Source organism: Limanda limanda, unplaced genomic scaffold (assembly GCF_963576545.1).
Source record: "Limanda limanda unplaced genomic scaffold, fLimLim1.1 SCAFFOLD_157, whole genome shotgun sequence".
NCBI classification, from domain to species: domain Eukaryota; kingdom Metazoa; phylum Chordata; class Actinopteri; order Pleuronectiformes; family Pleuronectidae; genus Limanda; species Limanda limanda.
Window position 1 is genome coordinate 7,023 of NW_026870437.1, and position 125,597 is coordinate 132,619.

The following is a 125,597-nucleotide window of genomic DNA, read 5'->3' on the forward strand; positions in this document are numbered from 1 at the left end:
TCACACAACACACACCGAGGACACACACCGGAGGCGCCACTGACACTAATGTAACCATCAGTGAATTAAAGGGGTAATAACATTAAATAAAGGTCATGTGACACAGACAGGAAGTGATGTCATCCTCTGTCTTGTTACTGATCTACGATAAGAAACAATCTGGATTAAAAACATGTCGACTCTATTCGCCATATAAATGCAGAACAATGGCGTCAGGCCTCAGCCAATGAGACGCTTGCAATGTCAATCAATACGTGACATCATCATGTGTCACCAGCGGCCGCAGCCAACCGACGCCATTAACTCTCACGCTGCTTCTTCTTCTTATTCTCTGAGAAACCAGTAGAACAAACGTGTCGTCCTTCTTTATTCTCAACCTCTCATGCAAAAAATAACTCGACAAACAGTTTAACTTAAAACCAGAAGAGAATGAAATCTGACCAATCAGCATCAAGACAAACACACAACATTCCAAAGTGGATAGACTGTAGGGTCGGTTCTAACGTTGTCGTGGGATCGCAGTTCGTGTGAGGCTGCACTAAACCTCTATAATGTATCCCTGTTGCCACGGTTACGCCTAACATCCACACAGCTCCAGCCCCTGGAGAGGACACCGGGGTTTCTGCTCCAGGGCTCGAGGAACACACAGCTAACGTGAGGTGAAATAAATACAAATATTCACTCGATCACTCACACAGATCGGAAGCAAATAAAGTCGTGATTGAAAATCAACTTCTAATATTACAAGAATAAATAGTTATTTTGATTAAATAACCATGAGGGAGAACTGGAGCTCTCTGGAGTTTCTCTGCTTCTGGATGTGAAGTGTTGAACAATCAGAATGTTTGTTGGGAAACTCTGAAAGTTGAAACCATCACGTCACAGACGACCACAAACATCTCCTCCTCCTCTGAAGACACAGTTTCTTACACAATCTTCTCAAAGTCCAGATGCTGATGAGATCAAGCATTTTGTTCTTTGTGAAAGTTGAACTGAACAAGCTGCTGCACTTTCCTCATTTTAACACAGGAGACTTTCTGATCTCCTCATATTCCAACATGAGAGTAAACTCATGACTTTATTCTTTGAATCTCCCTGAATGTCCGACAGAGATTGTTATTGTTTGAAAGTGAAACGTTTCCGTGACGACGAGCGATCACTCTCATCCACTTCTCTTCTGATAATAAATTACAGATTCTCAGCAGCTGAGCCTGATCGCTGGTCACTGCAGCGTCCGGTCAGCGGCTCAGAGCTCCTCCCTATCACCTCCTAAAGCTGAGGGCAACTTCTCTATGATATAAAAGTGTTGATGATATTGATTATAGCAGCTTTAAATGAGCAGCTGTCTTCATGAGGAGAGTAAATGGATTCTGCTGTAAACCCAGTGAGGCCTGAGGCAGGAACCAGGGGAACGTGTGTCACCATGAGCAGATCACACAGGGCTCACAATATAGAATAAATAATGTATAAGTATAGAATAGAATATCATGTTGTTTAAATGTGAATCGCACAAATAGAACCAAGAAGAATTTACATTAGATGGAGTTCTGTCTGAGCTGCAGTGTTTCTGTGTTTCTGTGTTGTCTCCCTTCGCAGCTTTGTTCTTCTGGAAGCTTCTCACTCCAGCTGTTTCCTTCCATGCGTTGCTTTTCCTTATGATTTGCTCTTTGTGTTTTGGTGCCTCTGGGCCACCGTCCGGAGACGTGTCCTTCAAACAACCACAACTCTGTCTCCAGGTTACACTTCTCCCTGGTGGGAGATCTCCTTCCTTCTCCTCCACTCGGCCGGAAGAACCTGACTCTCTCTCTCTATCTCCCGCTCGCCTTCATCCCTCCTCCTCCTGCTCCTCCTCCTCCTTATCCTCCTCCTCCTCCTCCTCCTCCTCCTCCTCCTCCTCCTCCTCCTCCTCCTCCTCCTCCTCCTCCTCCTCCTCCTCCTCCTCCTCCTCCTCCTCCTCCTCTCTCCCCCGGCCGCAGAGAACAGGAAGGAAGGTTTAAATTAAATGGAGATTTGATGCTTATCCTATTATTCAATCAGACGGTGAAAATGTCAATTTGCATTGTGTGTGTGTGTACATGAAGCCAGCCTCTCTCTCTCTCTCTCTCTCTCTCTCTCTCTCTCTCTCTCTCTCTCTCTCTCTCTCTCTCTCCCGTCCCATTCTGTCTTTCCCCCATCGCCATGGTAACCACCTGACTCCAGCACCACACAGCAATATTTCTCTCCCCCATCCCCCACGCTGCCCCTCCTTCCTTTCTCCCATCCCCCACTCCATCCCTCCACACCTCTCCCTCTCCATCGCTTTCTCTCCAGTGCCACTCCCTGTATCTCCTCGATTCACCTCTCCCCTCTCTCTCCCTCACACGCACACACACACACACACACACACACACACACACACACACACACACACACACACACACACACACACACACACACACACACACACACACACACACACACACACACACACACGTGTCTCTTGCCGTCTGGTTTGTTGGAAGACGTTTCTTTCCTTCTCGTTAAAGCTCAGACGCACAGATCTCAGACAGACGGACAGATGGTTCACTGAAGAGACGGAACCAGGGACTGAAGGAGGAGGAGGAAACTAAAGCAGATGGAATTATGATAATATATTGATATATTTACAGGACGAGGGTGTGAGTCACATGATCATCAGACACGGAAGCTGCTGCTGTTCATTTTTTTTTTTGTATATCAAAAAAGCATCGATAAATGGCACCAACACAATGACCAGAAAATTGTGTCATTTCCTGTAGTTGTTGTTTGTGAAGCAGCAGCAGGTTGGTGTCACAACTCGTTCACAACAACATGTGGGGACATCCAGGCGAGGGGCGGAGCCTGTAGAGCAGCAAGGGGCGGAGCCTGTAGAGCAGCAGGAGGCCGGACATGACTTATAAAGTCTGCTGTGGAAAGATCCGTGCTCGTCTTCGTCTTCACGGCTCCTCTTCTTCATCCTGAGATCTTTGTGTTCTTCCAGTTTCACTCCTCCAGCCGCACAGTGACTCTGTCCATGTGAGAATGAACGAGTCGTGACGCAGCTCAGGAGTCAAAGGTCACGTTTCCAGAGTTTTTAAAAGCTGAAGATTTTCTCTTTACTTCGTTAAGAGAAAGAAAAGCAGTAAATTCTCACGTTTAAGAATCAAACGTTTGGAAACAAAGATCTTTGATCGTTTCAGCTTCACGTCGTCGTCTCTTTTTACATTTGACTGGAGCAGGATGTGTGATGTGTCTTCACTGCAGGTGACACAGAGACACAGATTAAATTGAGACTGGAATACTCCCAGTGATCACACACAACCTTTCCACATGTGACGCAGCAGCTGTGGTTGTGTGTCACTGATGATATTGTTGGTCAGATATTCGACTGATAAAGTCTCCTCTGTGTTTGGGGTCCGGTCATGAATCGGACTCTTGTCACACGTCCACAGCCGCGGAAAACAGACACAGGTCACATATTTGGAGGAGGAAGTGTGTGTGTGTGTGTGTGTGTGTGTGTGTGTGTGTGTGTGTGTTTGTGTGTGTGTTCGCTCAAACATGTGTGTTCACTGTATGTGTTAAAGCCACTGAAGTAAGATTAGCTGTTTCAGAGGAGATTAAAGCCCCAAACACAGAGGGGCTGTAAAAACCCTCCTACAGTCCCTAATCCTAGCTAATGGACCCCCCCCCCCCCAAACACACACACACACACAAACACACACACAAACACACACACCCACAGAGGTAGAGGAGGGTTGAAGGAGGGAGAAGACACAACAAGAAAAACTGAGCGAAGACAAGAATAAGAAGAGGAAGAAGAGGAAGAAGAGGAAGAGGGGCATTCCTCCCATTTCCCGAGACAAAGGCCTCATTCTGCTGAGGAGAAATGGAAAAACAAGAGCGGAAGAAAAGAGAGAGAGAGGAAGGCAGAGTTGGAGCAGGGAGGAAAGAGAGTGGGGGCGTGAGAGAGATGGATGAAGATGAGAAGATGAGAGGAAACAGAGGAGCGGAGAACGAGCAGGAGTCAGATTCATCTCGTTTTCTGACCCACGCAAACCTCAGTGTGAACTCTCACTGACTCCATGGACCTCAGGCCACAAACTGTGGTATGAACCCAGCAAGTCGGGGGGGCCAGTGTGTCGGGGGGGCCAGCGAGTCGGGGGGGCTCTCCAGCTGCAGACACACAGACTGAGAGCTCGAAGGTTCAGACACGGAACAGAAACTGAAGCTGAACTTCTTCTTAACAGGAGCTGCAGATCCTGCTCCAATCAAACTGAAACTAGAACTTCACTGTCTAGATTCAATAACAAGTTTAGGATTTTATTTATATCTGCACCAAATCAAGCACACTCATGTATAAGAATCCTCAAAGTATGACAACCAATCTCCAATGTTGAAGAAAGTGAAAGACTCCTGGATCAGCTCCACAGCTCTCAGATCTACTGATCCTTCCACCAAGTTCACTGGAATCTGCTCAGAAGTTAGTGTTGCATCCTGGGAACAAACCACATCTCCTCCTCGGTGAAGCCAATAAACCACCACAAGCGTTTCAACATTCGATCTGGATCAGTCGTCCCAGTCGAACCCGTAACTCTGGTTTATCTCCTGCTCTCCCTCAGTACAAGTCGGATATGGACTAAAGTAAATCTCAGGAGTCTAGGGGACCAAGATGAGCATCTTCAGGTCTGTGGAGAACAATCAAACCCTGTTAGAGCAGATGAATGGATTCAGAGAGTGAAACGCTGGAGTGCTTTTAGTTTGAAAAGGCTCCAGGAAGTGTTTGTGACACAGACAGATAAACATCGTGGATCTCAGCAGAATAAACAGAGAAAACGATCGTTCACCGGAGTTTTAATGTTTATCTGATGAATTTAGGTCACAAACACAAATGGTTGTTAAACTTTCTGTAGGCGTTTCAAAATAAAAGCACTCCAGCGTTTCTATTGACCAAATCCATTCTATTGTTTAGAAAGCTTTTTGTATTGTGAAATATTTTCAGGAGCTGGAGATGAACGGCTTCACACTGTGAAGTACTTTATTTATTTGAGTTCACAGGACGACTTTCACACAATGGAACAGTCAGATGTGTAACTGTAATCCATGCAAATCTGATATGTAAACACATTGTGCTGCAGCAGCAGAAATCTGCACAACACATTGTTGAACTGAGGCATTGAATAGATAAAGTTACATAACTGCATTTCTTTGTGTATATTTATGCTCGTACATTCAGCTGTTAACAGAAATTACAAAACTAATAAGTCTGACTCTCAGTGTGTTTTCTGGACGATATCAAACTGGAAGATCTCGGCTGACGTTTGGAATTAAACAGTGATCTTCTTTTTGCATCTGAAAGTCAAAGCCTCTGTTTGTGGTCAAATTATATTTCATCGTATGAAGTGAGAACTTATGTTTGTTAAGTTTTATGTATTTATTTGGCAAAATTTGGAGAAAAGCCCATCAGATTGTATTTTCTATTTGTGTGACTTTGTTTGTCTCACACAAGCTTCATGTTCGTCTCCTGCAGAACAAACATGTTGCATCACTTCCCAGCTCGAGGAGCTTTCAACCAAAGTGAGGACACCGCAGCCGGAGACCTGGAAGAAAGTTCTAAGTGCTGCATCTGTTCAGTGAGAGCAGGAGATCAGGTAGAAGTGCAGTAAGTGCTGGAGAGAGAGGAGCTGATCTCAGAGCAGATGAGGGAGCGACGCCCCGGCTCTGAGAACATCTGGCTGCTGACCATCAGGAAGCGTGGTGAGAAGAACCTGTCTCATGGAAACGTGATGTGACCTGACCCAGAGGAACGTAGTGGACGTGAAGGACCAGAAGCTCGTGTGATTGAGTTCTGGCTGCAACGATTAGTGGCTTGAATTGGATTAGTGTTCATCAGCGGAGGTGGAGGAGCAGCGGAGGACATGTGACCTTCGAGCTCCACCTCGTTCTGGACCTTCTCCATCGTCACTGAGGAGAGAACCACGGTCTCTGAGGTCGAGTTCACGTTGTATAAAGTTATCACATCGTCTGATGTTCAGAGAGACGTCTCCTGGGACCTGGAGTCCAGCTCAGAGTCGTGGAGACGTTTCAAACATCTGTGTTTGTTTAACAACGTTTCTGAAGGAAAAAGATTTTTATTGATTGAGATTCTTGTTTATTTCTTTGTTAATTCAATGAGCCAAGAAGATCTCAACAAAAGGGACAATGGAAGAAAAACTCCTCGTCCACCAGGTGAAGCTCAACTCGCCCTCCTCCTCTCCCTCCTCCTCCTCCCCCCTCCTCCTCTTCCTCTCTCATCCTGTTCCCAGTCCATCTTTTATTTCATCCCCCCCCTCATCCTCTCTTTTTCTGCCCTTTTTGGACTCATTCTCCACTGGGGTAAAATCCTCTCCCCCTCCCACTCTGATAAACCTCTCAGCTCGTCTTTCACTCAATAATATTTCCTCCTCCTCCTGCTCCTCCTCCTCCTCCTCCTCCTCCTCCTCCTCCTCCTCCTCCTCCTCCTCCTCCTCCTCCTCCTCCTCCTCCTCCTCCTCCTCCTCCTTCTCCTCTTCCTCCTCCTCTTCCTCCTCCTCTTCCTCTTCCTCCTCCTTCTCCTCCTCCTCTCAGGTTCTGGCCTACTTTAAGGGAGTCAACTGCCAAAGCAACCAAAAGAGGAAATGCCACAGTAAACCAAAGTGTGAGTGTGTGTGTGTGTGTGTGTGTGTGTGTGTGTGTGTGTGTGTGTGTGTGTGTCTGTGTGTGTGTGTGTGTGTGTGTGTGTGTGTCTGTGTGTCTGTGTGTGTCTTTGTGTCTCTGTGTGTGTTAAAAGACGTTGCTCAGAGTGAAAAGAGGAATTCCAGTGTGAACAAACAGAAACCTGGTGAAAGTGAAGGAGTAACAGAGAGAGAGTGGATCCTCGGAGTGGATCTGCATTAATGTGAAGCATTAAGCTGCAACTCGCGATCAATTCATCAATCGGTCGATGATCGTTTCCGTCTCTGATGGAAAGACGATAAACATTCAGTGATCCAATGCTTCTCTTCACTGAAACTGAATTTCTCTGGATTCTGGAGGAAGACGAGTCCAATGAAACGGATTCAGATCCTTTCAAAGCTTTTGGAACCAACTGATAAGAACAGTCTGCAGATGCTCATGGATGTTTCCAGAACCCTGGAGCTGACAGGCTCTAACACCACAACACAACATCACGCTCCAGTGCACGTCCACTGTCCTGACTCCAACTCCACAGCCTGCAGACAGGGGGGGGGCGGGGGGGGAGGTCAGGCCGGGATGCACCAGTCCCTGCTGGTCGGACTGGAACCCGACAGATGTGCGGCTCAGAGCTTTACCATGAAAGGAAGCAGCTGTGAATAATTTACCACTGTAATGTTTTACAGTGCATCATTTCATTCAATATTCATAAAAGTGCGTCGCTGCACTCGACACGTCGGTGTGAAGCTGGACAGTAGGGGAGGTGGAGTTGGTCTGAACATGCAAAGCATCATGGGTTTCATGTGTTCAGGAATCAGCTCACACACACACACACACACACACACACACACACACACACACACACACACACAATCATATGCCAATTCACACCCTGATCAGCCAGTTGTTTATCGTCTTATGTAAGATCCTCACCCCCCCGGTTCACAGCAAGTGTACAGCCCACTGACACACACACATACACACATACACACACAGACACACACACACACATACACACACATACATACACACACATACACACACAGACACACACACACACACACACACACACACACACAGACACACACACACACACATACACACACACACACACACAGACACACACACACACACAGACACACACACACACATACACACACAGACACACACACACACACACACACACACACACACACACACACACACACAGACACACACACACACACACACACACACACACACACATACACACATACACACACACACACACACATACACACACAGACACACACACACACACACACACACACAGACACACACACACACACAGACACACACACACACATACACACACAGACACACACACACACACACACACACACACACACACACACACACACACACACACACACACACACACACACATGGTGATATGCTTTTGTTTTCCTACCTCTGCAGGTTGCTTCTCTCCGTCCTCTCTTCTCTTCCTTCGTCTCTTCTCCTCCTCTGACTCTATTTTATTTTCCTCCTCTCTCTCTCTCTCTCTCTCTCTCTCTCTCTCTCTCTCTCTCTCTCTCTCTCTCTCTCTCTCTCTCTCTCTCCACTGAATCGTGTCTTTCCTCTTCTCTCTTCTTCTCTCTTGCTCTGATGCTGCAGTGGCACATTAAACACACCCTTCTGAGCTCTGCCTGTTCTCCCTCCCACCTTGGCCTCCCCGCTGCTCTCTGATTGGCTGCATCACAGAGATGACATCAGTCTCTCTCTCTTTCTCTCTCTCCCTCCCTCTCCCCCCCCTCTCTCTGTATTCCCCTGGTACCTCCTGCCCCTCCCTTCTCCTTTACCTCCATGCCTCCCCCCTCCTCCTCTATTTTTACCTCTCCATCGCTCTGTTTTTCCTCTCCTCTGGTTTTCTTCTCATATCGGCTCATTTGGTTAAAACGTCTTCAGCAAATAAAATAAATGAGTAATTATCACACGTCTGATTTGCTGAGTTCAGGAAGCAGCTGGTGAATTTCTTCAGTTACAGTTTGTTTTTTTGCATTGTTTATTATGTTCTAATTAAAGTTTCTGTAAATTTATTGAATGAATCGTATCAGCAGTTACTCTAAATTCTTTTTTTCTGGCGTCACAATGATGTAAATCACATCTCGACAGCATCATATGTCAACAGTAACAGGAACGTACTCAAATTTTATATTAATGTGCTTCGATACACTAACAACACAATACTGTGTATGTTAGGAAACTCCATGTGGTGTCAAGTCAAAGCAGAAAACTCTCCATGATGGAATCACCAGTTACAGCAGGTGAACAGATAGAGACTCGTCCTGCGCTCAGGATAAAACTCTGATGATATTTACTTGATATAAAAATGTTGCATCTACGTCTCTGAGGTGAAGCTCATGAGTTAGTTTAGTAAAATACACTTGATGAAATCAGAGAGCGTTCAAATCTCATCTCTGTGCAAACTTTAAAAAACACAAGAGGAATCATCACATTCAAAAACCCCATCAAATAAATTCAGATGAAACAACCATGAGTTTATTATCAAGAGGTTTATTCTTATTTATTTTTATTAACCTTAGAGAGAAACTCAACACTTATAGACACGTCGCTGCTGATTGGACGACACCAGGAGCCTGAAGCTGCTAAAGTTCGACACGTTTCACACCCTGAATGAAACTTTGATCAGGAAACATCAGGAGCTCGACTCGGGCGAATTAATCATCAGCTTCTGTGCTGAAGATCATGATGGAGATATTTCAATTCAAGATGTTTAACGACACAACGTCACAGAGCTGCTGATAATAACTGTGATACATTAGTCAGAGTCAGAGACACATAAGTAAATTAAGTGAACAGAGACAGAAGATGAACTAATAATAAAAACATGTAAATATATCTGAGGACTGAAGCTGCGAAGCTGAAATAAAATAAATCCAGTCGTGCAGCCTTCAGACAGAAACCAGCTTATTTCCTGTATCGCCCACTCCTTCATCTTCATCTTCATCTTCATCTTCATCTTCTCGTGTCCTTCTACTCAGCAAATTGAGTTTCCTCAGAGACAGAGAGCAGCTCCATTATCTCCTCCTCAGGTTGTCTCTCCTCCTCCTCCTCCTCATTACATACCTCCCCTCCAACTCATGTCCTCCCTCACTTGAAGCTTAATTCACTTAACCTGTGTGTGTGTGTGTGTGTGTGTGTGTGTGTGTGTGTGTGTGTGTGTGTGTGTGTGTGTGTCTGTGTGTGTGTGTGAGTGTTTTAGTGATCAATACAGCAGATCTCTCCTCTCTCATGTCCTTGTCTCATGTCTGGCATCGTCTAGGACATGTCATCAAGCAAACACACACACACACTTACACGAAAAAACACACACATACACACACTTACACAAAAACACACACACACACACACGCTCTCTCTCTCTCTCTTGCGCTCTCTCCTATATATATGAAGATTACTGTAAGTGTGACTCAGCCTCTCTGACTGGAATATAGAACAGCAAGGAACTGCAGCAAACAGACACAGACACACACACCAGAAGCACACACACACAAAGACACACACACACACTTGTGGATTAAAGATGACCTGTCGTCTCTTTCATCTTCAGAGAGGAAGGACAAAGGAAGAGCAGACAGGAGGAGGTGGAGAGCGCTTCATGGAGACAGATGTGCAGAAGCAAGGAGAAGATGTATCAGGGTTCACACTTTTATGTAATTACACATCAATAAATCCTCTGAGGCAATTAGACCCATTAGGCTTATGAGTTCTCCTGTGTCCACCATGTCCAACATGTCGCCTGCTTTCACTGAACCTGCAGCTTCTGAACCACTTCCAGCAAACGTGCATCATTTAACTCTAAAAAAAGGTGTTTTTAATCTAAATATCCGAACTATCCCTTTAAACTTTAGGCAGAACGTTTGTCTCCTGATCACGAAACTGTCCCAAAGTCTTCAGCTCCAGCACATTCATGATCTATCTGTATATTCCAGGAATCTGTGTCTCATATCTGGAGAACATTCATTTGATCAGCTTCTCTCCGTTTCAGGGAAACTTTTGTCTCGTAAACGTGTCGATGGCTGAAACTCTGTCACCTGCAGGAAACCAACTTAATGTGTGTTGCATCTCGATGCTGCACTTAGACAAAGTGTTCAGTGTCAATCAATGCGGAACAACATTCAATAACTGTTGAGGTTGTTCAATATAAACCAAAGTGGTTGTTCAACACACACACGACAAGCCGATCATCTCATGCTGCTAATTCTGAGCTGAGGATGTGAACACGCACCCAGAGCATCGACTCTTTACAGGAAACAGGAAGTTGATGCAGAGGAGAAAAGTCTCTGACTGCAGAGGACCTGTCCTGGTGCTTCACTGTGTGTGTCCCTGCATGTCCACAGAGGATTTCTGAGGGGAATCAATACACAATATCAGCAGGAGAGCTTTTCTCTTCACTGTCTCTGATGAACCGATGAGCTGATCTGCAGGAAACACAGAATCACATCATCACATTTAGAGCAGCTCTCAGCCTCCACTCCTTTTCTCTGTTACTGATGATCCTCACTGAGCATCACTGTGGCGCTGTCTCCGCCCGGAGCATTTCCTGTGAACTGCAGGTCGCTCTGCATGCTGGGAGATCTGCTCTGATGTGAGTCCAATGTAAACAAGGTGAAAATGATCAGTGACTGACATTATAAATACTAAAGAGACAGGAAGAGTTAAAAAAGCTCGAAATAGAAGGTAATAAACCACTATAAATCCATACTCTCCAACTAAAGTTATAGAATACACTTAAGGAACTGAAATATAATAGAAGAATAATCGTAGATGCTGAAGATTCATGAAGCTTCACATTCAGCTGAATACAGGAGTCACCAGTTATTACACACGAGTCACACTTTACTTCATTCAAGTGAAAACACTTCAGAACCTTTATTTGATCTGAAAACTTTACTTCCACATGAGGAACTAAAGTATTTATCACTTCACAGCCTCTGCTACACACTGCCACCTGCTGGTACAGTTACCACATTTCAATAACCTGGCATTTAAGTACTACATATCGTTTCAAAAACCATTTAAGTCATGTCATATTTTATACATTCTAAAGTAATATCTCTCTATTAATATATGTTTTTTTTTAATTTAATGTACCACTGCAGACAGTTCTGGTGATTTTCTATTTCAGAGAGAAACAATAATATACAATCACACATTCAGTCCATCAAGCTCCATGTGTTGGACTGTGGGAGGAAACTACAAAACACACTTATAATATAAATTATATTAATCTAAAATAAGAAAAAAGTCCCGTTCACACAAACAGACTTTTGTCTTCATGTGCTTCAGATTATCCTCAGCAGCTTCCTGTCGACCAATGAGAGAGGAGACGCTGAAGTGACAGATTATCTACTGAAGGACGGAATAGACGACATCCTCCTCACCAGGGGGGGCGCTGTTGGCAGAGCCAGTGGCCCGGTTGGAAATATTCACCTGAGCGTAGGTGAGTGAAGCTGAGCTGTCGTCAGCCTGAAAAAAGAAAAAAAAGACAAAGTGTATTTCTATGACTTTACTTTACTATTGTGTTATTACACTTAAAAAAAACAACAATAAACCCAATGGGACGTCCATCTTGGTTTTTTGAAACCAGAAGTAACCATATTTGGAGGAGCATCGGGTGGGGCCTGATTGAGAGCTCAAGGACACGCCCACCTACACCTGGCACCTGCACCCATTGGACGGTACTAGCTGTCAATCACACTGTGGTACCCCCCCCCCCCCCCAACACATCCGGTGATGGTCTGTTTGACTCTAAATGATCAGAATTGACTAAATGAACATCAGCTGTTTGAAGAAGACTTCTTAGTAAAATGTTCACTGACGTAGACTCAGAAACTTCTGTGCAACAATCCTCTGAACCTGAAGAGGACGCGAAACAGCAAGACCGAGAAGAAGACTGAGACGATGAAGACGAACACGAAGACGAAGACGAAGACGAAGACGAAGCCGAAGACCCAGTGAGTAATGCTGCTGCAGATTCGTCATCCTTGGAAGAAGAAGAAGAAGGACAGAACCACGGCACCACCACCACCGGACTCGTGGATTGAGAGACCTTCCTGTCAAGAAACGGGGAAATAACATGGTCCACGAGGGCGTCCGACCGAGAGGAGGGCCGCTGCTCCTCCTCCTCCCCTGCTACGGGTTAAAGTGTTGCCGCTACATCCATCAGGGGCCCCCCCCCTTGGTCGTCATGCCGCCGGTAGAGAACATCATGTTGGCGATGACGAATCGGGAGGGTCATTGAAATTACGGCGACGACTGGAGAGGGATGAACGAAACCGGACAAATTGGCAAGTCGTGGGTGGCCTTCGATACAAAATCCAGCTACACACACGGAACCAGGGGTTGCTGGTAGTGCTCGATGTAGCGGAGGGACTGCACGGTCGCAACGTCACGTTCGACAATTACTTCACCTCCTACGAACTCGCGCGGCAGCTGCTGGAGAGGAAGATCACCGTGGATGGCACGGTTCGGAAGAACAAGCCCGATCGGCCTGCTCACAGTCAGGGGAAGAGAGGTGTCCTCATCCAGGTTCACATTCACACCCTCTGGTGTCCTACATCCCAAAGAAAAACAGGAACGTGGTGCTCCTGAGCACGCGGCACGCGGAGACCGTTTTGCCCCTGGTCACTACTCAACGTTTCTTCCTACAACGCATTTGTGATATTGAGAGAGATCAACCTGACTGGATGCCGGGCAAGTGGAACAAGTGGAGTCTGTTCCTCGAGCAGCTGGGAAAGGCTCTCGTGACTCCGTTCATCGCACGAAGGGAGCGAGGGAAGCGTCCGCCAGGGTGTGAAGTCTGTGAAAGCCGCCGCTGCATGGAGAGCTCTTGACCACAACGACGGCGAGGCTCGACCCGAGCGTCCAGCTCTAGTCGCCGCCACAGCAGCCCCCCCCGCTCCGGGCGAGTAAGAGGGAGAGGTGTCAGATATGCTCCAGGAAAAAGGACTGTAAAACTCACACTGTGTGTGGCGGGTGTAACAAATAAAATACAATACTTTTCCTTACATTGTCCTGAGAAGTAGCAGCAGTGACAAAGTTGTCGTCATCACCGGCTGTGACTGGTTGTGTTGTGTTGTACTTGACGTTAGAGTAATCTGGAGAGATTTCCACAGCAGCAGGAGGTCGGCCCTCGTCTCTGATATCCTCGTACACGGGGTCAAGCTGCAGGAGACCAAGAGCAATTTGAGTTTCATTAATCAACAAAACTAAACCATTTAACTCTTTCACGAGACGTTCATTAACAAGGCAGTTAATTCAATAAAATGTTAAATTTAAATAGCTGCAGGTCAACACATCTCACATCATCATCAGTTTCTAAGTTAAAGAAGCTCACTAAATGATTTACCTAACACAACAAAACTGAACTGAACTCATTTCATTGTATTTCCTCAACATTCTGACTTAAATAGATTTTTTGAGGTTTGTTCCATAAACTGATTTCTTTCACTGTGATGAAACATCCATCTGAATCTGTTTCTTTAAGATCTCTCTTCTTTTTAATTTTTAATAACTCTCTCTTCTGTTCAAATCTTTTCTGGATGTTGGTCGACAAAGTTTCGTCACCTCAGGGACGTTTGTGTTACTAACGACTGAAACTCACCTCAGGGACAGAAGCAGGATCTGTCTCCACCGGAGGTTCTGAAAACACAAGAGTAAATCAAACTGGGTCCTGAGTTCACATCTGGAGCTTCAGCAGCAGAAGGTGACAACACAGGTTCTTTGAGTCCAATCACAACCTTCTGTTTCCTTTCCCTCCGTATCTTATCTGGACATCCACCGGTTGGTTACAAACGGGGACTGATAATAGATGTTGTTGCTTATTTCTGATATTAAAAGATAAATTAAAGGATGGAGTGATGTTAGGGAAGTACATTTCCAAAGCTTAGAGCCGGAGTTTCCCCTCATTATGTCAGAAGAATCAGATTCATTAATATTCACTAAAATCCAGTTGTCACATCTCACATTGAGACTGTGGAATAAACTTGACCTAATTTCCTGTCTTGTTTCTGTTTCTACTTCCTGTTAATGTTTAGTCACCTGTTTCAAAACGTCCTGCATCCGACCACTTCAACAGCTGCCCGTCTATTTTTGCATCTTCTAGTATTTGTCCTAGTATTTGTCCTAGTATTTGTCCAAATATGTGATCTAGTATTTGTCCTAGTATTTATTCTAGTACCTGTCCTAATAGGTATTCTAGCATTTGTTCTAGTATTTGTCCTGGTAAGTATTTGCCATAGTATTTGTTCTAGTATGTGTTCTAGTATTTCCTTGTGTCTGACCTGAACGAGCGTTTTCCTCTGTGATTTGATTCCTAGTAAGTTTTCCTTCTTCTCCTTATTTCTGCATGTGAACGTTGGAACTTGTGTTTCGTGTTTGCTGCTGAATCAGACTCTGGGTTTTGATCTCGATGATTTTCATATTCACTGAAAACTGAAGATCCAGTTGTTGTGTGTGTGATCAACATGTGTGTACTTGTGTGTGTGTGTATTTCCTGTTGCCTCACCTCTGGGTCTGTTCGTCCTGTTTCTGCAGAACATCAGTGCGGCCCCTGATAACAGGATCACCATGACGACCAGCGTCAGTCCCACAGTCAGAATCAAGTTCTTGGTCGAGAAGGACGTATCAGCTCCTGAGCATTAATACAGGACACATATTAAATCTGTGTTTCAGCTTCAACAGGCGCTGAGAGGACGCAGGTACATGTGTTTACCTGTGGTCTCAGGTGTCTGGTCCTCAGACTGGTCGGTGGTTTCAGGTGAAGCTGATGAACGTGTGAAACTGGAGCTGGACCTGGGAGATGTTGTTGTGGAGTCTGAGGGAAAAATACACAGATTCACAGAAATCCTGACGACAGACGACAAAAGATCCTCAGAGAAACTACAAGTCACTTCTTCACAAACTGGAAAACCTTTCTATTTAGATCTGGACATAATCTGTGAATTATTATCTGAAAAATCTAAAAACATAAAAACGTCTTATTTCACAATTTTAAAGAAAGATAAAGAAAATATCTTGGATCTGTCTAAGAATTAAATTAAATTAAATGTAAATGTTAATCTTCCCTGAGCCAACATCCTTCCACCAGGTTTACTGGAAATCTGTCATCGTTCTAACAGACGGACGAAAAGCTTTAACTTTAGGAAGCTTTAACTTTAGGAAGCTTTGATGTTCGCTCCAGTAGAAACTTACCATCTGTGACGTTGACTTTGAAGTCTCTGTGTGATTCTTCACCCACAGAACATCTGTAGCGTCCTGAGTCGGAGCTGATGAGCTGTGTGATGGTCACAATCAGATATCCTCCTTCAGATCCTGTTAAATACTCGATGCTGTATCTGCCGCTTTGTTTTTCGTAACCACTTGTTTGAACGAGAACGTTCTTTGTCTCTCCACATTCTTCTCTGCAGAAGTATAAATTCTCTCCTGGGTTAGTGAAGAAACATTCAACAGTGATGTCTTCTCCACTTCTCTTATAGAGCTGTTTTACTCCAGAGCTTCCGTCCAGCTGAGCTGTTGAGAAGACAAACATCTGTAGTTAAAGAATCAACACGTAGGACTGACAGCAAGTGTTTCAAACAGGTACTGCAGCCCATATTCAGTTATCAGTCGTCCCCTGTCTCTGCAGTTTGTCCAAACGGCTGCAGCACGAGACAAGAAGCAAGAAAAGAGACTCACCTCGGGGCCTCCAGGTCATTTCAACGTCCCTGCTTCAGAAAGAAGGACGACACAGTTTTATGTATTTCAGTTGCAACTCACCATCAGTGACGAGGATTTTAAACTCCTGATACCAATAAAAATTACTGCCAAGGCCAAAGTGGTACGTTCCAGAGTCAGACTTGCTGAGCTTTGTGATGGTCACTGTCAGATCTCCTTTATAACGACCTGTTTTCTTATATTCGATGCTGTATCGGCCGTTCCTCGCTTCATTTCCTTCTGTTTCAATGAGAACATCTCCTGCTTCACATCGTCCCCGACAGAACTTCCTGCTTCCAGATGAACGGAAGGAATATTCAACAGTGACAGTGACAGTTCCTCCTTCATTAGCTAAGTAGGTGTAGATCTCTGCGCTGACGTCATCTGAACAGTCACACAAGAACAGTCAGTAGATTATTATCATTAGTGTGGTAATAACTGATCATCTACACAGAGTCTGAGGTTAAACACAGAGACTGAATGTTCCTATTTTCATTCACATCTTTCATTTCTCCATCCTCTTTTATTCTCACTGCAGTTTCTCTGTGTTAGTAAAGATTTCATTTAAACTGTAAAAGTAAAAGTTAATTTCATTAAAACTGATTATTTGTGGGACGTCAGAGCTCAACACACTGACCGACTAAAGAAGATGTAAATATGGTGGATATCTGTAGAACGCTTACTGAACACAATCATTGGGACAAAATGGAATTATGTATTTATGTATTAATATTAATGCATTTAATTATTTTACAATTTTTATTTTATTATTTGTATTTTCTTAATCATTTTGATCATAATTATTATTTTAGATTTTAGATTATTTTAGAATCAATCAATCAATCAAATTGTATTTGTATAGCCCACATTCACAAATAACAATTCGTCTCATAGGGCTTTAACATGGCGAGACATCCTCTGTCCTTAACCCTCAACAAGAGTCAGGAAAAACTACTAAAAACCCTTTTAACAGGTAAAAATATGTAGAAACCTCAGAGAGACACATGTGAGGATCCGTCTCCCAGGACGGACACAAGTGCAATTAGAAGAAGTAGAAGAAGAAGAAGACTTATCTGTAACTTAGTATCATTCGTTAGCGTGATGAATTTAACATAATGACTTAAGTATGATGACTTTAGTATGATGACTTAACTGTGACTTTAGTATGATGACTTTAGTATGATGACTTTAGCATGATGACTTTAGCATTATGACTTAACTGTGACTTTAGCATGATGATTTTAGCATGATGACTTTAGCATGATGACTTTAGTATGATGACCTTAGCATGATGACTTTAGTATGATGACCTTAGCATGATGACTTTAGTATAATGACTTTAGCATGATGACTTTAGTATGATGACGTTAGCATGATGACTTTAGCATGATGACTTTAGCATTATGACTTAACTGTGACTTTAGCATGATGATTTTAGCATGATGACTTTAGCATGATGACTTTAGTATTAAGACCTTAGCATGATGACTTTAGTATAATGACTTTAGCATGATGACTTTAGTATGATGACGTTAGCATGATGACTTTAGCATGATGACTTTAGCATTATGACTTAACTGTGACTTTAGCATGATGATTTTAGCATGATGACTTTAGTATAATGACTTTAGCATGATGACTTTAGTATGATGACGTTAGCATGATGACTTTAGCATGATGACTTTAGCATTATGACTTAACTGTGACTTTAGCATGATGATTTTAGCATGATGACTTTAGCATGATGACTTTAGCATTATGACTTAACTGTGACTTTAGCATGATGATTTTAGCATGATGACTTTAGCATGATGACCTTAGCATGATGACTTTAGCCTGATGACTTTAGCCTGATGACTTTAGCATGATGACTTTAGTATGATGGCTTTAGCTTGATGACTTTAGCATGATGACTTTAGTATGATGACCTTAGCATGATGACTTTAGTATAATGACTTTAGCATGATGACTTTAGCATGATGACTTTAGCATTATGACTTAACTGTGACTTTAGCATGATGATTTTAGCATGATGACTTTAGCATGATGACTTTAGTATTAAGACCTTAGCATGATGACTTTAGTATAATGACTTTAGCATGATGACTTTAGTATGATGACGTTAGCATGAAGACTTTAGCATGATGACTTTAGCATTATGACTTAACTGTGACTTTAGCATGATGATTTTAGCATGATGACTTTAGTATAATGACTTTAGCATGATGACTTTAGTATGATGACGTTAGCATGATGACTTTAGCATGATGACTTTAGCATTATAACTTAACTGTGACTTTAGCATGATGATTTTAGCATGATGACTTTAACATGATGACTTTAGCATTATGACTTAACTGTGACTTTAGCATGATGATTTTAGCATGATGACTTTAGCATGATGACTTTAGCATGATGACTTTAGTATGATGACCTTAGCATGATGACTTTAGTATAATGACTTTAGCATGATGACTTTAGTATGATGACGTTAGCATGATGACTTTAGCATGATGACTTTAGCATTATGACTTAACTGTGACTTTAGCATGATGATTTTAGCATGATGACTTTAGCATGATGACTTTAGCATGATGACTATAGTGTGATGGCTTTAGCTTGATGACTTTAGTATGATGACTTGAGCATGATGACTTTAGTATGATGACTTTAGCATGATGACTTTAGCATGATGACCTTAGCATGATGACTTAACTGTGACTTTAGCATGATGATTTTAGCATGATGACTTTAGCATGATGACTTTAGCATGATGACTTAAGTGTGACTTTAGCATGATGACTTAAGTGTGACTTTAGCATGATGATTTTAGCATGATGACTTTAGCCTGATGATTTTAGCATGATGATTTTAGCATGATGACTTTAGCATGATTACTTAAGTGTGACTTTAGCATGATGGCTTTAAGCATGATGATTTTAGCTTGATGACTCAAGTGTGACTTTAGCATGCTGATTTTAGCATGATGACTTTAGCATGAGGATTTTTTCATGACCTGTGGCATTTATCTCAGCAAATCAGTGTCTCTGATTTATTTGGAACAGAAGACGTCTCATCTGTCTGCTGCACGCTGGCTTCGTTATCATGCTGTTCTGTTGGAAATGTCTAACATCACTGTGAACAGATGTAATAAGGCAGTGAACAACATACCTTTGTAGTAACGATAACTGAAGTTTGTTCCTCCAGACTTACAGGAAACACCACTGAAGAATCGAGACCCTGAGCTGTTTGTGGATCAGTGTCTCGCAATTCAGACACAGGTTCAACTCCAGTGTGTTTCTCTGTGGTAACAGCTCCTGATGCATTGATCACACGACCTCTCCCTGCTTCTGTCTGCACAGGCAGCAGAGCTCTCTGCTCTCAGTGAAGCTGAAGGGAGAACGGTGAATATCTACACTGACAGTAGATCATTCCTAACATCACCAGGCAAACCAACTCCTTACATCATGCTGTAGTGTCCCAGATGCTTGATGCTCCCTCCTCCCCAAACAGGCCTCAGTATGTAAATGTGATGCTCTCACTTCTAATAATGACCTGGTGTCACAAGGGAGGCCGGAGCGGGTACAGCAGTGAAAGCAGATGCTCACCAACCACTTCCTGCCTCACACATTCTCTTACAGGTTACACCCAACTGAATACAGCCAGGCCTGTGTGGCCTTAGGGGAACTGTACTTCCTCCTGTCAATAACTGTAATAGTTGTTTTCCTAATCATCTGGATATTGGGCCGGCTCCTCAGTCAGGTCCTTGTGACTCCTTACTTCCTGCTACAACCTTCTAGGACCCATTCAACACAGGATTGTGAATCTACATCTTTTTAATTTATTTATCTGAGACAAAAGCAGATTAAAGTGGAGGGAGACATTTTGAGATCTGAAATAAGGATCGGGCTGAATCTCATCGATCAGACAGAGAAGAGATTTTCCTCTGAGTGAGTTTGATAATTGATGAAGATACTCACACAGGAAGAAGCAGCAGATCAAAGTGTAGCAGACCTTCATGTCGAGGCTCTGATGGTTGAAGCGAATTCTTCACTGATAAATAAGGAACTTGACACTTCCCTAATTAACAGAGTCCCTCCCCCCCGACGCCACACACAGCATCAGCTCCATCACCATTCATCTACTTCCTGTTTACCTTCACCTCCATTAAACAGTTCTTGTTTACACCCTGTGAATTTCATTTACACTCGGCCGATGAGTTATCAGATATATTGTTGAACCTTGAAACATGTTCCCACGTCTCCACATGTGAGAGTTCAGGAGTTTTAAAGGATCCTGATGAGCTGTTGGACTAAGACACATGTTTTAAAGGTAAAGTCTCTGTAGGATTGCTTTCTATGAGGAGGATCTCACTGATTGGAGGATCCCACAGAGTTTCTAGAACATTGTACATGTTGTGCAATAGTAGGTAGACTTGACGTTGGCTAATTATTAATAATCATGAAATATGATTATTAAAATAATAAAAGATTATCTACTAAAAATAATTAAAAATGATAAGGCCATAACTTATCGTAGAGGGGCACCACCCTGGTTTCCAGGGACCAACGAGTCAAACTATAATTATCAGTCTCATAATGATAAATGTCAAATTAATAATGTAAATAATTTAATATTAACGATTACTTAATAAACAGTGAAGGCTTCTAAGTTCGAGCACAGGCAATCATAATCCAGCTGCAATCACATACATATGCACAAATAATCACAGACTACAGATACTTTAATTACAAAAGCATTTATTAAAAAGGGGAAATAAAGTTATAATGTTATTCAATGATTCATCATTTTAACAAGCTCCAATATTTCAAAGATAAACACAGCAGCAGCACTTATCACAATTCAGAAAATACATGTAAAACCTGCGGTCTACCTATGTATGTCTGTCTCTGTGTGTGTGTGTCTGTGTCAAAGTGTCTCTCTGTGTGTATGTGTCTATGTGTGTGTGTGTGAAATAAAGTTAGTGTTATTTAATGATTCATCATCTTAACAAACTCCCATATTTCAAAGATCACAACAGCAGCAGCATTTATCACAATTTAGAAAACACATGTATTCATCTATGTGTATCTGTGTGTGTGTGCATCTGTCTGTGTCTATCAAAGTGTGTGTGTGTGTGTGTGTGTGAGAGAGAGAGAGAGAAAGAAGGGGGCGTGGCGATGACGCAGTAACGTCACATCTAAGATGGAGGCAGACAATGACTCAAGGAGTCATTAGCTTATAACTCTCAAAATGGCCGCTTTGGAAGTTAGACCCAGAATGGGAGGAGAGAGAGAAGGCGTGGCAATAATAGACTCAATATGGTGGTTTAACTTAACGTTATCCAAAATGGAGAATATGTTAATGACCATGTGGCCTGAACTCACAATGGTGGTCGCCAGATGAATTACACAAAGGAAATTTCAGACAAAGAGAATTCTTATCTCTGCTTAGCTTTGGGGGCCGAATGGTTTCCAGATGTGTTCAGCCTCTCTAAGTATAGATTTAACTATGCGACATGAACTGTATTATAAATACAGATCGGAACGTGTGTAACCGGTTCAGGAGGAGAGAGAGAGAGTGAAGAGAGAGAGAAAACATGCAAGGAGGGTTCAAAGAAGCTCTTAAAAACACCGTCAGAAACAAGTTACATTTACTTTACCGCTCAGCACCCAAACGGCGTTGTGTGCTGAAGTTTGACAGTAAAATCTCTGTAAGGTTGTTCAGACGGGAACGAGTGCAGCCGGAGACGTTTAGTCACGGCGCTTAAAAACTGTGGCACAAGGAACCCGGAAATGAACCGGAAGAAGCCGAATCGTCGTGGCTAAACAATGAGACACGGAGGTCCCGCAAACAAATACACTCAAATATTAAACAATACGCTACGTATCTGCCCAGATAATCAAGTCTCTTACTGTACCACCCTCGCGGTGTGCCTGCGTCTCGGCGCGAATGTGTCGGGGGCCAGTGAATCACGTGGTCTCGGAGCTCGGCCGCTGGACCGGAAAAGGAAGCGAATTACTCGTGCTGCCTTGACGGAATGAAACTTCGTCTTTCTTCTGTAACAGCGGAGACCGTGCTGTTTTACAGGAACGGAGTGGATTGCCTCTTACTCCTCAGCGGGATGAACGTCGCGCTTCTGCAGGGAACGGCTTTGTGGGAGCCGTTTGTGGATCGTTGAAAAAGAAAAAGTCTGTGGAAGTGTCCGTCCAGCAGGTGCTTCCTGTTTCGGTCTTTCAAGTTAAAACAGCAAAGAGACCTATCAAAATAAAACTTTGACTGAGATAAAAGAAGAAAATGAAACGACTTAAAATAAAATGATATTAAACAAACGTCTAATCGCCTCCTTAGTTACTGAGTCGTGTGGTTAGACCTCTTGAGGTCAGAAGACAACTTGAGCAGCGTGGAAAGAGAGGACAAAGAGAGTCTCTTAAAAAAATAACGAGTTAACTAGTAAAACCCCTAGGGGTTTTGTTTAAGCTTGGGCATCTGAGTGAAAAAAGAGACAGATTTCTGTGGGCTAAGGGGTTTTGTTCTACCTGGGAGGTACCTGCCTCCTCAGGAAGTGGTCATGGTCCTCAGTTGGCTCTCAGCCAATGAGAATTTCAGGGTTCCGACCTTAGTGGGCGGGGATTCGACCTCAGTGGGCGTTTCAGAGTCTCATTTGGGTTTTTGCAGAGGGGCCTGCAACATCTCCCCACCAGGGCCTGCTGGGGGGGCACAGGAAATGCCCCCCCCCCTGCTGGGCGAGGCTCCAGCCTGTCTGGAGAAGGTGTGGATGCAAAGCAGAAACCGGTCGAACTGGTTTCGGGGTGGCCAACAGGCCGCAGTTTTATTGTTCCCCTTTGTCTCAGGACTCTTCCCCAACAATCCCCCTTTGGTCTGGAAAGTGGGTCGTGACCCGGTTTCCAGGGCACACTAGGGTCGAGAGTCCAGTGATAATCCATGTGAGGTAATCCTCACTGCATGAAAAGAAGCGTTTGTGTCAATCTGTGTCGCAGAGAAGTGTTGGCACATCCTTCGGTTAACGACTTTCACACGTATCTCCAGGCAGCAAAGGAAACGCTCAGGGTTCCTGCAGTTGTCAAGCCTGTGAGCTGTTGAGATTTGACCCCCCCTGCTCCAACTCCTAGAGGACGCTTTCACATGCAAATGACAATGCTCTGAGCTTCACAAATGCAAATCAGTTTCCCTGAGAGCAGATAACACCAATGTGTAAGAGGTACCAACAAACTATCTGGCTGAGTAAACCAGGCTTAAAATAAATATTAAACTTGAAATTTTAAATTGTTCTTAAGTAAGTAAGTGTGCTATAATGAATTATATTGTATACCACGAACAAAGGTCAATGCAGTCAAAAGAAATGAAACAATGCACTTTATTTCAAATTTTTATTGTCATCCAAAACAATCCTAAATCTCAACAACTGTCCAGAGTGGCATGATTACAGTCACTTTTTCAATTGTGCTGGTTAAATGCACAGAGGAAGTGTAAACCACACCTCTACCAGCAAATAAATGATGCTGGGTATGATCATCTGTGTCCTGTAAGCTCCAAACTTCTACTGGCTTTCCATAAAAATATCTGTCCTCCCAAAATACTGGCATCAAATTCACATGTCAATGGCAAACTAAGCTGTTCCATGAATTATAAATGGTACCTTTTCACCACTACTTTCAAAATTGCTATGAAACATTCATTGATTTAATGATTTATTTTTTCAGTGTAATATTTAATCCCCCATGGACTGCACAGTGACAAAACACAGCAGCCGGCTGTTTGGATACAACATACATCTCCACTCAGTTTGATTATTATTTTAAATATAAAGGAGACACAATATAGAGCTTAAATTCCTTCATAATTTGAACTTCAATTGTCTAATTGTTGTTATTAAACTTTCTCAGTATTCCATTAAAACAGTCAACACTTTTATCCAAAGCGACTTACAATAAGTGCATTCAACTATAAGGTTACGAACACAGAACAGAGACCTATCAAAATAAAACTTCGACTGAGATAAAAGAAGAAAATGAAACGACTTAAAATAAAATGATATTAAACAAACGTCTAATCGCCTCCTTAGTTACTGAGTCGTGTGGTTAGACCTCTTGAGGTCAGAAGACAACTTGAGCAGCGTGGAAAGAGAGACAAAGAGAGTCTCTTAAAAATACCGAGTTAACTAGTAAAACCCCTAGGGGTTTTGTTGTCGCTTGGGCATCTGAGTGAAAAAAGAGACAGATTTCTGTGGGCTAAGGGGTTTTGTTCTACCTGGGAGGTACCTGCCTCCTCAGGAAGTGGTCATGGTCCTCAGTTGGCTCTCAGCCAAATTCGACCTCAGTGGGCGTTTCAGAGAATTACTAACAATTTTTAAAACTAACAATTTAGTAGCACTTAAATGCCACTTATAGCATTTTGTAGTTTTTCTTTATTTTTGAAGAAATTGTACTTTCTTGATTCTTGTTGTTTTTTGGTTTGTACCCTCGGGGTTGATGCACTTATTGTAAGTCGCTTTGGATAAAAGCGTCAGCTAAATGAAATGAAATGAAATGTAATGAAATCTGAGTGTGATGTCAGAGGAACTGTGAGAATATGGTTTATTACAGTACAACTTCCACAAGTTCAGATAAAGACGACAAGTTAGTTACTCATTGAATAAACTATCAAACTAATTAATTTAAGTTTAATTAGGATCAAAACATAATTGGGCCAATGAGCTGCAAGAGTCAGGAACTCTGAAACCCTGCAGCAGGTGTGAGGCGCTGCAGCAGAGAACCAGCAGAGGGCAGAAGATCTCTGCTTCACTGGTGATGAGCTGGAGATGTTGCTCCTCTTCAGTGAGTCTGCAGGAGCTCAGCACGTCACTGACACCAACTGGTGCAAATGGAACGGTGTAAATATGTTGATTGTTAAAATCCTGTCCAACTCGGAACTTTAAGGTATTTCTTTTATTTTGCCATGTTTATTTTATTTTGAAGGGCCACAACAGGAACTTCCGGGGATTAGTGGGGCGCAACCTCTTTTTTCTCTCAGATGCAGTTACCCCAGCACTGAGTAAGTTGTGTCCCTTCTGTCTGTCAGTGTTTTAGTTGATTATGGTTAATTTAGTGTTTAAAACGTGTTTAATAATATGCATCTTTTGTAACTTTTCTTTTATAGTTGTTTGTGTTCCATTTGTGGTTTCAGGTATGTTTGTTCATAGTAGTATAATGTAAATCTATACGATCACGTGTTAGCCAGATGCAGTTACCCCAGCACTGAATGATTGTGTTCCATTTGTGGTTTCAGACACAGAGAATAAAGTTTAAACTATTTTACCAAGCCTGAGTCATGAGAGATGAGTGAAAAGAGCCGCAGTACAAACACAGACCGTCACACAAACACAGGAAACTCAAACCACTGGATCTGCTGCTGGTTTCTCAGGGTCAGAAAACAAACTGAGCACAGGAACAAGCTCCTGGTCTGGATTCACACAACCTCATGCTTTGTGTGAACAGAAGAAACTAAAGTATTTATCTGTTACACACTGCCACCTACTGGGACAGTTACCACATTTCAATAACCTGGCACTACGTACTACATATTGTTTCAAAAACGATTCATGTCATCTTATATTTTATACATTCTAAAGTAATATCTCTCTATTAATTCATGTTTCTTTTAATTTCATGTACCCATGTAGACGGTTCTGGTGTTTTTCTATTTCTAGTTTCAGAGAAAATCAATAATCCACACTCACACCTTCAGTCCATCAAGCTAGTGTTGGACTGTGGGAGGAGACTAGAGAACACACACACACACACACACACACACACACACACACACACACACACACACACACACACACACACACACACACACACACCACCTCCACCACACACACAAACACACCCCACCTCAACACACACACACACAAACACACACGACAGTGTTTGATGAAAGTGCATGATTTTAGTTCCACTGACCTGCAGTACCAGACATGACCAGACAAATAGGAAAAAGCTGCATGTTTATTAATTAACCTTTTTGTATTTTAAATTTGTATAATTGAATTAAGCAGAGAAACACAATTTTAACCAAATATTTTATGCTAATCCTGATGCTCCCAAAAATAACCAACACGACAATAAAATTAAACATGAATTATTTGTCTTCAACCTGTTTTAATTTTCTGTGATAATAAAACATTGTCAGCTTAAATAATATTAAGCTAAAATAAGACTTTTGTCTTCAGATTATCCTCAGCAGCTTCTGTCAACGTGTTCGTTTATCCCAAATATGAGAAGAGCCGGTTTAATTCAACAAGTATTTATTAAGAAGCAATGAAAAGTTAACAGCATAGCTATGGGCGCTCATGCACAGCCTCGGCTAAGTCAATAGTGGCGCCGAAAAGACGATGATTGTAATATTCGTAACAGAAGTTATAATATGATTGGTCAAAATAATGAAGGGGTGTCACCGTGAATCAATGTGGTTCTCCCTTGTTGGTGCACAGGCGTAGATCCACGCCTCCTGGCACTGGAACCAGGAAGTGACAAGGAGCCGCTCCCAGTCACGCCCCTCCTCTAAAAGTTCTGGGCAAATCTCTTTTGTGTTTCATAAACAAGCCTTGACTCGGCTGACGCCTTGTGGGTCAATGTTGTTGTTCATTGGAGTAAAGAATATTGTGTTCCTGCTCTATCGGCTGTATGTTCTGTTTGTGTAAACATTTGCATCCTCCAACAAAACAACTTTCTATCTTCCCTCCAGAACCTGGAGCAGCTGCTTGAACTCTGTGTGATGTTGAATGAATCTAAGGGAGTTATGCTTTAATATAAAAAGTTAAGTATGAGAAGAAGTTAAAGTACAGTGTATAGTGTGTCACAGATTTATCCCACAACAGGCAGCGGCTCTCATCAGACCTTTTATCAAGACAGGTGTGAGACTGACCAGCGATGTGACGCACACACATTCTAACTTCAAGATTAACACAAAGCAGCAATGGTTATTATAAATCATTTGTGTGAAGGCCTTATATCTGGCTCAAACTGCTCCTGCCCCCCCCCTCCTGCTTCATTGTTTAGAGTTTCAGTTCTAATGCCATCTTCACACACACACACAGACAAGCTAACATTTAAAATCCCAACACTTCCTGTCGACCAATGAGAGAGGAGACGCTGAAGTGACAGATCATCTACTGAAGGACGGAATAGACGACATCATCCTCACCAGGGGGGGGGGCTGTTGGCAGAGCCTGTGGCCCTGTTGGAATAATCCCCCCCGATCACAAGAGAGTCAACCTGAGCTGTCGTCAGCCTGGAAAAAGAAAACAGACAAAGTGTATTTGTGTGACTTTACTTTACTATTGTGTTATTACCCTTAAAAACCACCTCCTCTGAAGCTTTGACTCTAAATGATCAGAATTGACTAAATGAACATCAGCTGTTTGACAGAAGACTTCTTAGTAAAATGTTCACTGACGTAGGCTTAGAAACTTCTATTGACTTCCATTCTATTTACGGCCAGTGGAGTCGCCCTCTGCTGGTCAATCGAGAGAAACAGGTTTTGTACGTAGTCACTGTCCGTCAGGGGCGTTGTTAGGCCTGTTTTAGGGGGGCTTCAGCCCCCCTAAAATGTTCTTCAGCCCCCCCAAATAATTATTGGGATTCTTTTAAAAAAAAAATTAAAAAATGTAACTATTGTTTTACACGTTATTTTTAACTCTAACATGCTACATATGTGAGTGCGTTTCTGGTTTGTATGTTTTCTCCAACATCAAATTACAATCCAATAGCCTCTCATCATACTTAACAATAAAAGACCGGGCACTAGGACCTTGGGGAGTCTGCATCGCTGCTGCGCTGGCTTTCTCACTCTGCCAAGTAACGTCTCTCATCAAGACAGCAGGAATACAGCCAAGGAGTTTAGCTCATAGTAAATGATGCACAGAGTGAACTTGTAGGTACAGGTAGTTACAGAATGTGGCTATCTGTAGTTGTTAACGATTGTTACCTGCTTAAATTTAGGTTTACTTGAGGCAAATGAAAGGGAATATTGTAATGAGCTATGTTAACACTAAGCTAGCTAGCGTCAGCTGCACTGGCTGCGGAAAACAATGGGGCAGAAAAGGCTTCACAGTCTTGCAGCCATGTCAATAGAAAGTGACATACTAGGTGGACTGAGTCACAACAGACTGATAGACCGATTTGCCACAATTAAAAACAGAAGGCATTCTTTGACGCTTCCTCCCACTAAATATAGTCATTAATCTGTGCTTCCAAAGTATGACTATGGCCATGGAAACATGATTACATTTTCTAAAATCTCCTGAGCATTGGATTCTATTTTTGAAATAATTTGAATGTATTTTTGTGTATTGTGTATCTTATTCCCTTCTGCTCATAATACAACAAATAAACAACTCAGAAGTTGACACTGGCAGGTCCATTCTCCATCCATTGTGTGTGGTCCCTTTAAGAATTAGGATTTGGGAGTGACGCGGATATGAAAACTAGTATATCTGTCTTTCCTTTACAAGCAGGAAAATTATTTCTCTCTATTTGAGAAAAGTTCATATTTGTGTTGTCAAATTTCACAATGACCCTGAAATTCTGTCTCTTCTGTTATCTTATACTGAATGAATGCAAGCAAAGATACAGAGAAAAATCACAGTCTTTCTGATTGAACCAATCTATGAACTGTCTGAAACAATGGATATCCGCAGCCCCAAATGAGCCCAAAAAAAATTGGCGGGCGCTGCACGCGCAAACATTCAGCATCTTTAGGGGCTAAGCCCCCCCTTTCTTTCAATCCTAGAAACACCCCTGCTGTCCGTCCTTCTTCACAGTCTACGTTTCCTTCACGCTGTTTCTGGATCACCTTCATGTTTAAGTGACCTGGTAGAGATTTTAATGTCTTGATGCTTTTCCTTACATTGTGCTGAGAAGTAGCAGCAGTGACAAAGTTGTCGTCATCACCGGCTGTGACTGGTTGTGTTGTGCTGTACTTGACGTAAGAGTAATCTGGAGAGATTTCCACAGCAGCAGGAGGTCGGCCCTCGTCTCCGATATCATTGTTCTCGGGGTCGGGCTGCAGGAGACCAGGAGCGGTTTGAGTTTTATTAATTGACAAAACTAAACCATTTAAATATAAACATATTATAATCTGCTCCTCTTTGAGGGAATCTGAATCTGTTTCTTTAAGATCTCTCTTCTTTTAAATTTTTTGTAACTTTCTCTTCTGTTCAAATCTTTTCTGGATGTAGGTCGACAAAGTTTTGTCACTTCAGGGACGTTTGTGTTACTAACGACTGAAACTCACCTCAGGGACAGAAGCAGGATCCGTCTCCACCGGAGGTTCTGAAAACACAAGAGTAAATCAAACTGGGTCCTGAGTTCACATCTGGAGCTTCAGCAGCAGAAGGTGACAACACAGGTTCTTTGAGTCCAATCACAACCTTCTGTTCTATTATATCTATCTATCTATGTATCTTCTAGTATTTGTTATACTATTTGTCCTAGTATTTGTCCTAGTATTTGTTCTAGTATTTCCTTGTGTCTGACCTGAACGTGTTTTGGACTTAACAAGTGTTTTCCTCTGTGTTTGATTCTTAGTAAGTTTTCCTTCTTCTCCTTATTTCTGCACGTAAACGTTGGAACTTGTGTTTCGTGTTTGCTGCTGAATCAGACTCTGGGTGTTTCATATTCACTGAAAACTGAAGATCCAGTTGTTGTGTGTGTGATCAACATGTGTGTACTTGTGTGTGTGTGTGTGTATTTCCTGTTGCCTCACCTCTGGGTCTGTTAGTCCTGTTTCTGCAGAACATCAGTGCGGCCCCTGATAACAGGATCACCATGACGACCAGCGTCAGTCCCACAGTCAGAATCAAGTTCTTGGTCGAGAAGGACGTATCAGCTCCTGAGCATTAATACAGGACACATATTAAATCTGTGTTTCAGCTTCAACAGGCGCTGAGAGGACGCAGGTACATGTGTTTACCTGTGGTCTCAGGTGTCTGGTCCTCAGACTGGTCGGTGGTTTCAGGTGAAGCTGATGAACGTGTGAAACTGGAGCTGGAACTGGGAGATGTTGTTGTGGAGTCTGAGGGAAAAATACACAGATTCACAGAAATCCTGACGACAGACGACAGATGATCCTCAGAGAAACTACAAGTCACTTATTCACAAACTGGAAAACCTTTCTATAAGATTTAGATCTGGATCAAATCCATGAATTATTACCTGAAAAATCAAAAAACATAAAAACGTCCTATTTCACAATGTTAAAGAAAGATAAAGAAAATATCTTGGATCTGTCTAAGAATTTAATTAAATTAAATGTAAATGTTAATCTTCCCTGAGCCAACATCCTTCCACCAGGTTTACTGGAAATCTGTCATCGTTCTAACAGACGGACGAAAACCAACAGAACAATGTGTTAGAGTGTTAGAGCTTTAACTTTAGGAAGCTTTAACTTTAGGAAGCTTTAACTTTAGAGCTTTAACTTTAGGAAGCTTTGACTTTAGGAAGCTTTAACTTTAGAGCTTTAACTTTAGGAAGCTTTAACTTTAGGAAGCTTTAACTTTAGGAAGCTTTAACTTTATGAAGCTTTAACTTTAGGAAGCTTTGACTTTAGAGCTTTAACTTTAGGAAACTTTAACTTTAGGAAGCTTTAACTTTAGGAAGCTTTAACTTTAGGAAGCTTTAACTTTAGGAAGCTTTAACTTTAGGAAGCTTTAACTTTAGGAAACTTTAACTTTAGGAAGCTTTGACGTTAGGAAGCTTTAACTTTAGGAAGCTTTAACTTTAGGAAGCCTTAACTTTAGGAAGCTTTGACTTTAGGAAGCTTTAACTTTAGAGCTTTAACTTTAGGAAGCTTTAACTTTAGGAAGCTTTAACTTTAGAGCTTTAACTTTAGGAAGCTTTGACTTTAGGAAGCTTTAACTTTAGAGCTTTAACTTTAGGAAGCTTTAACTTTAGGAAGCTTTAACTTTAGGAAGCTTTAACTTTATGAAGCTTTAACTTTAGGAAGCTTTGACTTTAGAGCTTTAACTTTAGGAAACTTTAACTTTAGGAAGCTTTAACTTTAGGAAGCTTTAACTTTAGGAAGCTTTAACTTTAGGAAGCTTTAACTTTAGGAAGCTTTGACTTTAGGGAGCTTTAACTTTAGGAAGCTTTAACTTTAGGAAACTTTAACTTTAGGAAGCTTTGACGTTAGGAAGCTTTAACTTTAGGAAGCTTTAACTTTAGGAAGCCTTAACTTTAGGAAGCTTTGACTTTAGGAAGCTTTAACTTTAGGAAGCTTTAACTTTAAGAAGCTTTAACTTTAGGAAGCCTTAACTTTAGGAAGCTTTAACTTTAGGAAGCTTTGACTTTCGCTCCAGTGGAAACTTACCATCTGTGACAATGACTTTGAAGTCTCTGTGTGATTCTTCACCCATAGAACATCTGTAGCTTCCTGAGTCAGAGCTGATGAGCTGTGTGATGGTCACAAACAGAGATCCTCCATCTCCTTTATTTTGTGGTAAATACTTGATGCTGTATCTGCCGCTTCGTGCTTCGCCACCACTTGTTTTGAAGAGAACGTTCTTTGTCTCTCCACATTCTTCTCTGCAGAAGTATTTACTTCCTTTGGGGTTAGGGAAGAAACATTCAACAGTGACGTCTCCTCCACTTCTCTTGTAGAGCTGGTTTCCTTCAGATCTTCCGTCCAGCCGAGCTGTTGAGAAGACAAACAACTGTAGTTAAATAATCAACACGTAGGAAGCTTTAACTTTAGGAAGCTTTGACTTTAGGAAGCTTGAACTTTAGGAAGCTTTAACTTTAGGAAGCTTTGACTTTAGGAAGCTTTAACTTTAGGAAGCTTTAACTTTAGGAAGCTTTGACGTTCGCTCCAGTGGAAACTTACCATCTGCGACAATGACTTTGAAGTCTCTGTGTGATTCTTCACCCATAGAACATCTGTAGCTTCCTGAGTCGGAGCTGATGAGCTGTGTGATGGTCACAAACAGAGATCCTCCTTCTCCTTTATTTTGTGGTAAATACTTGATGCTGTATCTGCCGCTTCGTGCTTCGCCACCACTTGTTTTGACGAGAACGTTCTTTGTCTCTCCACATTCTTCTCTGCAGAAGTATTTACTTCCTTTGGGGTTAGGGAAGAAACATTCAACAGTGACGTCTCCTCCACTTCTCGTATAGAGCTGGTTTCCTTCAGATCTTCCGTCCAGCTGAGCTGTTGAGAAGACAAACAACTGTAGTTAAGAATCCACACGTAGGAAGCTTAAACTTTAGGAAGCTTGAACTTTAGGAAGCTTTAACTTTAGGAAGCTTTGACTTTAGGAAGCTTTAACTTTAGGAAGCTTTAACTTTAGGAAGCTTTAACTTTAGGAAGCTTGAACTTTAGGAAGCTTTAACTTTAGGAAGCTTTGACTTTAGGAAGCTTTAACTTTAGGAAGCTTTAACTTTAGGAAGCTTTAACTTTAGGAAGCTTGAACTTTAGGAAGCTTTGACTTTAGGAAGCTTGAACTTTAAGAAGCTTTGACTTTAGGAAGCTTGAGCTTTAGGAAGCTTTAACTTTAGGAAGCTTTATCTTTAGGAACCTTTAACTTTAGGAAGCTTTGACGTCTGCTCCAGTGGAAACTTACCATCTGTGACAATGACTTTGAAGTCTATGTGTGATTCTTCACCCATAGAACATCTGTAGCTTCCTGAGTCGGAGCTGATGAGCTGTGTGATGGTCACATGCAGATATCCTCCTTCTCCTTCATGTTGCCTTAAATACAAGATGCTGTATCTGCCGCTTCGTTCTTCGCCACCACTTGTTTTGACGAGAACGTTCTTTGTCTCTCCACATTCTTCTCTGCAGAAGTATTGACTTCCTTTGGGGTTAGTGAAGAAACATTGAACATTGACGTCTCCTCCACTTCTCTTATAGAGCTGTTTTACTTCAGAGCTTCCGTCCAGCTGAGCTGTTGAGAAGACAAACATCTGTAGTTAAAGGATCAACACGTAGGACTGACAGCAAGTGTTTCAAACAGGTACTGCAGCCCATATTCAGTTATCAGTCGTCTCCCGTCTCTGCAGTTTGTCCAAACGGCTGCAGCACGAGACAAGAAGCAAGAAAAGAGACTCACCTCGGGGCCTCCAGGTCATTTCAACGTCTCTGCTTCAGAAAGAAGGACGACACAGTTTTATGTATTTCAGTTGAAACTCACCATCAATGACGATGATCCCAAACTCCCGATACGAAGAAGAATCACTGCCGAGGCCAAACTGGTACGTTCCAGAGTCAGACTTGCTGACCTGTGTGAAGGTCACTGTCAGATCTCCTTCAGCGTCACCTGTTTTCTCATATTTGATGCTGTATCGGCCGCTCTCCGCTTCATGTCCTTCTGTTTCAATGAGAACATCTCCTGCTTCACATGGTCCCCGACATAACTTCCTGCTTCCAGATGAACGGAAGGGATATTTGACGGTGATGTTTCCTCCTTCATTAGCTGAGTAGTAGGTGATCCCTTCGCTGACGTCATCTGAACAGTCACACAAGAACAGTCAGTAGATTATTATCATTAGTGTGATAATAACTGAACATCTACACAGAGTCTGAGGTAAAACACAGAGACTGAATGATCCTGTTTTCATTCACATCTTTCATTTTACTCCATCCTCTTTTATTCTTACTGCAGTTTCTCTGTGTTAGTAAAGATTTCATTTAAACTGTAAAAGTGAAAGTTAATTCCATTGAAACTGATTATTTATGGGACGTCAGAGTTCAACACACTGACCGACTGAAGAATATGTAAATATGGTGGATATCTGTAGAACGCTTACTGAACACAGTCATTGGGACAAAATGGAATTATGTATTAATATTGATGCATGTAATTATTTTTACAATTAATATTTAATTATTTTATTTTCTTAATCATTATGATCAAACTTATTATTTAATTTATTGTCATCTTTCTAATTGTTACTATTTTAGATCTAAGTTGTGTTTCCAGCATTAGTCCTGTCTCATTATCGTTATAAGAAGAAGAAGAAGAAGAAGAAGAAGAAGAAGAAGAAGAAGAAGAAGAAGAAGAAGAGGAAGGAAGCGTTATCACTGACTAAGCAGTGTTTTAAAATGTGGTTCTATTTGTGTTGTGTTAACACACAAACTGAACGCTTTGTGGTTTGAATCAGTGTTTTACTGCCATAGAACACTTGATGTTAGCATGATGACTCTTCACTGGCCGTCACACGGGCGAGGTCGACCAGCTTATAGTACTCAAGTGTGTTTCTCTGTGGTAATAGCTCACAGTTTTGGAACCGATGCCTCAGGGGAACTGTACTTTTCCTCCTGTCCATAACTGTAATAGTTGTTTTCCTAATCATCTGGATATTGGGCCGGCTCCTCAGTCAGGTCCTTGTGACTCCTTACTACCTGCTACAACCTTCTAGGATCCATTCAACATGAGGGGGACACAGGATTGTAAATCTACATCTTTTTAATTTAATTATCTGAGACAAAAGCAGATTATAGTGGAAGGAGACATTTTGAGATCTGAAATAATGATCGGGCTGAATCTCATCGATCAGACAGAGAAGAGATTTTCCTCTGAGTGAGTTTGATAAATGATGAAGATACTCACACAGGAAGAAGCAGCAGATCAAAGTGTAGCAGACCTTCATGTCGAGGCTCTGATGGTTGAAGCTAATTCTGCTCTTTCTTCACTGATAAATATGGAACTTGACACTTCTCTAATTAACAGAGTCCCTCCCCCCCGACGCCACACACAGCATCATCTTCATCACCATTCATCCACTTCCTGTTTACCTTCACCTCCATGACACACATCTTGATTACACCCAGTGAATTTTATTTACACTCTTACATAAATGTGTCCAGGATGTGCCTTCATATTTCAATATGAAAACAGCTGTGATGGCCAATGAGTTATCAGATATATAGTTGAACCTTGAAACATGTTCCCACGTCTCCACATGTGAGAGTTCAGGAGTTTTAAAGGATCCTGATGAGCTGTTGGACTCAGACACATGTTTTAAAGGTAAAGTCTCAGTAGGATTTCTTTCTATGAGGAGGATCTCACTGATTGGAGGATCCCACAGAGTTTTTAGGACATTGTACATTTTGAGTTGGTGAAGTTTAGAATCTGATTGTGCTGTAGATGCATTTTGGAGTTATAGGGTCAGATGTCGTTCTTTCAGTTTAAGATCTGTTGGAGGCAGTGAAATGAAAAGTTTGTCAGATTCTCTGTGTTTAACCTGGAACACAACTTTATTCTGTTCGGAGCAGCATCTGGGTCCTAGAAGGTTTTAGCAGGAAGCAAGGAGTCAACGGATCCGGTCCTGTCTACATCCAGGACCTGGTCAAACGTTACATCCCAGCCCGTTCACTCCGCTCTGCTTCGGCCAATCAGCTCGTTGCTCCTTCACTGCTAAACACTCATCACACTCACGACTGTTTGCCGTCCTGGCTCCTAAATGGTGGAATGAGCTCCACATCGACATCCGGACATCTGAAAGTTTACACATCTTCCGCCGCAAACTAAAAACATACCTCTTCCGACTATACCTTGAATAGGAAAAAGAAATTTACAAAAAAATGACTAACAATTTATGAAACTAACAATTTAGGAGCACTTAAATGGCACATAGCATTTTGTAGTTTTGCTTTATTTTTGAAGAAATTGTACTTTCTTGATTCTTGTTGTTCTTGGTTTGTTCCTTCGGGGTTGAATGCACTTATTGTAAGTCGCTTTGGATAAAAGCGTCAGATAAATGAAATGTAATGTAATGTAATGAAATCTATGTGTGTTGTCAGAGGAACTGTGTGAATATGGTTTATTACAGTACAACTTCCACAAGTTCAGATAAAGAGGACAAGTTAATTACTCATTGAATAAACTATCAAACTAATTAATTTAACTTTAATTAGGATCAAAACCTAATTGGGCCAATGAGCTGCTCAAAAGTCAGGAACTCTGAAACCCTGCAGCAGGTGTGAGGCGCTGCAGCAGAGAACCAGCAGAGGGCAGAAGATCTCTGCTTCACTGGTGATGAGCTGGAGATGTTGCTCCTCTTCAGTGAGTCTGCAGGAGCTCAGCACGTCACTGACACCAACTGGTGCAAACACAGGAAACTCAAACCACTGGATCGGCTGCTGGTTTCTCAGGGTCAGAAAACAAACTGAGCACAGGAACAAGCTCCTGGTCTGGATTCACACAACCTCATGCTTTGTGTGAACAGAAGAAACTAAAGTATTCATCTGTTACACACTGCCACCTACTGGGACAGCTACCACATTTCAATAACCTGGCACTTACGATATATATCGTTTCAAAAACGATTTGTGTTTATGTTATATTTTATACATATTTAAGTAATATCTCTCTATAAAAACATGTTTTGATTTTATTTCATGTACCCATGCAGACGGTTCTGGTGATTTTCTATTTCTAGTTTCAGAGAGAAACAATAATCCATACTCACAACTTCAGTCCATCAAGCTACATGTGTTGGACTGTGGGAGGAGAGTAGAGAACACACAAACACACACACACACACACACACACACACACACACACACACACACACACACACACACACACACACACACACACACACACACACAAACACGCTTCCTGTTTGTAAAATGACAGTGTTTGATGAAAGTCCTAGATTGTGTTTCCACTGACCTGCAGTACCACACATGACCAGACTAACAGCTGCATATTTATTAATTTACCTTTTTGTATTTTTGTATTTTAAATTTGTATAATTGAATAAAGCAGAGAAACACAATTTCTCGTAACCAATATATTTTATGTTAATCCTGATGCTCCCAAAAATAACCAACACGACAATAAACTTAAACATGAATTATTTGTCTTCAACCTGTTTTAATTTTCTGTGAGCATAAAACATTGTCATCTTAAATAATATAATGATAAAATAAGACTGAGAAAAAACTTTTGTCTTCATGTGCTTCAGATTATCGTCAGCTGCTTCTGTCAACGTGTTCGTTTATCCCAAATATGAGAAGAGCCGGTTTAATTCAACAAGTATTTATTAAGAAGCAATGAAACGTTAACAGCATAGCTATGGGCGCTCATGCACAGCCTCGGCTAAATCCTTAGCACGGGGAAGTCAATAGTTGCGCCAAGAAGACGATGATTGCAATATTTATAACAGTAGGTATAATTTGATTGATCAAAATAATGAAGGGGTGTCACCGTAAATCAATGTGGTTCTCCCTTAATGGTGCACAGGCGTAGATCCACGCCTCCTGGCACTGGAACCAGGAAGTGACAAGGAGCTGCTCCCAGTCACGCCCCTCCTCTAAAAGTTCTGGGCAAATCTCTTTTGTGTTTCATAAACAAGCCTTGACTCGGCTGACGCCTTGTGGGTCAATGTTGTTGTTCATTGGAGTAAAGAATATTGTGTTCCTGCTCTATCGGCTGTATGTTCTGTTTGTGTAAACATTTGCATCCTCCAAACAAAACAATGCCTTTCTATCTTCTCTCCAGAACCTGGAGCAGCTGCTTGAACTCTGTGTGATGTTGAATGAAGCTAAGGAAGTTATGCTTTAATATAAAAAGGTGTGAGACTGACCAGCGATGTGACGCACACACATTCTAACTTCAAGATAAACACAAAGCAGCAATGGTTATTATAAATCATTTGTGTGAAGGCCTTATATCTGGCACAAACTGCTCCTGCCCCCACCCTCCTGCCTCATTGTTTAGAGTACAGTTCTAATGCCATCTTCACACACACACACACACACAGACAAGCTTAAATTTAAAATCCCAACACTTCCTGTCGACCAATGAGAGAGGAGACGCTGAAGTGACAGATCATCTACTGAAGGACGGAATAGATGACATCATCCTCACCGGGGGGGGGGGCTGTTGGCAGAGCCTGTGGCCCTGTTGGTATAATCCCCCCCGATCGCAGGAGAGTCAACCTGAGCTGTCGTCAGCCTGGAAAAAGAAAACAGACAAAGTGTATTTGTGTGACTTTACTTTACTATTGTGTTATTACACTTAAAAACCACCTCCTCTGAAGCTTTGACTCTAAATGATCAGAATTGACTAAATGAACATCAGCTGTTTGACAGAAGACTTCTTAGTAAAATGTTCACTAACGTAGGCTCAGAAACTTCTATTGACTTCCATTCTATTTACGACCAGTGGAGGCGCCCTCTGCTGGTCAATCGAGAGAACACAGGATTTGTACGTAGTCTCTGTCCGTCCTTATTCACAGTCTACGTTTCCTTCACGCTGTTTCTGGATCGACTTCATGTTTAAATGACCTGGTAGAGATTTTAATGTCGTAATGCTTTTCCTTACATTGTGCTGAGAAGTAGCAGCAGTGACAAAGTTGTCGTCATCACCGGCTGTGACTGGTTGTGTTGTGCTGTACTTGACGTAAGAATAATCTGGAGAGATTTCCACAGCAGCAGGAGGTCGGTCCTCGTCTCTGAAATCCTCGTACACGGGGTCGGACTGCAGGAGACCAAGAGCGATTTGAGTAAAATAAACAAAACTAAACCGTTTAAATATCAACATATTATAATCTGCTCCTCTTTTGAGGAATCTGAATCTATTTCTTTAAGATCTCTATTCTTTTTAACTTTTAATGACATTCTCTTTTTCAGATCTTTTCTGGATGTTGGTCGACAAAGTTTTGTCACCTCAGGGACGTTTGTGTTACTAACGACTGAAATTCACCTCAGGGACAGAAGCAGGATCCGTCTCCACCGGAGTTTCTGAAAACACAAGAGTAAATCAAACTGGGTCCTGAGTTCACATCTGGAGCTTCAGCAGCAGAAGGTGACAACACAGGTTCTTTGAGTCCAATCATAACCTTCTGTTCTATTATATCTATCTATCTATCTATATATCTTATAGTATTGGTTGTACTCTGTGACCTAGTATGAATTCTAGTATTTGTTCTAGTAAGTTTTCCTTCTTTTCCTTATTTCTGCACGTAATCGTTGGAACTTGTGTTTCGTGTTTGCTGCTGAATCAGATTCTGGGTTTTGATCTCCATGATTTTCATATTCACTGAAAACTGATGATCCAGTTGTTGTGTGTGTGATCAACATGTGTGTACTTGTGTGTGTGTATTTCCTGTTGCCCCACCTCTGGGTCTGTTAGTCCTGTTTCTGCAGAACATCAGTGCGGCCCCTGATAACAGGATCACCATGACGACCAGCGTCAGTCTCACAGTCAGAATCAAGTTCTTGTTCGAGTAGAACGTATCAGCTCCTGAGCATTAATACAGGACACATATTAAAATCTGTGTTTCAGCTTCAACCGGCGCTGAGAGGACGCAGGTACATGTGTTTACCTGTGGTCTCAGGTGTCTGGTCCTCAGACTGGTCGGTGGTATCAGGTGAAGCTGATGAACGTGTGAAACTGGAGCTGGAACTGGGAGATGTTGTTGTGGAGTCTGAGGGAAAAATACACAGATTCACAGAAATCCTGATGACAGACGATTTGGAAGCTTTAACTTTAGGAAGCTTTGACTTTAGGAAGCTTTAACTTTAGGAAGCTTTGACCTTAGGAAGCTTTAACTTTAGGAAGCTTTAACTTTAGGAAGCTTTAGCTTTAGGAAGCTTTAACTTTAGGAAGCTTTGACTTTAGGACACTTTAACTTTAGGACACTTTAACTTTAGGAAGCTTTGACTTTAGGAAGCTTTAACTTTAGGAAGCTTTGACTTTAGGAAGCTTTAACTTTAGGAAGCTTTGACTTTAGGAAGCTTTGACTTTAGGAAGCTTTAACTTTAGGAAGCTTTGACTTTAGGAAGCTTTAACTTTAGGAAGCTTTGACTTTAGGAAGCTTTAACTTTAGGAAGCTTTAACTTTAGGAAGCTTTGACTTTAGGAAGCTTTGACCTTAGGAAGCTTTAACTTTAGGAAGCTTTAACTTTAGGACACTTTAACTTTAGGAAGCTTTGACTTTAGGAAGCTTTAACTTTAGGAAGCTTTGACTTTAGGAAGCTTTAACTTTAGGAAGCTTTGACTTTAGGAAGCTTTAACTTTAGGAAGCTTTAGGAAGCTTTGACGTTAGGAAGCTTTAACTTTAGGAAGCTTTAACTTTAGGAAGCTTTAACTTTAGGAAGCTTTAGCTTTAGGAATCTTTAACTTTAGGAAGCTTTGACTTTAGGAAGCTTTAACTTTAGGACACTTTAACTTTAGGAAGCTTTGACTTTAGGAAGCTTTAACTTTAGGAAGCTTTGACTTTAGGAAGCTTTAACTTTAGGAAGCTTTGACTTTAGGAAGCTTTAACTTTAGGAAGCTTTAGGAAGCTTTGACGTTAGGAAGCTTTAACTTTAGGAAGCTTTAACTTTATGAAGCTTTAGCTTTAGGAAGCTTTAACTTTAGGAAGCTTTAACTTTAGGAAGCTTTAACGTTAGGAAGCTTTAACTTTAGGAAGCTTTGACCTTAGGAAGCTTTAACTTTAGGAAGCTTTAACTTTAGGAAGCTTTAGCTTTAGGAAGCTTTAACTTTAGGAAGCTTTGACTTTAGGAAGCTTTAACTTTAGGACACTTTAACTTTAGGAAGCTTTGACTTTAGGAAGCTTTGACTTTAGGAAGCTTTGACTTTAGGAAGCTTTGACTTTAGGAAGCTTTGACTTTAGGAAGCTTTGACTTTAGGAAGCTTTAACTTTAGGAAGCTTTGACTTTAGGAAGCTTTGACCTTAGGAAGCTTTAACTATAGGAAGCTTTAACTTTAGGACACTTTAACTTTAGGAAGCTTTAACTTTAGGAAGCTTTGACTTTAGGAAGCTTTAACTTTAGGAAGCTTTAGGAAGCTTTGACGTTAGGAAGCTTTAACTTTAGGAAGCTTTAACTTTAGGGAGCTTTAACTTTAGGAAGCTTTAATGTTAGGAAGCTTTAACTTTAGGAAGCTTTAACTTTAGGAAACTTTGACGTTAGGAAGCTTTAACTTTAGGAAGCTTTAACTTTATGAAGCTTTAGCTTTAGGAAGCTTTAACTTTAGGAAGCTTTAACTTTAGGAAGCTTTAACGTTAGGAAGCTTTAACTTTAGGAAGCTTTGACCTTAGGAAGCTTTAACTTTAGGAAGCTTTAACTTTAGGAAGCTTTAGCTTTAGGAAGCTTTAACTTTAGGAAGCTTTGACTTTAGGAAGCTTTAACTTTAGGACACTTTAACTTTAGGAAGCTTTGACTTTAGGAAGCTTTAACTTTAGGAAGCTTTGACTTTAGGAAGCTTTAACTTTAGGAAGCTTTGACTTTAGGAAGCTTTAACTTTAGGAAGCTTTAACTTTAGGAAGCTTTGACTTTAGGAAGCTTTGACCTTAGGAAGCTTTAACTTTAGGAAGCTTTAACTTTAGGACACTTTAACTTTAGGAAGCTTTAACTTTAGGAAGCTTTGACTTTAGGAAGCTTTAACTTTAGGAAGCTTTAGGAAGCTTTGACGTTAGGAAGCTTTAACTTTAGGAAGCTTTAACTTTAGGAAGCTTTAACTTTAGGAAGCTTTAGCTTTAGGAATCTTTAACTTTAGGAAGCTTTGACTTTAGGAAGCTTTAACTTTAGGACACTTTAACTTTAGGAAGCTTTGACTTTAGGAAGCTTTAACTTTAGGAAGCTTTGACTTTAGGAAGCTTTAACTTTAGGAAGCTTTGACTTTAGGAAGCTTTAACTTTAGGAAGCTTTAGGAAGCTTTGACGTTAGGAAGCTTTAACTTTAGGAAGCTTTAACTTTATGAAGCTTTAGCTTTAGGAAGCTTTAACTTTAGGAAGCTTTAACGTTAGGAAGCTTTAACTTTAGGACACTTTAATTTTAGGAAGCTTTGAATTTAGGAAGCTTTGACTTTAGGAAGCTTTAACTTTAGGAAGCTTTAACTTTAGGAAGCTTTGACTTTAGGAAGCTTTAACTTTAGGAAGCTTTAGGAAGCTTTGACGTTAGGAAGCTTTAACTTTAGGAAGCTTTAACTTTAGGAACCTTTAACTTTAGGACACTTTAACTTTAGGAAGCTTTGACTTTAGGAAGCTTTAGCTTTAGGAAGCTTTAACTTTAGGAAGCTTTAACTTTAGGACACTTTAACTTTAGGAAGCTTTGACTTTAGGAAGCTTTAGCTTTAGGAAATTTTAACTTTAGGAAGCTTTGACTTTAGGAAGCTTTCACGTTAGGAAGCTTTAACTTTAGGAAGGTTTAATGTTCGGAAGCTTTAACTTTAGGAAGCTTTAACTTTAGGAAACTTTAACTTTAGGAAGCTTTAACTTTAGGAAGGTTTAACTTTAGGAAGCTTTAACTTTAGGAAGCTTTAACTTTAGGAAGCTTTAACTTTAGGAAGCTTTAGCTTTAGGAAGCTTTGACTTTAGGAAGCTTTGACCTTAGGAAGCTTTAACTTTAGGAAGCTTTAACTTTAGGACACTTTAACTTTAGGAAGCTTTGACTTTAGGAAGCTTTAACTTTAGGAAGCTTTGACTTTAGGAAGCTTTAACTTTAGGAAGCTTTGACGCTAGGAAGCTTTAACTTTAGGAAGCTTTAGGAAGCTTTGACGTTAGGAAGCTTTAACTTTAGGAAGCTTTAACTTTAGGAAGCTTTAGCTTTAGGAAGCTTTAACTTTAGGAAGCTTTAACTTTAGGAAGCTTTAACTTTAGGAAGCTTTAGCTTTAGGAAGCTTTGACTTTAGGAAGCTTTAACGTTAGGAAGCTTTGACTTTAGGAAGCATTGACTTTAGGAAGCTTTAACTTTAGGAAGCTTTAGCTTTAGGAAGCTTTAACTTTAGGAAGCTTTAACTTTAGGAAGTTTTAACTTTAGGAAGCTTTGACTTTAGGAAGCTTTCACTTTAGGAAGCTTTAACTTTAGGAAGCTTTAATGTTAGGAAGCTTTAACTTTAGGAAGCTTTAACTTTAGGAAACTTTAACTTTAGGAAGCTTTAAATTTAGGAAGCTTTAACTTTAGGAAGCTTTAACTTTAGGAAGCTTTAACTTTAGGAAGCTTTAGCTTTAGGAAGCTTTGACTTTAGGAAGCTTTGACCTTAGGAAGCTTTAACTTTAGGAAGCTTTAACTTTAGGACACTTTAACTTTAGGAAGCTTTGACTTTAGGAAGCTTTAACTTTAGGAAGCTTTGACTTTAGGAAGCTTTAACTTTAGGACGCTTTGACTTTAGGAAGCTTTAACTTTAGGAAGCTTTAGGAAGCTTTGACGTTAGGAAGCTTTAACTTTAGGAAGCTTTAACTTTAGGAAGCTTTAACTTTAGGAAGCTTTAGCTTTAGGAAGCTTTAACTTTAGGAAGCTTTAACTTTAGGAAGCTTTAACTTTAGGAAGCTTTAGCTTTAGGAAGCTTTGACTTTAGGAAGCTTTAACGTTAGGAAGCTTTGACTTTAGGAAGCTTTGACTTTAGGAAGCTTTAACTTTAGGAAGCTTTGACTTTAGGAAGCTTTAACTTTAGGAAGCTTTGACTTTAGGAAGCTTTAACTTTAAGAAGCTTTAGGAAGCTTTGACGTTAGGAAGCTTTAACTTTAGGAAGCTTTAACTTTAGGAAGCTTTAGCTTTAGGAAGCTTTAACTTTAGGAAGCTTTGATCTTAGGAAGCTTTAACTTTAGGAAGCTTTGACTTTAGGACACTTTAACTTTAGAAAGCTTTGACTTTAGGAAGCTTTAACTTTAGGAAGCTTTGACTTTAGGAAGCTTTAACTTTAGGAAGCTTTGACTTTAGGAAGCTTTAACTTTAGGAAGCTTTAGGAAGCTTTGACGTTAGGAAGCTTTAACTTTAGGAAGCTTTGACTTTAGGAAGCTTTAACTTTAGGAAGCTTTGACTTTAGGAAGCTTTAACTTTAGGAAGCTTTAGGAAGCTTTGACGTTAGGAAGCTTTAACTTTAGGAAGCTTTAACTTTAGGAAGCTTTAACTTTAGGAAGCTTTAGCTTTAGGAAGCTTTAACTTTAGGAAGCTTTAACTTTAGGAAGCTTTAACTTTAGGAAGCTTTAGCTTTAGGAAGCTTTGACTTTAGGAAGCTTTAACGTTAGGAAGCTTTGACTTTAGGAAGCTTTGACTTTAGGAAGCTTTAACTTTAGGAAGCTTTGACTTTAGGAAGCTTTAACTTTAGGAAGCTTTGACTTTAGGAAGCTTTAACTTTAGGAAGCTTTAGGAAGCTTTGACGTTTGGAAGCTTTAACTTTAGGAAGCTTTAACTTTAGGAAGCTTTAGCTTTAGGAAGCTTTAACTTTAGGAAGCTTTAATGTTAGGAAGCTTAAACTTTAGGACACTTTAATTTTAGGAAGCTTTGAATTTAGGAAGCTTTGAATTTAGGAAGCTTTAACTTTAGGAAGCTTTAACTTTAGGAAGCTTTGACTTTAGGAAGCTTTGACTTTAGGAAGCTTTAGGAAGCTTTAACTTCAGGAAGCGTTAGGAAGCTTTGACGTTAGGAAGCTTTAACTTTAGGAAGCTTTAACTTTAGGAAGCTTTAACTTTAGGAAGCTTTAACTTTAGGAAGCTTTAACTTTAGGAAGCTTTAGCTTTAGGAAGCTTTGACTTTAGGAAGCTTTGACCTTAGGAAGCTTTAACTTTAGGAAGCTTTAACTTTAGGACACTTTAACTTTAGGAAGCTTTGACTTTAGGAAGCTTTAACTTTAGGAAGCTTTGACTTTAGGAAGCTTTGACTTAAGGAAGCTTTAACTTTAGGAAGCTTTAACTTTAGGAAGCTTTAACTTTAGGAAGCTTTAGCTTTAGGAAGCTTTAACTTTAGGAAGCTTTAACTTTAGGAAGCTTTAACTTTAGGAAGCTTTGACTTTAGGAAGCTTTCACTTTAGGAAGCTTTAACTTTAGGAAGCTTTAATGTTAGGAAGCTTTAACTTTAGGAAGCTTTAACTTTAGGAAACTTTAACTTTAGGAAGCTTTAACTTTCGGAAGCTATAACGTTAGGAAGCTTTAACTTTAGGAAGCTTTAACTTTCGGAAGCTTTAACTTTAGGAAGCTTTAGCTTTAGGAAGCTTTGACTTTAGGAAGCTTTGACCTTAGGAAGCTTTAACTTTAGGAAGCTTTAACTTTAGGACACTTTAACTTTAGGAAGCTTTGACTTTAGGAAGCTTTAACTTTAGGACGCTTTGACTTTAGGAAGCTTTAACTTTAGGAAGCTTTAGGAAGCTTTGACGTTAGGAAGCTTTAACTTTAGGAAGCTTTAACTTTAGGAAGCTTTAACTTTAGGAAGCTTTAGCTTTAGGAAGCTTTAACTTTAGGAACCTTTAACTTTAGGAAGCTTTAACTTTAGGAAGCTTTAGCTTTAGGAAGCTTTGACTTTAGGAAGCTTTAACGTTAGGAAGCTTTGACTTTAGGAAGCTTTGACTTTAGGAAGCTTTAACTTTAGGAAGCTTTGACTTTAGGAAGCTTTAACTTTAGGAAGCTTTGACTTTAGGAAGCTTTAACTTTAAGAAGCTTTAGGAAGCTTTGACGTTATGAAGCTTTAACTTTAGGAAGCTTTAACTTTAGGAAGCTTTAGCTTTAGGAAGCTTTAACTTTAGGAAGCTTTGATCTTAGGAAGCTTTAACTTTAGGAAGCTTTAACTTTAGGACACTTTAACTTTAGAAAGCTTTGACTTTAGGAAGCTTTAACTTTAGGAAGCTTTGACTTTAGGAAGCTTTAACTTTAGGACACTTTAACTTTAGAAAGCTTTGACTTTAGGAAGCTTTAACTTTAGGAAGCTTTGACTTTAGGAAGCTTTAACTTTAGGAAGCTTTGACTTTAGGAAGCTTTAACTTTAGGAAGCTTTAGGAAGCTTTGACGTTAGGAAGCTTTAACTTTAGGAAGCTTTAACTTTAGGAAGCTTTAACTTTAGGAAGCTTTAGCTTTAGGAAGCTTTAACTTTAGGAAGCTTTAACTTTAGGAAGCTTTAACTTTAGGAAGCTTTAGCTTTAGGAAGCTTTGACTTTAGGAAGCTTTAACGTTAGGAAGCTTTGACTTTAGGAAGCTTTGACTTTAGGAAGCTTTAACTTTAGGAAGCTTTGACTTTAGGAAGCTTTAACTTTAGGAAGCTTTGACTTTAGGAAGCTTTAACTTTAGGAAGCTTTAGGAAGCTTTGACGTTTGGAAGCTTTAACTTTAGGAAGCTTTAACTTTAGGAAGCTTTAGCTTTAGGAAGCTTTAACTTTAGGAAGCTTTAATGTTAGGAAGCTTAAACTTTAGGACACTTTAATTTTAGGAAGCTTTGAATTTAGGAAGCTTTGAATTTAGGAAGCTTTAACTTTAGGAAGCTTTAACTTTAGGAAGCTTTGACTTTAGGAAGCTTTGACTTTAGGAAGCTTTAGGAAGCTTTAACTTCAGGAAGCGTTAGGAAGCTTTGACGTTAGGAAGCTTTAACTTTAGGAAGCTTTAACTTTAGGAAGCTTTAACTTTAGGAAGCTTTAACTTTAGGAAGCTTTAACTTTAGGAAGCTTTAGCTTTAGGAAGCTTTGACTTTAGGAAGCTTTGACCTTAGGAAGCTTTAACTTTAGGAAGCTTTAACTTTAGGACACTTTAACTTTAGGAAGCTTTGACTTTAGGAAGCTTTAACTTTAGGAAGCTTTGACTTTAGGAAGCTTTGACTTAAGGAAGCTTTAACTTTAGGAAGCTTTAACTTTAGGAAGCTTTAACTTTAGGAAGCTTTAGCTTTAGGAAGCTTTAACTTTAGGAAGCTTTAACTTTAGGAAGCTTTAACTTTAGGAAGCTTTGACTTTAGGAAGCTTTCACTTTAGGAAGCTTTAACTTTAGGAAGCTTTAATGTTAGGAAGCTTTAACTTTAGGAAGCTTTAACTTTAGGAAACTTTAACTTTAGGAAGCTTTAACTTTCGGAAGCTATAACGTTAGGAAGCTTTAACTTTAGGAAGCTTTAACTTTCGGAAGCTTTAATGTTAGGAAGCTTTAACTTTAGGAAGCTTTAACTTTAGGAAACTTTAACTTTAGGAAGCTTTAAATTTAGGAAGCTTTAACTTTAGGAAGCTTTAACTTTAGGAAGCTTTAACTTTAGGAAGCTTTAGCTTTAGGAAGCTTTGACTTTAGGAGGCTTTGACCTTAGGAAGCTTTAACTTTAGGAAGCTTTAACTTTAGGACACTTTAACTTTAGGAAGCTTTGACTTTAGGAAGCTTTAACTTTAGGAAGCTTTGACTTTAGGAAGCTTTAACTTTAGGACGCTTTGACTTTAGGAAGCTTTAACTTTAGGAAGCTTTAGGAAGCTTTGACGTTAGGAAGCTTTAACTTTAGGAAGCTTTAACTTTAGGAAGCTTTAACTTTAGGAAGCTTTAGCTTTAGGAAGCTTTAACTTTAGGAAGCTTTAACTTTAGGAAGCTTTAACTTTAGGAAGCTTTAGCTTTAGGAAGCTTTGACTTTAGGAAGCTTTAACGTTAGGAAGCTTTGACTTTAGGAAGCTTTGACTTTAGGAAGCTTTAACTTTAGGAAGCTTTCACTTTAGGAAGCTTTAACTTTAGGAAGCTTTAATGTTAGGAAGCTTTAACTTTAGGAAGCTTTAACTTTAGGAAACTTTAACTTTAGGAAGCTTTAACTTTCGGAAGCTATAACGTTAGGAAGCTTTAACTTTAGGAAGCTTTAACTTTCGGAAGCTTTAATGTTAGGAAGCTTTAACTTTAGGAAGCTTTAACTTTAGGAAACTTTAACTTTAGGAAGCTTTAAATTTAGGAAGCTTTAACTTTAGGAAGCTTTAACTTTAGGAAGCTTTAACTTTAGGAAGCTTTAGCTTTAGGAAGCTTTGACTTTAGGAGGCTTTGACCTTAGGAAGCTTTAACTTTAGGAAGCTTTAACTTTAGGACACTTTAACTTTAGGAAGCTTTGACTTTAGGAAGCTTTAACTTTAGGAAGCTTTGACTTTAGGAAGCTTTAACTTTAGGACGCTTTGACTTTAGGAAGCTTTAACTTTAGGAAGCTTTAGGAAGCTTTGACGTTAGGAAGCTTTAACTTTAGGAAGCTTTAACTTTAGGAAGCTTTAACTTTAGGAAGCTTTAGCTTTAGGAAGCTTTAACTTTAGGAAGCTTTAACTTTAGGAAGCTTTAACTTTAGGAAGCTTTAGCTTTAGGAAGCTTTGACTTTAGGAAGCTTTAACGTTAGGAAGCTTTGACTTTAGGAAGCTTTGACTTTAGGAAGCTTTAACTTTAGGAAGCTTTGACTTTAGGAAGCTTTAACTTTAGGAAGCTTTGACTTTAGGAAGCTTTAACTTTAAGAAGCTTTAGGAAGCTTTGACGTTAGGAAGCTTTAACTTTAGGAAGCTTTAACTTTAGGAAGCTTTAGCTTTAGGAAGCTTTAACTTTAGGAAGCTTTGATCTTAGGAAGCTTTAACTTTAGGAAGCTTTAACTTTAGGACACTTTAACTTTAGAAAGCTTTGACTTTAGGAAGCTTTAACTTTAGGAAGCTTTGACTTTAGGAAGCTTTAACTTTAGGAAGCTTTGACTTTAGGAAGCTTTAGGAAGCTTTGACGTTAGGAAGCTTTAACTTTAGGAAGCTTTAACTTTAGGAAGCTTTAACTTTAGGAAGCTTTAGCTTTAGGAAGCTTTAACTTTAGGAAGCTTTAACTTTAGGAAGCTTTAACTTTAGGAAGCTTTAGCTTTAGGAAGCTTTGACTTTAGGAAGCTTTGACGTTAGGAAGCTTTGACTTTAGGAAGCTTTGACTTTAGGAAGCTTTAACTTTAGGAAGCTTTGACTTTAGGAAGCTTTAACTTTAGGAAGCTTTGACTTTAGGAAGCTTTAACTTTAGGAAGCTTTAGGAAGCTTTGACGTTTGGAAGCTTTAACTTTAGGAAGCTTTAACTTTAGGAAGCTTTAGCTTTAGGAAGCTTTAACTTTAGGAAGCTTTAATGTTAGGAAGCTTAAACTTTAGGACACTTTAATTTTAGGAAGCTTTGAATTTAGGAAGCTTTGAATTTAGGAAGCTTTAACTTTAGGAAGCTTTAACTTTAGGAAGCTTTGACTTTAGGAAGCTTTGACTTTAGGAAGCTTTAGGAAGCTTTAACTTCAGGAAGCGTTAGGAAGCTTTGACGTTAGGAAGCTTTAACTTTAGGAAGCTTTAACTTTAGGAAGCTTTAACTTTAGGAAGCTTTAACTTTAGGAAGCTTTAGCTTTAGGAAGCTTTAGCTTTAGGAAGCTTTGACTTTAGGAAGCTTTGACCTTAGGAAGCTTTAACTTTAGGAAGCTTTAACTTTAGGACACTTTAACTTTAGGAAGCTTTGACCTTAGGAAGCTTTGACGTTAGGAAGCTTTAACTTTAGGAAGCTTTAACTTTAGGAAGCTTTAACTTTAGGAAGCTTTAACTTTAGGAAGCTTTAGCTTTAGGAAGCTTTAGCTTTAGGAAGCTTTGACTTTAGGAAGCTTTGACCTTAGGAAGCTTTAACTTTAGGAAGCTTTAACTTTAGGACACTTTAGCTTTAGGAAGCTTTGACTTTAGGAAGCTTTGACCTTAGGAAGCTTTAACTTTAGGAAGCTTTAACTTTAGGAAGCTTTAACTTTAGGAAGCTTTGACTTTAGGAAGCTTTGACTTAAGGAAGCTTTAACTTTAGGAAGCTTTAACTTTAGGAAGCTTTAACTTTAGGAAGCTTTAGCTTTAGGAAGCTTTAACTTTAGGAAGCTTTAACTTTAGGAAGCTTTAACTTTAGGAAGCTTTGACTTTAGGAAGCTTTCACTTTAGGAAGCTTTAACTTTAGGAAGCTTTAATGTTAGGAAGCTTTAACTTTAGGAAGCTTTAACTTTAGGAAACTTTAACTTTAGGAAGCTTTAACTTTCGGAAGCTATAACGTTAGGAAGCTTTAACTTTAGGAAGCTTTAACTTTCGGAAGCTTTAACTTTAGGAAGCTTTAGCTTTAGGAAGCTTTGACTTTAGGAAGCTTTGACCTTAGGAAGCTTTAACTTTAGGAAGCTTTAACTTTAGGAAGCTTTAACTTTAGGAAGCTTTAACTTTAGGAAGCTTTAACTTTAGGAAGCTTTAGCTTTAGGAAGCTTTAACTTTAGGAAGCTTTAACTTTAGGAAGCTTTAACTTTAGGAAGCTTTAGCTTTAGGAAGCTTTGACTTTAGGAAGCTTTAACGTTAGGAAGCTTTAACTTTAGGAAGCTTTAACTTTAGGAAGCTTTGACTTTAGGAAGCTTTAACTTTAGCAAGCTTTAGGAAGCTTTGACGTTAGGAAGCTTTAACTTTAGGAAGCTTTAACTTTAGGAAGCTTTAGCTTTAGAAAGCTTTAACTTTAGGAAGCTTTAACTTTAGGACACTTTAACTTTAGGAAGCTTTGACTTTAGGAAGCTTTAGCTTTAGGAAGCTTTAACTTTAGGAAGCTTTGACTTTAGGGAGCTTTGACTTTAGGAAGCTTTAACTTTAGGAAGCTTTAATGTTAGGAAGCTTTAACTTTAGGAAGCTTTAACTTTAGGAAACTTTAACTTTAGGAAGCTTTAACTTTCGGAAGCTATAACGTTAGGAAGCTTTAACTTTAGGAAGCTTTGACTTTCGGAAGCTTTAACTTTAGGAAGCTTTAGCTTTAGGAAGCTTTGACTTTAGGGAGCTTTGACCTTAGGAAGCTTTAACTTTAGGAAGCTTTAACTTTAGGAAGCTTTAACTTTAGGAAGCTTTAGCTTTAGGAAGCTTTAACTTTAGGAAGCTTTAACTTTAGGAAGCTTTAACTTTAGGAAGCTTTGACTTTAGGAAGCTTTAACGTTAGGAAGCTTTGACTTGAGGAAGCTTTGACCTTAGGAAGCTTTAACTTTAGGAAGCTTTAGCTTTAGGAAGCTTTAACTTTAGGAAGCTTTAGCTTTAGGAAGCTTTAACTTTAGGAAGCTTTAGCTTTAGGAAGCTTTAACTTTAGGAAGCTTTGACTTTAGGAAGCTTTAACTTTAGGACACTTTAACTTTAGGAAGCTTTGACTTTAGGAGGCTTTAACTTTAGGAAGCTTTGACTTTAGGAAGCTTTAACTTTAGGAAGCTTTAGGAAGCTTTGACGTTAGGAAGCTTTAACTTTAGGAAGCTTTAACTTTAGGAAGCTTTAGCTTTAGGAAGCTTTAACTTTAGGAAGCTTTAACTTTAGGAAGCTTTAGCTTTAGGAAGCTTTAACTTTAGGAAGCTTTAACTTTAGGAAGCTTTAACTTTAGGAAGCTTTAGCTTTAGGAAGCTTTGACTTTAGGAAGCTTTAACGTTAGGAAGCTTTGACTTTAGGAAGCTTTGACTTTAGGAAGCTTTAACTTTAGGAAGCTTTGACTTTAGGAAGCTTTAACTTTAGGAAGCTTTGACTTTAGGAAGCTTTAACTTTAGGAAGCTTTAGGAAGCTTTGACGTTTGGAAGCTTATACTTTAGGAAGCTTTAACTTTAGGAAACTTTAACTTTAGGAAGCTTTAACTTTCGGAAGCTATAACGTTAGGAAGCTTTAACTTTAGGAAGCTTTAACTTTCGGAAGCTTTAACTTTAGGAAGCTTTAGCTTTAGGAAGCTTTGACTTTAGGAAGCTTTGACCTTAGGAAGCTTTAACTTTAGGAAGCTTTAACTTTAGGAAGCTTTAGCTTTAGGAAGCTTTAACTTTAGGAAGCTTTAACTTTAGGAAGCTTTAACTTTAGGAAGCTTTAGCTTTAGGAAGCTTTGACTTTAGGAAGCTTTAACGTTAGGAAGCTTTAACTTTAGGAAGCTTTAACTTTAGGAAGCATTAACTTTAGGAAGCTTTAGCTTTAGGAAGCTTTAACTTTAGGAAGCTTTAACTTTAGGAAGCTTTAACTTTAGGAAGCTTTAGCTTTAGGAAGCTTTGACTTTAGGAAGCTTTAACGTTAGGAAGCTTTAACTTTAGGAAGCTTTAACTTTAGGAAGCTTTGACTTTAGGAAGCTTTAACTTTAGCAAGCTTTAGGAAGCTTTGACGTTAGGAAGCTTTAACTTTAGGAAGCTTTAACTTTAGGAAGCTTTAGCTTTAGAAAGCTTTAACTTTAGGAAGCTTTAACTTTAGGACACTTTAACTTTAGGAAGCTTTGACTTTAGGAAGCTTTAGCTTTAGGAAGCTTTAACTTTAGGAAGCTTTGACTTTAGGGAGCTTTCTTTTTAGGAAGCTTTAACTTTAGGAAGCTTTAATGTTAGGAAGCTTTAACTTTAGGAAGCTTTAACTTTAGGAAACTTTAACTTTAGGAAGCTTTAACTTTCGGAAGCTATAACGTTAGGAAGCTTTAACTTTAGGAAGCTTTAACTTTCGGAAGCTTTAACTTTAGGAAGCTTTAGCTTTAGGAAGCTTTGACTTTAGGAAGCTTTGACCTTAGGAAGCTTTAACTTTAGGAAGCTTTAACTTTAGGAAGCTTTAACTTTAGGAAGCTTTAGCTTTAGGAAGCTTTAACTTTAGGAAGCTTTAACTTTAGGAAGCTTTAACTTTAGGAAGCTTTAGCTTTAGGAAGCTTTGACTTTAGGAAGCTTTAACGTTAGGAAGCTTTGACTTGAGGAAGCTTTGACCTTAGGAAGCTTTAACTTTAGGAAGCTTTAGCTTTAGGAAGCTTTAACTTTAGGAAGCTTTGACTTTAGGAAGCTTTAACTTTAGGACAGTTTAACTTTAGGAAGCTTTGACTTTAGGAGGCTTTAACTTTAGGAAGCTTTGACTTAAGGAAGCTTTAACTTTAGGAAGCTTTGACTTTAGGAAGCTTTAACTTTAGGAAGCTTTAGGAAGCTTTGACGTTAGGAAGCTTTAACTTTAGGAAGCTTTAACTTTAGGAAGCTTTAGCTTTAGGAAGCTTTAACTTTAGGAAGCTTTAACGTTAGGAAGCTTTAACTTTAGGACACTTTAATTTTAGGAAGCTTTGAATTTAGGAAGCTTTGACTTTAGGAAGCTTTAACTTTAGGAAGCTTTAACTTTAGGAAGCTTTGACTTTAGGAAGCTTTAACTTTAGCAAGCTTTAGGAAGCTTTGACGTTAGGAAGCTTTAACTTTAGGAAGCTTTAACTTTAGGAAGCTTTAGCTTTAGAAAGCTTTAACTTTAGGAAGCTTTAACTTTAGGACACTTTAACTTTAGGAAGCTTTGACTTTAGGAAGCTTTAGCTTTAGGAAGCTTTAACTTTAGGAATCTTTGACTTTAGGAAGCTTTCACTTTAGGAAGCTTTAACTTTAGGAAGCTTTAATGTTAGGAAGCTTTAACTTTAGGAAGCTTTAACTTTAGGAAACTTTAACTTTAGGAAGCTTTAACTTTCGGAAGCTATAACGTTAGGAAGCTTTAACTTTAGGAAGCTTTAACTTTCGGAAGCTTTAACTTTAGGAAGCTTTAGCTTTAGGAAGCTTTGACTTTAGGAAGCTTTGACCTTAGGAAGCTTTAACTTTAGGAAGCTTTAACTTTAGGACACTTTAACTTTAGGAAGCTTTGACTTTAGGAAGCTTTAACTTTAGGAAGCTTTGACTTTAGGAAGCTTTAACTTTAGGAAGCTTTGACTTTAGGAAGCTTTAACTTTAGGAAGCTTTAGGAAGCTTTGACGTTAGGAAGCTTTAACTTTAGGAAGCTTTGACTTTAGGAAGCTTTAACTTTAGGAAGCTTTGACTTTAGGAAGCTTTAACTTTAGGAAGCTTTGACTTTAGGAAGCTTTAACTTTAGGAAGCTTTAGGAAGCTTTGACGTTAGGAAGCTTTAACTTTAGGAAGCTTTAACTTTAGGAAGCTTTAGCTTTAGGAAGCTTTAACTTTAGGAAGCTTTAACTTTAGGAAGCTTTAACTTTAGGAAGCTTTAGCTTTAGGAAGCTTTGACTTTAGGAAGATTTAACGTTAGGAAGCTTTGACTTTAGGAAGCTTTGACTTTAGGAAGCTTTCACTTTAGGAAGCTTTAACTTTAGGAATCTTTAATGTTAGGAAGCTTTAACTTTAGGAAGCTTTAACTTTAGGAAACTTTTACTTTAGGAAGCTTTAACTTTAGGAAGCTATAACGTTAGGAAGCTTTAACTTTAGGAAGCTTTAACTTTAGGAAGCTTTAGCTTTAGGAAGCTTTAGCTTTAGGAAGCTTTAACTTTTGGAAGCTTTGACTTTAGGAAGCTTTAACTTTAGGAAGCTTTAACTTTAGGAAGCTTTAACTTTAGGAAGCTTTAGCTTTAGGAAGCTTTGACTTTAGGAAGCTTTAACTTTAGGAAGCTTTGACTTAAGGAAGCTTTAACTTTAGGAAGCTTTGACTTTAGGAAGCTTTAACTTTAGGAAGCTTTAGCTTTAGGAAGCTTTGACTTCAGGAAGCTTTAACTTTAGGAAGCTTTAGGAAGCTTTGACGTTAGGAAGCTTTAACTTTCGGAAGCTTTAACTTTAGGAAGCTTTAGCTTTAGGAAGCTTTGACTTTAGGAAGCTTTGACCTTAGGAAGCTTTAACTTTAGGAAGCTTTAACTTTAGGACACTTTAACTTTAGGAAGCTTTGACTTTAGGAAGCTTTAACTTTAGGAAGCTTTGACTTTAGGAAGCTTTGACTTTAGGAAGCTTTAGGAAGCTTTGACGTTAGGAAGCTTTAACTTTAGGAAGCTTTAACTTTAGGAAGCTTTAGCTTTAGGAAGCTTTAACTTTAGGACACTTTAACTTTAGGAAGCTTTGACTTTAGGAAGCTTTAACTTTAGGAAGCTTTGACTTTAGGAAGCTTTAACTTTAGGAAGCTTTGACTTAAGGAAGCTTTAACTTTAGGAAGCTTTAGGAAGCTTTGACGTTAGGAAGCTTTAACTTTTGGAAGCTTTAACTTTAGGAAGCTTTGCTTTAGGAAGCTTTAACTTTAGGAAGCTTTAACTTTAGGAAGCTTTAACTTTAGGAAGCTTTAGCTTTAGGAAGCTTTGACTTTAGGAAGATTTAACGTTAGGAAGCTTTGACTTTAGGAAGCTTTGACTTTAGGAAGCTTTCACTTTAGGAAGCTTTAACTTTAGGAAGCTTTAACTTTAGGAAACTTTTACTTTAGGAAGCTTTAACTTTAGGAAGCTATAACGTTAGGAAGCTTTAACTTTAGGAAGCTTTAACTTTAGGAAGCTTTGACTTTAGGAAGCTTTAACTTTAGGAAGCTTTGACTTTAGGAAGCTTTAACTTTAGGAAGCTTTAGCTTTAGGAAGCTTTAACTTTAGGAAGCTTTGACGTTAGGAAGCTTTAACTTTAGGAAGCTTTAACTTTAGGAAGCTTTAACTTTAGGAAGCTTTAGCTTTAGGAAGCTTTGACTTTAGGAAGCTTTGACCTTAGGAAGCTTTAACTTTAGGAAGCTTTAACTTTAGGACACTTTAACTTTAGGAAGCTTTGACTTTAGGAAGCTTTAACTTTAGGAAGCTTTGACTTTAGGAAGCTTTAACTTTAGGAAGCTTTGACTTTAGGAAGCTTTAACTTTAGGAAGCTTTAGGAAGCTTTGACCTTAGGAAGCTTTAACTTTAGGAAGCTTTAACTTTAGGACACTTTAACTTTAGGAAGCTTTGACTTTAGGAAGCTTTAACTTTAGGAAGCTTTGACTTTAGGAAGCTTTAACTTTAGGAAGCTTTAACTTTAGGAAGCTTTAACTTTAGGAAGCTTTAACTTTAGGAAGCTTTAGCTTTAGGAAGCTTTGACTTTAGGAAGCTTTAACTTTAGGAAGCTTTGACTTTAGGAAGCTTTAACTTTAGGAAGCTTTGACTTTAGGAAGCTTTAACTTTAGGAAGCTTTAGGAAGCTTTGACGTTAGGAAGCTTTAACTTTAGGAAGCTTTAACTTTAGGAAGCTTTAGCTTTAGGAAGCTTTAACTTTAGGAAACTTTAACTTTAGGAAGCTTTAACTTTAGGAAGCTATAACGTTAGGAAGCTTTAACTTTAGGAAGCTTTAACTTTAGGAAGCTTTAACTTTAGGAAGCTATAACGTTAGGAAGCTTTGACTTTAGGAAGCTTTAACTTTAGGAAGCTTTGACTTAAGGAAGCTTTAACTTTAGGAAGCTTTAGGAAGCTTTGACGTTAGGAAGCTTTAACTTTTGGAAGCTTTAACTTTAGGAAGCTTTGCTTTAGGAAGATTTAACGTTAGGAAGCTTTCACTTTAGGAAGCTTTAACTTTAGGAAGCTTTAACTTTAGGAAACTTTTACTTTAGGAAGCTTTAACTTTAGGAAGCTATAACGTTAGGAAGCTTTAACTTTAGGAAGCTTTAACTTTAGGAAGCTTTGACTTTAGGAAGCTTTAACTTTAGGAAGCTTTGACTTTAGGAAGCTTTAACTTTAGGAAGCTTTAGCTTTAGGAAGCTTTAACTTTAGGAAGCTTTGACGTTAGGAAGCTTTAACTTTAGGAAGCTTTAACTTTAGGAAGCTTTAACTTTAGGAAGCTTTAGCTTTAGGAAGCTTTGACTTTAGGAAGCTTTGACCTTAGGAAGCTTTAACTTTAGGAAGCTTTAACTTTAGGACACTTTAACTTTAGGAAGCTTTGACTTTAGGAAGCTTTAACTTTAGGAAGCTTTGACTTTAGGAAGCTTTAACTTTGGGAAGCTTTGACTTTAGGAAGCTTTAACTTTAGGAAGCTTTAGGAAGCTTTGACCTTAGGAAGCTTTAACTTTAGGAAGCTTTAACTTTAGGACACTTTAACTTTAGGAAGCTTTGACTTTAGGAAGCTTTAACTTTAGGAAGCTTTGACTTTAGGAAGCTTTAACTTTAGGAAGCTTTAACTTTAGGAAGCTTTAACTTTAGGAAGCTTTAACTTTAGGAAGCTTTGGCTTTAGGAAGCTTTGACTTTAGGAAGCTTTAACTTTAGGAAGCTTTGACTTTAGGAAGCTTTAACTTTAGGAAGCTTTGACTTTAGGAAGCTTTAACTTTAGGAAGCTTTAGGAAGCTTTGACGTTAGGAAGCTTTAACTTTAGGAAGCTTTAACTTTAGGAAGCTTTAGCTTTAGGAAGCTTTAACTTTAGGAAGCTTTAACTTTAGGAAGCTTTAACTTTAGGAAGCTTTAGCTTTAGGAAGCTTTGACTTTAGGAAGCTTTAACGTTAGGAAGCTTTGACTTTAAGAAGCTTTGACTTTAGGAAGCTTTGACTTTAGGAAGCTTTAACTTTAGGAAGCTTTAATGCTAGGAAGCTTTAACTTTAGGAAGCTTTAACTTTAGGAAACTTTAACTTTAGGAAGCTTTAACTTTAGGAAGCTATAACGTTAGGAAGCTTTAACTTTAGGAAGCTTTAACTTTAGGAAGCTTTAGCTTTAGGAAGCTTTAACTTTAGGAAGCTTTAACTTTTGGAAGCTTTGACTTTAGGAAGCTTTAACTTTAGGAAGCTTTAACTTTAGGAAGCTTTAACTTTAGGAAGCTTTAGCTTTAGGAAGCTTTGACTTTAGGAAGCTTTAACTTTAGGAAGCTTTGACTTTAGGAAGCTTTAACTTTAGGAAGCTTTGACTTTAGGAAGCTTTAACTTTAGGAAGCTTTAGCTTTAGGAAGCTTTAACTTTAGGAAGCTTTGACGTTAGGAAGCTTTAACTTTAGGAAGCTTTAACTTTAGGAAGCTTTAACTTTAGGAAGCTTTAGCTTTAGGAAGCTTTGACTTTAGGAAGCTTTGACCTTAGGAAGCTTTAACTTTAGGAAGCTTTAACTTTAGGACACTTTAACTTTAGGAAGCTTTGACTTTAGGAAGCTTTAACTTTAGGAAGCTTTGACTTTAGGAAGCTTTAACTTTAGGAAGCTTTGACTTTAGGAAGCTTTAACTTTAGGAAGCTTTAGGAAGCTTTGAAGTTAGGAAGCTTTAACTTTAGGAAGCTTTAACTTTAGGAAGCTTTAACTTTAGGAAGCTTTAGCTTTAGGAAGCTTTAACTTTAGGAAGCTTTACCTTTAGGAAGCTTTAACTTTAGGAAGCTTTAGCTTTAGGAAGCTTTGACTTTAGGAAGCTTTAACGTTACGAAGCTTTGACTTTAGGAAGCTTTGACCTTAGGAAGCTTTAACTTTAGGAAGCTTTAGCTTTAGGAAGCTTTAACTTTAGGAAGCTTTGACTTTAGGAAGTTTTAACTTTAGGACACTTTAACTTTAGGAAGCTTTGACTTTAGGAAGCTTTAACTTTAGGAAGCTTTGACTTTAGGAAGCTTTAACTTTAGGAAGCTTTGACTTTAGGAAGCTTTAACTTTAGGAAGCTTTAGGAAGCTTTGACGTTAGGAAGCTTTAACTTTAGGAAGCTTTAACTTTAGGAAGCTTTAGCTTTAGGAAGCTTTAACTTTAGGAAGCTTTAACGTTAGGAAGCTTTAACTTTAGGACACTTTAATTTTAGGAAGCTTTGAATTTAGGAAGCTTTGACTTTAGGAAGCTTTAGCTTTAGGAAGCTTTAGCTTGAGGAAGCTTTAACTTTTGGAAGCTTTAACTTTAGGAAGCTTTAGCTTGAGGAAGCTTTAACTTTAGGAAGCTTTAACTTTAGGACACTTTAACTTTAGGAAGCTTTAACTTTAGGAAACTTTAACTTTAGGAAGCTTTAACTTTAGGAAGCTATAACGTTAGGAAGCTTTAACTTTAGGAAGCTTTAACTTTAGGAAGCTTTTGCTTTAGGAAGCTTTAACTTTAGGAAGCTTTAACTTTTGGAAGCTTTGACTTTAGGAAGCTTTAACTTTAGGAAGCTTTAACTTTAGGAAGCTTTAACTTTAGGAAGTTTTAACTTTAGGAAGCTTTAGCTTTAGGAAGCTTTAACTTTAGGAAGCTTTAACGTTACGAAGCTTTAACTTTAGGACACTTTAATTTTAGGAAGCTTTGACTTTAGGAAGCTTTAACTTTAGGAAGCTTTCACTTTAGGAAGCTTTAACTTTAGGAAGCTTTAATGTTAGGAAGCTTTAGCTTTAGGAAGCTTTAAGTTTAGGAAGCTTTAACTTTAGGAAGCTTTGACGTTCGCTCTAGTGGAAACTTACCATCAATGACAATGACTTTGAAGTCTCTGTGTGATTCTTCACCCACAGAACATCTGTAGCGTCCTGAGTCGGAGCTGATGAGCTGTGTGATGGTCACAAACAGATATCCTCCTTCTCCTTTATGTTGTGTGTCATACAAGATGCTGTATCTGCCGCTTCGTTCATCGTTACCACTTGTTTTGACGAGAACGTTCTTTGTCTCTCCACATTCTTCTCTGCAGAAGTATTTACTTCCTTTGGGGTTAGGGAAGAAACATTGAACAGTGACGTCTCCTCCACTTCTCTTATAGAGCTGTTTCACTTCAGAACTTCCGTACAGCTGAGCTGTTGAGAAGACAAACATCTGTAGTTAAAGGATCAACACGTAGGACTGACAGCAAGTGTTTCAAACAGGTACTGCAGCCCATATTCAGTTATCAGTCGTCCCCGTCTCTGCAGTTTGTCCAAACGGCTGCAGCACGAGACAAGAAGCAAGAAAAGAGACTCACCTCGGGGCCTCCAGGTCATTTCAACGTCCCTGCTTCAGAAAGAAGGACGACACAGTTTTATGTATTTCAGTTGAAACTCACCATCAGTGACGAGGATTTTAAATTCCCGATACAAAGAAGAATCACTGCCGATGCCAAAGTGGTACGTTCCAGAGTCAGACTTGCTGAGCTGTGTGAAGGTCACTGTCAGATCTCCTTCAGCTTCACCTGTTTTCTCATATTTTATGCTGTATCGGCCGCTGCTCGCATCATTTCCATCTGTTTCAATGAGAACATCTCCTGCTTCACATCGTCCCCGACAGAACTTCCTGCTTCCAGATGAACGGAAGTAGTACTTGACGGTGACAGTTCCTCCTTCATTAGCTGTGTAGGTGATGATCTCTGCGCTGACGTCATCTGAACAGTTACACAAATACAGTCAGTAGCTTATTATCATTAGTGTGATAATAACTGAACATCTACACAGAGTCTGAGGTTAAACACAGAGACTGAATGTTCGTGTTTTCATTCACATCTTTCATTTCTCCATCCTCTTTTATTCTCACTTCAGTTTCTCTGTGTTAGTAAAGATTTCATTTAAACTGTAAAAGTGAAAGTTAATTTAATTGAAACTGATTATTTGTGGGACGTCAGAGCTCAACACACTGACCGAGTAAAGAAGATGTAAATATGGTGGATATCTGTAGAACTCTTACTGAACACAGTCATTGGGACAAAATGGAATTATGTATTTATGTATTAATATTGATGCATTTAATTATTTTTACAATTAATATTTAATTTTTTTTCTTCATCATTATGATCATAATTATTATTTAATTTATGTCATTTTTCTAATTGTTACTATTTTAGATCTATGTTGTGTTTCTAGCATTAGTCCTGTCTCGTCATTCTGCTGTTACATTGAAACTGTTGAAGAAGAAGAAGAAGAAGAAGAAGGAAGCGTTATCACTGACTAGCATGATGACTCTTCACTGGCCTGCACACGGGAGAGGCGGACCAGCATATAGTACTCCAGTGTGTTTCTCTGTGGTAACAGCTCCTGATGCATTGATCACACGACCTCTCCCTGCTTCTGTCTGCACAGGCAGCAGAGCTCTCTGCTCTCAGTGAAGCTGAAGGGAGAACAGTGAATATCTAGCCTGGGTGCCAGACGAACTTAGCCCCGCCCACAACATTTGTTGTTCGGGAAGTTCGGTCTGGCATCGCTCCATTGGGGAGAAACTATGATCGAACAGAGGCTGTTCGATCCAATCAAATCGTCATGGCGGGCTTTATACGATGATTGACAGATGATCTACAGTGACGTAATCAACCACGTCACCAAAGAGCGCTGCCTGCCGCTGGAGAGCTGAGACACAGACATATATAGTGTTTATATCTATGAGCTGAGATGTGTCGATGCCATCGAGTCTGTTTCAGAGACATCGACAGCGCATTCATTTTGAAAGAGGAACAGAGGAGCGCGATCAAGGCATTGGCAGATCGAACAGATGTTTTTGCCGTCCTCCTACGGGATTCATAAAAAGTTTAATTTATCAGCTGGCCCCGATGCTGCAGCCACACAAGCAGTCATATAAATAAAAAGAGAGTGGGGGGGGGGGGGGCGCTACGCTCCTCAGCACATATGAGACAAAAGACACATGTTGGGACGCTGTTAATGTTGGAGCAACATTAACAACAACAGACCGGGCCGGTCCCGGTCACGAGGCTCTGAGCTCTTAATGCCGCCGGCGGCCGGGTCTCTCACGAGCAGCCCTGGTCTCCAGCTGCTTTCTGTGGGCTTTGCCTCCGGTGGATATACGAGCAGCATTTCCATTGATTTATTTAGAGAGTGAATAAACTCGTGAAACAGACAACTGACAACAACTATGCGTCGCTTGACATACGTCTCATACTACATTGCTCTGATTGGTTGTAGGTCTATCCAATTGAGCGAAGAGACATTTGGTTTCCTGGTTCTGTTGAAACACGCCCCATAACCACAGCCCAATGGAGGGGTCTCAGACTCATATTCTGACTAGAATAATGAGTATGACAACGTCAGGCTAGTGAATATCTACACTGACAGTAGATCATTCCTTACATCACCAGGCAAACCAACTCCTTACATCATGCTGTAGTGTCCCAGATGCTTGATGCTCCCTCCTCTCCAAACAGGCCTCAGTATATAAATGTCATGCTTTACATTACATTTCATTTAGCTGACGCTTTTATCCAAAGCGACTTACAATAAGTGCATTCAACCCTGTAATGGGAATTTCTGTATTTAGATATGTTTAATGAAATAACAGACAAGTATATAGGAATGACAAATGTGGTTTAGACTTTAAGTCAAAGGAGTTGCTCATAAACTTAGACGTGTCGCTAAGCACACAGCTGAAGGAGACGAGGCTTCAGAGGCTCTTAGGTGTGACCTGCAGAGACAGGAGATCTCTGAGAAAGATCTCCCACACCAGGGGTCACTCAAAGCGTCTGGAACAAGATGCATTGAGCAACTTGTTCAAACTTCAAAGAGAACGCCGGAGACCAAATGTCTGACCATCCTGTCAGGACATCCAGGGAGCTGATTGGACTACCATATTCTCCTGTGTGAGGAGGAGTTAAACCAGTTTAAATGTATGGATTTCCCTTTGTTCGCAGCCATTGCCTCATAACTATCACCCAGAACTCTGGGTCTCTGTGCTGAAGGTAAAAAACTGCAGGGAGGCAGAAGTCTGGCACTCTAAACCTCGAACACATTATAGAGGGCCTGACGCTCTGAGATCCAGGAGTGCTCACTGAGGTGATCCGAACGGACCAACCTGGACGGGCAGGCAATTTCTCTCTGGTAAGTATAGAAATTCAAAGCTGTGGTCAAAAGATAAACTCGATTTATTAGTTTAAAGAGATTCACTCATTTAGTGAGTTGCAGACGTGCATGCATGGCAAGGTTTTGGTGACCGGTGTAGGATCCAAGAAGCTTCAGGGTTTTGAACCCATGTAATTAGTGAACTGGGTTTACGTGTTATATCAAAGATTGGGCGCATGCTCATGATTATTGTAGCAGAAAAGTATAAAAATATATACCTGTGTGTGTCTTGCTTAAGAGAAAGGTGAAATGAAGTTTTCTCTGAGACAACCTGATTCATGCAAAGTTTTAGAAATGTATTCAGGAATTAAAACTAAGAAATTACAAGGGGTGATTACAACTGGCAACTTTATACTGAAGATTTGAAAACATGTAAGATTGATGAAAATAATCTGAGAATTACAGTTGAAAAGAAAAAAAAAAGTGAGAGAAGGAAGATCTCTTGGAATTCTCAGCACTGGAAACAAGGTGAGTATATTTTCAATTATATTTGGGGCATATTTGTAAGTTTGTAAGGCTAATAGCAAAAGAAAAAGAAACAAACTCAAATAAATCTTAAAACAAATTTAAAAATAGACGTTTTTTAAGAAGTAGGAAATAATTGGCTTTAGAAATAAATAAATCCTGTTTTGTTCTCGTTTTCATGTTTTTCTATGCAAGCCTCCCAATATCTAAACAGAATTCTTCAGCAGTGAAACAGATACTGTTCGGAGAACTTATCCATGATGGAAGATTTCAAAAGGATATCCACTGATAATGGTAACCCATTTGTAAGCACAGTTTTAAGGATTCTGGAGGATTATTCGTATCAACACAAAGCAACATCGTGCATAACATCCCGCCAGGGATGGGACAGTGGAGAGAGACGGAAGTAAAAAAAAAACATAACAAACACATTGAAAAACAAACTGGTAGATTTTGTGTAAAACTGTTCCCTGTACCCTTTGAAAATCCACAGGCAGACGAAGGAGAGTCTACCTAAATCCATGGAGAGAGGACTGAGTGACCTGAAACTAGGAGACTTGATTGTGCTGGAGGACGTGAGGATGAAAGACAAGAAGAAGACTTCCATGGAAACGAGTGCAAGCCAAGTGCCTCTCACGACACAGATGACAGTGAAGGTCGCAGAGGTCAACCTTGAGACGTGCAGGCCATCGCAGGAGGATTTCCAGAGCCAAGGGTGGATCTACAGGACGGAGAGTGCTTTGTGCCAATGGGTGAACCTTCAGTCTCCAAATGTTTGGTGTTGCAAGGAGAAGCAACACATTGAAGAGGGTCACTGCTGGCACAACCGCACCAACAGGAGAACAACAACACATGATGGGACGACTGAGAAGCAGTTCAAGGGAAAAAGATGTTTTCCCTGCTCACGAATGCTCTCATCATCTTCCTGCCACCAACATGTTAAATGTGCAACCTTGGCAGGAGGAACAAAAAATTCCTGAGCATAAAAGTCAGAACAAAATGAGAACTCATGTTTGACTTTCCTGGTGAACTGACAAAGCCTGGAGAATTTATGACGACAGCTGAGACCCAAGCTCATTTACAAGATTCTATTCATTGTGTGCAAGATAAGAGTTCCACAGTGTGAGTGTCTCCACAATCAAGGGTTTGGAGGGCTCGTCCCACGGGGGGGCACTGTGAGAACAAACACACAGATGAATTCGCTTTGGAGTTAGGAGATACGCATCTCCGAAGGGGGGCTGGGGTTTTCAACGTTCTCCCATTGTCAAGGACTTCAGGAATGGGACTTTTGCATCTACTGGATGGCTCTGAAACAAGATGTTCTTCAGCCGAAGGAGGTGTTCGACACACAATCAGGACGAAGTGTGGCACAAACACAGTGAACATTTTGACAATATGATGCATGTCGTTTCAAAAAATAAAATGATCTATTGTCCAGAGAAAGACACAAGGACACATATTCCTGAAGGATGGGAATTAATGGTCATGGCTTATTTTGAATAATTGTAAAATATGTTATTGAAGTTTCTTGAAAGTGATTATTTTCAATTGTGTAACGCTGTTGTATTGTTTTTGCGCTAAGACTAGTGTTACTTCCTTAATTAAGTCTATGATTGGACATTAAGTTCAATTTCTGAAATTCACATATCCTGGAATATTCCTAATCTAAATGATGAGATGTTATAAAGATGTTCATCCCATAAGGATCAAAAGGGAGGAATTGTAATGGGAATTTCTGTATTTAGATATGTTTAATGAAACAGATGACAAATATGTAGAAGAGTTTACTGACAAATGTGTTTCTATGTTCAAGACTGTAAAGGCTCCTTTATACTTGTCCGTTTTTTCGGATACCGACATATAAGACCGCCCTTTCCGCCGTGGAGCGCCCTCTCCGAGCGCCTCAGACAGCTTTTCGTGCACCTCTGATTTTTCTAACTGTCCGTGTTTATTTCGGAGACCCCACGGACAGCCCTTGGCTGTGATTGGTCCGCGAACGACATCATTTCCCCTAAACGTAATTTCCGGATTTCACATTTCCGGACCTCAAACTTCCTGCTTCACAATAAACACAAACACAACTACAATTCTACGATTAATGTGACGTGTGTGTTAAGCCAGCGGAGTTGTCCGGCTACCGGTGGCTCGTTAGAGCACTGACGGCATGTGTGCACGGTCCCATACGGTTATAACGAGCTTTCAAAACGGCGCTAGCGACCATGCTAACTGCGGTGGTAACAGTGCAAAAACCCGCCGTCACGACTTTAATTCCACTTCTATCATGACACTGTTTCTACAATACCGCCAGGTTAGAAGCAAACACTGGGTAGTAGTTAGTGTCGGGAGTCCCTGCTGACTGTGTGTGGAAGCTGGGGTTGAAGCTAGCTAAGAGGGGAGCTAGCTAGCTCCGTCTAGCTTCAAGCTACACGGAGCTTCAAGCTGTGGAATTAGCAACACAGTTCGGAAACAAGACCTGGGAACCGCTGCGCTAAGAAACGATCACATCAGCATTTTGACCCGCTGGGTGTCACTTTATTTTATTAAGTTGCCATCGTAGCTACACTGTGTGTAAGTGGGGAGTAAGTAAATAAACAGAGTGGACTTCTTCTGATAACTCGTGAGGTAGGCCTCTCCAAGCTTGTCTTCCGTTGCGCCACCTACTGTTCTGGCGGTGAATTGTTTTCAACACGGAGAAGTAAAAATGAAGAAGTGTCCGTCCGATCTGTCCGTTCGTCCGTCCGTGACGGATTCGTAGTAGCATAATGGAGCCTTAAGTCAAGAGTTTAGCTCAAGGTAACTCTATGCATATTGCTCCTGGAAGACTTCAGATTGTGGCTTCATCTATACATTGTAAACAAAAGGTTTCACAGCAGGGGCCAATCAAGTGTCTACAGCAGGAGGCTTCAAAGGTTCTTGGGTGTGACTGACCAGAGACGTGGAGTCTCAGAGGAAGATGTATTCACACCTAGAGTCTTTTAGAGAATCTGAGCACAACCACATGTCATTGTCTGGTAGACTTCAAAGCAGATCACTTGGACATTGATGGAGACCAAATGTCTGACCATCCTGTCAGGACATCCAGAGAGCTGATTGGAATACCATATTCTCCTGCCTGTGTGAGGAGGAGTTAAACCAGTATAAATGTATGAATCTCCCTTTGTTCACTGCCATTGCCTAACTATCACCGTGTTATGAGCTTTGAGCCACGACTGCAGTGTTTGAATGAACTCAGGTTAAAAACCAGTGGAGCTGCTGCACTAGCAGGTCGACCTGCCAGGAGGGAGTTACAGTAGTCTAGGTGTGAGATGACCAGGGCCTGGACCAGAACCTGGACCGCCTTCTGAGTGAGAAGGGGGCGTGTCCTCTGGATGTTGTACAGCATGAATCTACAGGAACGTGTTGTTACAGTAATGTTGGCAGTGAGGGAGAGTTGGCTGTCGAGTGTCACACCCAGGTTCCTATGATGTTCACACTTCTAATAATGACCTGGTGTTGGAGGCCTGAGCGGGTACAGCAGTGAAAGCAGCGTCTCACCAGCCACTTCCTGCCTCACACATTCTCTTACAGGTTACACCCAACCCCCCCCCCCCTTACAGCTCACTTACAGGAACTCCAACTCAGACCCACAGCAGTTGAGCGTGTACTGTGGAGGAAATGTGGCTTCACATACACAGATGGTTGTTAAAGACGCACTCCCTACCCCGGCCACCGGACCACTCCGTGACCTGAAGCCCGGTCACTGGGTGGTAGTGAAAGACCTTAGGAGGAGAAGACGACAGAGACGCTGGACAGGACCGCACCAGATCCTGCTAACAACACACAGCAGTAGAGGGCGCTGACAGGACGACGTGGATTCATACCAGTCACTGCAAGAGAGTTCCAGAACCTGAGACTCCACCCGCTGTACACACAGTGAATACAGCCAGGCCTGTGTGGCCTCAGGACAGTGGTTCCCAAACTTTTTACAGTCCCGTACCCCTTCAGACATTCAATCACCAGCTACGTACCACCCCCCGTGCACATATACAGCCTCTGACTCGTGCGTTAGACTCCTTGGTCTGTGTTTCAAGACGGGTCGGTCGGGTTGCCGACAGCGCCGCAGACCCCTGTTACCTGGTTAACGAGGGTCACTTCCTGCCTTGAGTGACGTGAAGCGGTTGAGGCGCACTGAAGGGGAGTCCCCACCGGTCGACAGTCCCCCGGCAAATATCAAATCTTCTCCCCAATTACCCCCTGAACCACTTCGCATACCCCTGGGGGTCTGCATACCCCAGTTTTGGAACCGATGCCTTAGGGGAACTGTACTTTTCCTCCTGTCCATAACTGTAATAGTTGTTTTCCTAATCATCTGGATATTGGGCCGGCTCCTCAGTCAGGTCCTTGTGACTCCTTACTTCCTGCTACAACCTTCTAGGATCCATTCAACATGAGGGGGACACAGGATTGTAAATCTACATCTTTTTAATTTAACTATTTGAGACAAAAGCAGATTATAGTGGAGGGAGACATTTTGAGATATGAAGAAAGGATCGGGCTGAATCTCATCGATCAGACAGAGAAGAGATTTTCCTCTGAGTGAGTTTGATAAATGATGAAGATACTCACACAGGAAGAAGCAGCAGATCAAAGTGTAGCAGACCTTCATGTCGAGGCTCTGATGGTTGAAGTGAATTCTGCTCTTTCTTCACTAATAAATCAGGAACTTGACACTTCTCTAATTAGCAGAGTCCCTCCCCCCCGACGCCACACACAGTATCAGCTCCATCACCATTCACCCACTTCCTGTTTACCTTCACCTCCATGACACACATCTTGATTACACCCAGTGAATTTCATTTACACTCGGCCAATGAGTTATCAGATATATAGTTGAACCTTGAAACATGTTCCCACGTCTCCACATGTGAGAGTTCAGGAGTTTTAAAGGATCCTGATGAGCTGTTGGACTAAGACACATGTTTTAAAGGTAAAGTCTCAGTAGGATTTCTTTCTATAAGGAGGATCTCACTGATTGGAGGATCCCACAGAGTTTTTAGGACATTGTACATTTTGAGTTGGTGAGGTTTAGAATCTGATTGTGCTGTAGATACATTTTGGAGTTATAGGGTCAGGTGTCATCTTTTCGGTTTAAGATCTGTTGGAGGCAGTGAAATGAAAAGTTTGTCAGATTCTCTGTGTTTAACCTGGATCACAACTTTATTCTGTTCGGAGCAGCATCTGGGTCCTAGAAGGTTGTAGCAGGAAGCAAGGAGTCAACGGATCCGGTCCTGTCTACATCCAGGACCTGGTCAAACGTTATGCCCCAGCCCGTTCACTCCGCTCTGCTTCGGCCAATCGGCTCGTTGCTCCTTCACTGCTAAACACTCATCACACTCACGACTGTTTGCTGTCCTGGCTCCTAAATGTTGGAATGAGCTCCACATCGACAAATCCGGACATCTGAAAGTTTACACATCTTCCGCCGCAAACTAAAAACATACCTCTTCTGAACATACCTTGAATAAAAAAAAGAAATTTAAACAAAAATTACTAACAATTTTTGAAACTAACAATTTAGTAGCACTTAAATGGTGCTTATAGCATTTTGTAGTTTTGCTTTATTTTTGAAGAAATTGTACTTTCTTGATTCTTGTTGTTCTTGGTTTGTTCCCTCGGGGTTGATGCACTTATTGTAAGTCACTTTGGATGAAAGCGTCAGCTAAATGAAATGAAATGTAATGAAATCTATGTGTGATGTCAGAGGAACTGTGAGAATATGGTTTATTACAGTACAACTTCCACAAGTTCAGATAAAGAGGACAAGTTAGTTACTCATTGAATAAACTATCAAACTAATTAATTTAACTTTAATTAGGATCAAAACCTAATTGGGCCAATGAGCTGCTCAAGAGTCAGGAACTCTGAAACCCTGCAGCAGGTGTGAGGCGCTGCAGCAGAGAACCAGCAGAGGGCAGAAGATCTCTGCTTCACTGGTGATGAGCTGGAGATGTTGCTCCACTTCAGTGAGTCTGCAGGAGCTCAGCACGTCACTGACACCAACTGGTGCAAACACAGGAAACTCAAACCACTGGATCGGCTGCTGGTTTCTCAGGGTCAGAAAACAAACTGAGCACAGGAACAAGCTCCTGGTCTGGATTCACACAACCTCATGCTTTGTGTGAACAGAAGAAACTAAAGTATTTATCTGTTACACACTGCCACCTACTGGGACAGTTACAACGTTTCAATAACCTGGCACTCCGTACTACATATCGTTTCAAAAACGATTTGAGTATATGATACCTTTTATACATTCTAAAGTAATATCTCTCTATTTATAGATGTTTTTATTTCATGTAGACGATCCTGATGATAGTTTCAGAGAAAAACAATAATCCACACTCACAATCACACCTTCAGTCCATCAAGCTACATGTGTTAGACTGTGGAAGGAGACTAGAGAACACACACACACACACACACACACACACACACACACACACACACAACAGTGTTTAGTCCCTGATTGTATTTCCACTGACCTGCAGTACCTATACTTGAATAAAGCAGAGAAACATAATTTTAACCAAGTTTTTGATGTTAATCCTGATGCTCCCAAAAAAAACAACACAACAATGAAATTAAACATAAATTATTTGTCTTCAACCTCTTTTAATTTTCTGTGATAATAAAACATTGTCAGCTTAAATAATATTAAGCTAAAATAAGACTTTTGTCTTCAGATTATCCTCAGCAGCTTCTGTCAACATGTTCGTTTATCCCAAATATGAGAAGAGCCGGTTTAATTCAACAAGTATTTATTAAGAAGCAATGAAAAGTTAACAGCATAGCTATGGGCGCTCATGCACAGCCTCGGCTAAGTCAGTAGCACGGGGAAGTCAATAGTCGCGCCGAAAAGTAAATATTCGTAACAGAAGTTATAATATGATTGGTCAAAATAATGAAGGGGTGTCACCGTAAATCAATGTGGTTCTCCCTTGTTGGTGCACAGGCGTAGAGCCACGCCTCCTGGCACTGGAACCAGGAAGTGACAAGGAGCCGCTCCCAGTCACGCTCCTCCTCTGATAGTTGCTGGACAAATCTCTTTTGTGTTTCATAAACAAGCCTTGACTCGGCTGACGCCTTGTGGGTCAGTGTTGTTGTTCATTGGAGTAAAGAATATTGTGTTACGTTTGTGTAAACATTTGCATCCTCCAATCAAAACAACTTTCTGTCTTCCCTCCAGAACCTGGAGCAGCTGCTTGAACTCTGTGTGATGTTGAATGAATCTAAGGGAGTTATGCTTTAATATAAAAGTTAAGTATGAAAAGAAGTTAAAGTACAGTGTATAGTGTGTCACAGATTTATCCCACAACAGGCAGCGGCTCTCATCAGACCTTTTATCAAGACAGGTGTGAGACTGACCAGCGATGTGACGCACACACATTCTAACTTCAAGATTAACACAAAGCAGCAATGGTTATTATAAATCATTTGTGTGAAGGCCTTATATCTGGCTCAAACTGCTCCTGCCCCCACCCTCCTGCTTCATTGTTTAGACTTTCAGTTCTAATGCCATCTTCACACACACACACAGACAAGCTAACATTTAAAATCCCAACACTTCCTGTCGACCAATGAGAGAGGAGACGCTGAAGTGACAGATCATCTACTGAAGGATGGAATATACGACATCATCCTCACCAGGGGGGGGGGGGCTGTTGGCAGAGCCTGTGGCCCTGTTGGTATAATCCCCCCCGATCGCAGGTGAGTCAACCTGAGCTGTCGTCAGCCTGGAAAAAGAAAACAGACAAAGTGTATTTGTGTGACTTTACTTTACTATTGTGTTATTACACTTAAAAACCACCTCCTCTGATGCTTTGACTCTAAATGATCAGAATTGACTAAATGAACATCAGCTGTTTGACAGAAGACTTCTTAGTAAAATGTTCACTGACGCAGGCTCAGAAACTTCTATTGACTTCCATTCTATTTAGGACCAGTGGAGTCGCCCTCTGCTGGTCAATCGAGAGAACACAGGTTTTGTACGTAGTCTCTGTCCGTCGTTATTCACAGTCTACGTTTCCTTCAGGCTGTTTCTGGATCACCTTCATGTTTAAATGACCTGGTTGAGATTTTAATGTTGTAATGCTTTTCCTTACATTGTCCTGAGAAGTAGCAGCAGTGACAAAGTTGTCGTCATCACCGGCTGTGACTGGTTGTGTTGTGCTGTACTTGACGTTAGAGTAATCTGGAGAGATTTCCACAGCAGCAGGAGGTCGGCCATCGTGTCCGATATCATTGTTCTCGGGGTCGGGCTGCAGGAGACCAAGAGTGATTTAAATAAAATCAACAAAACTAAACCATTTAAATATCAACATATTATAATCTGCTCCTCTTTGAGGGAATCTGAATCTGTTTCTTTAAGATCTCTCTTCTTTTAAATTTTTTGTAACTTTCTCTTCGGTTCAAATCTTTTCTGGATGTTGGTGGACAAAGTTTCGTCACCTCAGGGACGTTTGTGTTACTAACGACTGAAACTCACCTCAGGGACAGAAGCAGGATCCGTCTCCACCGGAGGTTCTGAAAACACAAGAGTAAATCAAACTGGGTCCTGAGTTCACATCTGGAGCTTCAGCAGCAGAAGGTGACAACACAGGTTCTTTGAGTCCAATCACAACCTTCTGTTCTATTATATCTATCTATCTATGTATCTTCTAGTATTTGTTATACTATTTGTCCTAGTATTTGTCCTAGTATTTGTTCTAGTATTTCCTTGTGTCTGACATGAACGTGTTTTGGACTTAACAAGTGTTTTCTTCTGTGTTTGATTCTTAGTAAGTTTTCCTTCTTGTCCTTATTTCTGCACGTAAACGTTGGAACTTGTGTTTCGTGTTTGCTGCTGAATCAGATTCTGGGTTTTTCATATTCACTGAAAACTGAAGATCCAGTTGTTGTGTGTGTGATCAACATGTGTGTACTTGTGTGTGTGTCTATTTCCTGTTGCCTCACCTCTGGGTCTGTTCGTCCTGTTTCTGCAGAACATCATTGCGGCCCCTGATAACAGGATCACCATGACGACCAGCGTCAGTCTCACAGTCAGAATCAAGTTCTTGGTCGAGAAGGACGTATCAGCTCCTGAGCATTAATACAGGACACATATTAAAATCTGTGTTTCAGCTTCAACAGGCACTGAGAGGACGCAGGTACATGTGTTTACCTGTGGTCTCAGGTGTCTGGTCCTCAGACTGGTCGGTGGTTTCAGGTGAAGCTGATGAACGTTTGAAACTGGAGCTGGAACTGGGAGATGTTGTTGTGGAGTCTGAGGGAAAAATACACAGATTCATAGAAATCCTGACGACAGACGACAGATGATCCTCAGAGAAACTACAAGTCACTTATTCACAAACTGGAAAACCTTTGTATTTAGATCTGGACATAATCTGTGAATTATTACCTGAAAAATCTAAAAACATAAAAACGTCCTATTTCACAATTTTAAAGAAAGATAAAGCAAATATCTTTGAACTGTCTAAGAATTTAATGAATTAAATGTAAATGTTAACAATGTGTTAGAGTATTAGAGCTTTAACTTTAGGAAGCTTTAACTTTAGGAAGCTTTAACTTTAGGAAGCTTTAACTTTAGGAAGCTTTAACTTTAGGAAGCTTTTACTTTAGGAAGCTTTAACTTTAGGAAGCTTTAACTTTAGGAAGCTTTAACTTTAGGAAGCTTTAACTTTAGGAAGCTTTGATGTTCGCTCCAGTGGAAACTCACCATCTGTGACGTTGACTTTGAAGTCTATGTGTGATTCTTCACCCACAGAACATCTGTAGCTTCCTGAGTCGGAGCTGATGAGCTGTGTGATGGTCACATAGAGATATCCTCCTTCTCCTTTATGTTGTGGTAAATACTTGATGCTGTATCTGCCGCTTCGTTCTTCGCCACCACTTGTTTTGACGAGAACGTTCTTTGTCTCTCCACATTCTTCTCTGCAGAAGTATTTACTTCCTTTGGGGTTAGTGAAGACACATCGAACAGTGACGTCTCCTCCACTTCTCTTATACAGCTGTTTTACTCCAGAGCTTCCATCCAGCCGAGCTGTTGAGAAGACAAACATCTGTAGTTAAAGGATCAACACGTAGGACTGACAGCAAGTGTTTCAAACAGGTACTGCAGCCCATATTCAGTTATCAGTCGTCTCCCGTCTCTGCAGTTTGTCCAAACGGCTGCAGCACGAGACAAGAAGCAAGAAAAGAGACTCACCTCGGGGCCTCCAGGTCATTTCAACGTCCCTGCTTCAGAAAGAAGGACGACACAGTTTTATGTATTTCAGTTGAAACTCACCATCAATGACGATGATCCCAAACTCCCGATACAAAGAATTATCACTGCCGAGGCCAAAGTGGTACCTTCCAGAGTCAGACTTGCTGACCTGTGTGAAGGTCACTGTCAGAACTCCTTTAGTGTAAGATCGTTTCGTATATTCGATGCTGTATCGGCCGTTACTCGCTTCATTTCCTTCTGTTTCAATGAGAACATCTCCTGCTTCACATCGTCCCCGACATAACTTCCTGCTTCCAGATGAACGGAAGGAATATTTGACGGTGAGGGTTCCTCCTTCATTAGCTGTGTAGTAGGTGATCCCTGCGCTGACGTCATCTGAACAGTTACACAAGAACAGTCAGTAGATTATTATCATTAGTGTGGTAATAACTGAACATCTACACAGAGTCTGAGGTTAAACACAGAGACTGAATGATCCTGTTTTCATTCACATCTTTCTTTTCTCCATCCTCTTTTATTCTCACTGCAGTTTCTCTGTGTTAGTAAAGATTTCATTTAAACTGTAAAAGTGAAAGTTCATTTAATTGAAACTGATTATTTATGGGACGTCAGAGTTCAACACACTGACCGACTAAAGAAGATGTAAATATGGTGGATATCTGTAGAACGCTTACTGAACACAGTCATTGGGACCAAATGGAATTATGTATTTATGTATTAATATTAATGCATTTAATTATTTTACAATTTGTATTTTATTAATCATTATGATCATAATTATTATTTTAGATTTTAGATTATTTTAGAAGAAGTAGAAGAAGAAGAAGAGTTATCTGTAATTTAGTATCATTCGTTAGCATGATGAATTTAACATGATGACTTTAGCGTGATGACTTTAGCATGATGACTTCAGCATGATGATATTAGCATGAGGACTTAAGTGGGACTTTAGCATGAGGATTTTTTCATGACCTGTGGCATTTATCTCAGCAAATCAGTGTCTCTGATTTAGTTGGAACAGAAGACGTCTCATCTGTCTGCTGCACGCTGGCTTCGTTATCATGCTGTTCTGTTGGAAATGTCTAACATCACTGTGAAAAGTCCTGAGTTGTTGTGGATCAGCGTCTCTAGCAACTCCAGTGTGTTTCTCTGTGGTAACAGCTCCTGATGCATTGATCACACGACCTCTCCCTGCTTCTGTCTGCACAGGCAGCAGAGCTCTCTGCTCTCAGTGAAGCTGAAGGGAGAACAGTGAATATCTACACTGACAGTAGATCATTCCTTACATCACCAGGCAAACCAACTCCTTACATCAAGCTGTAGTGTCCCAGATGCTTGATGCTCCCTCCTCTCCAAACAGGCCTCAGTATGTAAATGTGATGCTTTACATTACATTTCATTTAGCTGACGCTTTTATCCAACGCGTCTTACAATAAGTGCATTCAACCCCGAGGGTACAAACCAAGAACAACAAGAATCAAGAAAGTATGTTGTTGTGTGTTTAGCAGTGAGGGAGCAACGAGCTGATTGGCCGAAGCAGAGCGGAGTGAACGGACTGGGGTGTAACGTGTGACCAGGTCCTGGATGTAGACTGGACCGGATCCGTTCACAGCACGGTACCAGGTACTAATGTTTTGAAACGGATGGGGGCAGCCACTGGGAACCAGTGAAGGGAGCGGAGTGAACTCAGGTTAAAAACCAGTGGAGCTGCTGTTCCTATGATGCTCAGACTTCTATTAATGACCTGGTGTCACAGGGGAGGCCGGAGCGGGTGCAGCAGTGAAACCAGCGGCTCACCAACCACTTCCTGCCTCACACATTCTCTTACAGGTAGCACCCAACCCCCCCCCCCCCCACCCCACCCCCTCACAGCTCACTTACAGGAACTCCAACTCAGACCCACAGCGGTTGAGCGTGTACTGTGGAGGAAATGTGGCTTCACATACACAGATGGTTGTTAGAGACGCACTCCCTACCCCGGCCACCGGACCACTCCGTGACCTGAAGCCCGGTCACTGGGTGGTAGTGAAAGACCTTAGGAGGAGAAGACGACAGAGACGCTGGACAGGACCGCACCAGATCCTGCTAACAACACACAGCAGTAGAGGGCGCTGACAGGACGACGTGGATTCATACCAGTCACTGCAAGAGAGTTCCAGAACCTGAGACTCCACCCGCTGTACACACAGTGAATACAGCCAGGCCTGTGTGGCCTCAGGACAGTGGTTCCCAAACTTTTTACAGTCCCGTACCCCCGTACCATTATCAAATAATCTCCCCGCTTACCCCCTGAACCACTTCGCGTCCCCCTGGGGGTCCGCATACCCCAGTTTTGGAACCGATGCCTTAGGGGAACTGTACTTTTCCTCCTGTCCATAACTGTAATAGTTGTTTTCCTAATCGTCTGGATATTGGGCCGGCTCCTCAGTCAGGTCCTTGTGACTCCTTACTTCCTGCTACAACCTTCTAGGATCCATTCAACATGAGGCGGACACAGGATTGTAAATCTACATCTTTTAATTTAATTATCTGAGACAAAAGCAGATTATAGTGGAGGGAGACATTTTGAGATCTGAAATAATGATCGGGCTGAATCTCATCAATCAGACAGAGAAGAGATTTTCCTCTGAGTGAGTTTGATAAATGATGAAGATACTCACACAGGAAGAAGCAGCAGATCAAAGTGTAGCAGACCTTCATGTCGAGGCTCTGATGGTTGAAGCTAATTCTGCTCTTTCTTCACTGATAAATAAGGAATTTGTCACTTCTCTAATAGACAGAGTCCCTCCCCCCCGACACAGTATCAGCTCCATCACCATTCATTCACTTCCTGTTAACCTTCACCTCTTTTGACTTCAATCTGTTTTAATTTTCTTTCGTCTTTCTTTTTTTTTGAGACCATTGAACATACATGACATCGTTTCCTGTCTTATTTCTGTTTCTACTTCCTGTTAATGTTTAGTCACCTGTTTCCAAACATCCTGCATTCGACCACTTCAACAGCTGCCTGTCAATTTTTGTATCTTCTAGCTTGTGTCCTACTATTTTTCATCGTATTTTTTCTAGTATTTGTCCTAGTATCAGTTCTAGTATTCTAGCACGTAAACGTTGGAACTTGTGTTTCGTTTTTGCTGCTGAGTCAGACTCTGGGTTTTGATCTCGATGATTTTCATATTCACTGAAAACTGAAGATCCAGTTGTTATGTGTGTGATCGACATGTGTGTACTTTTCAGTGGTGGAAAGTAACAAAGTAGAAATACTTTGTTACTGTACTTAAGTAGATTTTTCACATATCTGTACTTTACTTGAGTATTTATTTTCCTGACGACTTTTAACTTTTACTTGTTACATTTGAGCACAAATATCTGTACTTTCTACTTCTTACATTCTCAAAACTGGCTCATTACATGCAGGAGCTAGGTTCAGCTCAGTCTTTAGTATTCTGTCTGAAATTTGGCAGCAAAACAAGACTGTGTCCAGTGATTTTTTTCTTCTCTGTACTAGCCCTGTGCAAGCTGTTAACAAAAGAGAAAGTATCTTATTTTGTGTGCCTAGTTTCCCTTTGCTGAGTTATCATAAGGGGCATTGTGTATCACTCTTGCTACTGCTTAGAGGTCCATGTTTAATGATATTTACAGAATGTTTTAGTGGTTATACTGTGGTTTATTAATGTTCTTGGGCAGACACAAGAGGCACTTGTTTATAGTTGATTCTTTGTTGTCTCTAGAATTCAGATGCACTGGTCCATTACTATTTGAACCTCAGCATCTAGAGTTCAAAATTGGTAAAATTATACATTATATACATTATATGCATATTGTTGTTATAATTTTTCAGTCAGTTGAGATAAATCTTTTGGAGAAGCATTTTGGGTTGTTTTGTGTCTGTATAGGCCTACTATAAAAAGCACTTAGCATTTTAAATTTTGGTACTTGTCCTTTTACTTTTGATACTTAAGTACATTTCAACACCAGATACTTTTGATACTTAAATTACTTTTAATATGAGCTACATTAAAACTTTTACTCAAGTCATTTTCTGAAGGGTGACTTTTACTTTTACCGAAGTCACGTTCAGGTAAGATATCTGTACTTTTACTCAAGTATGGCTTTCAAGTACTTTGTACACCACTGGTACTTGTGTGTGTGTGTGTGTAATTCCTGTTGCCTCACCTCTGGGTCTGTTAGTCCTGTTTCTGCAGAACCTCAGTGCGGCCCCTGATAACAGGACGACCATGACGACCAGCAGTCAGAATCAAGTTCTTGGTCGAGAAGGACGTATCAGCTCCTGAGCATTAATACAGGACACATATTAAATCTGTGTTTCAGCTTCAACCGGCACTGAGAGGACGCAGGTACATGTGTTTACCTGTGGTCTCAGGTGTCTGGTCCTCAGACTGGTCGGTGGTTTCAGGTGAAGCTGATGAACGTGTGAAACTGGAGCTGGAACTGGGAGATGTTGTTGTGGAGTCTGAGGGAAAAATACACAGATTCACAGAAATCCTGACGACAGACGACAGAAGATCCTCAGAGAAACTGCAAGTCACTTCTTCACAAACTGGAAAAAGTGGTCATATCCGTGAATTATTATCTGAAAAATCAATAATGAAGATCGTCCTATTTCACAATGTTAAAGAAAGATAAAGTAAATATCTTGGATCTGCCCCAAAATTCAATTCAATTAAATGTAAATGTAAATCTTCCCTGATAGTCCAGGCACCGTGTTCTGTCTCTTATGGCAAAGAAGAAAAATAAAACACTGGGTTCTTATGTAAAGTGTATCAAAACAGAAAGCAAAAGATAAACATTGTTCTAATAAGTGTTCATTTGAATTAAAATATATAATGAATATAGAAATTTACTCTATTATCCACAACACTTAGCAATGACTCTAAACAGTTGCAGGCCGTCTTTAGTTAATGGAGGAAAACACAAAGTGTTGTGCAGATGAAGCTGGTGCATGTCGCCTCATGTTGATAATTATAAATTAATAAATTATGCAAGTTATATGAGCTATGTAAAATCTTTTTACTTTGTTGCAATCATTTTACTTTATTGCTATATTATAGGCAACATCTTTGTGTAGCGCTGAGCGCTAAAACATGTGAAATATATTTGAAATAGGATTTCTGCCCCCTGCTGGCACTCAAAATGCAGCCCATGGTATATCTTAATAGTCTATATAGGCCTAATGCTTATAATAATCAGCTACGATCTATTTTTGTGACGGTGACATGAAATATCATGCTAAAATCGCCACTGCCTTCAAGTACCCCCAGGGGTACGCGTACCCCATTTGAGAACCACTGTGTTAGAGTGTTGGAGCTCTAACTTTAGGAAGCTTTAACTTTAGGAAGCTTTAACTTAAGGAAGCTTTTACTTTAGGAAGCTTTGACGTTCGCTCCAGTGGAAACTTACCATCTGTGACAATGACTTCGAAGTCTCTGTGTGATTCTTCACCCACAGAACATCTGTAGCTTCCTGAGTTGGAGCTGATGAGCTGTGTGATGCTAACATGCAGATATCCTCCTTCTCCTTCAGCTCTTCGTAAATACAAGATGCTGTATCTGCCGCTTCGTTCTTCGTAACCACTTGTTTTGATGAGAACGTTCTTTGTCTCTCCACATTCTTCTCTGCAGAAGTATTTACTTCCTCCAGGGTTAGTGAAGAAACATTCAACAGTGACGTCTCCTCCACTTCTCTTATAGAGTTGTTTTACTTCAGAGCTTCCTATCAGCAGAGCTGTTGAGAAGACAAACATCTGTAGTTAAAGGATCAACACGTAGGACTGACAGCAAGTGTTTCAAACAGGTACTGCAGCCCATATTCAGTTATCAGTCATCCCGTCTCTGCAGTTTGTCCAAACGGCTGCAGCACGAGACAAGAAGCAAGAAAAGAGACTCACCTCGGGGCCTCCAGGTCATTTCAACGTCCCTGCTTCAGAAAGAAGGACGACACAGTTTTATGTATTTCAGTTGAAACTCACCATCAGTGACGAGGATCTTAAACTCCTGATACAAAGAATAATCACTGCCGAGGCCAAACTGGTACGTTCCAGAGTCAGACTTGATCAGATGTGTGAAGGTCACTGACAGTTCTCTCTTTAGGATAGCTGGTTCGAATTCGATGCTGTATCGGCCGCTACTCGCTTCATTTCCTTCTGTTTCAATGAGAACATCTCCTGCTTCACATCGTCCCCGACAGAACTTCCTGCTTCCGTAAACCCAAAAGAAGGAATATTGGACGGTGATGTTTCCTCCTTCATTAGCTGAGTACATGTCCATCCCTGTGCTGACGTCATCTGAACAGTTACACACGAACAGTCAGTAGATTATTATCATTAGTGTGATAATAACTGAACATCTACACAGAGTCTGAGGTTAAACACAGAGACTGAATGTTCCTGTTTTCATTCACATCTTTCTTTTCTCATTCCTCTTTTATTCTCACTGCATTTCCTCTGTGTTAGTAAAGATTTCATTTAACGTGTAAAAGTGAAAGTTAATTTAATTGAAACTGATTATTTGTGGGACGTCAGAGCTCAACACACTGACCGACTGAAGAAGATGTAAATATGGTGGATATCTGTAGAACGCTTACTGAACACAGTCATTGGGACAAAATGGAATTATGTATTTCTGTATTGGAGCCAGTGGACAATGACTGTGGACTATAGTGGATCCGATCTTGATGGTGGATCAGGATCTTGCTGGCTGCTGACCAGAGACTATAATTGCAGCAGGACTGCTTGACATATAGTATTTCTCCTCAGATACTTGACCTTCAAGTGTCTGTCTTCAGTTATCCTTCAAAATATTTACCCTCATCATTGCTGCTAAAACCTTTATCCGGATGATGTTCTCCTCATGTGCTTCTCATGTTCTCCTCTGTTCTCCTCTGTTCCCCTCTGTTCTCCTCCTGTACTCCTCCTGTTCTCCTCTGTTGCACTTGTGTCCGTCCTGGGAAACGAATCCTCACATGTGTCTCTCTGAGGTTTCTACGTATTTTTACCTGTTAAAAGGGTTTTTTAGTAGTTTTTCCTGACTTTTTCTGAGAGTTAAGCACAGAGGATGTCTCACTGAATATCTACACTGACAGTAGATCATCCCTTACATCATCAGGCAAACCAACTCCTTACATCATGCTGTAGTGTCCCAGATGCTTGATGCTCCCTCCTCCCCAAACAGGCCTCAGTTTGTAAATGTGATGCTCTCACTTCTAATAATGACCCGAGGTCACAAGGGAGAGCGGAGCGGGTACAGCAGTGAAAGCAGATGCTCACCAACCACTTCCTGCCTCACACATTCTCTTACAGGTTACACCCAACTGAATACAGCCAGGCCTGTGTCGCCTTAGGGGAACTCTACTTCCTCCTGTCAATAACTGTAATAGTTGTTTTCCTAATCATCTGGATATTGGGCCGGCTCCTCAGTCAGGTCCTTGTGACTCCTTACTTCCTGCTACAACCTTCTAGGATCCATTCAACATGAGGGGGACACAGGATTGTGAATCTACATCTTTTTAATTTAATTATCTGAGACAAAAGCAGATTAAAGTGGAGGGAGACATTTTGAGATCTGAAATAAGCATCGGGCTGAATCTCATCGATCAGACAGAGAAGAGATTTTCCTCTGAGTGAGTTTGATAAATGATGAAGATACTCACACAGGAAGAAGCAGCAGATCAAAGTGTAGCAGACCTTCATGTCGAGGCTCTGATGGTTGAAGCTAATTCTGCTCTTTCTTCACTGATAAATAAGGAACTTGTCACTTCCCTAATTAACAGAGTCCCTCCCCCCCGACGCCACACACAGCATCAGCTCCATCACCATTCATCCACTTCCTGTTTACCTTCACCTCCATTAAACAGTTATTGTTTACACCCAGTGAATTTAATTTACACTCGGCCAATGAGTTATCAGATATATTGTTGAACCTTGAAACATGTTCCCACGTCTCCACATGTGAGAGTTCAGGAGTTTTAAAGGATCCTGATGAGCTGTTGGACTAAGACACATGTTTTAAAGGTAAAGTCTCAGCAGGATTTCTTTCTATAAGGAGGATCTCACTGACTGGAGGATCCCACAGAGTTTCTAGGACATTGTACATTTTGAGTTGGTGAGGTTTAGAATCTGATTGTGCTGTATAGATGCATTTTGGAGTTATAGGGTCAGGTGTCGTCTTTTCAGTTTAAGATCTGTTGGAGGCAGTGAAATGAAAAGTTTGTCAGATTCTCTGTGTTTAACCTGGATCACAACTTTATTCTGTTCGAAGCAGCTTTCTGCTCCTCTTCAGTGAGTCTGCAGGAGCTCAGCACGTCACTGACACCAACTGGTGCAAACACAGGAAACTCAAACCACTGGATCGGCTGCTGGTTTCTCAGGGTCAGAAAACAAACTGAGCACAGGAACAAGCTCCTGGTCTGGATTCACACAACCTCATGCTTTGTGTGAACAGAAGAAACTAAAGTATTTATCTGTTACACACTGCCACCTACTGGGACAGTTACCACATTTCAATAACCTGGCACTTATGTACTACATATCGTTTCAAAAACGATTTGTGTCATGTTATATTTTATACATTCTAAAGTAATATCTCTCTATTAATACATGGTTTTTTTTGATTTTATGTACCCATGCAGACGGTCCTGGTGATTTTCTATTTCTCTTTTTCCGAGACATGTGTTGGACTGTGGGAGGAGACTAGAGAATACACACACACACACACACACACACACACACAAACACACCCAGCTGCTTCCTGTTTGTAAAATGACAGTGTTAAATGAAAGTCCTAGATTGTGTTTCCACTGACCTGCAGTACCACACATGACCAGACTAACAGCTGTATATTTATTAATTTACCTTTTTGTATTTTTGTATTTTAAATTTGTATAATTGAAAAAAGCAGAGAAACATCATTTCTCGCAACCATATATTTTATGTTAATCCTGATGCTCCCAAAAATAACCAACACGACAATAAACTTAAACATGAATTATTTGTCTTCAACCTGTGATAATAAAACATTGTCAGCTTCAATAATATTAAGCTAAAATAAGATTTTTGTCTTCAAATTATCCTCAGCAGCTTCTGTCAATGTGTTCGTTTATCCCAAATATGAGAAGAGCCGGTCTGGTCTGATTCAACAAGTATTTATTAAGAAGCAATGAAAAGTTAACAGCATAGCTATGGGCGCTCATGCACAGCCTCGGCTAAATCAGTAGCACGGGGAAGTCAATAGTCGCGCCGAAAAGACGATGATTGTAATATTCGTAACATTAGGTATAATTTGATTGATCAAAATAATGAAGGGGTGTCACCGCAAATCAATGTGATTCTCCCTTGTTGGTGCACAGGCGTAGAGACACGCCTCCTGGCACTGGAACCAGGAAGTGACAAGGAGCCGCTCCCAGTCACGCTCCTCCTCTGAAAGTTCTGGGCAAATCTCTTTTGTGTTTCATAAACAAGCCTTGACTCAGCTGACGCCTTGTGGGTCAATGTTGTTGTTCATTGGAGTAAAGAATATTGTGTTACAGCTCTATCGGCTGTATGTTCTGTTTGTGTAAACATTTGCATCCTCCAAACAAAACAACTTTCTATCTTCCCTCCAGAACCTGGAGCAGCTGCTTGAACTCTGTGTGATGTTGAATGAATCTAAGGGAGTTATGCTTTAATATAAAAAGTTAAGTATGAGAAGAAGTTAAAGTACAGTGTATAGTGTGTCACAGATTTATCCCACAACAGGCAGCGGCTCTCATCAGACCATTTATCAAGACAGGTGAGAGACTGACCAGGGATGTGACGCACACACATTCTAACTTCAAGATTAACACAAAGCAGCAATGGTTATTATAAATCATTTGTGTGAAGGCCATATATCTGGCTCAAACTGCTCCTGCCCCCACCCTCCTGCCTCATTGTTTAGAGTTTCAGTTCTAATGCCATCTTCACACACACACACAGACAAGCTTAAATTTAAAATCCCAACACTTCCTGTCGACCAATGAGAGAGGAGACGCTGAAGTGACAGATCATCTACTGAAGGATGGAATAGACGACATCATCCTCACCGGGGGGGGGGGGGGGCTGTTGGCAGAGCCTGTGGCCCTGTTGGTATAATCCCCCCCGATCGCAGGAGAGTCAACCTGAGCTGTCGTCAGCCTGAAAAAAAAAACACACAAAGTATATTTGTGTGACTTTACTTTACTATTGTGTTATTACACTTAAAAACCACCTCCTCTGAAGCTTTGACTCTAAATGATCAGAATTGACTAAATGAACATCAGCTGTTTGACAGAAGACTTCTTAGTAAAATGTTCACTGACGTAGGCTCAGAAACTTCTATTGACCTCCATTCTATTTACAACCAGTGGAGGCGCCCTCTGCTGGTCAATCGAGAGAATACAGGATTTGTACGTAGTCTCTGTCCGTCCTTATTCACAGTCTACGTTTCCTTCACGCTGTTTCTGGATCACCTTCATGTTTCAGTGACCTGGTAGAGATTTAAATGTCGTAACACTTTTCCTTACATTGTCCTGAGAAGTAGCAGCAGTGACAAAGTTGTCGTCATCACCGGCTGTGACTGGTTGTGTTGTGCTGTACTTGACGTAAGAGTAATCTGGAGAGATTTCCACAGCAGCAGGAGGTCGGCCCTCGTCTCCGATATCATTGTTCTCGGGGTCGGGCTGCAGGAGACCAAGAGTGATTTAAATAAAATCAACAAAACTAAACCATTTAAATATCAACATGTTATAATCTGCTCCTCTTTGAGGGAATCTGAATCTGTTTCTTTAAGATCTCTCTTCTTTTAAATTTTTTGTAACTTTCTCTTCGGTTCAAATCTTTTCTGGATGTTGGTGGACAAAGTTTTGTCACCTCAGGAACGTTTGTGTTACTAACGACTGAAACTCACCTCAGGGACAGAAGCAGGATCCGTCTCCACCGGAGGTTCTGAAAACACAAGAGTAAATCAAACTGGGTCCTGAGTTCACATCTGGAGCTTCAGCAGCAGAAGGTGACAACACAGGTTCTTTGAGTCCAATCACAACCTTCTGTTCTATTATATCTATCTATCTATGTATCTTCTAGTATTTGTTATACTATTTGTCCTAGTATTTGTCCTAGTATTTGTTCTAGTATTTCCTTGTGTCTGACCTGAACGTGTTTTGGACTTAACAAGTGTTTTCCTCTGTGTTTGATTCTTAGTAAGTTTTCCTTCTTGTCCTTATTTCTGCACGTAAACGTTGGAACTTGTGTTTCGTGTTTGCTGCTGAATCAGAATCTGGGTTTTTCATATTCACTGAAAACTGAAGGTCCAGTTGTTGTGTGTGTGATCAACATGTGTGTACTTGTGTGTGTGTGTGTGTGTATTTCCTGTTGCCTCACCTCTGGGTCTGTTAGTCCTGTTTCTGCAGAACATCAGTGCGGACCCTGATAACAGGATCACCATGACGACCAGCGTCAGTCTCACAGTCAGAATCAAGTTCTTGGTCGAGAAGGACGTATCAGCTCCTGAGCATTAATACAGGACACATATTAAATCTGTGTTTCAGCTTCAACAGGCACTGAGAGGACGCAGGTACATGTGTTTACCTGTGGTCTCAGGTGTCTGGTCCTCAGACTGGTCGGTGGTTTCAGGTGAAGCTGATGAACGTGTGAAACTGGAGCTGGAACTGGGAGATGTTGTTGTGGAGTCTGAGGGAAAAATACACAGATTCACAGAAATCCTGACGACAGTCGACAGAAGATCCTCAGAGAAACTGCAAGTCACTTATTCACAAACTGGAAAACCTTTGTATTTAGATCTGGACATAATCTGTGAATTATTATCTGAAAAATCTAAAAACATAAAAACGTCCTATTTCACAATTTTAAAGAAAGATAAAGCAAATATCTTTGAACTGTCTAAGAATTTAATAAATTAAATGTGAATGTTAACGATGTGTTAGAGTATTAGAGCTTTAACTTTAGGAAGCTTTAACTTTAGGAAGCTTTAACTTTAGGAAGCTTTGACTTTAGGAAGCTTTGATGTTCGCTCTAGTGGAAACTTACCATCTGTGACAATGACTTTGAAGTCTCTGTGTGATTCTTCACCCATAGAACATCTGTAGCGTCCTGAGTCGGAGCTGATGAGCTGTGTGATGGTCACATGCAGATATCCTCCTTCTCCTTCAGCTCTTCGTAAATACAAGATGCTGTATCTGCCGCTTCGTTCTTCGCCACCACTTGTTTTGACGAGAACGTTCTTTGTCTCTCCACATTCTTCTCTGCAGAAGTATTGACTTCCTTTGGGGTTAGGGAAGAAACATTGAACATTGACGTCTCCTCCACTTCTCTTATACAGCTGTTTTACTTCAGAGCTTCCGTCCAGCTGAGCTGTTGAGAAGACAAACATCTGTACTTAAAGGATCAACACGTAGGACTGACAGCAAGTGTTTCAAACAGGTACTGCAGCCCATATTCAGTTATCAGTCGTCCCCTGTCTCTGCAGTTTGTCCAAACGGCTGCAGCACGAGACAAGAAGCAAGAAAAGAGACTCACCTCGGGGCCTCCAGGTCATTTCAACGTCCCTGCTTCAGAAAGAAGGACGACACAGTTTTATGTATTTCAGTTGAAACTCACCATCAGTGACGATGATCCCAAACTCCTGATACAAAGAAGAATCACTGCCGAGGCCAAACTGGTACGTTCCAGAGTCAGACTTGCTGACCTGTGTGAAGGTCACTGACAGATCTCCTTTAGTGTAAGATCGTTTCGTATATTCAATGCTGTATCGGCCGTTACTCGCTTCATTTTCTTCTGTTTCAATGAGAACATCTCCTGCTTCACATCGTCCCCGACATAACTTCCTGCTTCCATATGAACGGAATGAATATTTGACGGTGATGTTTCCTCCTTCATTAGCTGTGTAGTAGGTGATCCCTGCGCTGACGTCATCTGAACAGTTACACAAGAACAGTCAGTAGATTATTATCATTAGTGTGATAATAACTGATCATCTACACAGAGTCTGAGGTTAAACACAGCGACTGAATGATCCTGTTTTCATTCACATCTTTCTTTTCTCCATCCTCTTTTATTCTCACTGCAGTTTCTCTGTGTTAGCAAAGATTTCATTTAAACTGTAAAAGTGAAAGTTCATTTAATTGAAACTGATTATTTGTGGGACGTCAGAGCTCAACACACTGACCGACTGAAGAAGATGTAAATATGGTGGATATCTGTAGAACGCTTACTGAACACAGTCATTGGGACAAAATGGAATTATGTATTTATGTATTAATATTAATGCATTTAATCATTTTACAATTTGTATTTTATTAATCATTATGATCATAATTATTATTTTAGATTTTAGATTATTTTAGAAGAAGTAGAAGAAGAAGAAGAGTTATCTGTAATTTAGTATCATTCGTTAGCATGATGAATTTAACATGATGACTTTAGCGTGATGACTTTAGCATGATGACTTCAGCATGATGATATTAGCATGAGGACTTAAGTGGGACTTTAGCATGAGGATTTTTTCATGACCTGTGGCATTTATCTCAGCAAATCAGTGTCTCTGATTTAGTTGGAACAGAAGACGTCTCATCTGTCTGCTGCACGCTGGCTTCGTTATCATGCTGTTCTGTTGGAAATGTCTAACATCACTGTGAAAAGTCCTGAGTTGTTGTGGATCAGCGTCTCTAGCAACTCCAGTGTGTTTCTCTGTGGTAACAGCTCCTGATGCATTGATCACACGACCTCTCCCTGCTTCTGTCTGCACAGGCAGCAGAGCTCTCTGCTCTCAGTGAAGCTGAAGGGAGAACAGTGAATATCTACACTGACAGTAGATCATCCCTTACATCACCAGGCAAACCAACTCCTTACATCAAGCTGTAGTGTCCCAGATGCTTGATGCTCCCTCCTCTCCAAACAGGCCTCAGTATGTAAATGTGATGCTTTACATTACATTTCATTTAGCTGACGCTTTTATCCAACGCGACTTACAATAAGTGCATTCAACCACGAGGGTACAAACCCAGAACAGCAAGAATCAAGAAAGTATGTTGTTGTGTGTTTAGCAGTGAGGGAGCAACGAGCTGATTGGCCGAAGCAGAGCGGAGTGAACGGACTGGGGTGCAACGTGTGACCAGGTCCTGGATGTAGACTGGACCGGATCCGTTCACAGCACGGTACCAGGTACTAATGTTTTGAAACGGATGGGGGCAGCCACTGGGAACCAGTGAAGGGAGCGGAGTGAACTCAGGTTAAAAACCAGTGGAGCTGCTGTTCCTATGATGCTCACACTTCTATTAATGACCTGGTGTCACAGGGGAGGCCGGAGCGGGTGCAGCAGTGAAACCAGCGGCTCACCAACCACTTCCTGCCTCACACATTCTCTTACAGGTAGCACCCAACCCCCCCCCCCCACCCCACCCCCTCACAGCTCACTTACAGGAACTCCAACTCAGACCCACAGCGGTTGAGCGTGTACTGTGGAGGAAATGTGGCTGCACATACACAGATGGTTGTTAGAGACGCACTCCCTACCCCGGCCACCGGACCACTCCGTGACCTGAAGCCCGGTCACTGGGTGGTAGTGAAAGACCTTAGGAGGAGGAGACGACAGAGACGCTGGACAGGACCGCACCAGATCCTGCTAACAACACACAGCAGTAGAGGGCGCTGACAGGACGACGTGGATTCATACCAGTCACTGCAAGAGAGTTCCAGAACCAGAGACTCCACCCGCTGTACACACAGTGAATACAGCCAGGCCTGTGTGGCCTCAGGACAGTGGTTCCCAAACTTTTTACAGTCCCGTACCCCCGTACCATTATCAAATAATCTCCCCGCTTACCCCCTGAACCACTTCGCGTCCCCCTGGGGGTCCGCATACCCCAGTTTTGGAACCGATGGCTTAGGGGAACTGTACTTTTCCTCCTGTCCATAACTGTAATAGTTGTTTTCCTAATCATCTGGATATTGGGCCGGCTCCTCAGTCAGGTCCTTGTGACTCCTTACTTCCTGCTACAACCTTCTAGGATCCACTCAACATGAGGGGGACACAGGATTGTAAATCTACATCTTTTTAATTCACTTATTTGAAACAAATGCAGATTATAGTTGAAGGAGACATTTTGAGATCTGAAATAATGATCGGGCTGAATCTCATCGATCAGACAGAGAAGAGATTTTCCTCTGAGTGAGTTTGATAAATAATGAAGATACTCACACAGGAAGAAGCAGCAGATCAAAGTGTAGCAGACCTTCATGTCGAGGCTCTGATGGTTGAAGCTAATTCTGCTCTTTCTTCACTGATAAATAAGGAATTTGTCACTTCTCTAATAGACAGAGTCCCTCCCCCCCGACACAGTATCAGCTCCATCACCATTCATTCACTTCCTGTTAACCTTCACCTCTTTTGACTTCAATCTGTTTTAATTTTCTTTCGTCTTTCTTTTTTTTTGAGACCATTGAACATACATGACATCGTTTCCTGTCTTATTTCTGTTTCTACTTCCTGTTAATGTTTAGTCACCTGTTTCCAAACATCCTGCATTCGACCACTTCAACAGCTGCCTGTCAATTTTTGTATCTTCTAGCTTGTGTCCTACTATTTTTCATCGTATTTTTTCTAGTATTTGTCCTAGTATCAGTTCTAGTATTCTAGCACGTAAACGTTGGAACTTGTGTTTCGTTTTTGCTGCTGAGTCAGACTCTGGGTTTTGATCTCGATGATTTTCATATTCACTGAAAACTGAAGATCCAGTTGTTATGTGTGTGATCGACATGTGTGTACTTTTCAGTGGTGGAAAGTAACAAAGTAGAAATACTTTGTTACTGTACTTAAGTAGATTTTTCACATATCTGTACTTTACTTGAGTATTTATTTTCCTGACGACTTTTAACTTTTACTTGTTACATTTGAGCACAAATATCTGTACTTTCTACTTCTTACATTCTCAAAACTGGCTCATTACATGCAGGAGCTAGGTTCAGCTCAGTCTTTAGTATTCTGTCTGAAATTTGGCAGCAAAACAAGACTGTGTCCAGTGATTTTTTTCTTCTCTGTACTAGCCCTGTGCAAGCTGTTAACAAAAGAGAAAGTATCTTATTTTGTGTGCCTAGTTTCCCTTTGCTGAGTTATCATAAGGGGCATTGTGTATCACTCTTGCTACTGCTTAGAGGTCCATGTTTAATGATATTTACAGAATGTTTTAGTGGTTATACTGTGGTTTATTAATGTTCTTGGGCAGACACAAGAGGCACTTGTTTATAGTTGATTCTTTGTTGTCTCTAGAATTCAGATGCACTGGTCCATTACTATTTGAACCTCAGCATCTAGAGTTCAAAATTGGTAAAATTATACATTATATACATTATATGCATATTGTTGTTATAATTTTTCAGTCAGTTGAGATAAATCTTTTGGAGAAGCATTTTGGGTTGTTTTGTGTCTGTATAGGCCTACTATAAAAAGCACTTAGCATTTTAAATTTTGGTACTTGTCCTTTTACTTTTGATACTTAAGTACATTTCAACACCAGATACTTTTGATACTTAAATTACCTTTAATATGAGCTACATTAAAACTTTTACTCAAGTCATTTTCTGAAGGGTGACTTTTACTTTTACCGAAGTCACGTTCAGGTAAGATATCTGTACTTTTACTCAAGTATGGCTTTCAAGTACTTTGTACACCACTGGTACTTGTGTGTGTGTGTGTGTGTGTGTAATTCCTGTTGCCTCACCTCTGGGTCTGTTAGTCCTGTTTCTGCAGAACCTCAGTGCGGCCCCTGATAACAGGACGACCATGACGACCAGCAGTCAGAATCAAGTTCTTGGTCGAGAAGGACGTATCAGCTCCTGAGCATTAATACAGGACACATATTAAATCTGTGTTTCAGCTTCAACCGGCACTGAGAGGACGCAGGTACATGTGTTTACCTGTGGTCTCAGGTGTCTGGTCCTCAGACTGGTTGGTGGTTTCAGGTGAAGCTGATGATGTGTGAAACTGGAGCTGGAACTGGGAGATGTTGTTGTGGAGTCTGAGGGAAAAATACACAGATTCACAGAAATCCTGACGACAGACGACAGAAGATCCTCAGAGAAACTGCAAGTCACTTCTTCACAAACTGGAAAAAGTGGTCATATCCGTGAATTATTATCTGAAAAATCAATAATGAAGATCGTCCTATTTCACAATGTTAAAGAAAGATAAAGTAAATATCTTGGATCTGCCCCAAAATTCAATTCAATTAAATGTAAATGTAAATCTTCCCTGATAGTCCAGGCACCGTGTTCTGTCTCTTATGGCAAAGAAGAAAAATAAAACACTGGGTTCTTATGTAAAGTGTATCAAAACAGAAAGCAAAAGATAAACATTGTTCTAATAAGTGTTCATTTGAATTAAAATATATAATGAATATAGAAATTTACTCTATTATCCACAACACTTAGCAATGACTCTAAACAGTTGCAGGCCGTCTTTAGTTAATGGAGGAAAACACAAAGTGTTGTGCAGATGAAGCTGGTGCATGTCGCCTCATGTTGATAATTATAAATTAATAAATTATGCAAGTTATATGAGCTATGTAAAATCTTTTTACTTTGTTGCAATCATTTTACTTTATTGCTATATTATAGGCAACATCTTTGTGTAGCGCTGAGCGCTAAAACATGTGAAATATATTTGAAATAGGATTTCTGCCCCCTGCTGGCACTCAAAATGCAGCCCATGGTATATCTTAATAGTCTATATAGGCCTAATGCTTATAATAATCAGCTACGATCTATTTTTGTGACGGTGACATGATGTCATACAAAATTGGCCCACCAGAAATATCATGCTAAAATCGCCACTGCCTTCAAGTACCCCCAGGGGTACGCGTACCCCATTTGAGAACCACTGTGTTAGAGTGTTGGAGCTCTAACTTTAGGAAGCTTTAACTTTAGGAAGCTTTAACTTAAGGAAGCTTTTACTTTAGGAAGCTTTGACGTTCGCTCCAGTGGAAACTTACCATCTGTGACAATGACTTCGAAGTCTCTGTGTGATTCTTCACCCATAGAACATCTGTAGCTTCCTGAGTTGGAGCTGATGAGCTGTGTGATGGTCACATGCAGATATCCTCCTTCTCCTTCAGCTCTTCGTAAATACAAGATGCTGTATCTGCCGCTTCGTTCTTCGTAACCTCTTGTTTTGACGAGAACGTTCTTTGTCTCTCCACATTCTTCTCTGCAGAAGTATTTACTTCCTCCAGGGTTAGTGAAGAAACATTCAACAGTGACGTCTCCTCCACTTCTCTTATAGAGTTGTTTTACTTCAGAGCTTCCTATCAGCAGAGCTGTTGAGAAGACAAACATCTGTAGTTAAAGGATCAACACGTAGGACTGACAGCAAGTGTTTCAAACAGGTACTGCAGCCCATATTCAGTTATCAGTCGTCCCCTGTCTCTGCAGTTTGTCCAAACGGCTGCAGCACGAGACAAGAAGCAAGAAAAGAGACTCACCTCGGGGCCTCCAGGTCATTTCAACGTCCCTGCTTCAGAAAGAAGGACGACACAGTTTTATGTATTTCAGTTGAAACTCACCATCAGTGACGAGGATCTTAAACTCCTGATACGAAGAAGAATCACTGCCGAGGCCAAACTGGTACGTTCCAGAGTCAGACTTGCTGACCTGTGTGAAGGTCACTGTCAGATCTCCTTCAGCTTCACTTGTTTTCTCATATTTGATGCTGTATCGGCCGCTGCTCGCTTCATTTCCTTCTGTTTCAATGAGAACATCTCCTGCTTCACATCGTCCCCGACATAACTTCCTGCTTCCATATGAACTGAAGGAATATTTGATGGTGATGTTTCCTCCTTCAATATCTATGTAGGTGATGATCCCTTCGCTGACGTCATCTGAACAGTCACACAAGAACAGTCAGTAGATTATTATCATTAGTGTGGTAATAACTGAACATCTACACAGAGTCTGAGGTTAAACACAGAGACTGAATGATCCTGTTTTCATTCACATCTTTCTTTTCTCCATCCTCCTTTATTCTCACTGCAGTTTCTCTGTGTTAGCAAAGATTTCATTTAAACTGTAAAAGTGAAAGTTAATTCCATTGAAACTGATTATTTGTGGGACGTCAGAGCTCAACACACTGACCGACTGAAGAATATGTAAATATGGTGGATATCTGTAGAACGCTTACTGAACACAGTCATTGGGACAAAATGGAATTATGTATTAATATTGATGCATGTAATTATTTTTACAATTAATATTTAATTATTTTATTTTCTTAATCATTATGATCAAACTTATTATTTAATTTATTGTCATTTTTCTAATTGTTACTATTTTAGATCTAAGTTGTGTTTCCAGCATTAGTCCTGTCTCATTATCGTTATAAGAAGAAGAAGAAGAAGAAGAAGAAGAAGAGGAAGGAAGCGTTATCACTGACTAAGCAGTGTTTTAAAATGTGGTTCTATTTGTGTTGTGTTAACACACAAACTGAACGCTTTGTGGTTTGAATCAGTGTTTTACTGCCGTAGAACACGTGATGTTAGCATGATGACTCTTCACTGACCCGCACACGGGCGAGGCCGACCAGCTTATAGTACTCAAGTGTGTTTCTCTGTGGTAATAGCTCACAGTTTTGGAACCGATGCCTTAGGGGAACTGTACTTTTCCTCCTGTCCATAACTGTAATAGTTGTTTTCCTAATAATCTGGATATTGGGCCGGCTCCTCAGTCGGGTCCTTGTGACTCCTTACTACCTGCTACAACCTTCTAGGATCCACTCAACATGAGGGGGACACAGGATTGTAAATCTACATCTTTTTAATTTAATTATCTGAGACAAAAGCAGATTATAATGCAGGGAGACATTTTGAGATCTGAAATAAGGATCGGGCTAAATATCATCGATCAGACAGAGAAGAGATTTTCCTCTGAGTGAGTTTGATAAATGATGAAGATACTCACACAGGAAGAAGCAGCAGATCAAAGTGTAGCAGACGTTCATGTCGAGGCTCTGATGGTTGAAGCTAATTCTGCTCTTTCTTCACTGATAAATATGGAACTTGACACTTCTCTAATTAACAGAGTCCCTCCCCCCGGACGCCACACACAGCATCATCTTCATCACCATTCATCCACTTCCTGTTTACCTTCACCTCCATGACACACATCTTGATTACACCCAGTGAATTTTATTTACACTCTTACAGAAATGTGTCCAGGATGTGCCTTCATATTTCAATATGAAAACAGCTGTGATGGCCAATGAGTTATCAGATATATTGTTGAACCTTGAAACATGTTCCCACGTCTCCACATGTCAGAGTTCAGGAGTTTTAAAGGATCCATCACCATTCATCTACTTCCTGTTTACCTTCACCTCCATTAAACAGTTCTTGTTTACACCCAGTGAATTTAATTTACACTCGGCCAATGAGTTATCAGATATATAGTTGAACCTTGAAACATGTTCCCACGTCTCCACATGTGAGAGTTCAGGAGTTTTAAAGGATCCTGATGAGCTGTTGGACTCAGACACATGTTTTAAAGGTAAAGTCACAGTAGGGTTTCTTTCTATAATGAGGATCTCACTGATTGGAGGATCCCACAGAGTTTCTAGGACATTGTAGATTTTGAGTTGGTGAGGTTTAGAATCTGATTGTGCTGTAGATGCATTTTGGAGTTATAGGGTCAGGTGTCGTCCTTTCAGTTTAAGATCTGTTGGAGGCAGTGAAATGAAAAGTTTGTCAGATTCTCTGTGTTTAACCTGGATCACAACTTTATTCTGTTCGGAGCAGCATCTGGGTCCTAGAAGGTTGTAGCAGGAAGCAAGGAGTCAACGGATCCGGTCCTGTCTACATCCAGGACCTGGTCAAACGTTACACCCCAGCCCGTTCACTCCGCTCTGCTTCGGCCAATCGGCTCGTTGCTCCTTCACTGCTAAACACTCATCACACTCACGACTGTTTGCTGTCCTGGCTCCTAAATGGTGGAATGAGCTTCACATCGACATCCGGACATCAGAAAGTTTACACATCTACCGCCACAAACTAAAAACATACCTCTTCCGAACATACCTTGAATAAAAAAAAAAAAATTACTAACAATTTTTGAAACTAACAATTTAGTAGCACTTAAATGGTACTTATAACATTTTGTAGTATTGCTTTATTTTTGAAGAAATTGTACTTTCTTGATTCTTGTTGTTCTTGGTTTGTACCCTCGGGGTTGATGCACTTATTGTAAGTCGCTTTGGATAAAAGCGTCAGATAAATGAAAAGGAACTGTGTGAATATGGTTTATTACAGTACCACTTCAACAAGTTCAGATAAAGAGGACAAGTTAGTTACTCATTGAATAAACTATCAAACTAATTAATTTAACTTTAATTAGGATCAAAACCTAATTGGGCCAATGAGCTGCTCAAAAGTCAGGAACTCTGAAACCCTGCAGCAGGTGTGAGGCGCTGCAGCAGAGAACCAGCAGAGGGCAGAAGATCTCTGCTTCACTGGTGATGAGCTGGAGATGTTGCTCCTCTTCAGTGAGTCTGCAGGAGCTCAGCACGTCACTGACACCAACTGGTGCAAACACAGGAAACTCAAACCACTGGATCTGCTGCTGGTTTCTCAGGGTCAGAAAACAAACTGAGCACAGGAACAAGCTCCTGGTCTGGATTCACACAACCTCATGCTTTGTGTGAACAGAAGAAACTAAAGTATTTAACTGTTACACACTGCCACCTACTGGGACAGTTACCACATTTCAATAACCTGGCACTCCGTACTACATATCGTTTCAAAAACGATTTGAGTATATGATATATTTTATACATTCTAAAGTAATATCTCTCTATTTATAGATGTTTTTATGTCATGTAGACGATCCTGATGATAGTTTCAGAGAAAAACAATAAGCCACACTCACAATCACACCTTCAGTCCATCAAGCTACATGTGTTAGACTGTGGGAGGAGACTAGAGAACACACACACACACACACACACACAACAGTGTTTGATGAAAGTCCCTGATTGTATTTCCACTGACCTGCAGTACCTATACTTGAATAAAGCAGAGAAACATAATTTTAACCAAGTTTTTGATGTTAATCCTGATGCTCCCAAAAAAACCAACACAACAATAAAATTAAACATAAATTATTTGTCTTCAACTTCTTTTAATTTTCTGTGATAATAAAACATTGTCAGCTTAAATAATATTAAGCTAAAATAAGACTTTTGTCTTCAGATTATCCGCAGCAGCTTCTGTCAACGTGTTTGTTTATCCCAAATATGAGAAGAGCCGGTTTAATTCAACAGGTATTTATTAAGAAGCAATGAAAAGTTAACAGCATAGCTATGGGCGCTCATGCACAGCCTCGGCTAAGTCAGTAGCACGGGGAAGTCAATAGTCGCGCCGAAAAGACGATGATTGTAATATTCGTAACAGAAGTTATAATATGATTGGTCAAAATAATGAAGGGGTGTCACCGTAAATCAATGTGCTTCTCCCTTGTTGGTGCACAGGCGTAGAGCCACGCCTCCTGGCACTGGAACCAGGAAGTGACAAGGAGCCGCTCCCAGTCACGCTCCTCCTCTAAAGTTCTGGGCAAATCGCTCTTGTGTTTCATAAACTAGCCTTGACTCGGCTGACGCCTTGTGGGTCAGTGTTGTTGTTCATTGGAGTAAAGAATATTGTGTTCCTGCTCTATCGGCTGTATGTTCTGTTTGTGTAAACATTTGCATCCTCCAAACAAAACAACTTTCTATCTTCCCTCCAGAACCTGGAGCAGCTGCTTGAACTCTGTGTGATGTTGAATGAATCTAAGGGAGTTATGCTTTAATATAAAAAGTTAAGTATGAGAAGAAGTTAAAGTACAGTGTATAGTGTGTCACAGATTTATCCCACAACAGGCAGCGGCTCTCATCAGACCCTTTATCAAGACAGGTGTGAGACTGACCAGCGATGTGACGCACACACATTCTAACTTCAAGATTAACACAAAGCAGCAATGGTTATTATAAATCATTTGTGTGAAGGCCATATATCTGGCTCAAACTGCTCCTGCCCCCACCCTCCTGCTTCATTGTTTAGAGTACAGTTCTAATGCCATCTTCACACACACACACACACAGACAAGCTAACCTTTAAAATCCCAACACTTCCTGTCGACCAATGAGAGAGGAGAAGCTGAAGTGACAGATCATCTACTGAAGGACGGAATAGACGACATCATCCTCACCAGGGGGGGGGGGGCTGTTGGCAGAGCCTGTGGCCCTGTTGGTATAATCCCCCCCGATCGCAGGAGAGTCAACCTGAGCTGTCGTCAGCCTGGAAAAAGAAAACAGACAAAGTGTATTTGTGTGACTTTACTTTACTATTGTGTTATTACACTTAAAAACCACCTCCTCTGAAGCTTTGACTCTAAATGATCAGAATTGACTAAATGAACATCAGCTGTTTGACAGAAGACTTCTTAGTAAAATGTTCACTGACGTAGGCTCAGAAACTTCTATTGACTTCCATTCTATTTACAACCAGTGGAGGCGCCCTCTGCTGGTCAATCGAGAGAACACACGTTTTGTACGAAGTCTCTGTCCGTCGTTATTCACAGTCTACGTTTCCTTCACGCTGTTTCTGGATCACCTTCATGTTTAAATGACCTGGTTGAGATTTTAATGTCGTAACACTTTTCCTTACATTGTGCTGAGAAGTAGCAGCAGTGACAAAGTTGTAGTCATCACCGGCTGTGACTGGTTGTGTTGTGCTGTACTTGACGTAAGAATAATCTGGAGAGATTTCCACAGCAGCAGGAGGTCGGCCCTCGTCTCTGAAATCCTCGTACACGGGGTCGGGCTGCAGGAGACCAAGAGCGATTTGAGTTTCATTAATCGACAAAACTAAAGTATTTAAATATCAACATATTATAATCTGCTCCTCTTTGGAGGAATCTGAATGTATTTCTTGAAGATCTCTCTTCTTTTTAACTTTTAATGACTTTCTCTTCGGTTCAAATCTTTTCTGGATATTTGTCGACAAAGTTTTGTCACCTCAGGGACGTTTGTGTTACTAACGACTGAAACTCACCTCAGGGACAGAAGCAGGATCCGTCTCCACCGGAGGTTCTGAAAACACAAGAGTAAATCAAACTGGGTCCTGAGTTCACATCTGGAGCTTCAGCAGCAGAAGGTGACAACACAGGTTCTTTGAGTCCAATCACAACCTTCTGTTCTATTATATCTATCTATCTATATATATATCTTCTAGTATTGGTTGTACTATTTGACCTAGTATGAATTCTAGTATTTGTTCTAGTAAGTTTTCTTGTGTTTCGTGTTTGCTGCTGAATCAGACTCTGGGTTTTGATCTCCATGATTTTCATATTCACTGAAAACTGATGATCCAGTTGTTGTGTGTGTAATCAGCATGTGTGTACTTGTGTGTGTGTATTTCCTGCCTCACCTCTGGGTCTGTTAGTCCTGTTTCTGCAGAACATCAGTGCGGACCCTGATAACAGGATCACCATGACGACCAGCGTCAGTCCCACAGTCAGAATCAAGTTCTTGGTCGAGAAGGACGTATCAGCTCCTGAGCATTAATACAGGACACATATTAAATCTGTGTTTCAGCTTCAACAGGCACTGAGAGGACGCAGGTACATGTGTTTACCTGTGGTCTCAGGTGTCTGGTCCTCAGACTGGTCGGTGGTTTCAGGTGAAGCTGATGAACGTGTGAAACTGGAGCTGGAACTGGGAGATGTTGTTGTGGAGTCTAGGGAAAAATACACAGATTCACAGAAATCCTGACGACAGACGACAGAAGATCCTCAGAGAAACTACAAGTCACTTATTCACAAACTGGAAAAAGTTTCTTTCAAATGTGGATCTGGACCAAATCCATGAATTATGATCTGAAAAATCAATAATGAAAAACATCCTGTTTCACAATGTTAAAGAAAGATAAAGTAAATATCTTGGATCTGTCTAAGAATTTAATTAAATGTAAATGTAAATCTTCCCTGAGCCAACATCCTTCCACCAGGTTTACTGGAAATCTGTCATCGTTCTAACAGACGGACGAAAAGCTTTAACTTTAGGAAGCTTTAACTTTAGGAAGCTTTAACTTTAGGAAGCTTTAACTTTAGGAAGCTTTAACGTTAGGAAGCTTTAACTTTAGGAAGCTTTAACTTTAGGAAGCTTTAACTTTAGGAAGCTTTAACTTTAGGATGCTTTAACTTTAGGAAGCTTTAACTTTAGGAAGCTTTAACGTTAGGAAGCTTTAACTTTAGGAAGCTTTGACTTTAGGAAGCTTTTACTTTAGGAAGCTTTTACTTTAGGAAGCTTCAACGTTAGGAAACTTTAACTTTAGGAAGCTTTGACTTTAGGAAGCTTTTACTTTAGGAAACTTTGACTTTAGGAAGCTTTAACTTTAGGAAGCTTTCACTTTATGAATCTTTAACTTTAGGAAGCTTTAACTTTAGGATGCTTTAACTTTAGGAAACTTTAACTTTAGGAAGCTTTCACTTTAGGAAGCTTTAACTTTAGGAAGCTTTGAATTCAGGAAGCTTTAACTTTACGAAGCTTTAACTTTAGGAAACTTTAGGACGCTTTAACTTTAGGAAGCTTTAACTTAAGGAAGCTTTAACTTTAGGAAGCTTAACTTTAGGAAGCTTTAACGTTAGGAGTCTTTAACTTTAGGAAGCTTTAACTTCAGGAAGCTTTAATTTTAGGAAGCTTTTACTTTAGGAAGCTTTTACTTTAGGAAGCTTTAACTTTAGGAAGCTTTAACTTTAGGATGCTTTAATTTTAGGAAGCTTTAACTTTAGGAAGCTTTAACTTTAGGAAGCTTTGACTTTAGGAAGCTTTTACTTTAGGAAGCTTTAACTTTAGGAAGCTTCAACGTTAGGAAACTTTAACTTTAGGAAGCTTTTACTTTAGGAAGCTTTAACTTTAGGAAGCTTTGACTTTAGGAAGCTTTTACTTTAGGAAGCTTTTACTTTAGGAAGCTTCAACGTTAGGAAACTTTAACTTTAGGAAGCTTTAACTTTAGGAAGCTTTTACTTTAGGAAGCTTCAACGTTAGGAAACTTTAACTTTAGGAAGCTTTAACTTTAGGAAGATTTTACTTTAGGAAGCTTTAACTTTAAGAAGCTTTAACTTTAGGAAGCTTTGACTTTAGGAAGCTTTGACTTTAGGAAGCTTTAACTTTAGGATGCTTTAACTTTAGGAAACTTTAACTTTAGGAAGCTTTCACTTTAGGAAGCTTTAACTTTAGGAAGCTTTGAATTCAGGAAGCTTTAACTTTAGGAAGCTTTAACTTTAGAGCTTTAACTTTAGGAAGCTTTAACGTTAGGAAGCTTTAACTTTAGGAAGCTTTCACTTTATGAATCTTTAACTTTAGGAAGCTTTAACTTTAGAACTTTAACTTTAGGAAGCTTTAATGTTAGGAAGCTTTCACTTTATGAATCTTTAACTTTAGGAAGCTTTAACTTTAGGAAGCTTTAACTTTAGGAAGCTTTCACTTTAGGAAGCTTTAACTTTAGGAAGCTTTGAATTCAGGAAGCTTTAACTTTAGGAAGCTTTAACTTTAGGAAACTTTAGGACGCTTTAACTTTAGGAAGCTTTAACTTAAGGAAGCTTTAACTTTAGGAAGCTTAACTTTAGGAAGCTTTAACGTTAGGAGTCTTTAACTTTAGGAAGCTTTAACTTCAGGAAGCTTTAATTTTAGGAAGCTTTTACTTTAGGAAGCTTTTACTTTAGGAAGCTTTAACTTTAGGAAGCTTTAACTTTAGGATGCTTTAATTTTAGGAAGCTTTAACTTTAGGAAGCTTTAACTTTAGGAAGCTTTAACTTTAGGAAGCTTCAACGTTAGGAAACTTTAACTTTAGGAAGCTTTTACTTTAGGAAGCTTTTACTTTAGGAAGCCTCAACGTTAGGAAACTTTAACTTTAGGAAGCTTTAACTTTAGGAAGATTTTACTTTAGGAAACTTTGACTTTAGGAAGCTTTAACTTTAGGAAGCTTTAACTTTAGGATGCTTTAATTTTAGGAAGCTTTAACTTTAAGAAGCTTTAACTTTAGGAAGCTTTGACTTTAGGAAGCTTTGACTTTAGGAAGCTTTAACTTTAGGAAGCTTTTACTTAGGAAGTTTTAACTTTAGGAAGATTTTACTTTAGGAAGCTTTAACTCTAGGAAGCTTTAACTCTAGGAAGCTTTAACGTTAGGAAGCTTTCACTTTAGGAAGCGTTTAACGTTAGGAAGCTTTAACTTTAGGAAGCTTTAATTTTAGGAAGCTTTCACTTCAGGAAGCTTTAATGTTGGGAAGCTTTAACTTAAGGAAGCTTTAACTTTTGGAAGGATTAACTTTAGGAACCTTTAACTCTAGGAAGCTTTGACTCTAGGAAGCTTTAACTTTAGGAAGCTTTAACTTTAGGAAGCTTTGACGTTTACTCCTGTGGAAACTCGCCATCTGTGACGTTGACTTTGAAGTCTCTCTGTGATTCTTCACCCATTGAACATCTGTAGCGTCCTGAGTCGGAGCTGATGAGCTGTGTTATGGTCACAAACAGATATCCTCCTCCTCCTTCAGCTCCTGGTAAATACTTGATGCTGTATCTGCCGCTTTGTTTTTCCCCACCACTTGTTTGGACAAGAACGTTCTTTGTCTCTCCACATTCTTCTGAGCAGAAATATTTACTTCCTTTGGGGTTGGGGAAGAAACATTGAACAGTGACGTTTCCTCCACTTCTCTTATAGAGCTGTTTTACTTCAGAGCTTCCGTCCAGCTTAGCTGTTGAGAAGACAAACATCTGTACTTAAAGGATCAACACGTAGGACTGACAGCAAGTGTTTCAAACAGGTACTGCAGCTCATATTCAGTTATCAGTTGTCTCCCGTCTCTGCAGTTTGTCCAAACGGCTGCAGCACGAGACAAGAAGCAAGAAAAGAGACTCACCTCGGGGCCTCCAGGTCATTTCAACGTCCCTGCTTCAGAAAGAAGGACGACACAGTTTTATGTATTTCAGTTGAAACTCACCATCAGTGACGAGGATCCCAAACTCCCGATACAGAGAAGAATTATTGCCGAGGCCACACTGGTACGTTCCAGAGTCAGACTTGCTGACCTGTGTGAAGGTCACTGTCAGATCTCCTTCAGCTTCACCTGTTTTCTCATATTTGATGCTGTATCGGCCATTCCTCGCTTCATTTTCTTCTGTTTCAATGAGAACTTCTCCTGCTTCACATGGTCCCCGACATAACTTCCTGCTTCCATATGAACGGAAGGAATATTTGACGATGAGGGTTTCTCCTTCATTAGCTGTGTAGTAGGTGATCCCTGCGCTGACGTCATCTGAACAGTCACACAAGAACAGTCAGTAGATTATTATCATTAGTGTGTAATAACTGATCATCTACACAGAGTCTGAGGTTAAACACAGAGACTGAATGTTCCTGTTTTCATTCACATCTTTCTTTTCTCCATCCTCTTTTATTCTCACTGCAGTTTCTCTGTGTTAGTAAAGATTTCATTTAAACTGTAAAAGTGAAAGTTAATTTAATTGAAACTGATTATTTGTGGGACGTCAGAGCTCAACACACTGACCGACTAAAGAAGATGTAAATATGGTGGATATCTGTGGAACGCTTACTGAACACAGTCATTGGGACAAAATGGAATTATGTATTTATGTATTAATATTGATGCATTTAATTATTTTTACTATTAATATTAAAAAAAAAATCTTCATCATTATGATCATAATTATTATTTAATTTATTGTCATTTTTCTAATTGTTACTATTTTAGATCTATGTTGTGTTTCTAGCATTAGTCCTGTCTCGTCATTCTGCTGTGACATTGAAACTGCATATAGTACTCCAGTGTGTTTCTCTGTGGTATCAGCTCATGATGCATTGATTACACAACCTCTCCCTGCTTCTGTCTGCAGAGGCAGCAGAGCTCACTGCTCTCAGTGAAGCTGAAGGGAGAACAGTGAATATCTACACTGACAGTAGATCATTCTGTACATCACCAGGCAAACCAACTCCTTACATCATGCTGTAGTGTCCCAGATGCTTGATGCTCCCTCCTCTCCAAACAGGCCTCAGTATATAAATGTGATGCTTTACATTACATTTCATTTAGCTGACGCTTTTATTCAAAGCGACTTACAATAAGTGCATACAACCCTGTAATGGGAATTTCTGTATTTATATATGTGTAATGAGATAACAGACAAGTATATAGTAATGACAAATGTGGTTTCGACTTTAAGTCAAAGGAGTTGCTCATAAACATAGAGGTGTCGCTAAGCACACAGCAGGGCCCACTGAAGGAGACAAGGCTTCAGAGGCTCTTAGGTGTGACCTGCAGAGACAGGAGATCTCTGAGAAAGATCTCCCACACCAGGGGTCACTCAAAGCGTCTGGAACAAGATGCGTTGAGCAACTTGTTCAAACTTCAAAGAGAAAGCCGGAGACCAAATGTCTTACCATCCTGTCAGGACATCCAGGGAGCTGATTGGACTACCATATTCTTCTGTGTGAGGAGGAGTTAAACCAGTTTAAATGTATGGATTTCCCTTTGTTCACGGCCATTGCCTCATATCTATCACCGTGATATGAGCTTTGAGCCACGACTGCAGTGTTTGAATTAAACTTCCAGATTGGTAATTGTTTGCTTGTCCTGGTATGACAATTTCTATAACACTTGGCGTGTGTTGGCAGGAATCATTCATGTGAGAGAACTCTGGGTCTCTGTGCTGAAGGTAAAAAACTGCAGGGAGGCAGAAGTCTGGCACTCTAAACCTCGAACACATTATAGAGGGCCTGACGCTCTGAGATCCAGGAGTGCTCACTGAGGTGATCCGAACGGACCAACCTGGACGGGCAGGCAATTTCTCTCTGGTAAATATAGAAATTCAAAGCTGTGGTCAAAAGATAAACTGGATTTATTAGTTTAAAGAGATTCACTCATTTAGTGAGTTGCAGACGTGCATGCATGGCAAGGTTTTGGTGACCGGTGTAGGATCCAAGAAGCTTCAGGGTTTTGAACCCATGTAATTAGTGAACTGGGTTTACGTGTTATATCAAAGATTGGGCGCATGCTCATGATTATTCTAGCAGAAAAGTATAATATAAATATATAATAGAATTATTATTTTGCAATAGAGGAATAGCTTTGACAGAAGGACTAGGCCTGGTCTGGAACGTCCCAGCATAATAATCTGTTGAAAATCTGATAAATTCCTGTACATTTTTATACCTGTGTGTGTCTTGCTTAAGAGAAAGGTGAAATTAAGTTTTCTCTGAGACAACCTGATTCATGCAAAGTTTTAGAAATGTATTCAGGAATTAAAACTAAGAAATTACAAGGGGTGATTACAGCTGGCAACTTTATACTGAAGATTTGAAAACATGTAAAATTGATGAAAATAATCTGAGAATTACAGTTGAAAAGAAAAAAAAAAGTGAGAGAAGGAAGATCTCTTGGAATTCTCAGCACTGGAAACAAGGTGAGTATATTTTCAATTATATTTGGGGCATATTTGTAAGTTTGTAAGGCTAATAGCAAAAGAAAAAGAAACAAACTCAAATAAATCTTAAAACAAATTTAAAAATAGTTTTTTAAGAAGTAGGAAATAATTGGCTTTAGAAATAAAGAAATACTGTTTTGTTCTCGTTGACATGTTTTTCTATGCAAGCAGAAAGTTTTTCCCAATATCTAAGCAGAATTCTTCAGCAGTGAAACAAGGTGAGTATATTTTCAATTATATTTGGGGCATATTTGTAAGTTTGTAAGGCTAATAGCAAAAGAAAAAGAAACAAACTCAAATAAATCTTAAAACAAATTTAAAAATAGTTTTTTAAGAAGTAGGAAATAATTGGCTTTAGAAATAAAGAAATACTGTTTTGTTCTCGTTGACATGTTTTTCTATGCAAGCAGAAAGTTTTTCCCAATATCTAAGCAGAATTCTTCAGCAGTGAAACAGATACTGTTCGGAGAACTTATCCATGATGGAAGATTTCAAAAGGATGTCCACTGATAATGGTAACCCATTTGTAAGCACAGCTTTAAGGATTCTGGAGGATTATTCGTATCAACACAAAGCAACATCGTGCATAACATCCCGCCAGGGATGGGACAGTGGAGAGAGACGGAAGTAAAAAAACAACATAATAAACACATTGAAAAACAAACTGGTAGATATTGTGTAAAACTGTTCCCTGTACCCTTTGAAAATCCACAGGCAGACGAAGGAGAGTCTACCTAAATCCATAGAGAGAGGACTGAGTGACCTGAAACTAGGAGACTTGATTGTGCTGGAGGACGTGAGGATGAAAGACTAGAAGAGCACTTCCATGGAAACGAGTGCAAGCCAAGTGCCTCTCACAACACAGATGACAGTGAAGGTCGCAGAGGTCAACCTGGAGACGTGCAGGCCATCGCAGGAGGATTTCCAGAGCCAAGGGTGGATCTACAGGACGGAGAGTGCTTTGTGCCAATGGGTGAACCTTCAGTCTTCAAATGTTTGGTGTTGCAAGGAGAAGCAACACATTGAAGAGGGTCACTGCTGACACAACCGCACCAACAGGAGAACAACAACACATGATGGGACGACTGAGAAGCAGTTCAAGGGAAAAAGATGTTTTCCCTGCTCACGAATGCTCTCATCATCTTCCTGCCACCAACATGTTAAATGTGCCACCTTGGCAGGAGGAACAAAAAATTCCTGAGCATAAAAGTCAGAACAAAATGAGAACTCATGTTTGACTTTCCTGGTGAACTGACAAAGCCTGGAGAATTTATGACGACAGCTGAGACCCAAGCTCGTTTAGAAGATTCTATTCATTGTGTGCAAGATAAGAGTTCCACAGTGTGAGTGTCTCCACAATCAAGGGTTTGGAGGGCTCGTCCCACGGGGGGGCACTGTGAGAACAAACACACAGATGAATTCGCTTTGGAGTTAGGAGATACATATCTTTGAAGGGGGGCTGAGGTTTTCAACGTTCTCCCATTGTCAAGGAGTTCAGGAATGGGACTTTTGCATCTACAGGATGGTTCTGAAACAAGATGTTCTTCAGCCGAAGGAGGTGTTCGACACACAATCAGGACGAAGTGTGGCACAAACACAGTGAACATTTTGACAATATGATGCATGTCGTTTCAAAAAATAAAATTATCTATTGTCCAGAGAAAGACACAAGGACACATATTCCTGAAGGATGGGAATTAATGGTCATGGCTTATTTTGAATAATTGTAAAATATGTTATTGAAGTTTCTTGAAAGTGATTATTTTCAATTGTGTAACGCTGTTGTATTGTTTTTGCGCTAAGACTAGTGTTACTTCCTTAATTAAGTCTATGATTGGACATTAAGTTCAATTTCTGAAATTCACATATCCTGGAATATTCCTAATCTAAATGATGAGATGTTATAAAGATGTTCATCCCATAAGGATCAAAAGGGAGGAATGTAATGGGAATTTCTGTATTTAGATATGTTTAATGAAACAGATGACAAATATGTAGAAGAGTTTACTGACAAATGTGTTTCTATGTTCAAGACTGTAAAGGCTCCTTTATACTTGTCCGTTTTTTCGGATACGGACATATAAGACCGCCCTTTCCGCCGTGGAGCGCCCTCTCCGAGCGCCTCAGACAGCTTTTCGTGCACCTCAGATTTTTCTAACTGTCCGTGTTTATTTCGGAGACCCCACGGACATCCCTTGGCTGTGATTGGTCCGCGAACGACATAATTTCCCCTAAACGTCATTTCCGGATTTCACATTTCCGGACCTCAAACTTCCTGCTTCACAACAAACACAACTACGATTCTACGATTAATGTGACGTATCTGTTAAGCCAGCGGAGTTGTCCGGCTACCGGTGGCTCGTTAGAGCACTGACGGCATGTGTGCACGGTCACAGACGGTTATAACGAGCTTTCAAAACGGCGCTAGCAGGCTAGGCTAGAGGGCTAGCGACCATGCTAACTGCGGTGGTAACAGTGCAAAAACCCGCCGTCACGACTTTAATTCCACTTCTATCATGACACTGTTTCTACAATACCGCCAGGTTAGAAGCAAACACTGGGTAGTAGTTAGTGTCGGGAGTCCCTGCTGACTGTGTGTGGAAGCTGGGGTTGAAGCTAGCTGGGAGGGGAGCTAGCTAGCTCCGTCTAGCTTCAAGCTATACGGAGCTTCAAGCTATACGGAGCTTCAAGCTGTGGAATGAGCAACACAGTTCGGAAACAAGCATTTTGACTCGCTGGTTTGTCACTTTATTTTATTTAGTTGCCATCGTAGCTACACTGTGTGTAAGTGGGGAGTAAGTAAATAAACAGCGTGGACTTCTTCTGATTACTCGTGAGTTAGGCTTCTCCAAGCTTGTCTTCCGTTGCACCACCTACTGTTCTGGCGGTGAATTGTTTTCAACACGGAGTAATAAAAATGAAGAAGTGTCCGTCCGATCTGTCCGTCCGTAACGGATTCGTAGTAGCATAATGGAGCCTTAAGTCAAGTTAAGTTTAGCTGAAGGTAACTTTATGCATATTGCTCCTGGAAGCCTTCAGATTGTGGCTTCATCTATACATTGTAAACAAAAGGTTTCACAGCAGGGGCCAATCAAGTGTCTACAGCAGGAGGCTTCAAAGGTTCTTGGGTGTGACTGACCAGAGACGTGGAGTCTCAGAGGAAGATGTATTCACACCTAGAGTCTTTTAGAGAATCTGAGCACAACCACATGTCATTGTCTGGTAGACTTCAAAGCAGATCACTTGGACATTGATGGAGACCAAATGTCTGACCATCCTGTCAGGACATCCAGAGAGCTGATTGGACTACCATATTCTCCCTTTGTTCACTGCCATTGCCTCATAACTATCACCGTGTTATGAGCTTCGAGCCACGACTGCAGTGTTTGAATTAAACTTCAGATTGATAATTGTTTTGCTTGTCGTTGATATGAAAATTTCCAGAACAACCCCGAGGGTACAAACCCAGAACAACAAAAATCAAGAAAGTATGTTGTTGTGTGTTTAGCAGTGAGGGAGCAACGAGCTGGGGTGTAACGTTTGACCATGTCCTGGATGTAGACAGGACCTTATCCGTTCACAGCACGGTACGCAAGTACTAATGTTTTGAACCGGATGCTGGCAGCCACTGGGAACCAGTGAAGGGAGCGGAGGAGCGGAGCAGTGTGAGTGAACTCAGGTTAAAAAACCGTCGAGCTGCTGCATCTGAAAGACCTGACAGGAGGGAGTTACAGTATTCTAGGTGTGAGGTGACCAGAGCCTGGACCAGAACCTACACTGCCTTCTGAGTGAGAAGGGGGCGTATCCTCCTGATGTTGTACAGCATGAATCTACAGGAACGTGTTGTTACAGTAATGTTGGCAGTGAGGGAGAGTTGGCTGTCGAGTGTCACACCCAGGTTCCTATGATGTTCACACTTCTAATAATGACCTGGTGTCACAAGGGAGGCCGGAGCGGGTACAGCAGTGAAAACAGCGTCTCACCAGCCACTTCCTGCCTCACACATTCTCTTACAGGTTACACCCAACCCCCCCCCCCCCCCCCCCCCTCACAGCTCACTTTCAGGGACTCCAACTCAGACCCACAGCGGTTGAGCTTGTACTGTGGACGAAATGTGGCTTCACATACACAGATGGTTGTTAGAGACGCACTCCCTACCCCGGCCACCGGACCACTCCGTGACCTGAAGCCCGGTCACTGGGTGGTAGTGAAAGACCTTAGGAGGAGAAGACGACAGAGACGCTGGACAGGACCGCACCAGATCCTGCTAACAACACACAGCAGTAGAGGGCGCTGACAGGACGACGTGGATTCATACCAGTCACTGCAAGAGAGTTCCAGAACCTGAGACTCCACCCGCTGTACACACAGTGAATACAGCCAGGCCTGTGTGGCCTCAGGACAGTGGTTCCCAAACTTTTTACAGTCCCGTACCCCTTCAGACATTCAATCACCAGCTACGTACCACCCCCCGTGCACATATACAGCCTCTGACTCGTGCGTTAGACTCCTTGGTCTGTGTTTCAAGACGGGTCGGTCGGGTTGCCGACAGCGCCGCAGACCCCTGTTACCTGGTTAACGAGGGTCACTTCCTGCCTTGAGTGACGTGAAGCGGTTGAGGCGCACTGAAGGGGAGTCCCCCCCGGTCGACAGTCCCCCGGCAAATATCAAATCTTCTCCCCACTTACCCCCTGAACCACTTCGCATACCCCTGGGGGTCTGCATACCCCAGTTTTGGAACCGATGCCTTAGGGGAACTGTATTTTTCCTCCTGTCCATAACTGTAATAGTTGTTTTCCTAATCATCTGGATATTGGGCCGGCTCCTCAGTCAGGTCCTTGTGACTCCTTACTTCCTGCTACAACCTTCTAGGATCCACTCAACATGAGGGGGACACAGGATTGTAAATCTACATCTTTTTAATTTAACTATTTGAGACAAAAGCAGAATATAGTGGAGGGAGACATTTTGAGATATGAAGAAAGGATCGGGCTGAATCTCATCGATCAGACAGAGAAGAGATTTTCCTCTGAGTGAGTTTGATAAATGATGAAGATACTCACACAGGAAGAAGCAGCAGATCAAAGTGTAGCAGACCTTCATGTCGAGGCTCTGATGGTTGAAGTGAATTCTGCTCTTTCTTCACTAATAAATCAGGAACTTGACACTTCTCTAATTAGCAGAGTCCCTCCCCCCCACACCACACACAGCATCAGCTGCATCACCATTCACCCACTTCCTGTTTACCTTCACCTCCATGACACACATCTTGATTACACCCAGTGAATTTCATTTACACTCGGCCAATGAGTTATCAGATATATAGTTGAACCTTGAAACATGTTCCCACGTCTCCACATGTGAGAGTTCAGGAGTTTTAAAGGATCCTGATGAGCTGTTGGACTCAGACACATGTTTTAAAGGTAAAGTCTCAGTAGGATTGCTTTCTATGAGGAGGATCTCACTGATTGGAGGATCCCACAGAGTTTCTAGGACATTGTACATTTTGAGTTGGTGAGGTTTAGAATCTAAATTGTGCTGTAGATACATTTTGGAGTTATAGGGTCAGGTGTCATCTTTTCGGTTTAAGATCTGTTGGAGGCAGTGAAATGAAAAGTTTGTCAGATTCTCTGTGTTTAACCTGGATCACAACTTTATTCTGTTCGGAGCAGCATCTGGGTCCTAGAAGGTTGTAGCAGGAAGCAAGGAGTCAACGGATCCGGTCCAGTCTACATCCAGGACCTGGTCACACGTTATACCCCAGCCCGTTCACTCGGCTCTGCTTCGGCCAATCAGCTCGTTGCTCCTTCACTGCTAAACACTCATCACACTCACGACTGTTTGCTGTCCTGGCTCCTAAATAGTGGAATGAGCTCCACATCGACATCCGGACATCAGAAAGATTACACATCTACCGCCTCAAACTAAAAACATACCTCTTCCGACCATACCTTGAATAAAAAAAAGAAATAAAAAAAAATTACAATTTTTATTTGAAACTAACAATTTAGTAGCACTTAAATGGCACTTATAGCATTTTGTAGTTTTCCTTTATTTTTGAAGAAATTGTACTTTCTTGATTCTTGTTGTTCTTGGTTTGTACCCTCGGGGTTGAATGCACTTATTGTAAGTCGCTTTGGATAAAAGCGTCAGCTAAATTAAATGAATACGAATGAAATCTGAGTGTGATGTCAGAGGAACTGTGTGAATATGGTTTATTACAGTACAACTTCCACAAGTTCAGATAAAGAGGACAAGTTAGTGTCTCATTGAATAAACTATCAAACTAATTAAAGGGACTCTTACCTTTGTTGCATTTTTACACTTTTTGTGGATAAGGTTAAATTGGTATTAATAAGGTAATGACACTCTAAAATGCAAGACAGACCCACCAGGAGTTAAAGCAAACAATTATTTCACTCTCGTAATATTTAGTGAAAACTTCAACCAATAAAATTCTTCGGACCGAAGGACCTTATTGGCCGACAGACCTGTCTGTTTGCTGCTTGGAAACAGACAGGAAGCCCGTCTGCTTCTTGTGGCGCATTCGGGCCCGCGTCATCAAGGCGCGTCCTCAACTATAGGGTTTGTTTTGATTCCAGGGCAGACAGTAGCGAGTAGCGACCGTAGCGACCGTAGCGACTGACGATGGCAGACCAAAGTGGTCCACGGCGTACTGAAACAGCCGCTCCCAGGGGGAAAAACAAAAGAAAAAACACCGCGGATGGGAACGAGGGGGTGGGGCATTGGAGGAAGGCGGGATGATTCGAATGTGCTGTAATTCTCAAATGCAACAAAGGTAAGAGTCCCTTTAATTCAACTTTAATTAGGATCAAAACCTAATTGGGCCAATGAGCTGCTCAAAAGTCAGGAACTCTGAAACCCTGCAGCAGGTGTGAGGCGCTGCAGCAGAGAACCAGCAGAGGGCAGAAGATCTCTGCTTGACTGGTGATGAGCTGGAGATGTTGCTCCTCTTCCGTGAGTCTGCAGGAGCTCAGCACGTCACTGACACCAACTGGTGCAAACACAGGAAACTCAAACAACTGGATCTGCTGCTGGTTTCTCAGGGTCAGAAAACAAACTGAGCACAGGAACAAGCTCCTGGTCTGGATTCACACAACCTCATGCTTTGTGTGAACAGAAGAAACTAAAGTATTTATCTGTTACACACTGCCACCTACTGGGACAGTTACCACATTTCAATAACCTGGCACTCCGTACTACATATCGTTTCAAAAACGATTTGAGTATATGATATATTTTATACATTCTAAAGTAATATCTCTCTATTTATAGATGTTTTTATTTCATGTAGACGATCCTGATGATAGTTTCAGAGAAAAACAATAATCCACACTCACAATCACACCTTCAGTCCATCAAGCTACATGTGTTAGACTGTGGGAGGAGACTAGAGAACACACACACACACACAACAGTGTTTGATGAAAGTCCCTGATTGTATTTCCACTGACCTGCAGTACCTATACTTGAATAAAGCAGAGAAACATAATGTTAACCAAGTTTTTGATGTTAATCCTGATGCTCCCAAAAAAACCAACACAACAATAAAATTAAACATCAGTGTTGTTGTTCATTGGAGTAAAGAATATTGTGTTCCTGCTCTATCGGCTGTATGTTCTGTTTGTGTAAACATTTGCATCCTCCAATCAAAACAACTTTCTATCTTCCCTCCAGAACCTGGAGCAGCTGCTTGAACTCTGTGTGATGTTGAATGAATCTAAGGGAGTTATGCTTTCATATAAAAACTTAAGAATGAGAAGAAGTTAAAGTATAGTGTATAGTGCGTCACAGATTTATCCCAAAACAGGCAGCGGCTCTCATCAGACCTGTTATCAAGACAGGTGTGAGACTGACCAGGGATGTGACGCACACACATTCTAACTTCAAGATTAACACAAAGCAGCAAAAGTTATAAAAAATCATTTGTGTGAAGGCCTTATATCTGGCTCAAACTGCTCCTGCCCCCACCCTCCTGCTTCATTGTTTAGAGTTTCAGTTCTAATGCCATCTTCACACACACACACACAGACAAGTTAACATTTAAAATCCCAACACTTCCTGTCGACCAATGAGAGAGGAGACGCTGAAGTGACAGATCATCTACTGAAGGACGGAATATACGACATCATCCTCACCGGGGGGGGGGCTGTTGGCAGAGCCTGTGGCCCTGTTGGTATAATCCCCCCCGATCGCAGGTGAGTCAACCTGAGCTGTCGTCAGCCTGGAAAAAGAAAACACACAAAGTGTATTTGTGTGACTTTACTTTACTATTGTGTTATTACACTTAAAAACCACCTCCTCTGAAGCTTTGACTCTAAATGATCAGAATTGACTAAATGAACATCAGCTGTTTGACAGAAGACTTCTTAGTAAAATGTTCACTGACGTAGGCTCAGAAACTTCTATTGACTTCCATTCTATTTAGGACCAGTGGAGTCGCCCTCTGCTGGTCAATCGAGAGAACACAGGATTTGTACGTAGTCTCTGTCCGTCCTTATTCACAGTCTACGTTTCCTTCACGCTGTTTCTGGATCACCTTCCTGTTTAAATGACCTGGTAGAGATTTTAATGTAGTAACACTTTTCCTTACATTGTGCTGTGAAGTAGCAGCAGTGACAAAGTTGTCGTCATCACCGGCTGTGACTGGTTGTGTTGTGCTGTACTTGACATAAGAATAATCTGGAGAGATTTCCACAGCAGCAAGACGTCGGCCCTCGTGTCCGATATCGTCGTACTCGGGGTCGGACTGCAGGAGACCAAGAGTGATTTGAGTTTCATTAATCTACAAAACTAAACCATTTAAATATCAACATATTATAATCTGCTCCTCTTTGGAGGAATTAAATCTATTTCTTTAAGATCTCTCTTCATTTTAACTTTTAATGACTTTCTCTTCTGTTCAAATCTTTTCTGGATGTTTGTCGACAAAGTTTCGTCACCTCAGGGACGTTTGTGTTACTAACGACTGAAACTCACCTCAGGGACAGAAGCAGGATCCGTCTCCATCGGAGGTTCTGAAAACACAAGAGTAAATCAAACTGGGTCCTGAGTTCACATCTGGAGCTTCAGCAGCAGAAGGTGACAACTATTGACAATACACCACTGTTCACACACATACACATACTTTAACGTGTAGTCAGATACTAATAATGTCCTTTCAGCGTAAACACACATACATTCTTCTTCTGCTTCTCAACTTCAGATACACACACACATATCTCCAGCTAGTTGCAAGATTGAACATTCTCATGCTCCGTATCAAACAGGGAGTCTGACACACAGCAGATTAGACGTAGGGGAGGCTTTCTCTCACAGTGTTTTCATGAATCACTTCATTATATTAAATTCTGAGATGTCCTCTCTCCTGTGAAATTATCAGTCTTAGAATGCTTTGAGGCCGGGGCACTATGACCTCTGGTTTCACTTCACTTCACACATGTAATGAGCACACACTCAGGCAACATGCTTATGAACTCTGGTGGCCACAACAGTGGCGTGCACGTACAACGTCATCAACACGCGACGCCAGGAGGAGGACCCAACGAGCCAGGAAGGCAGGACTGCATTGTGCTCCGACCAATCCCAATCCAAGAAGAACCTCTGTCATGCCCAGTATCAATATATAAGCTTTGTGCGCACTCTGTCTAAGCGCCATTTTTCCTGTGCAGTTTACTGTGTAGGATCAGTGGACCATGCATGATCATTTGCTAGACACAGCAGTTTCCTGACCTGTGACCTCTGAATAAACCTGCTTAATTTTAACTTGAGAATGACGCCTCCTGCCTTTGATTTCCACCCGCAACACAACACAGGTTCTTTGAGTCCAATCAAAACCTTTTGTTCTATTATATCTATTTATCTATGTATCTTCTAGTATTTGTTAAACTATTTGTCCTAGTATGAGTTATAGTATTTGTTGTAGTATCTGTCCTAGTAAGTTTTCCTTCTTCTCCTTATTTCTGCACGTAAACGTTGGAACTTGTGTTTCGTGTTTGCTGCTGAATCAGACTCTGGGTTTTGATCTCGATGATTTTCATATTCACTGAAAACTGAAGGTCCAGTTGTTGTGTGTGTTATCAGCATGTGTGTACTTGTGTCTGTGTGTATTTCCTGTTGCCTCACCTCTGGGTCTGTTCGTCCTGGTTCTGCAGAACATCAGTGCGGCCCCTGATAACAGGATCACCATGACGACCAGCGTCAGTCTCACAGTCAGAATCAAGTTCTCGGTCGAGAAGGACATATCAGCTCCTGAGCATTAATACAGGACACATATTAAAATCTGTGTTTCAGCTTCAACAGGCACTGAGAGGACGCAGGTACATGTGTTTACCTGTGGTCTCAGGTGTCTGGTCCTCAGACTGGTCGGTGGTTTCAGGTGAAGCTGATGAACGTGTGAAACTGGAGCTGGAACTGGGAGATGTTGTTGTGGAGTCTGAGGGAAAAATACACAGATTCACAGAAATCCTGACGACAGACGACAGATGATCCTCAGAGAAACTACAAGTCACTTCTTCAAAAACTGGAAAACCTTTCTTTCAGATTTAGATCTGGACCAAATCCATTAATTATGATCTGAAAAATCAATAATGAAAAACGTCCTATTTCTCAATGTTAAAGAAATATAAAGTTAATATCTTGGATCTTTCCTCAAATCTATAAAATTGAATTTAAATGTAAATCTTCCCTGAGCCAACATCCTTCCACCAGGTTTACTGGAAATCTGTCATCGTTCTAACAGACGGACAAAAACCAACAGAACGATGTGTTCGAGTGTTAGAGCTTTAACTTTAGGAAGCTTTGACTTTAGGAAGCTTTAACTTTAGGAATCTTTAACTTTAGGAAGCTTTTCTTTAGGAAGCTTTCACTTTAGGAAGCTTTAACTTTAGGAAGCTTTAACTTTAGATCTTTAATTTTAGGAAGCTTTAACTTTAGGAAGCTTTAACTTTAGGAAGCTTTAACTTTAGGAAGTTTTACCATACGGAAGCTTTACCATACGGGGCTTTAACTTTAGGAAGCTTTCACTTTAGGAAGCTTTCACTTTAGGAAGCTTTAACTTTAGGAAGCTTTAACTTTAGGAAGCTTTAACTTTAGGAAGCTTTCACTTTAGGAAGCTTTCACTTTAGGAAGCTTTAACTTTAGATCTTTAATTTTAGGAAGCTTTAACTTTAGGAAGCTTTCACTTTAGGAAGCTTTAACTTTAGGAAGCTTTAACTTTAGGAAGCTTTCACTTTAGGAAGCTTTCACTTTAGGAAGCTTTAACTTTAGATCTTTAATTTTAGGAAGCTTTAACTTTAGGAAGCTTTAACTTTAGGAAGCTTTAACTTTAGGAAGTTTTACCATACGGAAGCTTTACCATACGGAAGCTTTAACTTTAGGAAGCTTTCACTTTAGGAAGCTTTAACTTTAGGAAGCTTTAACTTTAGGAAGCTTTAACTTTAGGAAGCTTTCACTTTAGGAAGCTTTCACTTTAGGAAGCTTTCACTTTAGGAAGCTTTAACTTTAGATCTTTAATTTTAGGAAGCTTTAACTTTAGGAAGCTTTAACTTTAGGAAGTTTTACCATACGGAAGCTTTACCATACGGAAGCTTTAACTTTAGGAAGCTTTCACTTTAGGAAGCTTTAACTTTAGGAAGCTTCAACTTTAGGAAGCTTTACCATACGGAAGCTTTACCATACGGAAGCTTTAACTTTAGGAAGCTTTAACGTTCGGAAGGTTTAACTTAAAGAAGCTTTGACGTTAGAAAGCTTTAACTTTAGGAAGCTTTAACTTTAGGAAGCTTTAACTTTAGGAAGTTTTAACTTTAGGAAGCTTTAACTTTACGAAGCTTTAACTTTAGGAAGCTTTGACGTTCGCTCCAGTGGAAACTTACCATCTGTGACAATGACCTTGAAGTCTCTGTGTGATTCTTCACCCATAGAACATCTGTAGCTTCCTGAGTCGGAGCTGATGAGCTGTGTGATGGTCACAAACAAAGATCCTCCTTCTCCTTTATTTTGTGGTAAATACTTGATGCTGTATCTGCCGCTTCGTGCTTCGCCACCACTTGTTTTGAAGAGAACGTTCTTTGTCTCTCCACATTCTTCTCTGCAGAGGTATTTACTTCCTTTGGGGTTAGGGAAGAAACATTCAACAGTGACGTCTCCTCCACTTCTCTTATAGAGCTGGTTTCCTTCAGATCTTCCGTCCAGCCGAGCTGTTGAGAAGACAAACAACTGTAGTTAAAGAATCAACACGTAGGAAGCTTTAACTTTAGGAAGCTTTGACTTTAGGAAGCTTTAACTTTAGGAAGCTTTAACTTTAGGAAGCTTGAACTTTAGGAAGCTTTAACTTTAGGAAGCTTTAACTTTAGGAAGCTTTAACTTTAGGAAGCTTTAACATTAGGAAGCTTTAACTTTAGGAAGCTTTAACTTTAGGAAGCTTTAACTTTAGGAAGCTTTAACATTAGGAAGCTTTAACTTTAGGAAGCTTTAACTTTAGGAAGCTTTAACTTTAGGAAGCTTTGACTTTAGGAAGCTTTAACATTAGGAAGCTTTAACATTAGGAAGCTTTGACTTTAGGAAACTTTGACTTTAGGAAGCTTGAACTTTAGGAAGCTTTAACTTTAGGAAGCTTTGACTTTAGGAAGCTTTAACTTTAGGAAGCTTTAACTTTAGGAAGCTTTAACTTTAGGAAGCTTTAACTTTAGGAAGCTTTAACAACTTCTCGTCGCCATGATAAGTCCCAGCCCTGTCCCGTTGTTATCTTGACAGAAGTGTTTTATTTCATATGTTAAATGGTGTTAGGGTTAGGGTTGCATTTATTTGATTTATATTGAAGTTCTTTTTTACTAGTTAAACACGTCTTTTGCCCCCTGATTAAACAAACCTGTGCTGCTGCAAATTATAATATTTCATTATTTCCTGTAGGCAAACTTCTCACTATCCCCGCTTTCCCTCACGCTACATTCAGGAAGTTTTAACATTAGGAAGCTTTGACGTTTGCTCCAGTGGAAACTCACCATCTGTGACAATGATTTTGAAGTCTCTGTGTGATTCTTCACCCACAGAACATCTGTAGCGTCCTGAGTCAGAGCTGATGAGCTGTGTGATGGTCACGATCAGACTTCCTCTTCCTCTAGTTCCTTTTATATACTCAATACTGTATCTGCCGCTTCGTGCTTCGCCACCACTTGTTTTGAAGAGAATGTTCTTTGTCTCTCCACATTCTTCTCTGCAGAAGTATGCACTCTCTCCAGAGTTAGGGAAGACACATCGAACAGTGACGTCTCCTCCACTTCTCTTATAGAGCTGTTTTACTCCAGAGCGTCCGTCGAGCCGAGCTGTTGAGAAGACAAACATCTGTAGTTAAAGGATCAACACGTAGGACTGACAGCAAGTGTTTCAAACAGGTACTGCAGCCCATATTCAGTTATCAGTCGTCCCCTGTCTCTGCAGTTTGTCCAAACGGCTGCAGCACGAGACAAGAAGCAAGAAAAGAGACTCACCTCGGGGCCTCCAGGTCATTTCAACGTCCCTGCTTCAGAAAGAAGGACGACACAGTTTTATGTATTTCAGTTGAAACTCACCATCAGTGACGCTGATCCCAAACTCCCGATACAAAGAAGAATTACTGCCGATGCCAAACTGGTACGTTCCAGAGTCAGACTTGCTGACCTGTGTGAAGGTCACTGTCAGAACTCCTTCAGCGTCACCTGGTTTCTCATATTTGATGCTGTATCGGCCGTTCCTCGCTTCATTTCCTTCTGTTTCAATGAGAACATCTCCTGCTTCACATCGTCCCCGACAGAACTTCCTGCTTCCAGATGAACGGAAGGAATATTTGACTCTGATGATTCCTCCTTCAATATCTATGTAGGTGATGATCCCTTCGCTGACATCATCTTAACAGTTACACAAGAACAGTCAGTAGATTATTATCATTAGTGTGGTAATAACTGATCATCTACACAGAGTCTGAGGTTAAACACAGAGACTGAATGATCCTGTTTTCATTCACATCTTTCTTTTTACTCCATCCTCTTTTATTCTCACTGCATTTCCTCTGTGTTAGTAAAGATTTCATTTAAGTTAAAGTTAATTTTATTGAAACTGCATGACACCAGTGCTACTCCCAGAACATGGAGGCAAACAGAGACCTGTGGCTTTATCTCATCAAACCTTGATCCTGATGCTGCCGGCCTCCTGCTTGTCTCAGAGCTGCAGCAGCTGCACAGAAGGCTAACGCCGGCCACACACCGGACGCGTTAGCGTCGCGTTGGCGTCGCGTAAGCGTCGCGTGAGCGTCGCGTAAACGCTAGGCTGTCACACCGGACGCGTAAGCGTCGCGTAAGCGTCGCGTAGATCCCTAGCACGCTGGGGCCAGGCTGCACACCGGACACGCTGAACTCCGCGGCGGTCATCCTGCGATTCCTCCCCGTGATCACACATACAGCTGATATTTGTTATTAACTGAAACGGTGTCCCAGCATTTGTCCTTTTTAATGTTGTCTTTAAACAACACGGCCGAGGATCGTACAGCTCACTGTACTACTTCTCCACTTCAATTATTAATTTAATGTCATCCATCTTCAAGAACTTCTCCGCTGTTTGCTCAGTTCAATGTCGGGTGTCGAGGGTAAATTACGTATTCTCCACTCAAGCCTATGTGGAGTCTACGTAGACACACACACACACACACACACACACACACACACACACACACACACACACACACACACACACACACACACACACACACACACACACACACACCCTCTCTCTTTCTATCTTTATGACTGCTTGTGTGTCTGTATGGAGGGGCAGAGGGGGATATTTAATAATGTGATTGGTAAAATTGGTAAAATTAAAACTCCAGGACAACAGAAGGGGAATACAAACTATGGGATGCATATTTTATCATTTATATAATATAAAATATGTCCCCAATATCGTTTAAAATCATTTTTCACTGTGTTTCCCGGAGCGCTACGCTCGCGTCAAGCGCAAAAAATAGACTCGACGCCGAAACGATCGCTGCACGACGCGAGGCACTTTTGGTGCAGCGCTGCACTTCAGCGTCCGGTGTGGCCGGCACAAGGGATTAACGTGGGAGTGGATGGGAGCCAGCTGTTATTTAAGGCATGACGGTGCGCCTACGCGACGCTAACGCGACGCTTACGCGTCCGGTGTGTGGCCGGCCTAAGAAGGCGTCCAGGGGTTTAGTGGGACACACACCCCCCCCCCCCCCCCCCACTCACTCTTCTGGTCCCACATGCTGTGTCTATGATTTAGTTGGAACAGAAGACGTCTCATCAGTCTGCTGCACGCTGGCTTCGTTATCATGCTGTTCTGTTGGAAATGTCTAACATCACTGAGAACAGATGTAATGTTCTGAACCCAGCTCCTCTTCTTCCAGCAGAAGGAGACGGTGAACAACACAAATGTGTAGCAACAAGAACTGAAGTTTGTTTGTCCAGACTTACAGGAAACACCACTGCAGAAGACGCCTTAGGGGAACTGTACTTTTTCTCCTGTCCATAACTGTCATAGTTGTTTTCCTAATCATCTGGATATTGGGCCGGCTCCTCAGTCAGGTCCTTGTGACTCCTTACTTCCTGCTACAACCTTCTAGGATCCATTCAACATGAGGGGGACACAGGATTGTAAATCTACATCTGTTTAATTTATTTATCTGAGCAGATTGTAGTGGAGGGAGACATTTTGAGATCTGAAATAATGATCGGGCTGAATCTCATCGATCAGACAGAGAAGAGATTTTCCTCTGAGTGAGTTTGATAAATGATGAAGATACTCACACAGGAAGAAGCAGCAGATCAAAGTGTAGCAGACCTTCATGTCGAGGCTCTGATGGTTGAAGCTAATTCTGCTCTTTCTTCACTGATAAATATGGAACTTGACACTTCTCTAATTAACAGAGTCCCTCCCCCCCGACGCCACAGACAGTATCATCTTCATCACCATTCATCCACTTTCTGTTTACCTTCACCTCCATGACACACATCTTTTAATTTTATTTACACTCTTACAGAAATGTGTCCAGGATGTGCCTTCATATTTCAATATGAAAACAGTTGTGATGGCCAATGAGTTATCAGATATATTGTTGAACCTTGAAACATGTTCCCACGTCTCCACATGTGAGAGTTCAGGAGTTTTAAAGGATCCGGATGAGCTGTTGGACTCAGACACATGTTTTAAAGGTAAAGTCTCAGTAGGATTTCTTTCAATAAGGAGGATCTCACTGATTAGGAGGATCCCACAGAGTTTTTAGGACATTGTACATTTTGAGTTGGTGAGGTTTAGAATCTAAATTGTGCTGTAGATGCATTTTGGAGTTATAGGGTCAGGTGTCATCTTTTCGGTTTAAGATCTGTTGGAGGCAGTGAAATGAAAAGTTTGTCAGATTCTCTGTGTTTAACCTGGATCACAACTTTATTCTGTTCGGAGCAGCATCTGGGTCCTAGAAGGTTGTAGCAGGAAGCAAGGAGTCAACGGATCCGGTCCTGTCTACATCCAGGACCTGGTCACACGTTACACCCCAGCCCGTTCACTCCGCTCTGCTTCGGCCAATCGGCTCGTTGCTCCTTCACTGCTAAACACTCATCACACTCACGACTGTTTGCTGTCCTGCCTCCTAAACGGTGGAATGAGCTCCACATCGACATCCGGACATCAGAAAGATTACACATCTACCGCCTCAAACTAAAAACATACCTCTTCCGACCATACCTTGAATAAAAAAAAGAAATAAAAAAAAATTACAATTTTTATTTGAAACTAACAATTTAGTAGCACTTAAATGGCACTTATAGCATTTTGTAGTTTTCCTTTATTTTTGAAGAAATTGTACTTTCTTGATTCTTGTTGTTCTTGGTTTGTACCCTCGGGGTTGAATGCACTTATTGTAGGTCGCTTTGGATGAAAGCGTCAGCTAAATGAAATGAAAACGAATTGTTGGGCAAGGCCCAGTGATCTGACATAGAACAAAGAGTCGTAAAACCTTAGGCCAGGCTCGGGTAACCCCTTACATTTAAAAATCCAGCATGTGGCCCTTATCACCATGTGGCAGCAGGTCACTTCCTGGGTCCCCAATGTAAGCCCGCCCCTGGGGGCCAAATCCTGACAATTCAATTGGCCGGGGGCCACACTGACCCCTGACCCCTCCTCCCAGGGGGGAGTCACCTGGTACATGACTTAAAAAGGCTGAGCTCACAGAAATCTCACTCTCTTCACTCCGATGCTGATGTGACAACGGGACCCCCCCCCCGGGGTCTCACCAGTTAACCCAGCAACTTAAGGAGGCAACTAACTTCTCACTCTCTTTCCTCCGATGCTGACGTTCCCATCAGGCCCTTTCGGGTCTGTCCAGAGGTTCCAGCAACTTAAGGAGGGAACTACTTTTCTCTTAACTGCTCTTTTTCACTCCAGCACTGACGTTCCAGTTAGGCCTCCTCAGGTCTGACCAGAGGTTCCCGTTGCTTAAGGAGGCAATAAGATGTTTGTTTCAATTCATTTCATTCATTTATCTTAGTCGACGTTTTTATTTTGGAAAGGACCTTTCCTGTTTTAACTTGGAAAGATCAAACACGAAATTGCTCGCTGGACGATCTCAAACTGTTTCATTTTCCCCACGGACTTTACTTTTTCTTTTTCCAACGATCTACAAACGGCCTCAAACCAGCCGTCCCCTGCAGAAGCGCGACGTTCATTCGCTGAGGAGTAAGAGGCAATCCACTCCGTTCCTGTAGACCAGCACGTTCTCCGCTGTTACAGAAGAAAGGCGAAGTTTCATTCCGTCAAGACAGCACGAATAATTCGCTTCCTTTTCCGGTCCAGCGGCCGAGCCAGGAGCTCCGCTCGTGAGAGAGACCACGTGATTCACTGGCCCCCGACACATTCGCGCCGAGTCGCAGGCACATCGCGAGGGTTGTACAGTAAGAGGCTTATGTTGTCTGGGCAGATGTTAGTTTTGATACGTAGCATATTGTTTAATATTTGATTGTATCTGTTGCGAGACCGCTGAGTCTCATTGTTTTAGCCGGCTACGACGAGCCGCTACTTCCGGTTCATTTCCGGGTTTTGTGTTAGTGCTTGAGCTGCGAGGAAAGCCTCCAGCCACGCTGTTAACGTCTGTGTTAGTCTGCAGTGAGTTTACCGATCAGAACCTCAGCCCACAACGTCCGCTTGAGGGCTGAGTGGTTAAATCACTGTTAATCTATCTCTGGTATATTTTTAAGAGCTTCTTTGAACTCTCCTTACATGTTTTCTCTCTCTCTCTCTCTCTCCCCTTCTAAACCGACCTATACACACTTCTGACCTGTATTTATAATACAGTTCATGTCACATAGTTAAATCTATGCTTAGAGAGGCTGAACACATCTGGAAACCATTCGGCCCCCAAAGCCAAGCAGAGATAAGAATTCTCTTTGTCTAAAATTTCCTTTGTGTAATTCATGTGACGACCACCAGTGTGCGCTCCGGCCACATGGTGTCATTAACATAGACTCCATCTTGAAAAACGCAAGTTAACCCACCATTTTGAGTCTATTATTGCCACGCCTCCGCTCTCTCTCTCCTCCCATCCTGGCTCTAAATTCATAACGGCTCCGCCATCTTGTTTTGTAGTCAATCCGCCATTTTGAGAGTTTTTAGGCCTTGATTCCACGAATCATGATCGGCCTCCATCTTAGACGTGATGTCACTACGCGTCATCGCCACGCCCCCTTCTTTTTCTCTCTCTCTCGCACACACACACACACACACACACACACACACACACACACACACACACACACACACACACACACACACACTTTGATAGACACAGACAGATACACACACACAGAGACACATAGATGGACCAGAGGTTACATGCGTGTTCTAAATTGTGATAAGCTGCTGTTGTTATCTTTGAAATATGGGAGTTTGTTAAAATGATAAATCATTAAATAACACTAACTTTATTTCACATACACACACATAGACACACCCACACAGAGAGACACTTTGACACAGACACACACACACAGAGACAGACATACATAGGTAGACCGCAGGTTTTACATGTATTTTCTGAATTGTGATAAGTGCTGCTGCTGTGTTTATCTTTGAAATATCGGAGCTTGTTAAAATGATAAATCATTGAATAACATTATAACTTTATTTCCCCTTTTTAATAAATACTTTTGTAATTAAAGTATCTGTAGTCTGTGATTATTTGTGCATAAGTGTGTGATTGCAGCTGGATTATGATTGCCTGTGCTCGAACTTAGAAGCCTTCACTGTTTATTAAGTAATCGTTAATATTAAAATATTGACATTATTAATTTGACATTTATCATTATGAGACTGATAATTATAGCTTGACATCGTTGGTCCCTGGGAAACCAGGGTGGTGCCCCCCTTTCTCAATTATTAATATAGATAGTATTATTCTTAAATTGATAATTTTATTGTGTTGGACTAATTATTTTCATTATTCTTGGTTGATAACCTTATCATTGTTAATTGATAGCTTGTACTTTCTAATTGATAATTCCTATTTCCTCATTAGTGGTTTTATTGTTATTTGATTACTGATCACCTTCAATTAATAATTTAATTATTTTTGATAGATAATTTTTATTATTTTAATAATCATATTTCATGATTATTATTAATTAGCCAACGTCAAGTCTACTCCTATTGCACAACAGAATGAAATCTGAGTGTGATGTCAGAGGAACTGTGTGAATATGGTTTATTACAGTACAACTTCCACAAGTTCAGATAAAGAGGACAAGTTAGTGTCTCATTGAATAAACTATCAAACTAATTGAAGGGACTCTTACCTTTGTTGCATTTTTACACTTTTTGTGGATAAGGTTCAATTGGTATTAATAAGGTAATGACACTCTAAAATGCAAGACAGACCCACCAGGAGTTAAAGCAAACAATTATTTCACTCTCGTAATATTTAGTGAAAACTTCAACCAATAAAATTCTTCGGACCGAAGGACCTTATTTGCCGACAGACCTGTTTGTTTGCTGCATGGAAACAGACAGGAAGCCCTTCTGCTTCTTGTGGCGCATTCGGGCCCGCGTCATCAAGGCGCGTCCTCAACTATAGGGTTTGTTTTGATTCCAGGGCAGACAGTAGCGAGTAGCGACCGTATCGACCGTAGCGACTGACGATGGCAGACCAAAGTGGTCCACGGCGTACTGAAACAGCCGCTCCCAGGGGGAAAAACAAAAGAAAAAACACCGCGGATGGGAACGAGGGGGTGGGGCATTGGAGGAAGGCGGGATGATTCGAATGTGCTGTAATTCTCAAATGCAACAAAGGTAAGAGTCCCTTTAATTCAACTTTAATTAGGATCAAAACATAATTGGGCCAATGAGCTGCTCAAAAGTCAGGAACTCTGAAACCCTGCAGCAGGTGTGAGGCGCTGCAGCAGAGAACCAGCAGAGGGCAGAAGATCTCTGCTTGACTGGTGATGAGCTGGAGATGTTGCTCCTCTTCAGTGAGTCTGCAGGAGCTCAGCACGTCACTGACACCAACTGGTGCAAACACAGGAAACTCAAACCACTGGATCGGCTGCTGGTTTCTCAGGGTCAGAAAACAAACTGAGCACAGGAACAAGCTCCTGGTCTGGATTCACACAACCTCATGCTTTGTGTGAACAGAAGAAACTAAAGTATTTATCTGTTACACACTGCCACCTACTGGGACAGTTGCAACGTTTCAATAACCTGGCACTACGTACTACATATCGTTTAAAAAACGATTTGAGTATATGATATATTTTATACATTCTAAAGTAATATCTCTCTATTTATAGATGTTTTTATTTCATGTAGACGATCCTGATGATAGTTTCAGAGAAAAACAATAATCCACACTCACAATCACACCTTCAGTCCATCAAGCTACATGTGTTAGACTGTGGAAGGAGACTAGAGAACACACACACACACACACACACACACACACACACACACACACACACACACAACAGTGTTTGATGAAAGTCCCTGATTGTATTTCCACTGACCTGCAGTACCTATACTTGAATAAAGCAGAGAAACATAATTTTAACCAAGTTTTTGATGTTATTCCTGATGCTCCCAAAAAAAACAACACAACAATAAAATTAAACATAAATTATTTGTCTTCAACCTGTTTTAATTTTCTGTGATTATAAAACATTGTCAGCTTAAATAATATTAAGCTAAAACATGACTTTTGTCTTCAGATTATCCTCGGCAGCTTCTGTCAACGTGTTTGTTTATCCCAAATATGAGAAGAGCCGGTTTAATTCAACAAGTATTTATTAAGAAGCAATGAAAAGTTAACAGCATAGCTATGGGCGCTCATGCACAGCCTCGGCTAAATCCTTAGCACGGGGAAGTCAATAGTCGCGCCGAAAAATAAATATTCGTAACAGAAGTTATAATATGATTGGTCAAAATAATGAAGGGGTGTCACCGTAAATCAATGTGGTTCTCCCTTGTTGGTGCACAGGCGTAGAGCCACGCCTCCTGGCACTGGAACCAGGAAGTGACAAGGAGCCGCTCCCAGTCACGCTCCTCCTCTGATAGTTGCTGGGCAAATCTCTCTTGTGTTTCATAAACAAGCCTTGACTCGGCTGACGCCTTGTGGGTCAATGTTGTTGTTCATTGGAGTAAAGAATATTGTGTTCCTGCTCTATCGGCTGTATGTTCTGTTTGTGTAAACATTTGGATCCTCCAATCAAAACAACTTTCTATCTTCCCTCCAGAACCTGGAGCAGCTGCTTGAACTCTGTGTGATGTTGCATGAATC

At 40.8% G+C, this 125,597-nt stretch overlaps 3 protein-coding genes across 3 annotated transcripts; all 3 read right to left on the reverse strand.

Annotated features, from left to right (window-relative positions):
* Positions 1-11,892: 11,892 nt before the first annotated feature.
* On the reverse strand, positions 11,893-35,095 carry LOC132997080 (uncharacterized). The gene is made up of 10 exons (XM_061067412.1): positions 35,054-35,095; positions 33,635-33,949; positions 33,065-33,388; positions 32,329-32,652; positions 31,816-32,139; positions 30,421-30,522; positions 30,214-30,339; positions 29,743-29,780; positions 29,356-29,511; positions 11,893-12,216 (listed from the first exon to the last, which is right to left on the reverse strand). The coding sequence occupies exons 1-10, from the start codon at positions 35,091-35,093 to the stop codon at positions 12,097-12,099; spliced, it is 1,869 nt and encodes a 622-aa protein (XP_060923395.1). The 5' UTR covers positions 35,094-35,095; the 3' UTR covers positions 11,893-12,096.
* Positions 35,096-38,338: 3,243 nt separating this feature from the next.
* LOC132997079 (uncharacterized) lies at positions 38,339-78,702 on the reverse strand. The gene is made up of 10 exons (XM_061067411.1): positions 78,651-78,702; positions 77,602-77,703; positions 77,406-77,520; positions 73,293-73,607; positions 72,723-73,046; positions 72,168-72,269; positions 71,960-72,085; positions 71,493-71,530; positions 38,777-38,932; positions 38,339-38,407 (listed from the first exon to the last, which is right to left on the reverse strand). The coding sequence occupies exons 3-10, from the start codon at positions 77,467-77,469 to the stop codon at positions 38,387-38,389; spliced, it is 1,146 nt and encodes a 381-aa protein (XP_060923394.1). The 5' UTR covers positions 77,470-77,520; positions 77,602-77,703; positions 78,651-78,702; the 3' UTR covers positions 38,339-38,386.
* Positions 78,703-96,514: 17,812 nt separating this feature from the next.
* LOC132997081 (uncharacterized) lies at positions 96,515-101,897 on the reverse strand. The gene is made up of 7 exons (XM_061067413.1): positions 101,885-101,897; positions 101,272-101,586; positions 97,908-98,009; positions 97,701-97,826; positions 97,326-97,363; positions 96,939-97,094; positions 96,515-96,569 (listed from the first exon to the last, which is right to left on the reverse strand). Exons 1-7 carry the CDS (start codon positions 101,895-101,897, stop codon positions 96,549-96,551), a joined length of 771 nt encoding a protein of 256 aa, XP_060923396.1. The 3' UTR covers positions 96,515-96,548.
* Between the last annotated feature and the right edge of the window lie 23,700 nt (positions 101,898-125,597).

Coding starts and splice junctions, on each gene's coding strand:
- LOC132997080 (XM_061067412.1), bottom strand. CDS start 35,093: ATGAAGGTCTGCTACACTTTGATCTGCTGCTTCTTCCTGT. Junction 33,389..33,634: donor TGGGATCATCGTCATTGATG/GTGAGTTTCAAC, acceptor TCTTCTCAACAG/CTCAGCTGGACGGAAGCTCT. Junction 29,781..30,213: donor CAGGACTAACAGACCCAGAG/GTGAGGCAACAG, acceptor TTGTGTTTTCAG/AACCTCCGGTGGAGACGGAT.
- LOC132997079 (XM_061067411.1), bottom strand. CDS start 77,469: ATGGTCGTCCTGTTATCAGGGGCCGCACTGAGGTTCTGCAGAAACAGG. Junction 73,608..77,405: donor CAGGACTAACAGACCCAGAG/GTGAGGCAACAG, acceptor GTAACTGTTCAG/ATGACGTCAGCGCAGGGATC. Junction 72,270..72,722: donor CAAAGTCAACGTCACAGATG/GTGAGTTTCCAC, acceptor TTTTTCCCTCAG/ACTCCACAACAACATCTCCC.
- LOC132997081 (XM_061067413.1), bottom strand. Junction 97,364..97,700: donor CAGGACTAACAGACCCAGAG/GTGAGGCAGGAA, acceptor TTGTGTTTTCAG/AACCTCCGGTGGAGACGGAT. Junction 97,095..97,325: donor ATCCTGCTTCTGTCCCTGAG/GTGAGTTTCAGT, acceptor GGTCTCCTGCAG/CCCGACCCCGTGTACGAGGA.